Consider the following 144,179-nt stretch of genomic DNA (forward strand, 5'->3'; position numbering starts at 1 on the left):
CGCCAAATCTAATCTCTCTATGAGAATCACACCCACACCCTCCCTCAAATCCTGCGAGCTTCTCTCTATCAAATTACCGACTGCAAACTCCCAAACACTAAATATCCACCTTATCTATAGACCCCCTGGCCCCGTCAGCACCTTCACTGAAGACATCACCACTGTTATCTCTGAGAAGCTAAAAGAATCCTCCCAAACACTAGTACTAGGAGATTTCAATCTAGGGCTCAACGATATCAACGACCATCATGCTACTGCCACAGGCAATACTCTGTCAGTGCTAGGCTTCACGCAGTTCGTGAATACTTCCACACATATCAAGGGAAGAACACTAGACTGGATTGCCAGTCACAACTGCTACCCCTCTATAACAGCCATCACCCCCCAAATATGGTCTGACCATTACCTTATCTCTTTCACCCTCAACACCAAAAGACCCATAGTCTTAACACCCACGCCAGCCACACCCACCTTAACGAGAAACAAGAAAAACATTACAGCCGACAATATTCTGCCCCACATCCTACCCAAACTAAATTCCCTACCTGACCACTCTGACCCAGGCATCCTAGTGGATGCATTCAACGCAGCCATGTGCTCTGCTCTTGACAGTATTGCTCCATTTAAACTTCGGATCAGTAAACCCAAAAAGCATTTGAACTCATGGTTTACACCCCACCTAAAAAACTTAAGACTACAGAAGAGAAAATGCGAAACAGCTTGGAACCGACTTCCGACCGCTGAAAATAAAACTAACTTAATTAACATCTCCTCGCAATACAAAAGAGACATCATCCTGGCCAAACAAGAAACCTATAATAATAGGATCTCCCAATCCAACTCCAGCATGAAGGAGCTATTCTCCATCCTAAAGGAACTGGAAACTCCTATCACAGTACAGGATGACTCCATCAAAGACAAAACTTGGTGCACAGACATACAACTGGCACTAACCAACAAAGTATCCAACCTCCAAACAAAAATTGCCCTAAAGAAAGCCTCTCTGCCAACTCAACCTCTGATAGTCAAAATTCCCACATCCAACAACCCAGAATCCACCCAATTCCGTTTCTCCAAGGTCTCAGTAATTGAGGTAGAGAAGACCATCTTGACTCTCAAACCTTCTAATTGCAAAGGCGACCAATGCCCCGCACAACTGATCAAGGATGCGGCTAGGGATTTAGCCCCCTTTATCACAAAACTTATCAATGCCTCCTTTACTACGGGCACCATCCCCCGCAACCTAAAGGAATCTTGGGTACTCCCCCTCCTAAAAAAGCAAACATTGGACCCCAACATTCCTACTAACTACAGGCCCATCACCACGGTTCCCTTCCTACTAAAAATATTAGACAAGGTAGCATACACCCAAATTCAGAACTTCCTTGAGATGAACCATCTCCTCGGCACCCGCCAATCCGGTTTCCGTCCGCAACACGGCACAGAGACTGCCCTTATCGACCTAAAAGCCCAAATAGATTCACTCAGAGACGAGGGAAAACTAGCTCTCCTCCTCCTTCTAGACCTCTCAGCCGCCTTTGATCTGGTGGATCATAAAGTCCTATGTAATCACCTGGACTCGGCTGCCCACTTCTCAGAGGAGGCTATAGTCTGGATTCAATCATTTCTTAGTGACAGGACTATGAGGGTGTTCTCCCCCGCAGCGGCAGCAGACCCTATCCCAATCACCTGCGGAGTGCCCCAGGGATCCTGCGTCTCGCCGACACTCTATAACATCTTCACCAAGCCACTCTTTGACGATCTTGATAATCTGGGTATCACCTACACTAACTATGCAGATGATACTCAGATTCTCTTACCACTTACTGGGGATTACGTCGAAGATCTGGCTCTGGTGAATAGAGTCTATAGCATCGTTCAGGCATGGATGGCCAACCATGGCCTATGCTTGAACGATGACAAAACAGAGCTCATCATCCTGGGCACGGCAGCCCGTATCTCCAAACTTAACCAAAACTACTCCGCCTTCATCATCGATGGCAACACTATCAAGGTCGCCAGAGAAGTAAAAACCCTAGGTTTTTACCTTGATGCGACACTATCTTTCACCAAACAGGTGAACTCACTGTCATCATCCACTGCCTATACATGCAAGTTAATACGAGCTGGGAAACCATTCCTTTCAGAGGACAGCTGTCTTATTCTAGCTAGAGCCCTCATTTTATCGAAATTAGATTATTGCAACGCCCTCTACATAGGGACTACCAAACAAATCATCCACAGAATCCAAGTGCTCCAAAACAATGCACTTAGAGCGGCCCTAAGTATCCCCAGAAGTGCACACATTTCAGAAATAAGACGAAAACACAAATGGCTTTCCACCCAAGAAAAAATCAACCTTAAATCTGCGTCCCTTATCCACAAATGCCTAAACAACAAAGCTCCCCGATACCTCTCAGAACGCTTCAACAGGAAAAATCCAACGAGACTCACAAGGACAGCCAGCCCCAACTGCCTCCTAGTGCCCAGATTCAAACTAGCCACCATTGGAGGTTCCAGCTTCCCAGTTAAGGCAGCACAGTTATGGAACTCCCTACCCCTTGCACTCAGATCTGACCAAACCTTCAATAACTTCAGAAAGAACACCATAAAATGGCTTATTGAGAATGCGACATAGCGTATGTCACTTTATACGTAACGTCTTCTTATAATGTTTGTACTAACCTGCTTTTACTGTTTGATCGCCATAGATTTGACTGTTTAGCTACGCCTTATCTGCACTTGCACTTGCCCTACCCTGCAGATTCGAAATGTCCACTATGCCTGTAACCTGTAACGTTAACTAATCTGTAACCTGTAAACGTTAACTAAGCTGTAAACCTCCTTGTTCTCTTGCGCCCTGCTACCCTAGGGTCTGGTGCGCACAATAAATAAATAAACAAACAAACAAACAAACAAACACACTAACTATAAAGATGTATTATATTGTGCGAAAATCTCATGCACACTATACGTGTTATGAGGGCAAGATATTGGAGAAAATTGGTTTTGAACCAAATGTTTGGTCAAACATAGATATGATTAAAACATATTCCACTGCTAGCAAGATACATTAATAGTAAGGGATTTCCAATGTGGAGATAGCATTCTGGTTTGAGTCTGAACTCATAATTGGAGAGGGAGCTAGCAGGGCTTATATTAGAAGAGGAGCACTGGTTACCAGTGTGGTGAATTGGTCAGGAGAATACATAGGCTTTATGAAGCCAAAAAACGTATAGTGAGGCTATATGTTATTTAAGTTAGCTTACCAATATTATGCTGGGTCCTTCTCGTTCGGAGAGATGAGACGTCTGCCTTGCTATGCGCAACGCGGGAAGTCGTATTTATAATGCGGCTATGTTGATTGGCATACGCATGATGACGTAATGTGTTATCACTTTAATGCGTGAAGACGTCATTACGTCAGTGCCTAGGTACGAGCCACCATCTTGAAGCAGTCAAGAGTCGCTTCATCTGGATTTGCACATCAATTGCAGATAGTGAAAAACCAGGCGGCTGATTGCAGATGATGGTTAGTGAGAATGGATGTGTTCGTAAATGTGAGCGCTGAAGCAGGCGGGCTCACCATGTCTTGCCTACTGTGGAAAGCGTGTTTCATGTGGTGATGATCTGCTGACTGTGTCTTTATTAGGTTTATGGACACTAGGATGATGCCATTGGCTGTATAGAAAGAGATGGATGTTGACACAGTTATGATACGAGCTGTGTACCAAAATTAGACATGAAACCTTCAATGGACATGGACAGAAAGAGCGAATGGTATAGATTTGAGAGAGACAGTAATTAGATGCGGTAAGCGAAAAAAGAAAGAGATTTTAGAAAGTGGTGCAAGACATGAACTCAGGTGTTCAGGTAGGGTGGAGGCTGATGTGGCGATGTTACGGAATGTCTTGAGAGTAGAAAGAAAGCAAGTAGTCCAGCTAAAAAATTCAAGGGTGGCTAGTGTGCCTAAAGTACAAGGTAGTAGAAACAGATTAAAGGTGGATTCTCTTGTGTTGTTGTAATATTAAGAATGGTAACTTGGTGTTAACTGTAACTTGAACAGTATTGGTGGATGCTGCATATCATGAGGGATGTTCACAGGAAGTGGCATAAATCTTGGTCTGTGTTCAGGCCAGTATTACAAGTGTCCATCAGGCAGATCCAGCACGCTTCCTGTCGTCTCAACTGAAATTCAATGTTGCCTCCTCTTGGCAGGGGTTTGAGCTTTGAAATTCCAAAAAATGTGAGTTCATTGATCTGTGCAGGTCGGTGAGATTCCATAAAGTGATTGCAATTGGAGATCTTGTGTCTTGATTGGTAATGACTCTGATATGTTCACTGATTCTGGTTTTGAGTTTTCTGATCGTGCTTCCTATGTATAGTTTATTGCATGGACAGGTGATAGCGTATATAACAAATTTACTGTTGCACTTTATGAGTTGTTGGATGGTGTGAATGAACCCGTTTGGTTTAATGACAGTGGTTCTTGCGTTGTCTGAAAATTTGCAAACCGAACATTGCCCACATTTGTAGCTCCCTTTTAATGGTTTCTGTAACCACATGGTGTGTGTGTCAGGATTCTCTGGGATTCAATTGCTCAAGAAGTGTGAAGGGCTCAGTTCATCTTTTAAAGTTCTTGCTTTTTTAAAGGTCATGGTAGGTCGTGCTTCCAGTGTGGCAAAAAGATCTGGATCGGATCGGAGGATATTCCAATACTTGGTTAGAATTCTCCAAATGCTGTATGCCGTAATGAAGTTAGTTTTCCTTTCTTTGTCATCTATTGTTGTATTTGTTTTTGATTTGACTTGTAGTAGCGATTGTCTGGTCCTTGTGGGTGATTTGTGATAGCTTCTGTTGACAAGTGCTGTTGGGTATCCTCTTTCAATGAACGTGTGCATTGTATGTGTTGCATGTTTTGCAAAGTCGTCTTCCATGGTGCAGTTTCTTCTGACTCTCAAGATTTCTCCAAAAGGTATATTGCGGATGACGTGTTGTGGATGATTGCTAGATGCATGAAGGGTACTGTTGACAGCGGTTTGTTTGGTGTAGAGTGTGGTACAGATAGTGTTGTTGTTGATGTAGATGTTTTGGTTAAGATAGTGAAAGTAGTCCTGAAATGCTTGCATTGGTCCGTTCCATATGAGAAAAATATCATCAATATATCGGACTCTTAAGACAATATTGTTGAGATGAGTGAATGATGGATGTTGCCACGCAAATTCTAGTTCATAGTGGCCCATGTACAGATTTGCATATGAAGGGGCATATTTCGCACCCATGGCTTTGCCTTGTATTTGCCGATAGAGGGATGTGTTGAATGTGAAGATATTGTTTTGCAGTGTGAATTGTAGCGTCTCGAGAATCATATTGTTTTGATCATGGAGTGAAATGGAACTGGTTTTCAAAAATTAGTCAATGGTGGTTAGTCCTTTATCATGATGTATACTGGTGTATAGTGATGTGACGTCCATGGTTATCAGCCAGTAGTCTTTGTTCCACGGTATGTTGTCGGTTAACTGAATGATGTGGGTGGTGTCTCTGATGTATGAAGCGAGTGAGCTTGCCAATGGTTGAAGCTGTTGATCTATGTACTCTGAAATGTGTTCGGTGATTGACCCAATGACATTAATAATGGGCCTGCTGGATGGTAGATTGGTGAATTTTTGTGTATTTTCAGTATAAAATAAATGGTGGGAATGGTTGGATGAGTGATGGCCATGTATTGCTATTCCTCTTCTGTCAGAAGTGATGAGTTCCTCCAATAGCTGCTAATTGTTTTCCATTTTTCTCCTATTTTGATGAGTGGGTTTTCACTGATTTGCTCATAGCATTTCCTGTCTTTCAGATGCATAGATGCCATAAGTATGTAGTCATTTGTTTTTAGTAGCACAATGTTGCCTCCTTTGTCGGATGATTTGGTTGTGATGTCTTGATTGTTTTTGAGGTCTCTCAGTGCTAGTGTTTGAGCAGTTGTAAGATTGTGCCCGTATTTGAGCTTCTTCTGACTGGTGTTGTTGTTGATGTAGATATCTCTGAGTTCTTTTTGGACTACTTTGAAGAAGGTGTCAATTGCATTCTCATGTGGTAAAGTTGGTATGAACATAGATTTGTCTTTGAGTTTGGTATAAGTAGCTAGACCTGTTGCAATGTTTTGTTCTTCTAAAAATCTATCATGGTGAACTGTTCGTCTTCCTCTGTAATGTTGATGAGGTCTAGTGTTTTTTCAACATGTTCTACTGACAGTTTGGAGGGTATCAACATGGTGTCTGAGACTTTTTTCTTGGCTTCCATATTCGCAAAGAATTTCTTCAATTTCAATTTCCTGCAGAAAGTATATGGATCACCGATCGTCGTAAAGTAATCGTAATTTTGGTCTGGACAGAAGTTGAGTCCCTTTTTCAATGCTTGAATTAGTGGTTGTGGGAGTTCTTCTTCCGTTAGGTTTATGACTAACTTTTGAGTTGGGGTAGTGGGTTCTGTGGTCTGGTCTGTACACCTGTTTTTTCTTGATTGTTTGTGTTTCCCTCCTCTCTTGCCACGTTTTGTTCTGGTTGAGGAGTCAAAGTTGGGTTTCTGGTGTTGGGTATTCTTTGATAATTTCTCATTAATTTCTGTTGTTGAAATTCCTCTAATAAAGAGGATCCTTGTTTGGTGTGTTGTGTTTCTTTACTGGGTGAAGGGATTTCTTTGATTGGTTGACTGGGTGGTGCTGAGCTTCTGTCTTCGAGTTCACTGTCGCTCACTGTATCGGTATCAGATGATAGCGGAGTTGCTGGTAGTTTGTTAGGTGTAATAAGGTTGGATGATCTTCCTCTAGATAGGGTTGTGGCTCTCTTGTTAAATGTGTATACTCTTTTGAATTTTTAATCCAACTCGTCACGTAGGAAATGTCTTTGTTTTTTATTTTAATTTCTGCTGAGTATTTATCAATTATTTCATCCAGAATCTCAAAATATTTTTAAGTTTTTTCCGGAATATTGAGTTTTTCTATTTTATCTTTAATTTGAGTTATCTCTTGTATAAGTCATATATGTTTTACTTTTGCGCAGTTGATTAGTCTATGGATCATTTCATTGGAGGTGGTGGTTAAGAGTTGTTCCCAATCTTGTATTTCCTCAATATCGTGGTCTTCAAATGGGGGAAAGATACACACTCTAAATCCACGTGGTATGCGTCCAATTTGGAGATACCTGTCTAAAGATTTTATTTCCCACCAGCAAGCCAACTCCTGTTTCAAAGGTTTTTCTTGTGTCTGAAATAATTGGCTTAATGAAAGGTTATTATCTCCTTGAGCAGCTGTTGGGTTTTCTGATAGACCCGAAAAGATACGTTCTGCTTCTTCCTCTCTTTTTTCAAAATTTCTAAGCATATTAGCAAAGTTGACAAAGTGTTTTGTTGTATATTTTATTCAATTGGGGCCGGCCACTGTTGGTGAAACTTTTTTTGGAAAGAAAAAAATCATCAGCCTAAAAAGCAGTGTTGGGGCTCCCAGTCAGAAAGGTCTAAAGAGTTCAAATTGTCAAGAACAGAAATGCTGCAACAAAGGGATGCCGCAGAGGCTGACCTGAGCTTGAAATAGAGCTCAATGGGAATGGGGAGGGTGGTAGCACTGGTACCGTTAATAATGGTACCAGTGCTACCATCATGTTCTGCTTGTGGGTGCCGGTATGGCCACCAGGTCCGACCTGGTGGCTGCAAGGGCACCGCAAGCAGTTCTCCTAGTTTGGCGGTACAGTAGCAACGGTGCCAGTAGCGATACTGGCGCTGTTGTTGCCTTGCCGCCATACTTGTAATGAGGCCCACTATGTGTTTGTCGGTAACACCAAACACAAGTGGTACCTATTTTTACTGCCCAACTCATTATGGCATGGCAGTATTGCTGCATTCAGTACTACCTATGAATACTGCTTACAGTAAATACCACCGGATGATGAGGCATAGCACCTTGTATTCATTCCTGAAAAATGTGTGTTTTGGAGAGAAAAAAGCTGGGTCTGGTTCACGCTACAGTAAGCCTCAGAATACATGAAACATATACAGACACCCCTAGATTGGCACTGTTTTGAGGTATGAAGGTAGTTGTGTTTTGGTGACTGGGGCCTATATTGGGCCTCATTACAACCCTGGCATTAAGGGGTTAACGGCGCCGTAAAAGGCTGCAGCGCCGTTAAACCCTTAACGCCAGATTCACACTTTAATGCCTGCTTTTTGCAGGCGTTAAAGTCCAACCCGCTAAGGGACCTTGGTGCTAATTACGGCACCGTAGTTTACGGTGCCGTAATTAGCGCCTTCCCCATTCCCATTGAGCCCTATGGGCCAAAAATGGGAATGGGGAAGGGGCCATGGTGAATGGGGATTTACCGCCCCGCCCACCTTGGAATGGGGCGGTAAATCCGCCATCCACCATGGCGGAATCCGGCATGGACCATGGTGCTAATAGCACCATGGTCCAACGCCAGGGTTGTAATGAGGCCCATTGTGTCCTGGGGCAAGGGACATATGTTGTGTTGCATTTCGATCAAACACCAATGAGGCACTATATCATGTTTTGGTGACAGAGACTTGTGTTCCAATGTTAGAGACCCATATTTTGTTCTGGTGCAAGGGGCCTATGTTGTTTACAATTCGATAAATCACCAATAAGGACCTATATTGTCTTCCAGTGTTAGAGACTTATGTTCTGGTGTTAGAGACATACAGTGTTCCGGTGATAGGGCCCTCTCCTGTGTTCTGGCCATGGGGACTTCTGCTGTATTCTGGTGATAAAGACCTGTATTGTATTCTGGTGAGGGGGATCAATGCTGTGTTCTGGTGATTTATTTTCAAATTTGTTTATTGACATTTATTAACATACAACTACACATGTCAAATTGAATGTGCCTTTAGAAGCAGGATTAACAACATTACACAATAAACAGTAATGTTTTACTTATATAAAGTTAACTTATCAACATTTAACTGTCTCCTAGACTTGGTATCAGTACTCAGTCTCTTGGTGAGCAGCAGGGTGGGGTATTGGGTGGGGGGGGGGAATCCCAGGATTCCAGGGATCTGTTCAAGTCTGTGCGTGTCTCCCCCGCGGGTGTCGCGTTCAAGCAATTCAATGTGATCCAGTCTGTATTGTTCATGGGGGTTTATCATCTGAGGGGTAATGTATGCTTCTAGTTATTTCTTTTCATGCTTCTAGGGTTGCACTCGACTCATCAGTTGACCTGATAACGCTATCTTCCCATGCTCTTGTTTCTGCATTGACCCATCTTTCCAGTTCATTACGCCATGCATTGTAGTTTGGCCCTGCAGGTTTTTTCCAGGATATGGCAATGTGTCTTTTGGCCAATGTGCACGTTAGGTCCATAAATTTCACCTAATGTTTAAGTTTGGCTGGTCTGGGGTATGTTCCCAGGAGGCACTCCTCGGGGGACCACCTGTAGTTGGAGGTGCCCTCTTTTTTGTATGTCTGCTTTATTTTCATCCATAAAAATTGCACCTTGTTGTATTCCCAGAACATGTGAAGTAGGTCTGCTGTATCCGCTTTACACCATGGGCAGTGGGGTCTTGTTTGTTTGTTGATTGTCGCTAGCCTGCAGGGAGTCAGATATGTTTGGTGCAGCATGTTTAATTGTATGAACCGGAATCTATGGGTTCTGGACACAGCTTTAGGATATGTTAACGCTCTGTTCCATTCGCCTTATGACATTTCCCGTCCCATGCCTGTCTCCCATTTCTTTTTCAATGTCTCACTTTTTGGGTTGGGGTGTCGCTGAGGTGGCTATATATCTGGGAGACCGCTCTTTGTCCCTCCTCTAAGTTGTATACTAGTGTCGTGAGGGGGTCTGACTCTGGTTCTTCGTGCCATGTGTCCCATTTTTTCTTTGCTGTTTCTCATATCCTTCGATACCAGAGGAATTGACCAGCGTGTATGCCATCCTCCCTTTGCAGTGATTCAAACGCCCTGAAGGAGCCCTCGTCATATAGGTCCCCCCAAGTGTAGACACTTTTTCTTTCCCAGTCTCTGAGGTGCAGCAGGTCTGCATCTGTTTTGCACATGTCCTGGATCATAGGTATTTCCGGGGAGTGGTGTTTTGGATGGCTTATTGACTTCACCCTTTGCCATATTTGTCTTCCCAGGGTGGCTATGAAGGGTATGTCTCTGAGTAGGTGTTGTGGTGCCCAGATGAGTTCCCTTAGTTGTATTTGGACACAAAGCTAAGTTGGGCCGCTAAATAGTATTTTTCGAGATGCGGGAGTTGGATTCCGCCTTGCGCGTATGTTAATACCAGGGTGGAGTGTGCTATTTTGTGTCTGTTCTGCCCCAGAGGAATTCACGGACAATCGTCTCAAGCAAGCGGAAGAACACATTTTTAATATAGTAGTGCACATTTTGGAATTTGTACAGGAACCTAGGGAGGACAATCATTTTGACCACAGAGGCTCTGCCCATCACTGATAGGGGAAGTTTCGCCCAAAAACTCATTGATATACGTAATGCGGGTATCGCAGCTTTCATGTTGTACCCGTACATCAGTTCTGGGGTATGCATTACCTGGATTCCGAAGTAGCAGAACGCAGTAATCTGCCATTGTATTCCTAGCGTTGGACATTCCTCTGTGCTTCTGCCCTTGAGTCCTGCCAGCGGGAACAAATAGGATTTTGCCCTGCTAAATTGTATACCTGAGACCTTGGAGAAGTTGTCGAGGACCTCCAGCATGGTTGTAATATTAAGGTGCGGTTCTCTGACATATAGCAGGACGTCGTCCGCGTAGAGCGAGATGATGTGGTCTACCCCGCCTAGCCTTATCCCCGCATCAAAAAATTGTTTCCTAAAATAAATGGCAATGGGTTCTAACCCGAGGATATAAAGCATGGGAGACAGTGGGCATCCCTGCCTGGTGCCCCTACATATACCCCATATCTCTGACACATATCTCCCAGTTTTTACTCGAGCTCTTGGCCTGGTGTAGAGTATTTTAATCCACTGAACAAACCCTGGGGCAAATCCAAATTCCTTTAGGACCGCCAACAACCATTTCCAATATATAGAATGAAATGCCTTAATGGCGTCTAGCGATAACAAGGAGTAGGGTTCAGTGTTTGTGTCTGTTTGATAATGTGCTGAAGTGTGCGTAGATTCATAGTTGTATTGCGACCTGGCACAAACCCACATTGGTCTGTGTGGATAATATATCCTATAAGTCTGGACAGTCTTTTAGCTAGGATTGTGGTCAGTAATTTAACGTTGTAATTAAGCATAGCCAAGGGACGGTATGAGTTGCATTGTTCAGCCAGTTTATTTGGCTTAAGGACTGGGATCAACAGGGTTTCCCTCATGCTTTCGGGTAGAACTCCTCGCTCGTATGTTTCTTGAAAGACCTCGTGTAAGAGTGGTATCAGGGAGGGGCCATACGTTTTATAGAATTCTGGGGGGTAACCCATTGCTACCTGGGGCCTTGCACGTAGCTTGTGACTTAATTGCTTCAGCTATATCCTCTGTTGTGATGTCAGCGTCTAGGGCTTCGACCTGTGCAAGGGAGAGCCTGGGTAGTCCTAGGGTGTCTGTTATCTGGTCTGGGGGGATTCTAGCTCTGTGGGAGTACAAATGCGCATAATGGTTTTTAAAGGTGTAATTTATATTTTGTTGGGTTTGGTGTGTATTGCCCTCTTTATCCTGCAGTGTGGTAATTGTGTGTCTGGGGTGTTCCTTTCTGCAGAGCCAGGCTAACAGTCTACTAGGTCTGTCCGCCTCCATGTGCGCTCTGTTTGTTTTGGTGGCATAATAAAACTTAGCCAGTCTATCCCAGGCCTTCGTGCATTCATCTTTGAGGGTTCTAAGTTTGTCTTCCTGTTGCTGTGGGTCTATGGGGCTAGTATCAAGCCTCTCAATCTCCCGTTCCCCTGCATTAATTCTTCTTGCAACTGTTTTCTTATGCCTCCCACCTTCGCTATGACTTATGACGTATCAGTGTTTTCAGGGCATCCCATACTGTACTCACGCAGTCTACGCTTCCCTTATTTAGTTCTATGTAGTCGTCTATTGAATCTTGTAATTCATCCTTGAAAGTCTGGTCTTTCAGGGCTTCCACCGGCATTCGCCACATGGGGATAGGGGGTCTGGGGCCGGCGTGGTTCCATTCTACTACTAAAGGGGAGTGGTCTGAGACCGTTCTCCCCAGGTACCACGCTTCTTCCATTTGGGGCAGGTGCTCCCTACCTACAAAGACATAGGGCCTCATTACACGTTAGGCGGTAACCATGGCGCTATTAGCGCCATGGTTGGCGCCGGTATTTTACTGTGTCCGCCTGTGTCCGCCTTCTACTCCAAGGTGAGCGGGGGCGGTAATTCCCCATTCACCAAAGCCCTTCCCCATTTTTGCCCCCATAGGGCATAATGGGAATGGGGAAGGCGCTCAATACGGTACCGCAAATTGCGGTACCGTAATTAGCACAAAGGTCCCTTTGTAAAACCAGCCGTTAAAGTCGGGTCCCGCAAAGGGAACTCGTAGTACGGCGGTAAGGGTTAACAGTCACCGGTAGCATTACCGGTGACCGTTAACCCTTACTGCCTTCCGTGTAATGAGGCCCATAGTCTAGTCTTGTGTAGAGGCCATGGGGGGACGAGTAGTAAGAGTAGTTACGTGTCTGTGGGTGTAGTTCCCTCCACACGTCGACAAGATCTAATCTATTCGTCATGGCGTTTAGTGCAGTTGTGGCTGCCGGCGGGCCTTTTAGTAAAGGTAGGGATCTGTCATATTCTGGGTTATGCACACAATTGAAATCTCCTCCCCATATGAATAAGCCATCTCTATGTTGTGTGATTTTAGTATACATTAAGTCCAGATGGGCCGGGATGTTATTATTGGGGAGGTAGGAGGTCAGAGTTCACTATGCACAATTCTTCTTGTTCAATGTGTCCCCACAGTATCACAAATCTGCCCTCTGGGTCACTCACAGATTTGGTTAGTTGAAATGGAAGTTGGGGGTGAATCCATGTGTATACTCCTCTCGCGTACCTAGAGTAGGCAGTTCCATACCCCTGCCCGGCCCAATGTTCCCGGAGTTTGACCATAGACACTTCAGCACAATGTGTTTCCTGTAATAGCGCTATCATTACCCCTTTCCTGTGTAAGTAGGACTTGATTCTGTTTCTTCGGAGGTAAGTGCCGAGGCCCCTTACGTTCCATGTCATTATTTTTATTTTCATTGCCATGTCGCTTTATGGGGGACGTTTCAGTCTTTGTAGTTTCGCGGGTGGAGCACCCGAGATTGGGATTTTGTAATAGGGGGACTCCTTCTGTTTGCCCGGGTTCTAAGAATGTGTCCCCAGCCCCGCCCACCCCTCCTCCTGCTTCCATCATAATGCAATCCGGAGACTAACCAACTTTTTTAACTGTCATTCTAGTGAATGAATAGTCCAAACCGTTTAACTGCAAACTGCCCCAGCAGTTGCATTCAACTTGCAGCGTTCAGGGGCTCCTGAGCCTTCTGGGCCTCTCCAGACCTTCCGGTGCGGGCGGTGTGCAGGTGTTTGACCTGCACGTTTCTTGCGGGCATGGGCCATTGACGTTTTTGTTTGTGGTTTCTTGTGCTCCTGTCCGATATTGCTATCTTCGTGTTGTGGTCCCAGGTGCAGTTTAATTGTCTAACTTGTGCTTTAGTGTGGGACCTGCCGCCAGTTTTAGTAAATTTAGCTTCTTGTTCATTTTGTGTCTGCTTTTGGTGGTTCCTCACCATCGTCTGCTAGGTTGTTTTGTTCAAGCCACATGTTTGCTGAAGCCGGGGTCTCTAAAAAGATTGCCTTTCCTTTATAGAGGACTTTGAGGCGAGATGGGTAGAGCAACATGTATTTGAGATTAAGTTTTCGCAATTTCGCCTTCACTGGTATGAAGGAGTTCCTGGCGCTTTGCACCGCAGGGGTATAATCGGGATACATGACTACTGTTGAGTCTTGCCTTCTAATCTCCCCTCCTTCTCTGTAATATCGTAATATTGTTTCTCTATCGTGAAAATTTAGGATTTTGGCAATAATCAGGCACGGGTGTGAGCCTTGTGGTGGGCGTTTTTGGAGGGATCTGTGGGCACGTTCCACTGAAAACCCTTGCGAGAGCTTTCCTGCCCCTATTTCTTGTTGTAGCATTGTCTCTATGAATTCTGTTGGGTCCGGCCCTCCACGTTTTCAGGCACACCTGTGTTCTGGTGATAAGGCCCTATATTGTGTTCTGGGGGTGGGGACTTGTTCTGTGTTCTGGGGATAAGGACCTATGTAGCATTCTGGTGGTAGGGCCCTTTATTGTTGTCTTGTGATAGGGACATATGTTGTGTTCTGATGATGGAAACTTATGTTGTGTTCTGTTGATAGGGCTATATATTGTGTTCTGGGAATAGGGACTTTTGTAGCATTCTGATGATAGGGCCCTCTACTGTGTTCTGATTATAGGGACTTCTGCTGTATTCTGGTGACGAGGACCTGTGTTGTATTCTGGTGATGGGGATCAATGTTGTGTTCTGGTGATATGGCCCTATGTTGTGTTCTGGGAATGGAGACCTGTTTTGTGTTCTGGGGGTAGAGACCTATGAGGTGTTCTGGTTATAGGGCCCTATATTGTGTTCTGGGGGATAGGGACCTATGTAGCGTTCTGGTAATAGGGCCCTATAATGTGTTCTGGGGATGGGGATCTGTTTTGTCTTCTGGTGATGGGGACCTATGTAGCGTTCTGATGATAGGGCCCTATATTGTGCTCTGGTTATGGGCATCTGTGCTGTATTCTGGTCATGAGGACCTGTGCTGTATTCTGGTGATCGGGATCAATGTTGTGTTCTGGTGATAGGGCCCTATATTGTGTTCTGAGGATGGGGAACTGTTTTGTGTTCTAGGGGTAGTGACCTATGTAGTGCTCTGGTGTGGGGGCCCTATTGTTATGTTGGGCCCACAGAATACAACTTCAATAAGGAAATAACAAAAAGGCTTACCGGGATGGCAATGGTCCTGAATGGAGTTGCGATGCCCTGGTGTGAATAACGACCTTTGATGTAGTAAGACCTTCCCAATGATTGACCCCATCAGCTGAGAGGAACCTAAAGCTAGTGTGTTGAATCACTGAGAAAGGCGTGGCATTCCCGATTTCGGGAAGACCAATGTGACAGTGCTGCAGGTTGAACCGGATTGACTCTTCTCCTAAAAGATAGCACTGGAGAGCCTGTCGTTGATGAGAAAAGCCAAACTCAGTGCCCTCCAGAAATGTGACGTGAATTGCGACCCCCTATCGGTAATGAGGATGGAGGGCAGTCCAAAAAACAAAAAAACCTGCCTCATGAGCAGATCCGCAAGCACGGGAGCTGTGGGTAGTCCGGCACATGGAACAAACAAAGTCATCTTAATGACATAATCAACGATCACCCAGATGGTATCATAGCCATGATTAGTAGGCAATTCTACGACAAAATCCATAGATACCCTGTGCCATGGTTTGTGGGGCAATGGTAGCGGATGCAGAAGTCCCACAGGTTTTCCGGATGTGGCTTTGCATTGTGCACAGACAGAACAAGACGCCACATAATCCACTATGTCACAAGACATGGAAGGCAACCAATACCATCTGTGAAGCAACTCAAACTTTTTCTTCTGGCCTAGGTGTGCAGCAACCAAGGAATAATGACCCCACTTCAATGCCTGAAGACGACTTTGTTCCGTAGGCAAAACAACACGCCTTGTATGAACAGCAGACCATTGATTAAGTCCAGCTTATACTCTTGTATTTCTTTTGGACACTGAGCTACCCAGTCTTGCAGTTCTTTTTTCAAAGTGGATTTTACCGTACAGCTGCAGACGACATGATCAGACAGGATATTGATTTGACCTGGTGTATCCAAAGGAGTACCCAAGTCCAAACGTGACAGAGCATTAAGTTTGGCGACGTGACGAGCAGGCCTGTAGTTGATATGGAAGTTGATCTGCGTAAAAAACGCATGCCATTTAGCTTGGCGTGCCGTCAAACACTTCATGGTTTTGAACACCTGTAAGTTGCGATAATCCAAATATATGACCACTGGATGTTGAGCTCCCAAAAGATGATGCTGCCATTCCCTGAAAGCATCCTTCAAAGCAAGTAACTCACTCTCAGTGAGTGTATAATTCCTCTCATAGGGCTTGAGTTTCTGTGATAAATACGCCACTGGATGCACCATATTGGTGTCCGGGCATTCTTGAGACAGTATAGCACCAACTGCGATACTAGAGGCATCAGCCCCAACCAGAAATGGCAAATCAGAATTAGGATGTTGTAATATTGGTGCAGTATTGAAGGCTTTTTTTTAGAAAAGAAAAAGCCTATGGTGCAGGGTCGTTCCAACAAAAGGGTGTCAAGGCTGTGAGTGGAGCTACCACAGCCGAGAAGGAGCAGATAAAACGCCAATAAAAGTTTGCAAAGCCTAAAAATGACTGTAATGCTTTAACTGTAGTTGGCGTAGGCCATTCCAGAATAGCTTTTACTTTAGTGGTTCATTCGCACCCCATGGATTCGTGATCTCGTAGCCCAGGAATTCCACTTCTTGTGTATTGAAAACACATTTCTCTGCCTTGACAAACAGATGATGGTCCTGCAACCGCTGAAGAACCGTTGTGACATGAACAACATGTTGCTGATACAAAGGAGAATAGATCAATATATCATCCAAATGAATGATGACGTATTGGACTAAGAAGTCATTGAAGATATCGTTCATAAAGAACTGGAAAGTTGCAGGGGCATTACATAGGCCGAATGGCATCACCAGATATTCAAAAAGGCCATACTGTGTCTTAAATGCTGTTTTCCTTGACAGATCCGAACTAGATTATAGTCTCCACGAAGGTCCAACTTGGTGAACATAGCTGAAGAACCCAACTGATCCAAGAGGACGAATATTGATGGTAAAGGATATTGATTCTTCACTGTGATGGAGTTCAGAGCCCTATAATTGATACAAGGACACATGTCCCCTTCCTTCATTGAAACAAAGAACAAGGGGGAGGCTGCAGGTGACCTAGACGGACGGATGAAACCCATCTGTAATGCCTTGTCAATGTACTGTTTGAGAACCAGGTCCTCCTTTTGTGTTAATGAATATACTCGGACTGTAGGAATCTTAGCACCCGGAACCAGCTTGATAGGGCAGTCAAAGGGTCTGTGTGGAGGTAGCTGTTCAGCCATTCCCTTGTCAAATGCATCTGCAAAAGGTGCATATTCAGGAGGTACCAAGGCCTCCTTGCTTGATACTGAACCAACAACAGGAGCAAGATTTGTCAATGCTAGGCAATGCAACTTCCAGGTGACTCCTTGATCCTGAAAACAGTGATCATTGCAATATGAAGAAGGAAACTGTAAATCCCGATTCACCCAGTCAACTACAGGGTTATGTACAGTTAACCATGCTAACCCCAAGATCAGCTCATACTGCGGAGCGGCGATGATATCAAAGAACATCTCTTCTGTGTGCCATTCTTGGCTGACCATGTGTAATGGAATAGTTTCCTCCGTGAACATGCCAGAGGCTTGAGTCGTACCATCAACAGCGTTCACTGTCGCGGGACTGTCCTTAGTCTATAAAGGAATCCCCAGGGATTTGGCGTATTGTTGATCCATGTTATTCTTTGTTGCCCCTGAGTCTAAGACGGCTTTGGCCTGCTTAGTTGTGGAAGCAAAGGACAGGGTAGCCGGCACCACTATGGGTGAAAAAGAAGAGGATACAAGGTGGTCAGAACACAAACCCAGCAATGGGACTCCAACTACTGCCGGGCTCTGGCATTTCTCTGCCTCTTGGTGGGTTGTTTGGGGCAGTTAACCAGGAGGTGTTCCGCAGAACCACAATACATACAGAGATTGTTCTTCCTTCGATTCTCCCTTTCTGCCGACGACAAACGACCTCTGACTGCAACAATTTGCATGAGTGCTGGTTCAGTGATAGTGGGAACCGGAGTATCCAGCCTGAAAACTGACGCTGGTAGGGGTTTCTTTTCACCCTTCCTAGCGGACCTACGAGCGTCGATCTGTAAGACCAGATCCACTAACTCACCAAAAGCCATGGGAACCACTGGAACCGTGGTCAGCGTGTCCTTCAATTCCTCAGAAAGGCCTTTGTAAAAGACCGCAGATTTCTTACCCTCGGGCCAGTCCGTCTCAGCAGCCAATTGGTTGAACCTGGCCGAATAAGTCAAAAAGGACTGATTGAAGAGTTCCAGGTCTGTTGCCTGTGTGGCATATCGCATGTCAAAAACTCTGCTCATAGCAGTTAGAAGGGCATCATAATCATACAATAGAGGACTGTTAGTCTCTAGTAGTGGATTAAATACTAAGTCCCACCCATCTTCCTGTCTGTTGTGGATCAAAGGGTCACTTTTGTCAATGGAGCTCTCTGTGGTTCCTGATTAAAGCGGCAGGTCTCCCTTGAAGCTGCTGCTGGACAAGATTTTCTGTCTCCGTTAAATCACATACTCCTGCGGGATGACTACTGTGATCCACGCAGTCCCAGACATGACATTTCACTGTCCATTGATACTAAGGGCGAGAGATGGCTTCAGGTTGACACAGTGCATATTGATGTGGCAGGATCTTTATGCTATGCTATGCTATAGTAAACTACATTATAATCTCATTCGTTTAGGCCTCAGATGCTCCTTTTGCATTTGTCTGAGGCATCCCTCTGTCTCCCTCTGCACTCAGCCCCTCTGACATACCCAAACCCTGACTGGTGCAGATTAGACACCCCGTACCAAGGCAAAAGGATACGTGAGACCTTCTCTTTCGTTTTCTCTCTGCAAATATAGCATGAGCACCATATATGGCAGATAACAATAGTGTTTCTGCGAATTCCACTTATCCATGTTCCAACACAATGTACCCGCACGGTTTTGTCACAAGTAAGATGCTAACAGTTATTGCCAAGTGTCTGCAATGTCATGCTAAGTAACACCCCCCCCCCCATTGTGAAACTGCTATAATATATTTGTGATTGCTTATGAAATGCTATATAACATGCACTCTAAGGGAAGGCCACTCAGAGCTCTGTGTGCTGACTGCCTGTAACATGTCCTGCTGTATTTTCCTGCTTATTAGCTGTCCACTCTGTATGCGCTGTATTTGCTATCTGATACAAGAAGCTTGGTTTACCATTAGTCTTTGTCTAATCTCCTTCTTTGCTGCAAACTGAGGTTGATGCAGAGGCGGCCCTTGGGAAGGGGCACGGTCTTGGCTACCACAATATCAAAGGTTGTTGGGGGTTTCCTGTCTCCTTTGTTAACCCTGCAGCCAGGCCCCATGAGAGCCTGTTTGATTTAAACTCTGCTTAGTATGCAAAGCTGCCACCAGCAGCAGAGCTAACAGACGGACAGGGCAGATCCATGGAGCCTTTGTTAATTATGCTGGCCATGGCAGGAAGAATGTTTTGCCCTTCCCCTTCTGGGAGGATTAGGTGTAATCCTGGCTGTCATATCCCAACTAAATATGACAGGGGGTGGAGCCTGTAGGCTGTGTCCACACTGAGTCCACAGGTCTATGTGTATGTCGTGCAGTGAGCATAGAATAATGTGTGCAGATTAGCCCCACACATTTTCCAGAGGTTGATCTGCCATCATTCAATTTCTTTAAAAATTTCAAAAAACCCAGGTGGGGGCACACCCACTGCGCGGATGGTTGAATTCCTCACACTGTTCGCCATTACTGCCACTCTTCTTTGGCCCTCCAGCTTCTGCTTCTTCCACCACTCGCCGGTCTTCAGCCTTCTCAAAACACAAATTTCATGCTCCCACAATCCACAATATCTGTCTGATGTTGGATGTTTTACAGTGTCTCCCCTTCTCTCTTTGAGTATGTCTCCTAAAATCTGCAAGGAGCTTGCCAACCCTGCTGCAGTCTCTACCCCTCCTCTTGCCGGCCAGGCTCTCTGCAATGACCTTGCCTCTCACTTTATCTCAAAAACCCAGGACATCCTGTCCACCCTCTCCTTCCCTCCCCTTCCTATTCCCCCTCAGTCTGTGCTTGCTAAACCCCTTTAACCTCCTCCGTTCCCCTTTCTATTCCCCCTCAGTCTGTGCTTGCTAAACCCCCTTTAATCACCCCCTCCCTCCTTCTCTTACTTTCCTCTCTTCTCCCCTGATGAGGTCGCTAGACACGTCTGATCTATGAAAGCCTTGTCAAAACAGGTTAATCCATGTTCCTCTAAAACCATCAAGGACCACATTGACACCTTTGCTCCGGACTTTGCTGATTTCTGCAACCATTTCTTTGCCTCAGGATCCTTCCCATCCCCTCTGAAACACTCCCTTGTACATCCTCTGCTCAAGAAACCCACAGAGGATCCTTCCTGTCCTGCTAACTATCGCCCAATCTCCATTACACCCTTTCTGGGCAAACTCCTGGAAAAGCTGGCCATCTCTCAGCTTAATCTTCATTCTGATTCTGTTGGCTGTCTCCATGACCACCAGTCTGGTTTCAGAGCGGCCAGAAGCACGGAAACTGCTCTACTGAACATCTGTGAAGATCTGCTCTCCAACCTTGACTCTAAAATTCCCTCTGTTCTCATCCTACTCGATCTCTCTTCTGCCTTTGACACAGTCAACCATACCATCCTGCTCAACCGTCTACGTGAGAACCTGGGTATCACTAATCAGGCTCTGACCTGGCTGACCTCTTTCCTCTGTGATCGACCTTCCAATGTCTAACTGGGGTCCTTCCTATCATCTATCTTCCTCTCTACCTGTGGTGTTCCCCAGGGGTCTAACCTCTCGCCCTGGCTTTTAAACCAATACCTGGCAACTCTCGCCCACTGCATTGCCATTCTATGCTCAAATTTCCAGTGCTACGCTGATGACCCTCAACTCATTTTCAGGCTGCCCTCGGCCACCTCCTCTCCCTCTCTCATCTCCGATTGCCTAACTGCAATTCAAGATTGGTGAGCCCCCAATGATCTTTGCCTGAATGCCAGCAAGAATGAGATCCTCCTCATCGATACACCTTCTCCATCCTTTCCCCTCTCTCTCTGGCTGGTTTCACTTGGCCCTCCTCCCATCCCCACCTGCGAGGCTGAGAACCTCTGGGTCATCTTTGACTCCACACTTTCCTTCTCCTCCCACATCTTGGAGGTTTCTAAAAAGTCAAACTTCCTACTGCATCTCCTCAGAGGTACTGTTCCTTTCCTCTCCTTCCCCCAGAAGCTCACTGTCTCCCAAGCTCTGGTTCTCTCTAGGTTGGACTATTGTAACAGCCTCTTTCTAAATTTACCTGCCTCTACTCTTCGCCCTCTGCAACTAATCCAGAACAGGACAGCGAGACGTGTCCTTGGCCTCAAGCCCTCGGATTGTATCTCTCCAGCTCTGAAATCTCCCCATTGGCTCCCAGTGGATGCAAGGATTAAATTTAAAACCCTCTGCATTGTCCACAAGGCTTTCTGGGGCCTGGGCCCAAAATACCTTCAGCTGTCCCTCCGCAAATACCTCCCCTCTCGAGCCCTTCACTCCTCTACCTCTAACTCCCTCAGGGTCAGTCGTTTTTCAAAGAAACATGCTGGGGGGAGATCTCTGTCTTCGGCTGGGGCCTCCCTCTGGAATAGCCTCCCTGCCACTCTAAAACTTGAGGAGAACCATCTCCGGTTTCGAAAGCACCTCAAGACCTTCCTCTTTGCATCTGCCTTTGCTCCCCCTCTGCGCTGCTGATCTGCTCTCTTGGCATTGTGCACCTGGCCGCCCTCTGTCCCCCGGGCCCAGGCACCTGCTCACCCTGTCACCCTTCTGCACTGCCTCCCGGCCACCCCTCGGACTGGGGACTGTATCTGTACCCCTACAGTCCCCCATACCTCATTTTATTATTTTTATGCACTTATCAGACTTACCCAGTTCCGCTGCCTTAAACACAGCACTTGCCATTTGCTGACCGCACTACCCGTTTATTGCTTAATTATCTATTTATTTGTATTAATTATTATTTATCTGTTGTCCTCTGCTCTGCACTTTCCACTCTCCCCCTTCCTTGCACGTTTCCCCTTTCCCTTGCACTTGCACGTTCTCAATATTACAGGGCCTAGTAAGATCGTTGTTTTGTTCTCCGCTGTTCCCCTCCCTTGCCTTGTCGCGCTCTGAAACACTTGTGTACGAGCGTGATACAAATAAAACATCATATCATATCCTAGTGAGGGTTTGCAAATGTGGTAGGTAATTTGGTGAGAGATGCGATTGGCTGTTCTTTCTGTGTACACCTGTATTTGTTTTTGGTTTCGGAGGTTTGGGACAAGTGTATAATTTGCCCATCCGCCAACTTGGATTCTACTAAACTTCCTTTGCTCATGCTATGTGTTTTGGTCTAGTCCGGGGCAGACTCAGGCTCTCTTGACAGGTGGCTCAATGTCATGAGGGACACCCCACTCCACTCCTGGACTTTGCTTTTACCTTAGTTTTACTTCAGTCCATTTTGTTCAATTGAAGTGACCCAACTCTACAACTCCCAGCAGGCAATTGGAGGAGAAGTGAAAGCCCAGGTACTCCTGACTTGGAGTGATCTCACAAACTTAAGTGGGTGGCTCTGGCATCCTCCACATACCTCACCAGGGCCCGATATCTACTGGCTCAGTGTGGCCCATGGTCCCTTGAGTATCCACATTGTCGGTATGCACAACCATGTAGGGGACTTCAGCGTCTATATTGTGTTCTTGTGATAGGACCCACGCTGTATTCTGGTGTTGTGGCCTACGTTGTGTTCTGGTAATGGGGACCTCTGTTGTGGGCTGGTGATAGCTAGGCACATATATTTTGTTCTTGTGAAAGGCACCAATAATGTTTTCTGGTGAGAGGGACCTATCCTGTGTTCTGGTGACGGGCCTCTGGTTTGTTTTTTCGTGACATCGTAATGCCGCAGTTTAGCGCACCTGCCCTCATACTAAATAAAAGAAACCCGCTGCATCCCCTCGTGGTAGGTTTCATGCCAACGTTCACATCTGCTCCCACGGCGTGATCCCTCAACGTGCGCGCGGCCTGGCCTCGCGCCAGCCTGAGGCGGTAATCCTGCGCAGGATTAGGCCTCGCTCTGCTCACGGATGACAAACTGGGAGTGATCTGATTCCAGACACTGCTCGGGTGTCACATCGACATCCCCCGGCGGGGAAGCACCTGTGACAGGCACTGGGAGCCCGACGCACACAGCACCTGCGTGGGGCGAGGCGCGCGGTGCCAAAGACGTGGCTCACGGCCGGGTGCCTCGGCCCCAGCCACCTTCTCACCCTAGAGCTGCCTGACACGGAGGGGTTGGAGCTCCTTTAACCGCCAGAGTCACCGGCCGGCTTCCACCAACGCCACTTGAAAACACCAAGCATTCAGTCCAGAGCAGTGAGCAGCGACCTCAGCCATCTGGCAGCACCAAGCACAGGTCCCCAAACCAGTGAGCCCTCCTCTCTGCCCCCCTGCCTGCCACCAAATAAAAGGGCCCAGACCGGGGAACCTCCACCAGTGCCACCTACAGGCGTCAAGGGCAGGGCCCAGAGCAGGGATCCTCCACCAACGCCACCTGCCGACCATAGAGTTTCCCGACACAGTAATGCGGGAACCTTAACTACCCAGCCGCAGCCGACCAACAAACACAGGGTTCAGAGATGGCAGAATCCACGTGACTGGCACCAGACACAGATCCCAGAGCTTCCACCACAGGCAGTTGACTGGCACCAAGGACAGGTCCCAGAGCTGGGCGCCTCCCCCACAGCCACCTGCCTGGCACTAAATGCGTTGTCCAGAGCTGAGATCCCCATCACTATGACCTGCTAACCCTATGGTGCCTGACATAGAGAGGCAGGGTTCTCCCAAACACAGCCACCTGCCTTGCATCAAATGAAAGGCCCAAAGCTGGGAGCCCCCACCACCTGCCCCCAGCCAGGCAGCAAAGACAAGGGCCAGAGCTGAGAGTCTTCACCAGAGCCAACCGCTCAACTTCTGGCGGCCTGATACAAGGGAGTTGGGACCCTCCACCACATCTGAGGCCTAACCACGCTCAGACATAGGACTTGGAACTGGTCGTCTTCTCCACAGCAGGCCAGCCTGCACAGGCAGCAGTGGAAGCTAGAGGTGAGGCAGATGACACAGGAAGCACCTTCTCCACAAGGCCCTTACAGCTCCTGGGCATCTTCTGGGCGAGGTAAGTCACAGAGTGCATGGTTGTTTGAATGAGCTGGCCCTAGAGCTGCCCGGCATTCTCTGCATAGCATTTACAGCTGAAGAAGCGCCTAGGAGGGAAGGTAGTGCTCTTATTACTTATGAGATGTGCAGGTAAGTGTAATACAGTCCCTGCAACTATTATAAGGCAGGATACACAGAGAACTTAGACCATGCACTTATTACACAGCTGAAGGCACATGCTACTTTGTCCATGCACTTCTTAGAACGCAGAGGCTAATGGGGTCTGTCTCCCTGCACTTGTTAGAAAGCAGAGGGCATAGGGATCTTTTTCTCTGCATTTTTTAGAAAGCAGAGGTTACAGGATTGTTGTCTCTGCACTTGTTAGAAAGCAGAGGTGCAGGATCTTTGTCTCTGCACTTGTTAGAAAGCAGAGGGTCCAGGGATATTTTTCTCTGCACTAGTTAGAAAGCAGAGGGTACACGGATCTTTTTCCTTGCACTTGTTAGACAGCAGAGGTTACAGGGATCTTTTTCTCTGCACTTTTTCGAAAGCACAGGTTACAGGATCTTTGTCCCTGCACGTGTTAGAAAGCAGAGGTTATAGGATCTTTGTTTATTCATTTGTTAGAAAGCAGAGGTTACAGGGATCTTTTTCTCTGCACTTGTTAGACAGCAGAGGTTACAGGAATATTTGTCTTTGCATTTGTTAGAAAGCACAGGGTACATACAATGTTTTCTCTGCACTTGTTAGAAAGCAGAGGTTACAGGAATCTTTGTCTCTGCACTTGTTAGAAAGCAGACATTACAGGTATCCTTTCCTCTGCACTTGTTAGAAAGCATACGTTACAGGAATCTTTTTCTCTGCACTTGTTAGGAAGCAGAGGTTGCAGGGATCATTGTCCCTGCACTTATTATACAGCAGAAGGCAGTGGGTTTAGCCGGTGCTTTTCACATAACATGGTATAAGGGGGGCATAGTCCATGTGTTTACTACACACATCAGGAGTTACAGGCTGCTTTGACCCTGCACTCAGCTACTCATTTCACAAAGCAGAATATGCGGGAAATGCTGTCCTTGCACGTATTACACATAGGGTTCGAGAGCTTTATTCCTGTGCTCTTAACACAGCAGGGTCTGTAAGGAACCCAGATGCTGCACTTATTACACGTCTGTATAAACAGGGTGCACCGTATCTGCACTTCTTACACAAGAGGATATACCTGTAGATATACAAGGGGCCCAATGGACGTATTTGCGGCACAGCAGAATATACAGTCTGCCTAGTCTCTGCAGTTATTACACAGCAGGGCCATTCATACTAGGATTCCAGTCCATGCACTTACTGCACGGCAGGCTACACAATGGCCTAGTTATTTTGCTAAGTACAAATTATGGTGCACATAAGAGACAGTGGGTAATACCGAAAACCCACTCCTCAAACGTATTACACATCGAGCTATACATGTGCCTTGTCCGTGCACCTGTTACAAAGAAATATATACATGGTCCTTTGCCCTTAGGCTTATCTGAGTATACAGGGATTCTGCCCCTGCCGAAATTACACAGCTGGGTGTACGAGGATCCTTGTAATTATTGCACAGCCCTGGATACACAGGTATTCCAGTCATTGGGCTCAGTACACAGCTGAGAAAACAAGACAGCAAGACCCCCTGCTTATTACACAGAGTGATATACACAGAATTCTGCCCGTGCACTTATTACACACAGAAAGTTCAGTCTCCTAATTACACGAGATAGATAAACAAGGAATCTAATCGTCTCCTATACTGCACCGCTGCGTTCACAGAGAGCAGGGTATCCGCATGTACTATATAGCAGGGCTATGCATTAGCTCCGCCTGTGCCTATTACAACGCAGGATTCAGAGAGTATTATCTTTTCACCATTTAAACATAACAAAGAAGGGGAATCGTGTCGCTGTACTTATTGCATACCTGGATACACACACAACCGTACCCCCAGCGTTATTGCAAAGCAGGGTACACAGGCAGCCTTGCTCTTGTGTTCAGCACATAACCAAATATAGTTTTAATCCTGCTCTCATAACACACCTGAACATGGATAGAGCTTTGTCCCTACACGCAGTGCACCTCACGGTATATCAGGAGCCCAGTCCAAACTTAGTTCTTACACGAGTTACAAAGCGAAATACACAGCGAAGCTGCTTGTCCCTGAAGTTAGCAGCAAGCAGAATACAGCAGTGGCTACTACTTGCAGTTCAATCATGGTGGCGGGCTCATCTCCCGTCACGGCTGCGGCCATGGCGGGATAAAGACCCGCTGCAGCATGGTGGGACAGCGGGGGCCCCGGCTTGGCCCAGGCTCAGCCTCACCTTTTGGAGACTGCCAGGGCTCAACCCCGGCATGGCCCCGGCTCAGACTCATTTTTTAGAGACTGCCAGGGCTCAGCCCCGGCTGGCCCCAGCCCACTTAAAGCACAGAAACGTATAACACAGCAGCGTGCACAGGGCTTCAGTCTAGTCATTTCACACATCCCACAGCTGTCCTAGACCTGTCCCTGATCCATGCCTTTGCATATTTTGCAAAGCAGGAGATGTACAGGTAGCCATGTCCTTGTGCTTAGTGCACACCATGTTATTTAGGGAGAGTTGCCCTTGTACTGATTGTACATTAGGAGACTCTGAGCCACTGGTCCTTGCACTTATTACACAGCAGGCTATAGCGAGAGATGGGTTATTTAGCATATTACCCAGCAGTATAAGCAATGAGTCGGGCCTTTGCAGTAACTGCACAGCAGGATATACCATACAGGAAGCCTGATGTTTGCATATTAGCCAGCAATGTATAGAGGCATTCTGATCCATGCACTTACTGCACAGGCGGATATATGCCTAGTCCCTGGCCACTGCATTGATTCCCCCATGGAATAATACGGATATGCCACTGTGCTTATTGTGGGCCCACACTCACTGCATTGCTCACCAGTCCTCCCTCATACACTGCAGTAAATGATTCTGACCCTCCAGCCACTCCTGTGATCTCTATCCAACCACCACTCCTAACACAATGCAGTAGCCAGTGCTGACTCCTCACACGCTCCAGTGAGTGGTGCTCAATGCTAGGCACTAGTGCGGATCCCACACACGCCCCAGTAGGCAGTGCAGACTCCTGATGTAGCGCAGCCGCAGGTGACTGCCTCTGGCACACTCCAGTAACCATTGCTGTCTCCACCCTCGCTCACTCAATGTGCTCACCACCCACACACACACAATTCACTACTCAGTCCTATTGCACAGTCCAGTGCCCAGTTCTGGCCACTCACACACTGCAGTGACCGGTGTTCACCTCTCACACCTTCATACAATCCAGTAACCGGTTATATCCCCCCACCCCAATTAGAGTGACCAGTGTGCACTCCTGTTGGTGCCTAACACCCTATTCAAATCAATCATCCAATCTCCCCCTCATGCTATTCAGAAACAACCCATGCACGTACCCCAAGCATGCTTTGGGGAGGCCTTAACCCACACCATAGGTGCAGGTGGGCCAGCATACACTGGGGCCACCGGTAAAGACACCAGGGGTGGCCCGACTCCAGCAGGAGCAGCTGGGGATTGGTGTTCCAATCCTGCTTAATCCTGGCCAGCTGCGCTGCCAGCGCCTGTGGGATCAGCCCCGTCCTTGGCCCTTGGCTGCTGTGAACAGAGTTGCGGAAAGCCGCACTCTCCCCACCCTCCCCCCAGGCATCAATCACTGACAGAAGCCATCCTAGGGTGGGCTCAGCCACCTTATTACCTGCTTTTGGTCTGGATAAAAAGTCAAGGTGTGGTTCTTAAGATGCAAGATGCTTTGTGGTATGGAGAGTTGTGGGGGCATTGTGGAGGGTATAATATAGGATGGTGACTGGTCTCTGGAACTGGAAGGTCTTAATGCTCTTTCCTTCCTGGGGTGTAGCCTTCAAGGTGCAGGGTCTACCTGGCAATGAGAAAGGCGTGATCAGATGATACAGGATTTTGTGCGCTCTGAGCGGGGCTTCACTGATCATTCTTGGTAGGAGTGTGATTTTTGGGATGCATGAACCATTCATTAGGCTATCATCTGCACCAACCAAGAAAAACTCAAACGAAACCCATTGTTTCACTTTCCCTAGTTTGTATGCGTTCTATCCATTTCAGTCAGACTGGAGTCATCATGTCAATTTCAGGACGATTTAGTACATAGCATCTAACCTCAGACCAAATAGGCTACTAATGTCATGCTGAGGGCTAGAATATCTGGGAGACCTCTGCAAGGTCAGGGGTACTTGCAGGGTGTACGACACCTGTCGCCGAACCCCTCGTGCTACTGGCCAACTCTGCTTTTAAGATGATTGGCATATGGGTAAATAGAGTGGCATGCTCAGCATCACACAGCGTGACCGAGAATGTCTCCTTACTACCTACTCAAACTAGGCCCCGCTCAGTCTACTTCCACTCTCATGGGAAGGAAAGCCACAGGGATTTACATTTGAGTCAAACTTTGAAATGTTGCAGGAGCCCCTAGAAGGTGTGCAAGACTGAAGATCAGGTATTGAAGCTGCAGCTAGCCAGAACTAGATGCTGCGCAGTCTGAGTCAGGCCTTCAGGATGCAGGATGCAACTGCATCTGAGATAAGCCTTTATGGTAGAGGAAATAATTGCCTGATGGGGGTAGGTCTGCAGGATATGAATTCTTCCAAGTTGGGGGTGAGTCTTCAAAACACCTGAGTTATTGCTTGGACTGAATTGAATTGATAGTTTATTTCTATCGCGCTCGTACACTAGTGTTTCAGAGCGTGACAAGGCGGGGGAGGGGAACAGGGGAGAACAAAACAACGATCTTACTATGCCCAGTGACATTGAGAACGCACAAGTGCATGAGAGAGGGGGAGGGGAAAAGTGCATGGAATGGGGGAGAATGGAAAGTGGGAGCAAAGGAGAAACAGATACATACTGATAAAGGCAACGAACAGTGGCAGTTCAGCCAGCAAGTGGCAAGTGCTGGGTTTAAGGCAGCAGACAGCGTAGGTTTGATAAGTGCAGGAAGAAAAGGGGGGAGGAGGGAGGCTGTATGGGTACAGATACAGACCCCAGTGCACCGGGTGGCCCTGAAGCAGTGCGGGAGGGTGGCAGGGTGAGCAGGTACCTGGGCCCAGAGGACAGAGGATGGCCAGGTGTACAGTGCCGAGAGAGAACAGATCAGCAGGGGAGAGGGGGGGCAAAGGCAGAATCAAAGAGGAAGGTCTTGAGGTGCTTCTGGAACCGGAAATGTTTCTCCCCAAGTTTTAGAGTGGCATGGAGGCTGTTCCAGAGGAAGGCCCCAGCCTAAAACAGAGATCTACCCCCAGCTTGTTTCTTTGAAAAACGACTGACCCTGAGGGAGTTAGAGGTAGAGGAGCGAAGAGCTCGAGAGGGGAGGTATTTGCAGAGGGATAGCTGAAGGTATTTTGGACCCAGGCTCCAGAAAGCCTTGTGGACAATGCAGAGGGTTTTGAATTTAATCCTTGCATCCACTGGGAGCCAATGGAGAGATTTCAGAGCTGGAGAGATACAATCCCAGGGCTTGGGGCCAAGGACAAATCTCACCGTCCTGTTCTGGATTAGTTGCAGAGGGCGGAGAGTAGAGGCAAATAGATTTAGAAAGAGGCTGTTACAATAGTCCAACCTAGAGAGAACCAGAGCTTGGTAGACAGTGAGCTTCTGGGGGAAGGAGAGGAAGGGCAGAGTACCTCTGAGGAGGTGCAGTAGGAAGTTTGATTTTTTAGAGACATCAGAGATGTGGGCGGAAAAAGAAAGTGTGGAGTTAAAGATGACCCCAAGGTTCTTAGCTTCGCAGGTGGGGGTAGGAGGAGGGCCAAGGGAGGCCGGCCACAGTGTGAGGGGAAAGGATGGTGAAGGTGTGCCAATGAGGATTATCTCCGTCTGGCTGGCATTCAGACAAAGATCGTTGGTGGCACACCAATCTTGAATGCCAGTTAGGCAATTAGAGATGAGAGAGGGAGAGGAGGTGGCCGAGGGCAGCCTGAAAATGAGTTGAGTTTTGTCAGCGTAGCACTGGAAATTTGAGCAGAAAATGGCAATGCAGTGGGCGAGAGTTGCCAGGAATTGGATGAAAAGCCAGGGCGAGAGGTTAGACACCTGAGGAACACCACTGGTAGAGAGGAAGATAGATGATAGGAAGGACCCAATTTGGACCTGGGAGGGTCCATCAGAGAGGAAAGAGGGCAGCCAGGCCAGAGCCTGATCAGTGATACCCAGGTTATCACAGAGACGGTTGAGCAGGATGGTATGGTTGACCGTGTCAAAGGCAGAAGAGAGATCGAGTAGGATGAGGACAGAGGGAATGTTAGAGTCAAGGTTGGAGACAGCCAACAGAATCGGAATGAAGGTTAAACTGAGAGATGGCCAGCATTTCCAGGAGTTAGCCCAGAAAGGGAGTAATGGAAATTGGGCGATAGGTAGCTGGACAAGAAAGATCAGCTGTGGGTTTCTTGAGAAGAGGATGCACAAGGGAGTGCTTCAGAGGGGAGGGGAAGGACCCTGAGGCAAAGGAGGGGTTCCAAAAATCGGCAAGGGCCCAGAGCGAGGGTGTCAATGTGGTCCTTGATGGTTTTACAGCAACAGGGATGAACCTGTTTTGATGAGGCTTTCATAGATCGGACTTGTCTAGCGACCTCATCAGGGGAGAAAAGAGGAAAGGACGAGAAGGAGGGTGGGGATGGTGGCTGAAGGAGGGTCAGCAAGCACAGACGGAGAGGGGAGAGGATGGGAAGGGAGGAGAGGGTGGACAGGATGTCCTGGGTTTTTGAGATAAAGTGAGAGGCAAGGGCATTGCAAAGAGCCTGGGAGATAACAGGAGGGGTAGAGACTGTTGCAGGGTTGGCCATCTCCATGCATATTTTAAATAGTTCAGCTGAGTTGTTAGATGCCACAGACACACAGGCTTGAATGTGGACTCTCTTCTTGGTGAGGACAGAGAGTCGGTATTGCCTTTTGAGCAGGCGACAGGCCAGTTTGTCAGAGGATGAACAAGAAGCCCTCCATTTCCTCTCAGTGGCCCTACACTTACGTTTAAGTGTATCTAGGTCTGAGTCATACCAGGAATTGCACTTTGTTTTGGACTTCAAACGGATCCTCATGACAAGGGCAAGAGCATAAAGAGTATCAGAAATAGAAGAGTAGAGCAGAGACAGGGCTGAGTCAGGATGTGAGACAGCCAGAGAGAGAAGGTGGCAGCGAAAGCCTCAACTGACACAAGCTTTATGGGCCGGATGTCCGAGAGGTAGGTGGCAATGTTGGGGGGGTAGAGAGGTAGAGATGAGAGGAGAGGAGGGATTGAACGCTCCAGGAGAGAGGAGTGGTCAGAGGGATGGAGAGGGGGAGGTTAGAGAAGATCAAGACATTGAGTGTGTGCCCTGCAGAGTGAGTCAGGCCAGAGGTCACGGAAGAGTACAGAGGAGAAACAAGGAGAGTCTAAATGGATATTGAGGTCACTGAGGTGGAGTTGAGTGGTAGAGGCCAGGTGTCAGAATAATCCCTTTTCGCCACCTGCACCTCCTCACCTGAGGCTTCCTCTTGTCTCCTTTGGGTAAGTGAAGACTGTTTCCGGGGATTCTTGTGAAGATCCTTAGCGGATTTCTCTCTTGGCCTTCTGTCATGCAAATAAGGTCTGGCTCCCTCGGAGGCCACCTCGACAGGAGGTGGAACCTGTCTCGGGGGGACCCCCGAGGAGCCAAGCCCCAGTTGACAGGGAAAAAGCCGCAGACGGCATTAAACCCTGAAGTGTAGCTTCAAAGAGGTGTAGAACAAAGTTCATGGTCTCCGGAATGTGCAGGTGGATCCGGATCGAGAGCGTTGAAAGTGAGGAACCAATCCAGGTAAATAACTTCGCCTTAGTAGACCTTGAGATGAGAATAACAGCCAAAAATCTGGAATACCAGGCTAAGGTGGGCTGGACGGCTGATTTACAGGTCAGAGCCGGACGAACACAGAGGGAAAAAAATAAGAAAGAAGGAAGAAGAAAAGTAGATAAACTCAGACCCTACTACCCAAAAAGGAAGGAGGATCCACAAACAGTCCTGGGAGTAGCGCGAGGAGTCGCGAGAGAGGCGGAAGAGATTCCGCAAGTATGAGCGGCCAGGTGCCGAAAGCTTGGGAAAAAGTAGGGAAACAGAGGCGGTCGAGTACTGAGAGAAAGTTAGGTTGGAGACAGAAAAAATAAGAGAGTTGGATTCACTTGGAGAATGGGGAGCCAAGGAGGAACTGCAGGAGGCAAAGGGAAAGCTATACGGAGGTACAGCCGGAGCGCAAGTATCGGTGAAAGTAAACAGATACAATGCGCTAGGAAGTGGGCGGGGCTGGCTTAAGTAAAGGTGTCCGCCATGTTGGATAAGGGCTAGACCGCTACGTGGAGGTTCTATGTGGCATTACCTTCCAGTAATGCCAAACCTTCCAGGGACGGGTCCTGGTCCTGACAGTATAACCTCTCCCCCATTGGTATCCCCCTGTTTTTCCCGGGTATCTCAGATTAAATCTTCTCAGTAACTTAGGGGCATGAATATGATGCTTGGGTTCCCAGGTTCTTTCGTCTGTAGAGTAGCCTTTCCAATGGACTAGGTATTGAAGTCTTCCTCTGCAATAGCGTGTGTCTACCAAATATTCTACCTCATAGTCTTGAGGTTCCTTGATGGTTGGTGTCCTGGTCTTCTGAGTCTTGCGTTGAAACAGATCTTCTTTAAATTCCTTGAGTAGCAATGTATAGAAAACTAGGTGTACTCTTTGAAGGGCCTTTGGAAGGCATAGTTCATAGGCCACAGGATTGATTTGTCTCAGGATGGGATAAGGACCTAGATATCGAGGAGCGAACTTGCCGGTATGAACCCATCGGGGTAGAAACTTTGTGGATAACCAGACCTTTTGTCTGGACACCCATTCCGGATTGGTGCATCGGCCTCTATCTGCCCACCTCTTCTGTGTCTGTTGGCTGTCTCCCAGGGCTTCCTTAGCCTTCTTATGTACTCCCTTTAGTTCATAAAGTCTGTCGTCAATTGCGGGAGATCTGGTGGATTGCAGCCCAGTCCATGGTATCTGTTGTGGGTGATATCCGTATGTGCAATCGAAAGGGCTCATTCGGATGGAAGTATGATAGTGGTTGTTGTATGCAAATTCTGCTTGTGAGAGGAAATATGACCACTTCTCCTGTCGGTTACTACAAAAACATCTCAGGTATTGTTCCAGACCCACATTGAGTCTCTCAGTCTGGCCGTTGCTTTGGGGGTGGAATCCGGATGATAGTGCTCGGTGTATCTTTAATTGTTGGCACAATAGTATCCAGAATTTGGAGGTAAACTGAGTACCTCGGTCTGATATGATGGTCCGGGGTAGTCCATGGAGACGTACCACGTCTCGTAGAAAGACCGAGGCTGTCTCGGGGGCTGATGGGAGACCTTCCAACGCAGAAAAATGGGCCATCTTGCTGCCGGTGTCTACCGTTACCATAATAGCAGTCTTTCCATCTGAAACTGGCAGGTCAACGATAAAATCCATAGATATGTTCTCCCAAGGTCGGTTAGGTGAGATAGGCTGTTGTAGTTTACCCCATGGTTTGCCCGTCTGATACTTGTTTGCAGCGCAAACCGGACATGACGATACATATCTTACAACATCCTTGTGTAGTTCTTTTCTACCAGAATCTGCGACCTATGAGATCCTGGGTCTTCTTGATTCAGGGGTGTCCAGCGAGGGGGGCATCATGGCACCATGAGAGGATCTGTTCTCGCAGTTTCTTGGAAGGTAGATATAGTTTTGTACCGTGGTAGTACAGACCGTCATTGGCCTGAGTAACCAAGGTGGGTACGGCTGGTAGTAGACCATATTGAGTCACAAGTTCTTGAAGGAATGGTGTGACACTTGCCATGACCTTCAGGTTAGGAAATAGGAGATCATGCTCTAGATAGAGGTTAGCTTCCTCCCCTTGACACCTAGAGATAGCATCTGCCATTGTGTTTTCTGGCCCAGGTATATAAGAGATATTGAAATCGAACTGGGAAAAGAAGTAGGCCCATCGGGCATGTCGGGCATTGGAGCATTCAATTTGTTGTAACACTCTGAGATTGCGATGATCAGTCCGAACCAGAAATGGGTGAGCCGCTCCTTGAAGAAGGTGTCTCCACTCTTGACATGCAAACTTAATCATTAGTACTTCTCTTTCTAGAACAGAGTAGTTGCGTTCACTCTTAGTCAATGTCCTTGAGTATATGCTACTGGATGGGTTAGACCGTCTTCCGCTTCTTGCAGGAGAACTGCACCCACTGCCCCTGCTAAGGCATCTGTCTCCACAATGAAGGGCCTTGCTTGATTTGGTTGTACCAGTATGGGAGCCGAGGTGAACAACTCCTTGAGACGTAAGAAGGCTTTCCTTTGCTCTGGACCAAATAGGAACTTCACTCCTTTCTTAATTGACGATAGACATTTTCTAGACCCAAGAACGTCTGAATCTCCTTGACATTTCTCTGGTTTAACCAGAAGGTGGTTCGCTTGGAGTCGGTGTAATAGCTTCCTGACCTGTAACCGATATTCTTGGAGCTCTCGAGTGTACACGAGAATGTCATCCAGGTAAATTACCACTGACACAAATAACATGTCCGAAAAGATCTTGTCTATGAACCTTTGGAATACTGCGGGAGCATTCACTAGGCCAAAGGGCATCACCCTATATTCGTATAACCCGAATGGGGTTCGAAACGCAGTCTTCCATTCGTCTCCCTTCTTTATTCTGAGAAGATGGTATGCTCCTCTGAGGTCCAGCTTGGTGAAGTAAGTAGCCCCTCTGACCGCTTCTAGTATGTCTCTGATCAAAGGCATGGGATAGCGATCTCGAATGGTGATCCTATTCAACCCTCTGTAGTCAATACAGGGTCGTAGTTCAGTGGTGTCCTTCTTCGGTATGAAGAATAAAGAGGCTCCCCCTGACGAGCTAGATTCCTGAATGAGGCCGTTTTGCAAATTGGCATCCAAGTACTCTCTTAGGGCCTGTCTTTCAGAGAGAGACAGGGGATACATCCTGCCGAAAGGAACGACTGCCTCGGGATGGAGCTCTATAGCACAGTCTTCTGGCCGATGAGGAGGTAGGAGTCGGGGTATAGTGTCTTCAAACACTTCTGCATAATCCTGGTATTGTCGAGGTATGGACGAAATCACCTTGAGGCGAGGTGGTTCATTCACCGCAAACCTTTCCTGGTTCTGAGGAGTTGATATGCAGTTTCTTTCACAATAGGTAGAGTCGAACTTGACACAATTAGAAGACCAGTTGATCTGAGGGTTGTGTCTTCTTAGCCATGGTATCCCTATCACCAAGGGAAAATGAGCTGCTCGAATGAGGTCAAAGATCATTAGCTCATGGTGTTCCCCCAAGGCTAAGTGTAGGAGTATTGTTTCGGACTGGATGGGGCCTGAGGACAAGGGTTTACCGTCCACCCCTTCCACAGGGATGGGTCTTTCCTTCAGTCTCGTAGGAATTTGTTGTTCCTTTGCCCATTTCACATCCATAAAGTTTCCCGCTGCTCCACAATCCAGCATGGCAAATACCTCGATCTGAGTGGAACCCGTCGTCCATAATCGAACTTTAAATATCATCAGGCTGTTGTCATATCTCAATTCTGTGGGTCGGGTAAGGTAGCAAGGACTGTTTCTGTCTCCCCCGAGACCTCCCTTGCAAAGGACCGGGGGTTGTAGTTTTCCTTCCTCTGTGGAGGCACTTCGGGACAATCCCTGAGTAGATGCTTTGAAGATCCGCAATACATGCAGAGGCCAGAATCCCTCTGCCTCTTTCGTTCTGCTGGGGTGAGCGGACCTCGAGCAGCTCCTATCTGCATAGGCTCTTCCGAGGTGGCCGCTTCTTTTGTAGGATGAGGAGTTGGGTTTGGGGCTGGAAGAGATAGGCGCGGTCTTCTTCTTTCCTGGCGGCGTTCCGTCAATCGATATTCTATCTGTAGGGTGAGTGTCATGAGATCTTGAAAAGATGGGGGACGAGCTACCCTAGCCAACTCATCCTTCAATTCGTCATGGAGTCCTCTCCGGAAAATCGTTTGTTTTGCAGAATCCGGCCAGTCTGTCTTTGCAGCTAATCTTAGGAAGCGGGAAATATAAGTCTGCACGTCCATATTACCTTGTTTTACATCAAGAATCACTTCCAAAGAGGTGTAGAAGACCTCTGGTCGATCAAACCTTCCTTTGAAATGGTCGACAAACTGGTCATAATCCGTCAACATAGGATCATTTCTTGTCACTAAAGGGGTGACCCAAGCCAAAGCGTTCCCTGTTAGATTAGCAACAAGGAATCCTACCTTAGCTCGGGCTGTCTCAAAGGCATGTTGTCGAAAGGCGAAGTAAACTTGACAGGCATCCAGGAATTCCTTAAGACCCCCAGGGTTTCTGGCGTATTTTCCAAAGGATAAGGGCATCGGTGGCAAATCCCCTTGGTCGTCTCTGTGTAGGACTACTTGTTGGCGCAATGCTGCATTTTCGGTTTTGAGAGACTGTACTTCTAGGGTTAAACCTTGTAAGGCGGCTACAAGCTCCTGGTATTGTTCTATGGAAGCCATTGGTCTGTTCTGGCGTTGTATTCTGTCAGAATAATCCCTTTCCGCCCCCTGCTCCTCCTCACCTGAGGCTTCCTCTTGTCTCCTTTGGGTAAGTGAAGACTGTTTCCGGGGATTCTTGTGAAGATCCTTAGCGGATTTCTCTCTGGACCTTCTGTCATGCAAATAAGGTCTGGCTCCCTCGGAGGCCACCTCGACAGGAGGTGGAACCTGTCTCGGGGGGACCCCCGAGGAGCCAAGCCCCAGTTGACAGGGAAAAAGCCGCAGACGGCAAAAAACCCTGAAGTGTAGCTTCGAAGAGGCGTAGAACAAAGTTCCTTGTTTCCGGAATATGCAGGTGGATCCGGATCGAGAGCGTTGAAAGTGAGGAACCAATCCAGGTAAGTAACTTTGCCTTTGTAGACCTTGAGATGAGAATAACAGCCGAAAATCCGGAATACCAGGCTAAGGTGGGCTGGACGGCTGATTTACAGGTAAGAGCCAGACGAACACAGAGGGAAAAAAAATAAGAAAGAAGGAAGAGGAAAAGTAGATAAACTCAGACCCTACTACCCAAAAAGGAAGGAGGATCCACGAACAGTCCTCGGAGTAGCACGAGGAGTCGCGAGAGAGGCGGAAGATATTCCGCAAGTATGAGCGGCCAGGTGCCGAAAGCTGGAGAAAAAGTAGGGAAACAGAGGCGGTCGAGTACCGAGAGAAAGTTAGGTTAGAGACGGAAAAAATAAGAGAGGTGGATTCACTTGGAGAATGGGGAGCCAAGGAGGAACTGCAGGAGGCAAAGGGAAAGCTATACGGAGGTACAGCCGGAGCGCAAGTATCGGTGAAAGTAAACAGATACAACGCGCTAGGAAGTAGGCGGGGCTGGCTTAAGTAAAGGTGTCCGCCATGTTGCATGAGGGCTAGACCGCTACATAGAGGTTCTATGCGGCGTTACCTTCCAGTAATGCCAAACCTTCCAGGGACGGGTCCTGGTCCTGACACCAGGAGGGAGGAGGAGCGGTCTGCCCACTCAGAGAGAAATGAGGTGATTTGACCAGGAGGCCAGTACATGGTAGCCACAGTAAAAGAATGGGTAAGAGAGAGAGCCTACAGACAAGGCATTCAAAAGAGTGGTAGGTCTGAGTGGGAATGATAGAGGCAGGAATCCACTCAGGAAAGAGCAGGGCTACCCCCCGCCCCCACCGGACCAGGAGGATCTGGGTGTGGAGAGGATCTTGTAGCCATCAGGGAGCAGAGTATCAAAGCTCGTGACAGAGCTGGCCGTGAACCATGTCTCAGTACGACCAAGGACATCAAGGTCTAGTTCTTCAAGGAGGTGGCAGATGTCAGAGGAGTGTTTGACAGCAGAGTGAGAGTTGAGAGTGGCAAGATGAAGAAGGTTGGCAGCCTTAAAGACCTTCTGGGGAGGAGTAAAAATCAGAGGCACATAGGAGAAAGAGCCCTAGGAGGGGCAGAGGAGGAGGAGAGATCGGGTACAAGGTAGCCAAGGGGGGGGAGAGGAGGGGACAGCAGGAGATGAGAGGAAATTGATGAGGCGAGGGAAGCGCCTATCAAAGAGGGGGAGATTGGCCTGAGGGCCTTGGACCATGACAGTGCCATTAAGGTAGACATTAATGATGACTTTAGAGGAGTCGTAGGAGGCCATGAGAACTTCCTAGCGAGTGCCACCATTAATGGGAGAGGAGGAGATAGGAGGGGGCACAGAGATCATATGAACAGTCCATAGATCTGGCAAAGGAACGGCAAAGAGGATGTTGGTGAGGGTCTGTCTGGAGGAAGCATTGCAGTAGGTGTCGTCGATAGGAAGACAAAGGGTTAGAGGCCAAGATATCCTTTTTGAACTTCTTCCTGCAGACTTAATGAGAAGGGAAGGATAGTCAATGGGGAAGCAGTTGGAAAAGATAGAAGAAACAGAAAGCGCCATGGGGGTGGAAGTGAGGAGAGGATGCAGAAGCTGGGGGGGCTAAGGCAGGTAGGTGTGGGACAAAAGAGAGTAGTGAGGTCACTGGGCCGGCAAGTTACAGAGAAGCAACAATATACAAGAAAAGTACAGAGAATTTTGTAATGGGCAGCAAGATTTGACTTTCACGCAAAAAGCAAAAACAGCAAGATTTGACTTTCACGCAAAAAGAAAAAACAGCAAGATTTGACTGGCTGTAGCTTGGCCATCAGGATGCTGAATATTGCTGCCTGTTCTGAGAGATGCCCTCAGGTTACAGTATATTGCCTGGAGAGACAAGGGTCACCATGATTCAGCATATTGCCACTTTAGGGCTGTGTGTTGCTTTGTCTGGGAGAGGTATTGCAGGGTGTGGCAGGTGCAGGATACCGAATGGTGGATCAGAGACTTGAATATAGGTGAGAGTGTGTGGTTAGTTCGGGATCTTTATGATACAGGATATTGATATGATGATATGATATGATGTGCCATTTATAGCGTTCCTGGACATGCAGGAGCCTGGGCCCGAGTTCATTGGGTGACCAGGTGAACAGTGCGCGGAGCAGTCAGGTGCATCAGCAGGGGAGAGGAAGAGAGAAAGCAGAAGTGAAAGGGAAGTTCTTGAATTGCTTCTGGAACTAGAGGTGGTTCTACTCAAGTTTTAGAGAAGCCTCAGCCGAGTAGAAAGATCTGCCCCCAACTCTCTGCTTGGAGAAGCATCTGACCCTTAGAGAGTTGGAGGTGGTTGAGCGGAGAGCTCGATAAAGAAAATGTTTTGGAAGAGAAAGTTGGAGGTAGAGCGGTCCGAGGTCCCAGAAAGCCTTGTGAATGACGCAGACGGTCTTGAAGTTGATCCTTGCAGCCACGGGGAGCCAGTTAAGAGATTTCAGAGCTAGAGAGATAAGATCCCTGTGCTTCAGGCCAAGGACAAGTCTCGCAGTCCTGTTCTGGATAAGTTGTAAAGGTCAAAGAGTAGAGGCAGGAAGATTTAGAAAGAGGCTGTTGCAATAGTCTAGCCTAGAGAGGACCAGAGCTCTCGAGACAGTGAGCTTCCGGGGGAAAGTGAGAAAAGGAAGAATACCTCTCAGGAGGTGCAGCTGATGGTTTGACTTCTTAGAGATGTCAGAGATGTGAGGAGAGAAGGAGAGGGTGGAGTTGAAGATGATACCAAGGTTCTTAGCCTCACAGGAAGGAGCAGGAAGAGGTCCCAGAGTGGGCAGCCAGAGAGAGAGAGAGAGAGAGAGAGAGTAAAGGAGGGAGCAGGTGTCCCAATGAGGAGGATCTCATGCCCAGATTATGTCTATTGTCTTCAAGATGCAGTGTGTTGCTTTGTCTGATAGACGTACTGGTAGGTGGGAGCAAAGTGCGCAGAATGTAGGATACTGACTGGTGGATCTTGGTCTTCGGGATACGTGATATATTATCTGTTAGGAGCAAGGTTTGCAATACAGGAGTTTCCCAGCGAGGAGTGCTGTCTGAAAGGACTATTGCCTTGTGGAAGCAGGATCTGTGGGATGCAGGGTATCAATGGGAATTGCTGAGTTTTCAGGTTACAGGATATTGACGCGTTGGGTTTTCACGTTACAGAATATTCCCTTTTGAAGGATGGCCTCTTCAGGATAAGGAATATTGCCCAGTGGAAGTGGGTCTTCAGGATACAGAGGATTGCCTGTCTTGAGAGTAACCTTCAGAATGCAGGCTATTGATTGGCTGGGCTGTGATCTGGTCCTTGGGATGCAGGATATCACCTGATATTCCCTGGCAGAAGGTGGTGTGTGGGGCATATAGGATATTGCGTTGTCTGAGAGTGATATTGCCCTGTGGGAGCAGAGTCGACCAGATACAGTATATTGAGTGGCAGCAATGAATTTCAGGTTGCAGCGTAATGTCCTGCAAGGCATCTTGTGAAAGTCGGTCTTTGGGATACTTGTCTGAGAGTCACCTTCAGAATGCAGTCTATTTATTGGTCAGATTGTGATTTTCACTTTAGGTTGTCAGTCTGAGCAGTGACTTCCAGAGTGGATGTCACCTGGTGGGATGTGGTTGTACATTATATTCTCTGGCAGAAGGTGGTGCCTAGAGTATAAAGGATATTTCGTAGTCTGCCCGATACAGAATATTGTGTGGCAGCAGTGAAATTCAGCTTACAGCATATTACCATGCAAGGGATGTTTCTTTTTGGGTACATGATATAGCACTTCCCAGATTTAACAGGAGGCAACATATACCCTTGTTTTTTAACCAGAAGACTAAAACTCTTAGTACAAACAACTTAGTAAAAAATGTAACTTTTTAATTTTTTCAGCTGTTGGTTTTTTTTCCCTGATTTAATTCAATAAATTGGCCCAACTCTACAACTCTCAGCAGGCAATTGGAGGATAAGTGAAAGCCCACTACAGGTACTCCTGACTTGGAGTGATCTTGTGAATGTAAGTGGGATGACTCTGGGATCTTCTACATACCTCTCCAGGGCCTGATATCCACTGGCTCCGTGTGGCACCTGCTCCCTTGACTACCCACCTTGTCAGTATGTCAGTATGCAAAACCATTCAGGGGACTTCAGGGTCTATATTGTGTTCTTTGATACGGTCAACCATGCCATCCTGCTCAATCGTCTCTGTGATAACCTGGGCATCACCGGTCAGGCCCTGGCGTGGCTGACTTCTTTCCTCTCTGACTGACCCTCCTAGGTTCAACTTGGATCCTTCCTCTCCTCTATCTCTATCTCTACCTTTGGTGTTCCCCAGGGGTCTAACCTCTGTCCCTGGCTGTTTAACCAATATCTGGCACTTCTTGCCCACTGCATTGCTGCGCTCTGCCCCAACTTCCAGTGCTATGCGGATGACACTCAGCTCATTTTCAGGCTACCCTCAGCCACCTCTTCTCCCTCTCTCATCTCTGACTGTCTGTCCGCCATCCAGGAGTGGTGTGCCACCAATGATCTCTGCCTTAATTCCAGTAAGACTGAGATTCTCCTCATCGGCACACCCGCTCCCTCCTTTCCTGTCACTCTCTGGCTCTCTTCCTGCGCCCACCTGTGAGGCTAAAAACCTCGGGGTCATCTTCCACTCCACACTCTCCTTCTCTCCTCACATCTCTGATGTCTCGAAGAAGTGACACTACCAGCGGCACCTCCTCTCCTTCCCCCAGAAGCTCACTGTCTCCAGAGCTCTGGTTCTCTCTAGGCTGGACTACTGCAACAGCCTCTTTCTAAATCTGCCTTCCTCTACTCTCCGCCCTCTGCAACTTATTCAGAACAGGACTGCGAGACTTGTCCTTGGCCTCAAGCCCAGGGATCGTATCTCACCAGGACGGAAATCCCTGCACTGGCTCCCAGTGGCTGTGAGGATTACGTTCAAAACCCTCTGCATTGTCCACAAGGCCTTCTGGGGCCTGGAGCCTCAATACCTTCAACTCTCTCTTCCTAAATATCTTCCTTCTCGAGCTCTTCAGTCATCCGCCTCCAACTCTCTCAGGGTCAGTCGCATCTCCAAGCAACAAGTTGGTGGTAGATCTCTCTCTTCGGCTGGGGCCTCCCTCTGAAACACCCTCCCTGCCTCACTGAAACTTGAGGAGAACCATCTCTGGTTCCGGAAGCACCTCAAAACCTTTCTCTTTGCTTCTGCTTTTTCTCCTTCTCCCCCCTGCTGAACCCCTGGCTGAAACTGCACTGGTTACTTGGCCATCCTCTGATCTCGGGCCCAGATCCCCTCCACTGCCAATCGCACACCTGCACTGCCTTCCTGGCAGCCCCTGCACTTGCGACTGTCTCTGTATCCCTACAGTCCCTCTACCAGCACTTGACACCGGATGTCTGCACTTACCCGTGCACTTACCACCAGCTGGCCGTACTTACCTTTGTTATTAGTCTATTATCCCATGTGCTGCCCAAATCAGGAAACCTTTCATTTTACATATATGTATGTTTTTTCTATAAACGCACCTGTTAGCCACCTCATTTCTCTCCATCTTTTTTACTCCTTCCATACGCCTCATCTCGTGTGAATCATTCCTCTCGCGACCATTTACTCATCCTCATTTCTACTTCATACTTTCTCTCACCTCCTCATGTACCTCCAACCTCAATAGCTGCACCCTTAAATTCCTCCTTCTCTCTTCCCACAAAAAGCACTTCTTTTTATAGGTTCCACCATTTGCCATAACTGAACAACAAATATGGCACCCCCTCCCACATAGTCCCCTACAGAAATTACTGGGGGCCTAAATGGTCTCATACATGCAGAGAAAATGCAGGTCTTTTACAGGCTACGTTTCTTCAGGGAAGGGCAAGCACGCCAAGTGGCACTGCCCTAGCAGGAGATGTGCAGGTATTTACTCCCTCACAGTCTAGTTTGGAGAAGATGTTAACTTTCCTTTAGTACAAGACACATCTGTTCTCAGCTACTGACAGTGGAAGCCCAATTCAAATACTGGATGCTGTTAATGATCACAAGTGGTCTATTAACACCTGAGGTTTGGGTGCCAGCCAATCAGGATCGCAGGAACCTGAGCTTTATTTGCTGATCCGAGCCATGTTCGATCCTACTTGCTCACACCTCCTGCTCTGGGCCACCATTTGACCTGCTGGCCCTTGTTCTCACCTGATGCAATCCACCAAACCCAGGACCCTGCCTGTCCATTACCACCTACCTTCAACCTGGTCCTCTCACCACTCACCTTACGTCCTTCCCTGAAATCGCAGCCTATCTGTGATCTACTCTCCCTGCATAACTGTGCCGAACAAATGGACGAGGGAGCCCTGGCGACCATTTCCATGGCGTCCATGTCTTGAGCAGTTTTACATTTGTTTCACACACACTAACCTGGCAGTCGCACTCGCTGTGAGCCATGATTCCAATGTCCCTAAACGTCCCATAGCATCATGGTCCTATCCCCGATGTGCTGATAGCTGTTAACAACTTGTTCTTTGGGCTGTGCAATGTGCTATGCTCAGTTTTATTAGCTTCAGTGTCAGGACATTACCACAGGGTACAGCATGCAGAATGCAAAATTATAGGTTAATTAGAACATGCACTCTACTGACTGACCCATCAAAATGCTTTGCTTGAGGGCCCTAACTGGTGACAAAAGCATGTTAACAACACTAAGGGCCTCATCACAAGTTGGGCTGTATTCCTGGCTGTAATACCGCCGACTGTAATAGCCCTAGCACCGACCGGTTAGTGGTATTACCACTGGATCATGGGTTGGGCCTTAACGGTAAATCCCCATTCTTGATTGGGTCCATTGGATCCAATGGGGAATTTTCGGTGCTAATACTGCGGGCTAATACAGCCGGCTGTAATACTGCCGAAAACAGGTATTTTCACCTCCAGAAAAAATATGGAGGTAAAACAGACGATTTAGCGCCCAACTCATGATAGGGCCAGCCCTTAAATGCTGCGGTAAGACCGTTACCTCCACATTTAAGGGCTACAGCCCAACTCGTGATGAGGCCCTAAGCCTTGATGAAATTGTGTATGTGTGTTTGTATGGGATTTATAAAGCATGAACCTAGTTGGGAAGCAATGGAGCACTATACATAGGGGACGCACCCAGGTGCTCATACGTAAGGGCTCAGGGGTGGCGGGGTCAGGTACTACAGAGGAGAGAATTAGGGTTCAGTGATGCGATCATCCATTTGGCTGATGTTATTTGAAGAGTAGGGTTTTCAGGTCCTTTCTGAAGTGTAGGATGGAGGGGGTCAGTCTTATCTGCATTGGTAACATTCTCCAGAGACAGATTGTGAGGCCGGAAAAGGCTTGTTTCCTTTTTCCCTTTTGCAGTAGTTTGTTTTCAGCCTGGTGATGGCATGGCATATCATGCTGCATTGGCCTTCAGAGATGGTGAGTTTTTAGGCCAGGTTGAGTGGTGTTTTTGTTGTGACTGCTTTGTAGGAGATGCAGGCTGTCTTAACCATGATGCACGCTTCAAGGGGTACCCAGTGAAGTTCCTTGAGGAATGGGTGTGGTTTAATTATCTTGGTCTTGTGATGAGGTAATACAGCATGTGGGATTGTTTTCATAGGCATCAAGAAGGCACCTGGGACTCCAGGTGGGAGATGAGCAAGGCTTGAACAACTTCTCTGAGACTTGTGTCAGGGCTTGATATTGTGGACGTGTGCAAGCTAGCATTGTGTTCCTGGGTCTTCTTGGAAATGTGTGATTTGAGTGACAGGCCATTGTAGATTGTAAAGCTGCGATATTTTGCACTGGAGAGAGTTGTGGTGTGAACCTGTCAAGCTTCATGTCAGTCAGCCCATTCTGTACTTGGGCATGTGTGGTGGTGTTTCGAAGCAGTATGAATTGGGTCTTTTTCGAGTTTAGCTGCAAGTAGGTGCTTGACATCCAGGCTTGGATGAAGGCCAGACAGCATTTGAGTCGATGGATTATGTTGATTCAAATGATCCTTAGGTAAAGCTGCATGTCATCTGCATTTTGTTCCCTCTGAGGTTCTATGTAGAGTTTGAAGGTGGCAGGTGACCGGATGGAGCGTTGTGGAAATCTACTAGTTACTGGGTGGTACTGCCATCTGTTGGGGCTCCTCTGGACGATTTGCACTCTCTTGGAGAAGTAGGAAGTGAACCACTTCAGAACTTTTCCATCAAATCCCATGCACCTGGGGAGGATTCTAATGCTGTCAACGGTGGCAGAAAGGTTGAGTTGGATGAGTAAGCATGCATAACTTGGATTGTGACGGCCTCTGTATTTCATCATGGTGGGAAACTGGGTTGATAGTCCTGGAAGAGATTGTGCTAAATGATTCTTTGATTCAACTGGTTAGCGACAGTCTCCGCAATCACTTTGCCGAGGAAGGGAAGAGGCATGATGGCGCAATAGCTGGCCAGGTCATCCTGGACGAGTGTGGGTTTCTTCAGTCGAGGGAATGTTTGCCCCATTTTCAGTGCATCTAAGAAAGTGCCTTTTTTGATGGGTGCGTTGACATTGATAAGATGTGTGAGTCGGTCACCTGTGATGACCTTCACAACAGGGGAGGAGAGGCTGTCTGTCGTCTTTGTACATTGTCAGTTTGAGGGCTCTGAGAGTGTTATCCAGATCTTCTGTAGTAATTATGTTGAATTCTGTCCATAATACATTGTGGGCTGGTATGAAACATTCTGTAGTGGATTTGGAGCTGTTAATGTGTTGTGCGCTCTTGTCTGTCTTCTCTGTAAAGAAGTTGCTGATGGTGTTGCTTTTTCAGTGGATGGCTATATTGCTGACTCTGCATTGAGTTGCTGCAGGGCTCCATGGCTTGGAAGATTTCTCTGCTCTTGCTGGATGTGTCAAAGCAAATAAACTTCACTCTACAAATTAGATTTTTCAACAGGAAAATAGTCTGTTTACTTTCATTGCAATACAGGGAAGAATTCAACAGAGTATCACTGTCTGTTTACAATGAACAACTGAGCCAGCAAAGCAATCCCCCTTTGTACCTTTTAGTTCCTTTGAAGTAGACTAACAAACAGTTTATTACACTAGACACATTTCTGTTCTCGCAACGTTGCACATTTTTCTCTTATCTGGGGAGAGGAACCCATCCAGCTTACACATCCTTTTTTTTTTAGATCAATTTTATTGGTTTTTACAACAAACAATCAAAATTCAACAAAACCAGCAGTAGTTATCATAATACTTTAACTCTGTGGTATCTACTTTCCTTCACCACTTTACTTTCACACTCTTCAGTAATTTTCATCACTTGCTTTGTCACTTTATCTCATAGGATTAGTTCATTGCCTTTCAGTATTTATTACGTGCTTTTCACACATGCTTGCTTTCCATTAATAAGCTCCTCGAAACTTTCCTTTAGTTCGGTATTCAATAATGCTTTATTCACAAGGCTTTCTCTCATAGTTCAACTTGCTGGTATAACGCCTTACTTTGGGTTCACTTTCGCTTGCATATCGATTTTCGTTCACCTGTGTTTCACAATAGCCCCAGTAGCTCCCTGGTGCGAGTGTTCCCTTTTGGTCACTCACTGTACCCTGGCAGCTCCTCCGGGCATCTTCTTTCCTTGTTCTCTGCTCTGCTTCCATGCTGCGAGCTACGCTCACACTTTGGAAACCTCTCCATGGGCTGCCGCCAGCTCCGCTCACCACTCGTGGAAGCTGCCGGTAGCTTGCAGTACTGGGGTCTCTTCCGTGCCCCACAGCTCTGGCTGTGGGCACCCGACCAAGGAGACTTGAACAGCTGTGAACCTTCCGTGGCCCACCCAGGCCTTAGCACCTCAGTGTCTCCTGGATATTTGCTGGCAACCTGACCTCCAGGCAGGACCCTCCTCAGCAGCCTCCCTCTCGACAGGAGTTCTCTCCACGCAGGCCTGAGATGCATGGCCCAGCTTCTCTCATGCAGGTCTCCCGCTCTGATTGTCGGCTCCACCTTTTCATGCACCTGCAGCTACGTAGCAGGTTACAGGTGTGAGGCCTTAAGCCTTGCATAACCATAGTTACTCTGAACATGCCTGACCCTCATATCAGCCTTCAGGCCTCTTCCTCGTCTCAGTACCAGGTGTGGTGGAATGACATGTTAGTGTGTACTCCTCCTAGTCACCTCTTCCTTGTCCCAGTACTAAAGTGGTGTGACTGAGGGGGAATGATAGAATGGGATTGGCAACTCCCTATAAATGCAGGTGGAGGGTAAGGTTGGTTATCACAAGGAAAAGGGGATACCATGTCTCGACCTGTGGACATCCTTTCCCCATTCCCCAAGGGCCCTCCACCCAGTTGATCCTCCCTCACTCCTCCACTCCAGGGTCAGGATCCAAAAGCGATGGCCTTTCCCTGAACACCTGCGTAGAGGATCCAACGGGAATATGTGTGAGGATGCCCTCAGGTTTCTCACAGTATGTATACATATAGTGGCACTTCTGTACGCTGTTTGGGAAGCATGCTTACCTGAATTATATGTAATCCGTACCACGTGTCTATTTTTCTGGGTCTGAAATCTTTTGCTTTTTTAGTAGGAGCTCAAGAAAAATCTTTAAACTCTGGGGAACCAGGGCTATCCAATTAAATAGTCCATCATAGCGTGTACTTACTTGGCATACTTTGTCCCCTCACCAATTCACGGTGTGTTCTCTGAGTCAGGTGTTCAGTGTGAAACGAATATAATTTGTAATGCTAACATTTGTCCATTTACATTTATAATTTGTACTAAATAAACTTGTCCATCTAATGAGAAACATCTGCCTACCCCTTTACAGTATACCTTATCACCACTGATTAATGTCTGACCTGGACAAAACTTACTCATACATGGGATCTGTGAAGGATCCATTGGCCCTACCTTCCAGCAGTCCCCTACTCCTAACCAGACATTTGATGCTATGTCAGTGACCCTTATGACAAATGGGCTTGGTCCTCAAAACATATTTATTTCCCAAATGTTGGGAAGAATTACCCAATCCCAAAGGCATCCTGCCCCGGAGCCTGGTAATATCAGGCAAGTGGAGCCCACACCCACTGAACTGGCTGCTAAGCTTGCACTGAACACAGTTAACAGTTGCACTGCTATCTAGAGACCTTCCAGAGCTATCACCATGTCCACAGACCAAGAGGTATTAATTTGTGAGAGCCCTGGGCCAGGTTTGGTGTTCAATGGTATCACAGATATTTCACAGCTGGTCATTCAGAAAGTCATGTTCTTCTGAGCATACCCTGTTATATTGAATGTGTTCCCCTGCAGATTTGATATTCAGAACCAAGGTTGTTAGCAGGTCTTTAGTCTTTGGGCCTTGTCACGAGTTTGGCGGTAGCCCTTAAATGCGGCGGTAATAGTGTTACCACTGCATTTACCCCTCCGCCCAATCTGGAGTTCGGCGTGTTTACCCCCCGCTCTGAGCGGGGGGTAAACACACCGGGAAAATGCCCATTTTTGGTGCGATTACCGCCGGCGGTATTACCGTGTGGTAATTGCGCCAAATATTCCCCATGGGGAGTAACGTTTAACGCCCAACACATGATCCGACCCTAATGCCGCCGGACAGGTGGGCGCTAACTCGAATAAAGGTGGGCGGTATCCCATTTGGCTCGTGATGAGGCCCTTTGTACTTTGACCAAAGATAATGTGCAGTTTGCCGTGATCTGCTTCATAAGTATTCAGTTGTGCCCCAGCTCAGAGGCCGTTGTCTTTTCTAATTGTCCTAATTTATTATCATGTAATGGGTCTTTGCAAACATTCCACACTGCAACAACAGAGATTGCACCATTCCAGGTATGCCCTTCCAAATCTCTACTCCGGTTTTGATTAAACTGTTGTAAAGGTCAAGGTTCAACATTGCAAACGCAGCACGCGTATCATTTGCGCAAGTAAAGTGGTGACATCAAGACAAACGTGGGGAATGACATCGAGAGTGGGGGCATCATTGAATGTGGCACAGCTTGCATACATGAACACAAAAGAAGGTGCAGCATGAGAAGTCCAATGGCGGAACGTAATGAAGGGTGGGTGATTAGATGCAGTAATGGGGTAGGTTGTGCCGTTTGGGCAGAGGGTGGAGGTGCAGGATGCCTTAGGCGTTAACCTTGTGGGAGGGCTTTTGAGCAATATGTGAACAGTAGAAAAGCCATTCTCTTGTAAGCCCACATTAAGAAAGCATTTTTTGCAGACAACTCATAAGAAAAGGGCTGCAGGCTTTTGTGACAGCAGTATGTATTTCTTGAACATTCAGCAGAAACAGTGTGCAGAAATGTTGCAAGGCTGAAGTTTCCCAGGAGAACGCAGTCCCATCGAAGTCACTCTAAGAGATACTTTCGAGGCAAATGAGCTAGCCAGCTGGGTGCACGAGGAGAGTTGGCAGAGAAATAGAAATCAAATACAGTTAATTAAAATCCAGCCATGGTGTGGTACCGTTTTTTCAGACAACACTTGCCAGCAAGGTGTGAGAAGGGAGCTGGGGGGCCAGAGCATTGGGGTAGGGGTCATGGGGCATGCAACAGGGTGCCAATGAGCGGAGAGAGGTCTCTGTGTAACAGTGTCCTCGCTGATGTCTGCAGGGCACGTCATTGGTCAGACTCAGTATGAATGACTCTCCCCTTGCCATCTCAAGATGTTCAGTCTAATCAGTATGCAGCAGTTTATCCCTTTGTATATTGGGCAATGCCAACCAATGGCAAACAAGTGTTTTGAAAAGGTCAGCACCATCATGTAATTGTGGGGCTGTCTGGTATGGATTGTGACGTCATGAGGGGTTTTAATCCGATTCTGGCCAAAAAACTTTGTACCCAATCAGGGTCACTTAACATACACGTACATATAGGGGACTGACATACCTCCACCAATCAGCATCCTTTTGACCTGCCCAAAAAATGTAACTAAAATGTTGTATGATCATTTTGTACTTTGTGTATAAAATGTGCAGCCGCAGTAGGTGGTGCCGACAGCTCATTTCATTCGGTTCAGCTTCACAGGGCTCTCTGAACCGTGCTTCCCAGCTGTTTGTGTCCAATAAATTTACATTACTTCTTGCTTGGTGTACGCTCAGTTCTTTTATTACTTTTTCTTTCCTGGAACTACTTTTGGTGGAGGTCCCGGTGTACAAAACCAAAGCTCTATGTTGGGGAACACGAATAGCAACATCTTTGAACATTTGGGAAAATGAGAGGATTTCTGAATAGGAATAACTTGACCATCCCCAGGTCTGAGTCTTGCTTCTGGTTCGCCACACTCACTATATCTTCTTTGGTCAGTGTCACCTGTGTATGGGAAAAGGAATATTGGAACAGGTTACAAGTCGGATCTGAAACTGGGAGCATTTCAGTGCATGAAATTCTAAGTTTGTTGGAACATTTCTCTGCTCTTGTTCGATGTGTCATTGTGTACCAGGACTGTTATGAAAATAATAGGGCACCTTTTCATCAACACTCTCATGGAAGACGGGGGCAGCTACCATACCTACAGCTTCATTGAAGGGGGGTACGAGTCTCTTTCTACAATGTTAAATTGGCTATTATGTCATATACCTTCATGTCTACCTTATGTGTGTACCATTGAATCATCCATTGATATTTCTTTCTCTGGCCTTCAAAATATAAAATATTAGTGGAATGCAACATATGTTTATTTATTGTTATTTTTTTTTATTTTTTTGTAACATATTTTATTAACTTTTCAACACACAATACAAACCAAACAAACAGTGCGAGAAGGATCAATAATCAAATATACATTGTTGCATCCAGGTCCACTGCTCCAAAAAGCCTACCTCCTTCTTTATTACGCCTCTATTTCCTGCGTTAGGGGTTCCTCATCGTTCGTACACATTGAGTCCTGTCCACTCAACTCCTCATCCGTGGGCCCAAAAAGTTCTGTTATCAGTTGCCTCCAATTTGCCAGAGAACCCATCTCTTCCTCCTCCCCACCTCTGCCCGTCTCCTGTCACACCACCATTTCTGCCTCTGCCCATTGCTGTAGATCTTTCCACCATAGTTCGAGCAATTCTTCTTTTTGCCAAGATATACGCCAGGTCTTTCAGATTGCTCACATGCTGAAGTTTACGTGGCCTGGGGAACCCTCCTATTAGGCAAGCCCACGCCATGTCTACCCCCATTTTAATTCCTTTACCCTCCATCTTTTGTGCGCTTTCCCCCCAGAATTGCTCTATTATCGGGCACGACCAGAACATGTGCGTCATTCCGACATTTTCTTCATTGCACTTCGGGCATGCTTGGTGCCCTGCCTTCTTAAATTTGGCTATCCTCTGGGGTGTCATATACGCCCTGTGAGTTACATATAACTGTATCTGTTGTAATCTGGCGTTTCTTGACACTTCTTTTGTGGTACCCTTGAGCTCGTTCCAACATCCTGTCACTCATCTGTGTCCCCACCTCTTTCTCCCAGTCCAGTCTAAGTTGCGTCACCTCCTTCCCCACCTTAATCATTATCATCTCATATAACCTGGATGTTTCGTGCCCTCCTTCAACTATATCATATATTATATCTTTAGTGGAGCCCGCCTCCTCTGCCAGCACAATCTTTGACCAGGTCTCTCTGATACGCCGTACCATCCCATGATACGCGATGTACTGGCCCGCATGCAGCCCCATATCTTCCACCAATCCTTCAAAGTCCCGTATAGTATCCTCTTGCCATACATCCTCCATTATTGATAACCCAACCGTTTCCCAGTATCTCCTAATAGCCTGTCTCAGCTGCCTGTCTTTGCCCGTCACCACCGCCAGTGGGATCTGCGGGGAGCATGGGGCCGGGTTTCCCATTAACTGACAGGCCTTCCGACACATCTCCCACCCGAGCCTCATCATCCCCGGGCGTTTCCCCATTTCCTGGCTGGGTAACCAAATCACTTCCTTTAGGAAAAATGGGGCGCTATCCCCTCGGAACAGCTTGAGTCCGAGGTCTGCTCATCAGAGAGCCATTTAGCTACAAATTGCAGCTGGCTGGCAGTGTAGTATGCCTCAAAGTTCGGTAGTTTAATGCCCCCCTTCTCATATGGATTTTGTTACTTCCACAGGGTCACTCTGTGCCTCGTCCCGTGCCATAGGAATTCCCTGCATACACTGTCCCACTTAGCAAAAAACCCTCTAGGTATCCAGTATGGAATGTTGGCGAAGCAGTGCAGCAACCTGGGCAATACTACCATCTTAAGCATTGCCCCCCATCCCATCATTGCCAGAGGGAGCTTTACCCAAAACTTCATGCTGTTCTCTATTTTCTTAGCCACTATCTCCGTGCTATGTTGTGGAATGCAACACATGGTTACTCCTGTGAGGGTAATTTGATTTCATATGCATAAACTATTGAAATGTGAGGAGTGGTAGTGGTAGGGGCCATAGATAGGACAGATTCAGGCAGGCTATGAGTAGTGTGATGAATCGGATGGTGTCAACACTTCTTTCCCGGTGGTGACCTATCCCAATGTGGCCAGAGGACGGCAGCCGCTCACTGCTCCCGGGGACGGCTAACTGAGGGAGGATCACATGGGGCAGACAACCTCTGGGGGAATATCATGGCGCCATCATATGAGACATGGTATCGCCTTCTTCTTTTGAGGATACCCCATCCCTGCCTAATGACTTGATGGCATACTGTTACACCTCCCCTCATCCACATAGGAAGGATACTTGAAGACCTTCTAACCTAACTTAAAATTAATGAAAACACCTTCTCAGCTACAAAACATCTACAAGTCCTCTACAACTGACTTGCCTTTTAGTCAACAATCAACAATTATGCAGACTTTACCTGTAAAACATCAAGAATGGACTTCCGTTCACATAACTACCAGAAAACTGCAACGAAGAAGATGAACAGAGTATGCACATCAAGGAAGCCCAGGAACAGTCTGCACTGTTGTTACAAGCGCATACCTTTGGCCAGGAGATTTAAACAAGCGGCGCAGCTTACTTTGTGGGGTGGGGTGCTGCTGGAGTTAGAGAGCTGCTTCTCTTGGTACAAGTCAAAAGACCGTGAGGCTGGAAAGAGAATGCATTGGAACCAAAGAAAGGGAAGCTGACTACTAGAAGAAACACGCTGTGGGAACGCGAGAAGCCAACGGTGGGCTCCTTTGCGTTTGCAGGTGTCTGGAGCCAGCCTTCACCTTACCGGAGCCTGAAGACATGAAGCAGAAGAGCCAGCAGGGACCACATGATGCATAGAAGCCAAGAACCGTATGCAGCAACAGAGGAGGAAATGCAGAACGGCCGTTACCGGCCTACAGATGGAGAAGAAGAATATGCCAGCCAGAGAGTGTGAGTCCACCCGAGGAAAGTGGGGATGGTGGGGGGTATTGAATGAAAGAGTATTAATGAAGCATATGAGGGAGAAAGAGCGAGAGAGTATTTCTTTGAAAGAAAGAACGAAAGAAAAACACAAGACTTTAAAGTTTGTGAGTGTATGCAATCCACATGTAAAAGTAGTCCTGGCAGGATAATATACCAGGGAGGCTCACTATCAGAAAAAAAGAAAAAGCAAGGCACTATACATTTTGGAGGGGTGCGCTGAGATGACCTGAGAAAATCCCTGGCAATGAAGTATACCAGGCAAATTAAATGTGTAAGAAAGATACATGTATGTGAAAACCCTGGCAGGAAAGTATACCAGGCAGTTGCAAGTGTGTGTATCTGAGGAAGCTGTGGTGGGAGAGTATACCAGGCAGTTTCAAGTGTGTACATAAAAGAAAAGCCTTGCTAGGGAAGTACACCAGGCAAGGACAAGTTGAACATTGTAAGGGAAATACATGATTTAAAAGAGGTCCTGAGAAAGATATATCACGATTAGCAACAAGGCTGTGTTGATCACGAGAAGAGGAGTTAAAAACCTGGCAGGAGAGTACACAAAGGTATCCTCGTCCTGAGAAGGATATATCAAGACACAACCTCACAGCCACTCAAGCACTCCAATGCGAAAGAATGGTTTCTGCGAAGAACTGAGTACATGTTTGTCAGTAAAGCAAGTTTATTGCATGATAACGCAGGGAGAGGCTACTCAGTTCCTCTGAGCTGCAAACTAACCAGATCCTCTCCGAATAACAACAAGGTTACAGTTTATATACCCAGTTACATAATCACAAATATTTTATTACAACGTTATCCCCAAACCCTACATCCATTGGCTAACTCTAAAACAAAGTAATGTAATCCCCCTAGTTCTAAAACCCCATTGGATACATTCTCAAAGTACAAAAATACAACCCTTTTGACATATGATCTTCTTCCCTCGTCAGTCATTTATGACTAACTCAAGATATTGTTCAGACCATGTGACAGAAACCCATTTAACCCAAATGATGATTGTGCAAGGCTTTCCATGAACATTTTATGGCATGGGTAGGCAGTGAAAATAAATAAACATACATTTGAAGCAGCAGCAAAAATCCTTATCCTCCCAAAGGCTCCAGGTGTCCAATACCATTTTTCCTGCATTCTCCCAAGTAATCCTAGCTGCTACTACCATTTCAAGTCACAGCCTTTCGCATGCATTTTACTTATTTCCCTGCAAACCCATAAACTATCAGTTCTCATTTTAACCCTCCATGTAACCGGACCTTTCTGGTCATCAAAAAATACAGGCTTTGTGCTCCCAGGGAAATTACACTTTGCATCTAAGAACCCAATCCAGCCATAAAAACCTAACAAATGACTTTCCATTCAGTTCTGGCCTGCAGCCCTTTGCAATGTTATCACACCCGCCCCTATGTGGTTCACTTTCTACCCCTTTCTGTGACCTGGGTCATCCAGCTCTCCAAACCAGGCAAAGAACTGCATTTCTGACAATCCAGGAACTCTGCGGCTTATTAAAAGTCCAAATAGGTGAAACCTGCATTCTGCGATTTCTCCATGTATCCACAATAAACACCATATTTCCCAATGCCCTAAATGTGTCTGCAATTTAAACCATTGTTGAATCCTACATTAATTTCCCCTTCAATGAACTCCTCTCACATGCAAAAGGCTCTCCACTACGTACTTCTCAGTGCTACAAATTGTAAATTACACAATACATTATATCCATGCTACTGCTACTCATGCTGCTGCCTACTGTAACTCTAAAAATGTATCCAATTAACCTTCCAAGTAACACTCATTTAAATTCTTCCAACTACAGTAAACGCATAGTTAGTTGCAGCATCGCATCTAACCCAGCCACACCATGGCCTAGTACAATTTACATAGTGTAAACCTCTTTTCCATGTTGGGACCTAAAACGTCTACCCCAACAGGAAGTACACCAGTCAAGGACAGGTTGAACATTGTAAGGGAAATACATGATTTAAAAGAGGTCCTGAGAAAGATATATCACGATTAGCAACAAGGCTGTGTTGATCACGAGAAGAGGAGTTAAAAACCTGGCAAGAGAGTACACAAAGGTATCCTCGTCCTGAGAAGGATATATCAAGACACAACCTCAGAGCCAAGTTATTTTATGTATCAATTGTGTTGTGGCCCAAGTGAAGAAGAGTGAAAATCTGGCAGGAGAGTACATCAGGCACCCTGACAAGATAGAGAAAAAGAACCACGTTGTTTTGTTTACCAGTTGTGTTGCTAACCAAGGGAAGAGGAGTGAAAACCTGGTAGGAGAGAACACCAGGTATATTTACAAGACAAAGACAGAGAGCTGATTGTATTGTATACCAATTGTGTTATTAATCAAGAAAAACCCAAGGAACTTACCTTGTTGAATATGCAACCAAGGGAAAGAAATCCAGGGAAAGGGAACCACTCTCTGGAACAAGGAACTCTATCCTGTTGGAACGTTTGTGTTGGAGTTACACATTTTCCTTTTTGAACATTTATGAGTCACTCAAGGCCAAAGACATTACCCTTTCCACTTTAGAGTTTTATTTTTTTAGATTGTGAGGGGCAGAGTAGGTTTTGCTTAGGACATTATGAAGCGGGTGAACCCTTCATTTTGTTTTTAGGTAGGGAAACACATCTTAGAGTAGGGACACACAGGCATTTCCCCACCCCTTTTTCTTTGAATAAATGTTTATGGCTAAAACCATAAGTCTTTGTGTCCCTGTCTCATTCCTGGTCTCTCACAGTCGTCATCATGATGCAGCCTCACTGGTCATTTCTTTCCCGTTGGAGATGCTGCAGTCCCCTCCCAAGAGGGCGTTTTTCTGCCACCATTACGGCCACATCCAAGATGGCTCCCGCATCTCGGGAGAGACATTCTGACGTCACAAACCCAGACCTCCAGCTTCCTTTCACAGTGGGTTAAAGATGCCAGCTGAATGGTAAACCCTGCGTCACAACTGCCTTCTTCCCCATGTTGCAATGACCCTCCGCTCCCTTGTGCATGTTACTCCTTGTTCTTCTGTCTTTTTGCTTGCCTGCTGCTGCTGCCTAGCCTCCTTCCTTCTTATAACTTTCTCCCAGTCTCCTCCAGCCTCTTGATTCAGCCCTTGGAATTCGCCTTGGTTCTTGTTCCTTCTGCCTTGTGGAGTGCTGCCTGCTGCCCTGTGAAGTACAGCTTTCGTCTACCATCTTTTTACAACATTATTTTTTCCTCAATTTAGTTTTTCCCTTGCTTTGCGGGCCGCCCTTCAAAGCTGGCACCTTGCTTTTCTGTCCCTCCAGAGAGCGAGGTGACTGCCCCAAAAGGATAGACCTTATCTCTACCCTGACAGAACCACTAAGAGAGATAAGGTAAGGTGCAAAACTGAAATATCTGGCAGTTTTTTTGACGTCCAGATACTGAGGAAATGGTTCAGTTACAGGATATGATCACTGCCGTTCAAAACCTCACAACAGAGATGCAGACCTTAAAAAATGAAAATGCTATCTTCTCCAGGCGTTGCTTGCTAGAGATGCCTTACTCTTCAGGTGGGTGCCAGGTTGAGAAATTCACAGGGGACCCCAAAAAACTCAGAGTTCTTAGATGCACGTATTGTTTTTCTTTTAAGCATACATCTTTTTAAACCGACAATTCAAAGGTCGTTTTTTTATAACTAATAAGGGCGGTAGTGCCCTGGCATTGGCAACACCCTTGGTTACAGCTGATGATCCTCTTTTGAACAGCTATCCTGGTTTTCTGAATGCCCTAAAGGCATATTTTGATAGACCAGACCGGACGTATACCTCACAGGAATCCCTCTTGGATTTTCAACAAGACTCATTGGACCTCTTGACCTATATAACCCGCTTTAATACCAATGGCTTGTGAAACAGCCTGGATGGAAGAGGCCTGTTATGCTCTGTTTTGTAGGGGCTTGTTTGAAGAACAGTTCTGGTGAGAGATCCCAGACCTCCTTCTTTCAAACAATTGATTACACCGGTGTTACAAATGGATTTCCGCATACAAGAAAGAAGAACGGAAAAGAAAAGAAACAGGGCTACAGTATCTCGTCCACCTCCTGCTACCTCTACAGACACCCTTTCTACTGCCACTCCCAATCACTCAGAACCTATGTGGATCGGGACAGCACGTGGACCCCTTTCGGAAGAAGAAAGGACCTGAAGACGTACCAAAGGGTAATGTCTATATTGTGCTTCTCTGCTTCATTTATTATGGAATTGTCCATTGGCCCCCCCACGCAGACAGGGAAATGCTAGCTCCTGAACCTAGAAGGGACGATGATTCGGGAGGATACATTTATGAGTCCCACAGCTTTCAAGCCAATCCATAAGACAAACATGGAAGACAACAGACTCCTGGTTATGCAGGTCTTGCTTTGGTACAATGACTCATTTTCCTTAGAAGTGCCTGGCTTGGTGGATTCGGGCACAGCTGGGTTATTTATGGATCCCATCTGGGCCAAAGAGTTGGGCATTCCTTGTATAAAAAATATGTTGCCTTATCTGTTGAAGGAGTTTATGGAACACCATTGGATGGTGGGCAATCACACACACAAAACAGCAGATCTCAATATTCAGATTGCCCAACATCAGAAAACTTTAACATTTGATATTATAAGAGCCACCCATTTCCCTCTCATTTTGGGCATTCCTTGGTTAGCAAGACACAATCTGTATATACATTGGACGGCTCATACGCTTTTTTGGGGTTCAGAGTGTTACTGTTCCTTTTGTCAATTGTCAGCTCCTCCTCCTCCAGTTCAAAGCTTAACTCGTACACCATCAAGAACCAACGTCATTCCCTTGTTGTGTGCCATTCCATAAAAATATAGAGTTTACGAATGTTTTTTCTGGAAAGAAACAATTAAGTCCTTACCCTTGCACAGGCCTGATGACTGTTCTTTCAACCTCTTGCCTGAGACGACAGCACCCTTCAGCCGGATGTTTATTCTGTCACAATCAGAAAAGGCTATTCTTGAGGAATATCTCACAGAAAACCTGCAAAATGGCCCAATTTGTGAGTCTACATCTTCCCCATGGGCCTCCTTGTTTTTTGTGTCCAAAAAGGACACGTCCAAATTATGTTCCTGTATAGATTACAGTGGATTGAACAAAATCACACCTAAATATAAGTACCCATTACCTCTGATTGCCGACATCCTAGAAGCAGTCCAGGGTGCTAAGGTGTTTATCAAACTGGATCTCAGGGGGGCTTACCACCTAATCCGGATAAAATAAGGTGATAAATGGAAAAAAACCTTTAGAACACCTTTTGGCCATTTTGAGCACTGCGTAATACCCTTTGATCTTGCCAATGCCCCGGCAATTTTCCAAAGGTTTATTGATCATCTATTTTCTGACCTTCTCATGCACACAGTAATTGCCTATTTGGATGACATCCTATAGTGTTTTCTACTTCACCTCAAGAGCATACTTTGCATAAGTCTCACAGTGGTTACAGAAGAACCACCTAGAGCGAAACCATAGAAATGTTGTTTGACGTAAGGTTCCTTAAAATTGGATACATACTCTCCGATCAAGGTGTTGCCATAGACCCCCCAAAAGTTACAGCTGTCCTCAAATGGAGAACTCCTTCTACTATTTAAGAAGTTCAGTGATTCTTGATCTTGGTGAATTTCTATCGCAAGCTCATTTCTGGATTCTCAAAACTTGTTCTACCATTAATCAATCTATTGCAGAAAGACTAAGGGCCTCATTACACGGATGGCGGTAAGGGTTTACCGGTACCGGTATTTTACCGGTACCAGTAAATCCTTACCGCCTTACTACGAGGTCCCTTTGCGGGTTGGGGAATTTAACGCCTGCTTTTTGCAGGCGTTAAAAACCAACCCGCAAAGGGACCCAGGGAGCTAATTACAGTACCGCAATTTGCGGTACCGTAATTAGCGCCTTCCCCATTCCCATTATGCCCTATTGGGCAAAAATGGGAATGGGGAAGGGCAATGGTGGAAGGGGAAATTACCGCCCCGCCAACCTTGGAATGGGGCGGTAATTCCCCTTTCCACCAAGGCGGTGTCGGTATTTTACCGGCATGAACCATGGCGCTAATAGCACCATGGTTCTCCGCCATCCGTGTAATGAGGCCCTAAAAGTTTGAATGGACTGACAAAACAGAAAAAGCCTTTGAGTCCTTAAAAAAGGCATTTACCTCCGCTCCCATCCTGGCTCAACCTGATACCACCAAACCATTTATTCTCGAGTCTGACGCACCTGATAATGCTGTGGGAGCAGTTTAAAAAGAATGTGGGCTGATCAGGTGGAGCATCCAGTCTCGTTCTTCTCCAAAACTCTGTCGGATTCTGAAAAGAACTATACCATTTTGGAAAAAGAGCTGTTAGCCATTAAGTTGCCATGCACTGAATGGCATCAGCTATTACTAGGAGCACTTCAAGCAACAGAGATCAGAACAGATAATCATAACCTGCAAATGTTACAAACCTTTGACTGCAGAAACAGCAGACTGGCCAGGCGGGCTCATTTTATTTTGCACGACAACTTCTTTATGACGTACATTGCTGGATGAAAGAACCTACTTGCTGACATGCTATCCAGGTGGGGTATGGACGCCTTTGACAACACTAAAAACCAGGAGAATCTTTTGCCATACACATCTTTCATAATGGTCATAAATAAGTTCCTTCACAATATGAAGAATGCATTGGATAAATCACCTCTTAGTTCCACCTTTCTCAAAAACTGAAAGTTGAGTTGTCATGATGTTATGTATTTCCTTGGGAACAGGCTCTATATACCTCAAGTTACACTACAAAAAGAACTTAATCCACAATGTCATGATTCAGTGGTTGCAGGTCATCGAGGCATACGTGCCACTACAGATTTATTAAGTCGTCAGTTCTGGTGGCCTTGTCTCAAACAAGATGTTCTTGAATACGTTTCCACCTGTGATGTCTGCGCTCAGCAAAAAAAAAACTCTGGTTATCTTTTACAACTTGAGATACCACAAAGACCTTGGCAAAAGATCTCTACCAATTTTATCGTAGACTTACCAGCGTCTAACAATTGCTCTGTGATCATGCTAACCATTGATTCTTTTTCTAAGATGGCACATTTTTCTGCTCTTACAAAACTTCCCTCTGCGATTGAAATGAGCCAAATATTTCTATGCTGTGTATTTCGTTTACATGGATTACCTGATACAATCACCTCTGACACGGGTCCACAGAACATCTCTAGATTCTGGATCCAATTGTGTACCGCCCTAGGAATTCAAAAACTATTGTCCTCTGGTTACCACCCTGAAACTAATGTGCAGACTGAAAGGAAAGTATTAACCAGACGCTCGAACAATATCTAAGATGTTTTGTTTCCGCAGCTGAAGATGATTGGTCTCAAGTCCTTCCTATTGCAGAATTCTCCCATAACAACACTCTACACTCTTCCACTGGAATGACTCAGCTCTGTTGTACCTATGGACTACATCCCAAATGGTTACCTGTATCCGATTTCGCAGAAACTTATGTCCCTACACTGGATGAGTTACTGCTCAAACTTCAAGAAACACATCGACAGACGATACATAACTTTTCCGAGTCCCAGAAAGCCACCAAGAAATATGTGGACATTAAGCGTACTTCATCTCCCCTATATAATGTTGTAGACAAAGTCCGGCTTGCTACCAAGTACTTGCCAGCTCGTTTACATCCCATGAAATGTTCTCCTCGCTATTTTGGCCCGTTTCAGATTATTGGAATCATTAACTCTGTTGCCTTTCGCTTACGTCTTCCTGCTTCTTGGAGTCACATTCCTCCAGTTTTTCACTTCTCCCTTCTCAAACCATACAAACCTTCTGTCTCCTCACGGGAGTGTCATTCCCAGCCTTCTCTGGTGTTTGTTGATGATCAACTGGAGTACGAAGTTGAACAGATATGCGACTACCGCATCTATAGAAGACATCTCCGGTATCTCATGGCCTGGAAGGGATATGCTCCTTGCCATAGGACTTGGGAGGATGCTAAGGATGTTCATGCTCCGCTCTTGGTTCGCCATTTCCATTTGCGTAATCCCAGTAAACCAGGCCCCATTGGGCTTGGGAGGGGGCATGATGTCATGATGCGGCCTCACTCGTTGTTTCTTTCCCATTGGAGACGCTGCGGTCCCCTCCCAAGATGGCGTCTTTCTGCCACCGTTACGGTCACATCCAAGACGGCGCCTGCTTCTGGGGAGAGACTTTCTGACATCACAAACCCGGACCTCCAGCTTCCTTTTGCCGTGGGATAAAGATGCCTGCTGAACAGAAAGCCATGCATCGCAACTGCCTTCTTCCCCATGTTGCCACGACGCTGCGTTCCCTTGTCCCTGTTACTCCCTGTTATTCTGTCTTTTGGCTTGCCTGCTGCTGCTGCCTAGCCCCCTTCCTTCATATAACCTCCTCAAAGTCTCCTCCAGCCTCTTAACTCAGCCATTGGAATTTGCCTCTGTTCTTGTTCCTGCTGCCCTGTGTAGTACAGCTTTCATCTACCATCTTTTTTTTACAAAATTATTACATCAATGTTTTTTTCTCAATTGAGTTTTTCCCTTGCTTTGGGGGTTGCCCTTCAAGGCTGCCACCTTTAACTTTTTTGTCCACAGAGTGAGGTGGCTGCCCGAAGGGACAGACCTTATCTCTACCCTGACAGAACCACTAAAAGAGATAAGGTAAGCAGCAAAACTGAAATATCTGAAAGTAGTTACAGAAAGCATTTTTTGATAATCTTCATCAAAAACCCAGTAAGGAAGGGAATTGCATTCTGGGGCAATGTATCCCCTTGAAAACTCAGCTCCAGTAGGAATAACACAATATATATATATATATATTTTATTTATACCACACACAAGACAAAGCCCGGAGGCATGGGGGTGCCAACAATACATGAAACACACAAAAGAGAAAGTGAACAAGGAAAAGTGGAAGTCATGGAAAGCACATAATTAACAGGTTGGCATGGGTTTACTCAATTAGGTACATTTTCAGCCTGTTTTTAAAGAGCTGCAATTTAGTGCAAGATCTAACATCCGGTGGAAGGTCGTTCCATATCCGTGGGGCAGTGTGGGGAAAGGATCTGTGTTCAACATAGGAGAGATGTGCTCTTGGTGTTTCTAGCAGGCCGGTGTTGTTAGATCTCAGCACTCTGCGCACAGATAAAAGCGAGATACGGCTGTGCGTAAGCCACATCATGCAATAGATAATGCGGCTGTATATTGAGCCAATGTAAAGATCTAGGCTGATGAAAGAAAGGGCTGTAGCTGAGCTAGGTGCTTCAGATGGTAGCATGTACCAGAAACAAGACCATTCATCTGGTTTTTCATGCATAATTCTTGGTCAAGAATCACACCAAGAGTCTTAACCTTGTGCTGAGTGTCGATATTACAGTCTGCAATTATGAAGGAGAGGTACTGCTTATACAGCTGCCTTGAAGTGCCTAGGATCATGAGTTCTGTCTTAGAACTATTTAGGGACAGATTATTGACTTGCATCCAAGACTAAAAGAGTTCATAGGTGGAGTTTATCGAGGCAGAGTCAAGAGTGTAGTCCCCTGTCCGGGGCATAAGGCACTGCATATTGTCAGCATAATTAGCGTACACCACTCCAAGTTTGTCTAATTGCTCGAATAATGGGAGCATGAAGATGTTAAAAAGAGTGGGTGTGATGCGTGAACCCTCTGGCACCCCGCACATGACAGTGAACATCTTCAGCCATGACATCCTCGTAAAAAAACCCTTGCTCTACGGTCCGCCAGGAATGATTTGATCCATTCAATCGCTGGACCAGAGAAATGTGCTGATGTCCGCAACCTCGCTGCCAAAATGATGTGATCAACAAGATCGAATGTGGCAGAGAGATCAAGAAGCATACGCGTGGTGGTTTTACCCCCTGCCATGGCCTGCATTATGTTGGTCTTAAGCTCCAGAAGGGTGGATTCCGTACTATGAGCTTTTCTGAAACCTGACTGTTTAGGACCCAGGATGTTATGTGCGGCCATATAGGCTTCGATCTGCTACTTTATCTTAGATCTTCAATAGATACTTTCATTCGTAAAGGGGCGATAGTTGCCCGCAATTCCAGGGTCAAGCGAGGGCTTTTTTTTATAAGTGGGGAGATACATGCTTGTTTTATGATGCTACGGGCAGCATTTTCCCTGAAAGAAGCATTGAAAATGTTATCAAGGGCACCAAGTGTGGAGCACAGGCTTTAACTGTGATAGCCAAACAGACATCACCCTTGCGATTTGTCGGCTTAAGTTTCCCCTTGATCTCGGACAGATACTGCTCTGACATAGGCTGGAAGGCAAACTCTGGAAACGACTTGGGCGCTACCTGTTCGGCAGTGTCCTTCAGGTCCACCGGGCACTCCCTATTTTTACGGCAGATGCTTTCCTGTGTTTTTCCTAGTTTGTCCAGGCGTGCCTCCTGAATATCATTGCACCATTTGGAGTTTTTTTACCACCTGACTAGGTGGAGAACAGGGAGTCTCCAGCTCTTTGAGGATATTGAAAAGTTCCTTCAAGCTGTAAGCTGCCCCGGGGATGCGATGCTCATAGTAATTCCTTTTAGCGCTCGTAATAGATGATTTATAGGACTTAACCGCCTGCAGATAGGGGAGCTTGTCCTCATTGGACTTGTTTTTATCCCATTGTTTAAGTGCTGTGCGTACGTTGGTCCTGAGTTCCCGAATCTCTGGCGTATACCATTTTTTGTCGGGTTGCTTCTTGAATACGCGTGACTTAACTGGCGCTAAGCTTTCCACCTCATTTTCCAGTTTCTTATGAAAGATGTTAGAGAGTTCTTCGGCCGAGTTTAGATTGGACAGGTCATTTGTCATGGGCATGATGAAGGGTGCCATGGCTGCCGGGGTGAGTTTACGGGTATTTCTAAATGCAACCCTGCAACTCTCTCTAGGGATTTTCATGACCAGAGGCATAGCCATAGTCCCGTCCAGTAGATGATGATCTGACCATAAGCATTGGTTATTATGTACTTCTATGATTCAGATATGTTGTGATAGAACCCAATCTAGGTTTTTTCCACTAACACCCACAATATAATTTACTCTCCAAGACGATGTTTCAGCATACTCATAGTTTCCCCCTTGCCAGTGAACAACTATATGCTTCTTCCACCATGGGCAATTATTTATTTCTAGTGTGTGAAAAACCTGAAGGTACTCTCACAACCACTCCACCGGGATCTTCTATTCAGGTGGCCAGGGAAGAGCTGTCACTTTTGGATCCCATCCCTGGATGCGGACAAGCGAGGGAGGATCACCTGGGTGGAGGGTCCTTGGAGATTTGGGAGAGAGTGCCTGAGGGCGGGACATGGTGTCCCCCCTTTCCTAACACTGACCTACCCTACCCTCCCTCAGTCTTTATCGGTTATATACAATCCCAACCCATACTTCCACATTCACCGCTATATAATACTACGACAGAGAAGAGGGGACTACGAGTAATACACACTGCCTATGTGACCCACCACTCTAGTACTAGGATGAAGAAGAGGGGTATTCAGGTATCCACTACTGAAGGGCAGGCGTGTCCCAGTAATTGGGTTTGTTATGGTCTGGCAATACCAGCCAACAACACACACCTGAGGCCTCTTAACAAGGCTCAGTTGTATAAAAGGTGGAACCCAAATCAATGTGAGGAGGGAGAGCTGCCTTGGTGGAATGAGACCAGGAGGTCCAGAGACTGGAAATGATCCCAGAGGACCTGCAGAACCCGGAACGAGCAAGTAGCATGGTGGGTGTAGAGCTGTGAGCCTGTGAAATTGAAGGAGGACAGCTGGACCTGCCAAACAACTGAAAACAAGTGGGTGCAGAGAAATGCCCGGCAAGGAAGCGGAGTCTAGGCGGTCTGCATCCCGGCTGCTAAGAAGGTGAGCGGGAGCAGCAGGGACCGCCGCAGCAGAGCTGTGAAGAGCCGGAGAGGGTCAGAGGACGCCGATACACTGGAGCACTCCCAGGGAACTGCTGGCAAGTAGCGGTTCACAAAACTGAGTAAGTATGAGCAATATTGAATACCGAACTGAACGAAAGGTACTGCTTGAATGAAACTAAGCTATATTGAATACCAAACTGAACGAGAAGTACTGTTTGAATGAAAATACGCAATATGGAATGCCCAACGGAAGGGAAAGTACTGTGTGAGACAGGCATGGTATCAAGAGATGACACAGACAAGAAACTTAACAGTTTCAAAAACCTTTATTAAGCCAAAGGGGTTGGGCCAGTGTAGGCCTGGAGCCCCAGCCGATGTGTTTGTGTGCTTCTTCCCATGTACGGCGGATGTGGAGTGACATGCATGGAGTTTTGGCCGTTCCATCCCGGGGGGGCATACAGGACTTGGAGGGGGAAAGCGGGTGCATGGCGGACAGTTCAGTGCTGATGTGGGAGAGTGCGCTGTCGCCATGTAGCCAGTCATTTACCACCCCAGTCTGCGCAGCTAGGTAATATGTGCGGATGCATGGTAGTCCTATCCCTCACTCCCAAATGGAACATTGTAGTGTTGGGAGAGCAATTCTAGGTTGTCCCCCCCATAGGAGAGTCTGAATGTGTCTGTCTATTGATGCAAAGATTCCAGGGGGGATGGGCAGTGGGGCATTCTGTAGAACGTATAGCAGTCATGGAAGTGACATCATCTTGAATAATGCGGCCCAGTGGTAAGGATTGCCAGTGGGAAATGTCTGTGACAGGCTGGGAAACTGGGAGAGGCTTGGGATACTCACACTGGAACAAGTGATTCAAGGGGGGGGCGCATAGTTGAGTTTGACACCCTTAGGGAGCACTTTGACTTGAGACCTGGTGACCGCTTCAGATATGCAGAACTCGTCCATGCCATGAATGCACAATTCTCGGACCTGGGAGAAATCCTGCCTTGCTCCCTCCTGGAAACCAATATCCTCGTTCAACATATTCCCTCAAGGGTTACCTCCACGCTATACCAGGCCCTCAACTCCTTCAGCACCAAGGAACTCACCATACTGAAGGAGAAATTGCAAAGGTACATAGAGAAGCTGGAACAGGAGGAATGGGTGGAAGCTCTGATGTTTCCTCGTGAGATAGGCATTGATGCAAAACTACACCTGATCCAGCTCAGGATACTGCACCGATCCTATTATTCCCGCACCATGCTGGCGAGATGGAGTGGGGCGGCCGCGGAGGCCTGCCTTCGATGCAAGTCCAACAGCGGCACCTTCTTCCACACAATTTGGGATTGCTCTGCGGTACAGACATTCTGGGCGGGTGGCACGCGCACTATCTTTGCGACGGTGGGATCCCAAATACCACTGGACCCAAAGTTGCTGCTGCTTGGGATATGGGGAGAACTGGGCCTCACTAAGCATGAAAAACTGTTCATGGCCATGGCACCGGGGGCGGGTAAAAGGCTGATTGCTGCAAATTGGGGATCTGCCGCAGCACTGAGCCTAACCCGATGGTCTAATGAGGTCACCAGGTGCGCCTCTTTGGAGTGACGAATTTACATGGCAAAAGGCTGTCTACGCAAGTTTCAAAAGGTCTGGGGAAAATGGATAATCAGTGAGACACCCCCCGTTTAAATCCCCCCCTTACACACCCCCCGCTCCCGCGGCAACCCTCTGACCACACTTAATGCAGCACATGCTGCAACATGACTGTACGCACACCGAGTTAACTGCCTTCTGCTCACCTTTTACCTGTATGTTTCATGCACTTGTTAAAACCAATCAAATGTGTTGGAAAAAAAAAACTTTACTAAAATATCAGGATGGGTGTAACACCTAATTTACCCTATTACTATGGTGGGATTTGCCCTACCTAAAGAAACTAAGGAATGTCAGTGACTAAAAGTCCAAAACCAAAGGTCTGTCAGTGTCACAACCTATGCTTGCCCTCACATTCAACACCTTAATGTAATGTAGTGATATTCTAACTCAAAATAGTGTTTTAAAGTAAAAGACTGGAGCAATCTCTAGCTGCCTTTTCCACGTTCAGGATATAGTTCAAAGGGACAATGTTCTCAAGAGGCTCGGCCTCCCCTTCCCTAAGCTTCAAGTTCTGATGTACAATAAACAAAATTACAAAGGAGCTCAGGGCTCTTCCCCTAGCTTCAAATTCAGATGCACAAAGAATATAGTTCCAATAGAGCTCAGGACTCTTCCGCAAGCTGGATGCACAATGAACACAGTTCCATAGGAGCTCAGGACTCTTCCGCAAGCTGGATGCACAATGAACACAGTTCCATAGGAGCTCAGGACACTTCCCCAACCTGGATGCACAAAAAATACAGTTCCAAAGGTGCTCAGGGCTCTTCCCCAAGCTAAGCTCCAAAGGCGTTCAGGGCTCTTCCCTAAGCTTCCCACCTTGGTTCATAACACAAATGTCAAAGGGCTCAGGGGTTCCCTTCCCCAAGCGTTAGCCTCCATCTGGATGGGCTGGGACCTCCCTGATCTATGTGCAGTTTATGAGCCACGCGGCCCACCCATTACAGGCCATGCAACCAGTAGTCCTTGCCCCACTTCCTGCCACCTTGCCTATTCTTTTAAGCTCAAAAGTTCACAATAACTTGTAAGATAGACGTCTCTCTCTGTTGCTTTAATGTGGGTTTGCTGGTTTAACATAAATATGCTAATTCAGTATTTTGCTCCCACTTTGTTGGCTCCCCTCGGCGTACGTTTACACTGCCAGCATCATAATCGTTTATTTCAATTGGAGGCTTTTGAAGATGTACCGGTTGCACACGAGCACTGCTGAACTTCAACTCTTTTACTCGGTTTCAATTTGAGGCTTTCTGAGTTTGCTGGCTGCACGTGGGAACGCCTAATATATTGTAATATCTTTGCTTTACTTACGCACACCGGGTTTCAGCACAATTCTTTGAAACTCACTGGTTGCCGCGTTCTTGTTTGTAAGCTGCTTTCTGGGACTTGAGGTCAGGGTCTTATCGCCTATCCCTCATACACCGTAAAATGGACCACCCAAATTCACGGCTCCCTTCTTGCTCTTGTACTCTGGCTTCCTCAAGACAAGGCTCCCTCAACACGCATCGACCGTTCGCTACACAGGGCTTTCTTCAAGTGTCTTGGCGTCCTGTTCTGCTCCAGTTTTCCACAAGCTGTGCTGGCATTCCTGCTGCTTCTGCTGCTGCTGCTCCAACTCTCTTTTTATATACCTGTGCCTCTTCAAGTGGTTTCAGGTGTGCACAGATCTCCCTGTTTGCCTGACCACAATCAGGCCAAATATTGGACATGCCTGACCTTCAGATCTGTAACTCTCAGGCTTCCTCTTCTTCATCCCAGTACTATAATGGCACTCTTCATAGGTAACCTGCATTATTCTTGGGATGATCTTCTTCCCAGTACTTTAATGGCACTCAGCATAGGTAACCTGCATTACTCTTGGGATGATCTTCTTTTTCCCAGTACTGGCCTTCACTTTATGGGGAGAAGTAAGATAGGAACAACAATATCCTACAAAAGCTGAGGGAGGGTAAATTATGTCACTCCCAGAAAAGGGGGATACCGTGTCTCGCCCTCTGGCACTCTCTCCCCAATCCCTAAGGACCCTCCGTCCATGTAATCCTACCTCGCTAGTCCACCCCCAGGGTCGGGATCTAAGAGCGATGGCCCTTCCCGGGTCACCTGAACAGGAGATCCCTGTGGATTAGATGTGAGAGCACCTTCCCATTTCTCACAATTGTTTGAATTAAAACCAAGGCATATGAAATACTGAACGAACATTGGAAAATAAACTGACGAGCAATGTCAGACTGGGTGAAAGCAGCACCATGAATAGAACAAAAACAAATAGGTTTATAAACCAATGTGGAGAAGAATTGTAAGTTTATGGGAAAAGCAATAGACTGATTTAAAGAGTGTTGCAGCAATTAAAGAGAATATAAGTATGGAAAGCCAGAAGCCTGAAGCACAAAAGGCTGTGCTAAGGGGGAACTTATGGTTGCGCGACCTGTGATCGGTGGACTGTGTGGTCTGACTACTGCATCTAGACCTGTGAGTTCCTCACTGTGAAGTTCACAGCCATTGCAAATTGAGTCAAGGAGAAGCACAGGGCTCCTGATTGCGTGATGGGTGGACCGTGTGGTCTGACAACTGCACCTAGACCAGGGAGCTGTTGCGGTATTTTATCAGACGCCAGAGACATAGGATTACTGGGTGTTATTCTTATATTGGGATCATGAGCGGCAAGCTAAAAACCAGACCTGGTGTGCACTAGATCCCAATTTTCCTACTACTTTAGTGGCAATTCGTTGGTGGTATTTTTTTGGGTGGTATGAAACTCGGCATAGACTGACCAGGTCACCTGAAGACTGTGATATGCGGAATCAGCTCTTTATGATTTGCTCCAGTTCACAGTGTTTTGGTGAATCTTGCTTTATACCGCTGGTGGTAGTAAAATACCTCCTTAGCCTTGTGCCTGTCTGTATGCCATCACAAGTTATATGAACACTCAATAAATGGACCAAAACTGAGCATAATTCATGATGACATTATACAGAAATGAAAGCGCAGACCGCTATTTCACATTTTCTCTTTTGCAGTGATAACAGATTCTATTCTATTCTATTCTTCAGGCTAAAACATAACCACACGCACATTTCATAGTAATTCTTTCCCCACGATAAACAGCTTTTCCACAATGAGCTTCAATTACACTTTTGGTGTTGCAGTTCAAAACCTATTGCTCACTTTAGCAGAGCCTTGAGCTTTTAGTTTATAAATGTGAGTTCTGCTTCTTGGACGGAGCAGAAAACACATGAAAATAACTATCTACGTTTGCAATTGTAAAAATACACACACCTCACTTGTACTTATATGCTCACATAAAGAATGCTTGAAATATTCACAGCAATAAAGTCAGTGGAGCATCAGTTCAGTCTGCCCTTGGTCTCAGCACGGCTATCTCCCTCTCAGTGCACCCTCCTTTCTTCACTGCTTCCCTCCCTTTCAGCAGGAAACTCATCAAACAGCTATGGTCAGTCAAGACAGCACATTGCTCCAAGAGACAGCCCCCTTCTTCTCACAGCACTTCTCTTTTTAAGGCCTCTCCATGATCTGCCCATAAACTGTATGTTTGCCTACTGAAAGTGTAAGAAATGCCTGCCCCTGACTGTGATGTCACCTACCACTAAGACACCCTCTTTGAATAGTCAAACCTCCTGGAAACCTCCAGAAAACACCTATTTTGCCTGCCACAGAGATTCAGGGCAGCAAACAGAATAAAAGTTACATTTCTCTACGCGGCTTCCTGCAGCAGAACATGAACAATGGGGTTAGTTTGAGCAAGGTGACTCTACACATTCCTCAGCTCACATCTTCATGCAGAAGCAGCTTTTGTATGTTTATTTTTCCAAGCAAAATGGCAGGGCCTCTGCTTGCAAATCTCATAGAGTGAGCCAATTTTTACTCCCGATCTGCACCAATTCTTTCCACCAAAGAGCTATGGACTGAGCTATAACTATTAGCAAGGATTAGTAGGTCAGGGGTTAAGGGTTAATAATTGTTAGTCTTATGTTTCATTGCAACTTAGTCCATGCTATACCATGGTGTGGTGCACTATGCTACGGTATGGCTACCATACAAAGCTAGGTTCAAATTTGTTTTTTTGCTTTTTGTCTTATATGATGAAAGTGAGAGTACTGACTCACACCAGATTCACACCTCTTACTGTCATAGTCTGGGTTTTTGATACAACTCTGTCCTGGCTGAAATTCAAAGCCCCATGTTCCCTACATACTCCCCCCGTTTGTTTCTGTTGAGTCCTGGCCTACCTATGGGCTCCTACAGAAACACACAACTATCTCGGGCAAATATGTGATCCTGTGCATGCCATAAGAAAATAAAGAATTCTTATATTTTAATTTTAAAAAATAGCATGCAAAATTATTCACAAACCTTCATCTTATCAAAAAACCATGCAATTTGTATCCAAAATCTTCAAATAGATTTCAGTATTTTATTTTTGTTGAGATTTTGAATCTCTTTATTTTTTGAGAGATTTTTGAGATTTTTTTATGCTTTACCTTCTGCTGTTTTCTTTTGATCACCTTCTTGTTTTTTTATCAGTGATCTTCATTCTTTTTTAATCTCTTTTTTAAAATATTTTTTTACCAATAAATCAAAAACATGCTAGAAATACCGTTAGATTAAACGGTAGGAGGTAACCATGCTGCTATTAGTGGCATGGCTACGCCCTTACCGTATACCGGGTCCGGGTAGGCGGTATGGGGACTTACCGGGTCATTCCAACCCTGGAGGACCCAGTAAGTCCCCATTCCAAATACCATTCCTCATTCCCATTTGAGCCCCCATAGGGCTCAATGGGAATGAGGAAGGAGCAAATAACGGTACCACAATTTGCGGTACCGTTATTAGCTCTGAGGTCCCTCAGCGGGTCCCGTCCTTAACGCCTGGTCAGACCAGGCGTTAAGGACGGGACCCGCTGAGGGACCTCGTAGTAGGGTGCTAAGGGATTACCGGCACCAGTGACCTTACCGGTGCCGGTAATCCCTTAGCGCCTACCGTGTAATGAATGGCCCCAAGTCTTTTTCCTATAAAGAAAAGGAAAGATATTAAAAAATATTGTGATGTTGTCCATATTGTCCGTAGTACCTATTCTATGACTGGATGGCTGCCTCAGTCCATCCCTAGAAATCTATCCATTGAAATCAATGTTTCTATTGAAAATAACTCACTCACAAAATTACTGTTCAATCTTTAACTGCTTGTAAAAACTCAGGTAATTCATGCCAGGGACAAACTAGGATGCATAATATCCAATACAAATAATTGCTCCTTTAACTTGGTGATGGCTCATTAATCACCAGGTCCAATGCTGAACTTTCAATCAGGCCCCTCTTTCTTTAATGTGAAGCAAGCTCCATCCTCAACAAGTGGGGCTTCCTTCAGGTGTCTCCATCTTCTCTCCCCTTCTTTGTTCCAGGTTCTTTTTATCCATCCAGGGGACTCCCGTTCCTCCAGCGTTCTCCAAGGTCCAAGGATTTGGCGGCCAGCTCCAGAAGCGCTTTAGGGCCAATAAGTTAATTTCTACATCAAAAGAGAAAAAGACACATTAAGAACCAAGTACACCAAACTCATTCTTTTTCTCTTTTCCTTTGTGGTTTACCTGATATAAAACTGCAGACTAAGCAAAATAAAATATACAGTTCTGAACCTTTTATAACAACCTGGAAATAAACATGTGCGTTAAACATAGAATGACATAGCAGTGAAAATGGGTTAAACATAACCACATGGCATTTTTAATCAAGCAACAATGGAATCCAGTTAATCATCATAAAGATTTAACATTCATTCAAAACACCTATTCTCATCATCCATCATCCTGTGATACTTACCAAACTAAAAAAAGGCAATCTGGAACTTTTGACTGCCTTCTATTTTTTTATTAATTTTAAAAATATATATATATAATATATATATATATTTCTTTTTACACACCTTATGCTTCTGGTGAAATGGTTTGATTTGGTTAACATGAACAAATTGTTCCACAGTCACCTTTCCTTCCTTTATAGCTATTCGGTTAACCACAGGTGAAACCTTATCCACATGTTAAAATGGCTCGCACCAGGATGTGAGGAATTTGGCATTTCTATGTTTATCTTTCCCAAAATCAAACTTATATTGCCTCATTACAAGCATGGCAGTCCGGGAACTATGGTACCGGTAAGCATGCCGGTATCATAGTTCCCGGGCCGCCATACTACGTGCTCTGCTTGTGGGTGCCAATTCACCCACCAGGTTTTTCCTGGTGGGTGTAACGGCACCTGTGAGCAGAGCACGTCGGATGCACCGGCACAACTCTATATGTGGCGATGCATCCGACCTCCCCATCCCCATTCAGCCCTATGGGGCAGAATGGGGATCGGGAGGCCCTTGATTCCGGCACCCGCAAATGTGCAATTACTGGGTCCGCCAAGCACGGCATGATCCAGTTCTTGCCCATTCGCGGGTGCCAGAAAAAATGAAACTCTGGCGGCAGCCGTGCCCTTAATAAGGGCACGGCTACCGCCAGAGTTGTAATGAGGCCCATAGACTTGGTTGCCTATCTCATATTCCCTCACAGATGTCTTTCTCTCATAGTATGACTTTGCACTGCCAGCGGCTCATGTTGCAAGTGCTTTTTCAGCTCATCCACATATTTGTGAATTGTTGCTGCGTTTACCAGAACCTGCTCATTGTTATTATAAGTGATACTTCCTCTCAATTTCCACCCAGGTAAATATTTCATAAAACTATTTCGGGTATAATCAGAAACAATGACTAAAACTATTTCTTCTAATTTATTTTCTACCGCTGTGGCTATTGCCTAATAAACGGCAGCCAATTCTGCAACTTGACTGCTTTTGGGGTCCAATCTCATGCTTCCCTTTGGAATGCCATTACACTTGACCCACACATTTCCTATTCCTGCCACTAATTACTTTTCAGCATCATCTTCCACGCGGTATGCACATCCATCTACATACACAGTTGGGAGATCCTTGCATGTTTCTTCATTGAATGCCTTGTGTGGGTATTGTTCAAATTCAGTTAAATTTGTTTCCAGCTCTATGTTTTCAGGTGCACAGACAGCTGCACAATCATGTAAGTCTGCCAGTCCCTGGGAAATTGGGCTCTTTTTCATCTGTCCATACCTTCCACTGGGAGTCCCTGCAACGCCAATGTCCATGATGTGGTTCTTGACAGGGCCAAATTCCCTGACCTGGCTTTTTTGCTGTGTAAAAAGTTTAAAGGCTGATGGCTTGTTTCAACAATCACCCATTCCCCTTAAATAATGGGACGGAAATGTTGTAATGCCCAGACAGTGGTCAAACGTGCTTTTTCACATTAGTTGAATTTAGTTTCGACCTGTGAAAATGCCTTACTGGCATAAGCAATGGTTTTGTTATTTATATCGTATTTTTGGTACAGGACCGCTGACATACATTGATCTGAAACCCTGGTTGTTTATTGGATAAGCCAAACATGGGGATTTCGACAAACAGCCCTTTAATTTGGCCATTGCCTCACTTTGTACCTTTTCCTATTTCCAGGGTACTCTCTGCTTCAGTAATTTAGTCAAAGGTTGTGTGATTTCTGCATAATCTTCAATTAATTTTCTGTTGTAACCTGTCATCCCTAACATGCTTTTTAGGCCTTTCAAATGGCTGGGATCTTTTAGTTTCTAAATCGCATCCACCTTTTTTCTTTTGTGGATTTAACCCATGCTCTGTTACTTCATGCCCTAGTAAGTTCACCCTCTTTCTGCACCACTGCGGTTTCTGTAAAGATGCGTTTGCTCCAGCCTTTTGCAACTGACTGAGCACATGTCTAATTTCATTGAAGCGACTTTTTAAGTCTTCAATTTTGATTAGCACATCATCCACATAAATCACAGTTCTTCTCTCCGCTGTGTCTGGGAGTGCTTTACTTAGGAATATCCCAAACTCACTTCCACTATTAATATATCCAAAGGGGGCCCGGGACCATGCATATTGTAATCAGTTAAAGGAGAAGGCAAATACATTGTGTATATCTTTAGCTAGTGGCACACACCAGTACCCAGCTGTAAGATCCAAAGTGGTAAATATCTTGGACCCCTGAACTTGTGCAATGCCCTGATCAATAAATGGGAGAGGCCACCTTGAAATAGGTACCCTCTTATTTAGTTCTCTGAAGTCAGCACAGAAGCGCCATTGGGCTTTAGCAAACCTAATATGAAAGTATTTGAAGTACTGTGAATAGGCCTAATGATGCCTCTAGATTCCAGATTTTTTATTATTTCTGCCAGTAACTCCAGGCAGGCCAGGGGTAACCTATATTGTCACACAAATACTGGCTCCCTAACATACCCTTCAGGTAGTGTAGCAACATGTAACTCGGTCAGCCCACAGTCACAGGCATCTTTGGCAAAAACCTCTTTGAACTCCATAAATGTTTTCCTTAATTTGTCTTTCTCTTCTTCATTTGTGCAAGCATCTGTTGCTTGGATTTGTTCCTCTACCATTTTAGAAAATTCTGGGAAATCCTCTAAAAGAGGAACCTCAATTACCCTGATAACAGCATATCTCTTCTTTTGGTTCGTAAGGGTAAAGCGACTGGATCCTAACAACCCCCTTTTGTTTAGAATCCAATGACTCAGGCAATTGACCCTGTGAAGTTACAGAGCTGTTTTTTTGCCTTTCTGGATCAACTGTGCACTGAGATTGTTACATTTGGCCTGAAGCTGCGCGTCCAACTCTCCATGTTCTTCCATCCGTAGTAACCGTTTATGTTCTCCATCTAAACTACACTGTAACTCAGCAATGACATTAAAATCCTTTCCCGATAGCTTCATAAACTTATGTAACGAAAACCACAAACTGGCAAATGACCGAATAATACAGTCAATCTCTTGTTTGCATTCTTTTGCTTGAAATAGTCAAAGGAGACACGTTTGTAAAATGCTTCCTTCATCAAAAATCTCTTTCGGGGTCTCTTTTTCCACTTCAGTGCCAATCATGTCTCGCCAAGTTAACAGATTCTCAGATGAATATGTAGCAAAAGCAAAAGGTTTTGTCTCTAAGTAACTAGGTAAATCAGAAAACCCAGCTTCTATTTCTGAAATCTCAGAACCCAATGCCAATAACACAATAAAAAGAAACTTGGCGGGCACACTGCACAATCACTGCCACTTCCCTTGCAATGCACTTCAGCGTAGCGAAAGAGCACACAATATGACTATGTAAAGCCACGCCCAGTAATTGCTTTAGCGCTTCCCCCCCAACGCACCATAAATATGTTGGGGTATTTTATTAGACCCCATAGACACAGGACTACCTGATGTTATTCTTATATTGTGATCATGAGTGGCAAGCTAAGAAACAGACCTGCTGTGCACTAGGAACCAATTTTCCTACTTTATTGGCACTTCGTTGGTAGTATTTATTTCAGTGGTATGAAACTCAGCATAGATTTACCAGGTCACCTGAAGATAGTAATATGGGGAATCAGCTCTTTATGATTTGCCCCAGTTCACAGTGTTTTGGTGTGATCTTGATTTATACCACTGATTGTAGTAAAATACCTCCTTAGCTTTGTGCCTGTCTATATGCCATCACAAGTAATAAGAACACACAATGAATAGACCAAAACGGATCTAATTGTTTTCAGTCACTGTATAAGCAATAGTTCATTATGATATAATACAGAAATTAAATCGCACATTGCTATTTAATATTTTCTCTTCTTTTGCAGTGATAACAGATTCTATTCTTCTGGCTAAAACATAGCCACAAGCACATTTCATAGTAATTCTTTCCCTACGATAAAGGCTTTTCCACAGTCAATGAGCTTTCATTACACTTTTAGTGTTGCAGTTAAAAACTTGGTATTTAATGACCTTGAAACATATTGCTCACTTTAGCAGAGCCTTGAGCTTTCAGTTTATATACGTGAGGTCTGTTTCTTGGACGGAGCAGAAAACACCTGAAAATAACTATCTACGCTTGTAATTGTAAAACTACACACATCTCATTTGTACTTTTATGCTCACCTAAAGAAGGCTTAACATATTCACAGCAGCAAAGTCAGTAGAGCATCGGTTCAGTCTGCCCTTGGTCTCAGCACGGCTTTCTCCCCCTCACTGCACCTTCCTTTCTCCACTGCTTCTCTCACTTTTGGAAGGAATCTCAGCAAACAGCTACGGTCAGCCAAGACAGCTCAATACTCCAAGAGACAGCCCCTTCTTCTCACTGCACCTCCCCTTTTCAGGCCTCTCCATGATGTGCCCATAAAATGTATGTTTGCTTACAGAAAGTGTATGAAATGCCTGCCCCTGACTGTGATGTCACCTGCAACTAATACACCCCCTCTGAATAGTTTAACCTCCTGGAAAGTTCCATAAAACACGTGTTCTGCCCATCACATAGATTCAGAGCAGAAAATGGAATAAAAGTTACATTTCTCTATGCTGGCTTCCCGCAGCAGAACATGAACAATAGGGCTATGTTAAGCAACATGGCTCTTCACATTCCTCAGCTCACATCTTCATGCAGAAGCAGCTTTTATGCATTTATTTTTCCAAGCAACATCACAGGGCCTGTGCTTGCAAATCTCATAAAGTGAGCCAATGTGTACTCCTGATCTGCACCAATGTTTTGCACAAAGAGCTATGGACTGAGCTGTAAATATTAGCAAGGAATTAGAGATTAGTAGTGAGGGGTTAAGGGTTAATAATTGTTAGTCTTATGCTTCATTGCAACTTAGTCCATGCTATACCATGGTGCAGTGCACTATGCTACGGTATTGCTACCATGCAAAGCGAGGTTCACATTTGTCTTTTTGCTTATTGTCTTCGGAGTACTGACTCACACCAGATTCACATCACTTTATGTCAGAGTCTGGGTTTATGATAAAACTCTGTCTTGGCTGAAATGCAGGGCCCCATTTTCCCTACAGAGCCCTAAATGGTGAAAAGCAAGAGACTTTGTGAAGGCACCACAGAGAAGTGGGCATTGAATGTTAAAGCAAGCTAGAAGGCAGGTCAAGTGGACCTATTATTTTCTTACAAGGAACATTAAGCAAATGCAAGTTATATGTGTACTACAGTGCAATCTTGGGGAAGGGAATCCTGAGAACTTAAAGAACTGAGAAACGCTGTCTTGGGGAAGGGAACCTCAAGACAAGGCCCCTTTTGTGTGAACTGTGCTAGACTGAACTTGGGCAAATAAACCTCAAGACCTGGCAGAACATTGGTAAGACAAGCAGCTTTCGGAACTGTATTGAACTTGTAAATAACTTACGCTGAAATCAGCTGAGATTTTACTTTTGAACACTATTCTTTTGGCTAAGAAGAACACCAGACCATGTTTAGTTTTAGATGTGAGGGCAAGCATAGGTTTTGACACAGACAGACCTTTGATTTGGTCTTGCAGACATAGACGTCCATTAGTTTTATTTAGGAATGAATATTCCCACCACATTTATAGAGCAAGTTAGGTGTTACACCATTCTGATCCTTAATAAAGTTTTTATATTGAATTGTACAACTGTTGTCTGTGTCTTCTCTTGATACTATGACTGTCTCACAAGTGGCACTACTATCTCCATTGTGTAGACATCTCATTGATTTACTATGATTTAAAAAAAAAATGCAGCTGCATTGTAACCATTAGACACTCTGCATGGTTCAATAATAAACAATAGTATTGCAAGCAAAGCACTTGTGATCAGTAATAGACAAAACATCCATAGGGGCCTCTGTCCTCTTACAATGCATGTATACAGGTTGGAAGTCCTTGGCAGTTAGCAGCAGTGTTCATGGTCAACAGTGTTTTGTTAGGGCTGTCTTTCACTGATGTACACACATGCCCTGTCCAGGTTCCAGAGAGTGGCATGCTTGTTATGGGTACTATGGTATTGTTTCCTTTGCTTCTGAATGAATAGATCTGACACATTTCATTAGTGCCTGAAACAGCTCAGCATTATTTCATTAGTTAGGTGACCATTCATTTGTTTTAAAGCTAGCAGTGGTGTTGAAAGAAAGTGCATTGGACGACCAGTGAGCATTTCATGTGGGCTAATGCCTGTTTCTCGGTTACACTTGCTTGGAATGCTCATGAGTGCTGCTTGTAGTGCATCTGGCCATTTTAAATTTGTTTCAGTATCTATTTTATCCAGTTTATTTTTTAGGTCCCCATTTTGTCATTGTGTTGTTCCTGCTGATTGTGGATGATGTGGGCAGTGGAGCCTTTGCCTAATCTACAAAGCTGTGCAAAGCTCATTGATAGTTTGTCCTGTAGAGTGTGTAGTCCTATTGCTGTTTACACTCACTAGCAATCCAAATCTTGGAACAAAGCCTTCGATAAGTGTTTTCACCACAGACTTTGTATCTGCTTTTCAAGAGGGTTGCGCTTCTACTCATCCTGAAAAATTGTCTACAAGATCTAGTAAATACCCAAGTCAACAAAGTGTTGGCATTTGGATGAAATTGATCAGAATATTTACAAATGATACCCACAGAAGGGGCAAGTGCTGCAGTGTCTATTTTTACTGCTTTCCCAACATTGTGTTGCTGACAAATAACAAATTGTTTGCAATACTATTGAGCTTCAAAAGAAAGGCCTGGTTCATACCAATTTTGTTTAACAGCAGTGACCATTCCTCCTTTGTCCATGTGCACCACCTCATAGTCAGGATTTAAAAGGCCACCTGGAACATTCTATGATCACTCTCTTTTGTCAGCCCCGAAATTCCTGGCTGACAAAATCTGCTTACACCAACCCACACGCACCACCAGATCATCGCATTCACACAATTTAGTGGTCCCAAAATACAATCTTAAAACAGCAGGAGGGGCCAGCTCGCCAGTCCAAGCTGCCAAGCGATGGAACGCTATCCCCATCCACCTTAGACAGGAACCCTCCTTTCTCACCTTTAAAGCCGGCATAAAGAACTGGTTGAGTAAGCAACCTCACCAGTAAGAAGTATTCACTAGGCCTGCCATACACTGTCTACACTCTGGTCAATCGATGCTAGCCTACTATTGTAATTCCTTGCCTGCTTCCCAGACTTTGACCCATATGTAACCAGGGGCCTTTCTGGTCTATTTATGCATGTTGTTTCTAATCTGTATGCCCATCCATGTCTGTAACCTAAGTTTTCAAGCGCCCAGTTACCTCAGGGTTAGACGCGCGATACAAATAATAAACAAATACAAATACTCTTTTATTTCTGGTACAGTGGGCCTCATTACGAGTTTGGCAGTGCAGGAAAAAGTGGAGGTTATTCCGTTGTGGTAATACTGCCGATTTATTTAGGTAAAGTGGAGAATCTATCTCCAGCTTGAAGCACGCATCAGTAGAAATGGACACTGGAGCACATCCCCATGTGCGGGGATCATTTGTAAATATTTGGATCAATTTAATCCAAATGCCAACATTTCGTGGGTGGTAATACCGCCAAAAATCTCCTATGGACTCGATAAAATGGGAACTAACACCGCCAAACCGCCACTTGTAATCCGGCGGTATTATCGCCAGTGTTAATACTGCAGGACTAAGTGGTGGTAATGGCAATACCGTTTGGTGGTATCTTAGTGGTATTACCACCAAGATACAACCAAACTTGTAATGAGACCCACGTCTTGTATTTTGATAAGGCAGTGCAGATAAGCTAAGGGAAGCTGCTGCATTTGGTCAGTTTGGAGAAACACATGGAAAGGGCAGCCTTTGCATCACCTAAATTGGCCCATTTAAAATTCACGTGGCTAAGCTACGCAGATGATTTCCTGATGTTTGACTCTACGGAGCGAGGTGTGCAGTACCTATGAATTCCTTCGATAGATATGCCGGTGAGAATGGTTTGGAAATCAATTCTCAGAAATCAAAAGTTATGCAGTGTAGATCACTAAAAAGGGAATCTGTGTATACTTGGCGAACTGGAGTGGATGTTTTAGAAAAGGTAGATCATTTTATTTACTTGGGATTTCCGGTTTTAAGTAACAAAATGGTATGTATCGACTCGCGATTTGGAAAGTTCTCCATAAAACTGCTCATAAACCTTTATGAGGAAAAACGTATCCCAAGGGATTTATATGGTATAGAGACTTTTGTTTGTGAGTTTTAAAATGTTTAAAACAACTTAAGGTTTTATCTGGAGGAAAGTTTTAAACTTTCAAAAATCCACTCCAATATCCGCAATTCAATATGAAGTGGGTCTATGCTCGTTGGAAAGTAGAGCTTTGTGGAGGCTCCTTTCGTACTATTGTAAAATATTGGACCCTCCGAGATACTTCCTTTTTTGCGATCTCTATCAGATCAAAAATGAATATAAGAACTGCCATGTATGTGACCTAGTGGTTGTGTGCACGAAGGTTTTTAAGAGAATTGGTCTTTGTGAACAACATCTCTTTGAAAATCCGGCGAATGTTAACAAGGTACTATATAGAGACGATTGGTTGAACACAATGGAAGAACTTCAATCATACAAGTCTCTTTTTCACTTGAAGTATGACTACAACAACATTGGGGACTGTGGCTCCATATTTAAATGGGTATCCTAATAGGTACATACAAAGAGAATTCTTTCAAGTTAAATTGAATCTCCATTTAACAAAGAAGTTATGTTTAAGATATGGAATTCTGATGGGCGTTGACGAGTCTTGTCGCTTTTGTGATAGTAAAGGTGTTAAGGAAACTCTTTGGCACCTGGTGACACAATGTCCTGTGTTAATAGGGAAGCCGGATATCTATTTTTTTTCATACTGAAGCTGGAGATATTTTAAGGGTATTGATGAGGAAGATGTGTAGATAGAATGTCTATCGGGTTGATCGCCCTCACTTGTTATAGCCATAGTTGGTTTCTTAGACTCTTTGCACCTTAGAAACATTTGTCTGGGTTGTAAATTACTAAAGAATGAGGAAGGAAAGTATATGCAATTTATTGAATATTCTGAGAAGAATGTGATTACGTTTTTAAAAAAAATCTTTTTTTTGCAATTTAGTTTATTAAAACACCATTTAGCAACAATACGTCAATAAAATCATCCATTCCATAATCAGTCCATACAAAAGGCAAACAAATACATTTCAGTTAATTTCAATTAAACTGTCCCTACACTTCCATAAATCATCTATAAAAATACACCAGCATCTAAAATTCATCTCCAAAGACTGCCTTGATAATTTTACAGTAGCTAAAACCAATGAAACCCTTTCACCACTTAATAAAACCACCCACCATTCATCTGGTGATACAGTACTTAAATGATCTAAAAAGATTTTAAAATGCTTTGTTCTCTTGTCAATCAACCCCATGCAGAATAGCAGTATGTGGTGTAGAGATTCTACAGCCTCGTCTGTCTTACAAAAAATAACAGCATCACAAATCTCTCATTCTACCTTGATTTCTTACAGCCATTGTCTCCTTCGTTGGTAACAAGATTAGACAGATTGTCATAAACAGCCCTCTATAATAGCTATTCGGAAAATTAGACAAATACTTATTATTATTATTAATAATAATTTAGCATTTATATAGCACTACGAACCCTCGGGTATCTGAGCGCTGCTTATTATCACCCACGGTGTGCGGTGCTCATTTATCGACCTCGAAGGATGAAAGGCTGAGTTTGGCCCTGCCGGGATTCGAACTTGCGTGGCAGGCTCTGCACGGACGTCAAAGCGTGCGTTCTATTCGCTGTGCTATCGGACCAGCTTAATTACTTGAACAAATCCCACCGCCCTCGCCTCATGGCAGAGGTGGTAGAACAACTTGTATTTGTGAGTATCCTCCAAAATGTTTATCCAGTCCAGTTCCCATAATAGTTTTTTTAACTGCAGTTGCGTTACCTTTCAAATCCACATCCGAAACACTCAGATTTTCAAGCACCTCTCTACATGAAGAAACCCAGTCCTTCAAGGTCTTACAACTCTATTTACCCATCTCAATTTTCAGAATAACAAAAATCGCCACTGAGTCTTCTGAGGTGCATTTCATATAGAGTGCAAACTTTTTTTCCATTGCACTCGTCCTGTATTGGGGTAGAACGCCGGACCTTCAGCACCTTTTTCCAAAATAATCCCTCTAGGGCTGACCATAAGTGATCTGCGGTAAACAACATGGATTCAGCCACATATGTCAGGGTCGCCACCACCATCAGCTTATAAAACTCCAAGACTGTTAGTAGTGAGAATCGCCCACATTTTGTGTCTATGATCATTGCCAGATTGGTGAGCATTTGAGCTCTACTAACTAAGAGATTCCGCTGTCAGCGTTTCTATTCTGCTCCGATTCACCAAAACTCCCAGGGATTTATAGGATTTTACTTCTTCGACTTGTGCAGTCCCAAGTCTCCAAGTGAAGCCCGCTGCTTGCCTACTCTTAGCAATATTTAAGAGTAATAGATTTGCTTTTATCATGTTTATTAGAAGTTCATTGGCCCTGGCATTCGCCTCCAGTTTACCCAATGATTGCTGCAACCAAAACACAGTTTGATCAACATTATATCATCCGCGTACAGGAGCCAATTAACCGGCCTATCTCCAAGTATAGGTGGAAATGTTCTCGCTTGTCCTATAGTGTTGCCCAGGTCCGACAAAAATAGATTGAAGAGGGCAGGGGCCAACAGACATTCCTGTTTTAAGCCCTGTGCAGTATGTATTTCTTTTAACAAGGGGCCCTCCCTATTCAGTCTAACTCTAGGACTTGTACCTGTGTGGAGGGCTTTCAGTGGGCCAATAGAGATTCTGGGCAATTCCACAGGGACAACTTCCTCCACAACCTATACCTATACACCCAATCAAATGCCTGGACTAAGTCCACAAAGGCCAAATAGATTTTTCCTTTACCCTCCAGCGCCCTGCTCTTAAGTATATTTAAGAGCATGATGTTAACACCCATGCCCGCACCCATACAAAACCAGCTTGGAAGACATTGGTATGATGTTCTTTTGCTGACCATTCATTTAATCTAGATAAATAAGGGAACCAAAGATCGTGTTGATTGCATCCAAGAGTCAATTGAACGATAATCTTTTGGATCATCTCTATTGCCCTTCTTGAATATTGTTATTATTGTTGATCTCTTCCATGAGTCTGGCAGGTTTCTCGTTTCAACTATCTTCTCAAACAAAGCATTCAAGAATTTTGCCCACAATTCTGGCTCTTGCTTCAGCATCACATCTGTGATACCTTCTGGACCCGGGGCACAAGAGCTACTGCTTGTGGCTATTTTTGACCTGATATCTTCCAAACTGCGAGGTACCAGCCACTCCATCGGTAACTCCTTTGCCTTAATACAGTCCCTCTCACTCTCCCCTGAGTAGAGATTTGTGAAATAAGCCACCCACAAACTCTCGGGCACACTATTTATCTGTGTCACAGACTGGGGTGTTTCACTGCTCTTCAGCAGCCCCCATATCTCATTTGATTTTTTCTTGCAGATTGCCTTCAGCATGTTTTCCACCTTTTGTTGGAGTCTCTTTCCCCTATGCCATCGTAACCATGCTTTATAATTATTTTGAGTCTTCTTTGTCACGACTAATAGATCTGCTGTGCCCGGCAATTTTGCCCTCCTCAACTTTTTCCTCATTTCCTTTCTTTTCTCCACAATCAGCCAATCGAGCCTATGCCGCTGGTTGTTCAAAGCCCAAGCTATACTGTGTTTCTCAACCATAAAACAGCAGAGTAAAGGGGCATATTCAACCATGTTTCCATTTCTTCTTCCACAGTCTGGCTAACTTGCTCCTGATACCTGGATGTTAGTAATTCCATGTTTTCTTTAGACATTTTTAGGCGGTTACCACCACGACTTGTCTCCACACACACGCTCACTACCACATCCTTCCTCCTCATCTCCTAAAAAGCTCATGAACACTAATTGCAGTGCACACCACTCTAAAGTCATGCTCCAAGTACAGCATGGGCATAGATACGAAGACATAATCTATGATGGTGATTGGTCACCTCGTGACCATGCTGCTCGTCCCAGTATATCATCGTTGACTTGGCCCTTCAAGATGTGTAAGTCCCCTGATTTCATTAAGTCCAGCCGTAATAGTCTTCTTCTTTCTGATGTAGTTAAGCCATAGATATCCTCACAGATTAAGTTCCCATCTTTCTTCAGGCATGTACTATTTAGATCCCCACATAGGATGATGAAGCCTAATCCATCTTCACTATATGCCTTGTCAATGTGATCCGCAACTCTTGCCATGAAGTCATCTGCTTGGATCGCAGCTGGGTTCCAATAGACATTGATAATAGTTAGTTGAGGCCTACAATCGCTATTGTTGAACTGTACAGCGTATTCCACCCCACAAACACTTGTTGGGTATATAGGTCAGAGGTGTCTGCTTTGATTATATCCAAGCCAATCACATTCTTGACGGCTGTTAGTACGCCAGAAACCGCCCTCGCCACTAACCCTTTTTTTGCCTGATTTAGTAGCATTGTATAGCTGTCAAGGCTTGGTTTCTTATTTAGCCGTGTCTCTTGAAGGCATCGTAAATCAAAGTCCCCCAACCTCACATCACTTTTGGCAGTTAGGTGTTTGTAACACCTAGAATTCCATGATGCCATCAGTGTGCAACCCATTCTATTCTCCACCATCTACTGCTGCTTCGGGCTTCCTAGGGCCCTCAGTAACCAGTCCCAAAGATTGCTCTCCAAGGTATTCATTGGCTTAACTTCTGGGCAGGGAAACCTTTCTTTCTATGACAATGTCTCCTTGACAAGAAACCGTCATGAATAGATTCGCCTTCAAAAGATTAAACTAGCCTGGGTCACTTAGAACTGTTTTTGTTGGTAACCTAGTAGAGTGCCCTGAAGTAATTGAAACCATTTGTGGGGTCAATTTAGCAAAAATGACCTTGGATCCGTGCACACTTTTGAGCATACAACTATGCAAAAATAAATATTCTATTTGCTTGCAGTTTTTCACCTTTTTTAATTATTTAAACAAAGTATGTTCGGTGATGACTAATGTAACCAATTAGTTTTCAAATTTCTTCAATATTCAAAACATTGATCATTATAACATTTAGGCATTACCTCATGCTTAACAGTGTATTGAAACAAACGATACTCGAGATATGTTTGCATATGAATCACAATTTATATGAAAAAATATAACACTTTCTTCATCTGCGAGTACATTTCCTGTCACTTCAAAGAAACATTAGTCCATGTGTCAAACTTGTATTTGGCTTCAGGCCAATAGTCCTTTGTTTGAGGGTTTCTTTAATGCACAACGCGTTTCAGGCTCTGAACGCCCTTCATCAGGTGCGGATAAATGTCTTATTTCAATGATTTTTAGGTTCTGAAAATTAAAATAACATGTATTTCTGATCAGTTCCTTAATCCTTGTTTTCTCAAATAATATAATTTTTACTGTTTTTGTTATTTTTATCAGTGTTAATTTGGAACTCCTGTACCTGTAACTTTGAAGATTTTTTCTTCTTAAAAACATCTCAAACGTGTCAGCGCTGCTTGTGCAGTTGGGTCTGGTTCTACGCCTGCTCTTTCCTTCAAGCGCCATTGGCAGTTTTTAGTCTGTAGAGAAAACGAAAAACGTTTGCTTCGGAAACTGACTATAGTTCTTATGTGGGTGGGTTTTGTGCTGGGAACAGTCGCTAGAACATAGCGCTGTGTCCCAGTCACAAAACCCTGGTTAACTGATTCTGGAACAACTTGCATTTTTCTGTGCCCGTCTCATTTATTCTGCTCACCTCAGTGTGGCAGTCTCCCCGGGTGGCCTGGTTTCTTTTCTCCAATCTGTCTTGCGTCCTTGACTCCGGTCTGCTTGTCCTTGTTCACTTCTTATTCCGTTGGTCTTCTCGTAACATCTCCAGGTAACGGAGAATGAAGTGCTCGTGTCACCTAGTTCTGCTTTCGCGTTCACGTAATTTTGTTGGTTACGATGGTAACCGTGTTGTAATCGGTCCTTTCTCTCTTTCCATGTAGACAAAGATGTTTATTCCTGTGGGTTTCGCCGAGCGCCATCTTGTAATATCTTGGGGTGGTGGAATCATTGTGTTGAGTAACAATAGTACTTTCTCCCAATCCGTATCTGCAACAACTTCACTGATGTGTTCCCAGGGCTCTGGCTTGTGGTATGCACCATATAATTTGTAGGAATATCCACTTCAACACTCATTTGACTGTGTTTGCTCAGTTTTCTAATCCTGAGAACTGTCTATTTCCAGTGGGGATCACTATGTTTAATTAACTTGTGCTTTCTCGTGATCTGTGTTGGCTATACTTGCCCTAGTGTGTATAATGGGCTCTATCCTTGAGCAATCATAGTACGGTTGATAGAATGTACATTTTAACAGTCATAAGCCGTGTTGCAGCGATTTTTGTAAAAACTTTTTTGCACGTTATAGGAAACAATTTAGGTCCCAATCAGAGTTTATCCCATTCGGCTGCATAGAATTCTATTTTTCAATCCAATATGTTTCTTTCTGTAACAGCATTTTATTGAGGTTTCCCCCTCTCCTCAGTGCTTTTATCTGTTCAAGAATAATGAACCTTATTTGGGAAATATTGTGTCTCTCTTTATTGAAATGTTGCGTTACTGGAGATTTGATGGAACCTGTCCTTATATTTGACTTGTGTTCTGACCATCTTGTTTTCACTTTCCTTGTTGTCATTGCCACGTAATATATACTGCAGGGGCATCTTATGCCATATATTACATTCTTAGAGTCACATGTAGAAGAGTGATGGAGATGTATCTCATACCCTTTATGGGGATGGGTAATGGTGTTACCTTTGATTAGGTTATTGCAGTTGTTGCAGTTATGGCACAGTGTTGTTCCTTTGAAGTTTTCCTGAGTTTATGTCTGAATTATACTATTGAAGGAAGGTACGCATTTCCACGTTATGATATGATAGTCTATTTATATAGCGCCTATGCACAATGTGTTTCAAAGCGTTTCAAGGCAAGGGAAGGAACAAGGGAAAATACAATGACATTCTTACAGGCCATGAACAGTAAGGATGTGAAATTAACTATCATACTCTGCCTGACGACATTTCAGATAGTGCAAGAGCTAAGAGATCGATAAGGAAGGGAGGGGGAGAGTGGGAAGGAAATGGAAACAGACAGGCGACTACCGTACTAGGCCTGATGACATTTATGGTAGAGCCGGAGGAAAACAAAAGGTAAGGGAGAGGGGTGCAGAAAGGGAGAGGAAGAACAAAACAAGTAACTATCATACTAAGCCAGATGACATTTCAGATAGCGCTGAGGGGTGTGGGGGAGGAAAAAAACAAGTAAGGGGACGGGGGAGGAGACAGACAGGTTGCTATCATAATAGGGCCTGGGACAATTCTGATATCGCGCCTTGAAGCACTTGTGTATAGGTGCGTTATAAATGCCATATCATTTCATATCATAGAGTAAGTGCATAGAAGAAGTAAGGGGAGAAGGGGAAGAGATAGGAAAAGGGAGAAAAGGATAGGAAGAGAGAACAGAGAACAGAGAGTAAGTAGTCAAAAAGAGTGGAGAAGCAAGAGGGGAGAGCGAATACAATTGCAGAAGTCAGTAGTAACACATAATGTTGCAAGCCAGGATACAAGATGAAGATGGGAACAGCATGAGTCAGGGCCACCATGAGTACAAGATGCAAGGAAGTCCAGCATAAGAGTTGAGAAAGGGTGACACACCGTAAACCAATGAAGTCCATAAACGTCAAATCCAGCATTGGCCACAAGACGGTGATGGTGAAACCAGAATGTACCAGGTCAGACTCCTGCAGAAGTAGGCTGGAGGAGGGCAAGGGGGAGCAGGGTAGAAGAATCAAGCAAAAAGGCAACACCTGTATGTGAGAAGGGAGGGGGGCACAAGGGAACATCACAGGGGGGGCAGAGAGGGCGGGGATGGCCTGTGGGGACAGAGGGAGTAAACACATGTTGGTGCATGCTTACCTGCTGTCTGAGCAGAGGGTCGGGCCCTGGGCCCTCCGGATCCAAACAGGTCCAAACAGGAATTGCCCTTTTCTACATCAGCCCTTTCAGGTCAAAACAGGAATTACCCTTTTCTTCGTCAGCCCTTTGCTTTGGATGCCCCGGCGAGAGACGCCCTTGTTCTAAGAGTTAGGAGCAGGAAGGAAGAGGCAGGGCTGAGAAGGTGGGCGGGGCTTAGTCAGGTGATCTAGATCCACTTACACCTGCTCGCCATCTGCAAAGGAAAAGCGGCTGGAGGGCTCCTTAAGTAGGGAAAAAGAGCGGCAACCAGGAAGGCACCAGGTGAGCGGGGCTTGCTAAGTAGGGAAAAAGAGCGGCAACCTGGAAGGCGCCAGGTGGGCGGGGCGGTGTCCAGTCATTTCGTCGAAAATAAAAGATCGAATGACCATTTGGTCGAATACCAATTGGTCGGAAAAAAAGGTCGATTTTTTTAATTTATTTATTTATATATTTTTTTTCGTTTCGGTTGGTAAAAAAAAATAATAAAGAAAAAAGGGGGTTGGGGCGGAAACCCCCCCATAAAAAAAAACAAAAATAAAATAAATCGACGATTTTTTCGACCATTTGGCATTCGACCAAATGGCATTCGATCATTTGGTTTTCGACCAAATGACTGGTAACCGGGCGGGGCTTAGGCCAGGTGACCTAGATCCACTTGCACCTGCTGCCCATCTGCAAAGGAAAAGAGGCTGGAGGGCTCCTTAAGCAGGGAAAAAGAGCGGCAACCACGAAGGCACCAGGTGGGCGGGGCTTGCTAAGTGGAGAAATAGAGCAGCAACCTGGAAGGTGCCAGGTGAGCGGAACTTAGGTCAGGTGACCTAGATCCACTTGCACCTGCTCCCCATCTGCAAAGGAAAAGAGGCTGGGGGGCTCCTTAAGTAGGGAAAAAGAGCGGTAACCAGGAAGTCACCAGGTGAGCGGGGCTTGCTAAGTGGGGATCAAGAGCGGCAACCTGGAAGGTGCCAGGTGGGCGGGGCTTAGGCAGGTGACCTAGATCCACTTACACCTGTTCCCCATCTGCAAAGGAAAAGAGGCTGAAGGGCTCCTTAAGTAGGGAAAAAGAGCAGCAACCAGGAAGGCACCAGGTGGGCGGGGCTTGATAAGTGGGGAAAAAGAGCGGCAACCTGGAAGGTGCCAGGTGGGTGGGGCTTAGGCAGGTGACCTAGATCCACTTGCACCTGCTCCCCATCTGCAAAGGAAAAGAGGCTGAAGGGCTCCTTAAGTAGGGAAAAGGAGCGACAACCAGGAAGGCGCCAGGTGGGTGGGGTTTGCTAAGAGTGAACGAGCATTGAGCAAACAAGCATACAGAGAAAACTCGGCCAGTGAAGAATAGCCCATACTAGGTGTTCCCTTTGTAGATTTGCATCATTAGGGAAAAGTAACCATAATAGACCTTTTATCCAAAGATATTTCAATTATTTGATTTGGTTTTTTTAACGATATAAATTATCATATGTGCAGTGCCAATTGGGCATAGCCTCTGGCCAAACAGTAGTTGAGCTGCTTTTAAGACACTCATCATCAGTCTTTCCTTCTCCCTTTACCTTAAGTTCTGTCCTTATGGAGGTAAACTAGCCACGTACAGTCTTTGGGGTTTTTAAGTCCTCCACACTTCTTTCTTGGCCTGGTGAGATGACTTTCATAACTTCTGAAAAATGTATCAGGTTAGTGCACCCCTTCTCCTTGCTGCTGCCAAAACTTGACACCCTACCCTTGCTGCCTTGGGCATCTGAATGTAGGCCGGGCATCAGGCTCTTGCAAGAGCGTTTGTCCATGGGTTTCTCAAGTTTAAGCCCTTCTGCAGGCTGTCGAGAGTTGGGTCATTCCTAGACATAAGGTCTTGGCCATTCGGCTGCTGCCACTCTTTTTGGGTACTTCCTCCTCCTTTTCACTTCCTCCCTGCCAAATGTCTGATTATTACCTCTGCTTTGTCCTCCTTATTAGCTTTCGTTCTCTCCTCATCGTCACACCCCTTCTCAGTCCTTCAATCTTTCACTTAAGTTCCGTCCTAGTGGTGGGAAAACACTCATTGCAAGTCTTTGGGTATTTTAAAAACCCAAACTTCTTTTTAGCATGGTGGGATGACTTTCTTGACTTCTTCAGAATTTGTCAGGATGTCACACTACTTCTCCTTTCTTCTTCCAAAACCTGACCACACAAGCCTCTGCTCCCTTGGGTGTTCTGAGTGTGGGTCAGATGACAGACTCTTGTGAGCATGTTGGGTCCTGGGGTTCTCAGGTTTAACATCTTCTGCAGGCTGTTTGGGGTCTTAGCCTTGCCAAGACTTAACTCTTGCATGGCCAGCCACTTCCCTTTCTGCCGCCTTTCTTGGACACCTCCTTCTCTTCATTTTTCCTTCTCCCTTCCAATTTTCTGATCCTCGCCCACTCTCGGCCCTCTTTATTCTATTCATTTCTGTCCTCCTCAACTCTCCCCATGCTCAAAGCTGCTCCTCCTCCACTCCTCCCTCTTTCTGTGTCTCTTTATCTCCCTCGCTTCTGATCTTGTCGTCAACACCATCTCTTTCTCTCCCTTAGTGTTCCTTCTCTCCATCTTCCTCTCTGTTCTTAATTATTGCCCACCTTATCCGTAATGATTCTCTTCTCCTCCTTTACTGATCACTATTGCCTCCTTCTCTTCAAAGCTCATCTTTCCCTCCTCCTCCGAACCCAGCTATCTCCCCCTCACCTTCTTAATGCTCATTTTCTTCTCGCGTCATTACTCCCTCCCCTGCTCTCATTTTCTTCATCCTCAGGTCCTGACTATCTCCCTCGTCTTCTCCTCTACATCTGCTCTCTCTTCTCCGCACCTATCTTCATTGCTGCACTGTCACGCACTGTCCTCAGACTTCCTCAATGCTCTGTGACTCCCCCCCCCCTTTTTATCCCTATGCAGGATGACTAGTGGAAGAAGGGGCTCAATGTTTGTGGAATGTGAGTGTGTGTGTGCTTTGAATGGTGTTTGGGACAATGAACTACCACTTTACCAGGTGAAAGCAATTTGTGGTCGGAGCATGTCACGGCTCCGCAAGCCAAAATTACGTTAGGTGCAATCGCTATCTTGAATTAAGAACACCTGGTTTCTCCTGTTTTAAAATACGTTTGAAATTTCAAAAAGCTCTACAATTCTGGTTTTGGAACACTGCTTATTAACTACTTGGCTTGCTTGTTTAAATGTTCTTGTTTTTATGGCTTAATTGTTGTATTTCTTGTTGTTTTAAATGTCTTATTCGTATATGTTTCGATTGTGCAGCGCTCTGATGCATGCATGCATGCTATGTTCTCACTATATAAGAAATGTAAATAAATAATGAATGGATAAGGCATTGGGTTCCTGTCTCACATGGTGCGCTATTGATGCTGGCTGGCAGGGGCCGCAATGAGCTATACGAGCTGTGTTTGTGGGCTTGCTTTAATCTCATGCTATAGGGTCTGCTAGGGCCTTTGTCTGATTTTCTGACGTGCTCATGGTATATTTGTTTACAGCTTTAGGCGGGGGCTGGCTACTACTAACATGGTGACTTAATTTGTTCGGGCCCTCCCTCTTCTGTAAGAGCTCCTTTCCTGACAACTACGGTTTCAGGAATGCCTGAACGAACATGTACAGGTTCCTGGGACTATCTGCAGGCAAGTCCCTGTCTCTCCATTACGCTGGCTTCTTTAGTGCATGTCGCATGAACCCGTGCCAAGGTGTTTGTCGGATTTACAGCATGTGCTTGCCACCCTCCTATTCTGGCTCAGTCTCCTCTGCCACGGGTGGCAACACACATGACTATGGTAATGGGCTGGGGAGCCTGGAAAATCCTCCAAAAACCCTCCTTGGGGCGTGCATCAAGGAGTGGTTGGCGGCTGCCGGCACCTAGGGTCACGACAGGCCCATCACCCAGCCTCCAAAATGGAACTTTGTCACATCCCTTCCAGTAGACCACAAGCAACGCTGCGGCAATGCAACCTATTCTCAACAACTCTCTCAGATATGGGATGGTTCCTTCCATTTTGCGGTGCGGTGGTGAGTGCATTGTGGACCCCATCTGGTGGGCTAAGGTCAGCAGGTGGTTTAGTCTCCCCTCATGAATTCAGGGCCTGTGCTTGGGCTTTAGTTAAATCAAGACGAACAGCCAGCTTGGGAGTTTTTTGGAGTACTGGTCCCTGATGCACCCAGTCTACCCATTCTAGTGTTGGGTTGCCACTCCTGATTGGGTGGGAGTGGCTTGTATGGTGGTTTCTGTGGCACAGAGGGGCCCATTGCTTTGCTTGTGGGTCAGTGGTGATTATACCCCCGCAAATACTATTTTGACTTCCTTTTAATATATTCCCGGCCTTACCAAAGTAGGTTGATGGTTTTCATTATTACGGGCCTCAAAGAAATACGCTGATGGTTTTTCTCGGATTCTTCATAGATTGCATTTGCACCCTCAAGATGAATGTAAAAAGGGAAGGGCTGCGAAACAAGAAGAAATCTGTTAAATATCCATCTCCTCGTGCCTATGCTTTGCGCAGCCAAGTGGGTTGCCACTGGATTACTGACAAAAGAAACCAGGCTATGCCCAAATCAGGTCCCCCACATGGAGTGATGCAACCTATCACTGATATGGTAAACATTAACAATGTTGAACAAATATTGTGTGAAGAGGGAGGGGTCAGCTCCCCTGCATTATAGACTGCGGACCCTGAACACACTAAGGCACAGGAAGGCTTGCACTGTGCTAAACTAACACGATCAGTGGATAGACTGCCACAGGAGCAAGAGAAGATAACCCATTTATCCCGCCCTCTCCACGATAGGACCTGGATGCCCTCCTGTAGTAAAGAGTTCACCTAATTCGATGTTCGACATTGATAATAATAACTCATTGTTAAATATGTGTTTGAATTTAAGACGTGCATCCTTATCAGGAAATGTTCCCAACATTGAAGTTCCTGCATCGCTTCCTCCAACTAATCTGTTAATAACACCTGATCTTGAAAAAATAGTGAATATACACATGTCTACTGTGGCAGATTCATGTCTGGATACCTCAAAAAGTACAATTCAAGATGATGTTAATTTTAATGACTCAACCTTTATGCCGAGCCTGAATACTATCGCTGTCATGATGGATACAATTTTTGGCCTATGTTCTACATTAGCCAATGAACAGAGAGCTTTAAAGAGGGTTTTTGACCAGAGTAGTGGACGTGATGTTGACGAACAGTGTAACTGAAAAAGGACAGACAGGGGAAATAGTAGAGGTGGATTCTGCATTAGATGCGGGTGAAGATTCACTTACTGAGCCAAGTATGCTAAATACCCAGCTCTCAATCTCTGATAATTCAATGTCATTTGTGGATATGAATCAAAGGAGGTTCATCCAGGAACAGCCAACTATAATACCTCCTATAGCCAGTGCCTTGTTATCTAACAGCCACTTGAGAATGACATGGAACTGTAGAAAGAGAAAAAATAATACTAATCGTCCAATCATAAAGCACCTAATAATGCATCATCATTGGCAGCTATCCCAAATGTAATTAAGAGTGTGACATTGTGCATGCCAAGAGAGTTAATTCTCGGAATATTGCTGGTGAAACCAAACAACTTAAGTGCCGCTCTTGCACGTTAGATAAATGGCTACAATTTCCTGAGGAGAGTACTGAACCTAGGCTAGCAATGAAGGGCGTATATACACCTATACAAAGAGATAAAGATCAGGTAACTAAGGTGCAACAAACAAAAGTTGATATGGGTACACAATGCAGATCGAATACGGCCTGGGAATTCTCACAAAATACAGCAGAGCCTGCAGACTTGAGGACAATGCCCAAGCCCATATCTGATAATGGGTTGGCCCACGTATCTACTTATATGCCGGTGATAGCCAAGGACCAACCCGGCCCTATACAAGCTTTGTATGAAGATAGACGTTCTGCGTGGACCTACCCTTATAACCAGCAGTACAATAAGCCATCAACAATTCCATCATACTACACACAATGCATCTGTATTGAGAAAAGCGAGCTACTAGCAATAGCCCATGTTTAAATGTTATGTTATGTTACTTTGCATTTATATAGCGCCTTATATACCATTGGTATGGTCTGAAGGCGCTGGTAGGTTGAACGCCCTTGGGAACCGAAGTTCAAGTCACTAGAGAGAGTCAAAGGTGCGTGTGAGCACCGGATATGTGTGCAGCTGGTGTGGCATTCATTTAATAGCTGCTTCTTAGCGGTAGGTGTGGTGGTTGAGAGATAAGGATATGTGTTCGTTCTGGCAGGATTTATCCAGACCGATTGTGGCTGCGTTAAGCCTGAGGAGAACGCCTGGCTGGGGGGTGTGTAACCAGCAGTGTTTAGTTAGAGTGATGGGGAGTATGAGGCAGATGTTGGTATGAGAACAGCTATACCGAATGGTGTCATAGTATCTGTGTTCTAGTTGAATGGCAGTGTAAAGAAGAGAGTAAGCGTGGTGATGTGATATGATGGGTTACATGCTCTTTCAAACGTTCCATGCACTCCAAACCATTCCATGTAAGTCACGCAATTATATGCGTTCCAGCCCGCTCCACGCACTCCAGCCCGCTCCATGCCCCCCAGCCCGCTCCATGCCCCCCAGCCCGATCCACGCCCTCCAGCCCGATCAACGCCCTCCAGCCCGATACACGCCCTCCGATCCGTTCCACGTATTCCAGTCCGTTCCATGTATTCCGATCCATTCCATGTATTCTAAGTTGTTTTATGCACTCCATCCAGTATTTCACCCGTACCATCCATATAATTCTGCGTACCTTTCACATATTACACCAGTACCTTCCACATACTTCTTCCGTTCCATCCACATACATCATCCGTTCCATCCACATACGCAACCCATTCCATCCACATACTTCATCCGTTCCGTCCGCTCTACGCACTCAATGGCTCTACGCACTCATCCGCTCTACGCGCTCATTCACTCTAGGCACTCATCCGCTCTAGGCACTCATCCGCTGTAAGCACCCGTCCGCTGTAAGCACTCGTCACTCGTCCGCTCTACAGTCACCCATTCCATCCACATACTTCACCCGTTCCGTCCTCTCTACCTACTCCTCTGCCCTGCGCACTCCTCCGCCCTGCGCACTCCTCCACCCTGCGCACTCCTCCACCCTGCGCACTCTTCCGCTCTATGCACTCTTCCGCTATATGCACTCGTTCTTTGCACGCAGCTATCTGCTATATGCATTCATTTGCTCTACAAAGACGTTCGCTCATATACACTCACCCGCACTTACACACTCTTCCGCACTTACACACTCTTCCGCACTTACATACTCCTCCACACTTACACACTCCTCCGCACTTACACACTCCTCCTCACTACACACTCCTCCGCTCGACACACTCCTCCACTCAACATATTCATCCGTTCTGTACGCGCATCCGATCTACACCAACACACTTCATTACAATTTGGAGGCAGAACCCCAGCTAGATTTGAGAGACCTGTATAGTAGGAGAGAGGCCTAACCGTGCAATTTAGACATCATACAATGAAATTTGGAGACAGAACCCCTGCTAGATTTGAGAGACCTGTATAGTGGGAGAGAGGCCTATCCGTGCAATCTAAACATCATACAATTTGGAGGCAGAACCCCAGCTAGATTTGAGAGACCTGTATAGTGGGAGAGAGGCCTAACCGTGCAATTTAGACATCATACAATGCAATTTGGAGACAGAACCACTGCTAGATTTGAGAGACCTGTATAGTGGGAGAGAGGCCTATCAGTGCAATCTAACCGTCATACAATTTGGAGGCAGAACCCCAGCTAGATTTGAGAGACCTTTATAGTAGGAGAGAGGCCTATCAATACAATCGAACAGTCATACAATTTGGAGACAGAACCCCTGCTAGACCTGAGAGACCGACATAGTGGGGGAGAGGCCTAGCCATGCAATCCAACCATCACACAATGCAATTTGGACACAGAATCCCTGCTCGATCCAAGAGACCTGTATAGTGGGAGAGAGGCCTATCAATGCCATCTAGACGTCATACAATTTGGAGACAGAACCCCTGCTAGATTTGAGAGAGCTGTATAGTGGGAGAGAGGCCTATCAATGCAATCTAAACATCATACAATGCAATTTGGAGACAGAACCCCTGCTAGATTTGACAGACCTGTATAGTGGGAGAGAGACCTATCAGCCAGCGCGATCAAAACGTCATACCATTTGGAGACAGAACCCCTGCTAGACTTGAGAGACCTGTATAGGGGGAGAGAGGCCTAACATGCAATCTAAACAATTTGGAGACAGAGCCCCTGGTGAACTGGTGATACCCGTTTAGGTCTGTACAGAGGAGAGGCGTCTGTGCCTGGCTAGATTGGTACAGTATTAAATGATGATTAAGTTTGAGGGTGAGGGAACGAGATGCAGCGGGGCTGATTACCTTCTTTACTTTGCATTTGGTAAGTGGCTCGGAATCTCGGGTAGAGTGGTTGCTCTACTCTTGACCCCGGCCACTCCTACCTTACTGGTCCTTGTAGATGATGGTTGACAGCTGGCCACTGCTCCCCCTGTTGACACTTCCTGGGGCCGCCTCTGTTGGAGCCGCCCTTGGCCTTGGGCCCTTAGCCGCAGTGATGATGATGGAGATCCACGGACCAATGGGAGCGGGACGGGAGGAGGGAGGGAAGAGAAGCAGGAAGCGGTCGCGGGCGGCCTGGAGCTGGTATGGAAAGCACCTGGGGGCCTCCAAGGAGTTTTAGGCAGATGAGGTGGTTAGGGGCGACACTCACCGTGCTCAGATGTCAGTAAGTATAGCAAGGGTGTGACACTCGCCTCAATGGGCCAGACACCAGTGGGGCGAGCGGGCCTCGCTAGGTTGTATCAGTGCGATGGAAGGACCAATCAGGGATGGTGGGCGGGTGTAGGGGAGGGAGAAGGGGAATAACATGGAAGGGCAGGGGGAGGCAAGGGGGTGCACGCGGGCCTGGGGGCCGAATCAGCAGGTGGAGCAGAGCAACATTTGGGCCTGCTAGGGTTCAACACTCACCTCAATGGGCCAGGCACCAGTGGGGGCGAGCGGGGCCTCTCTAGGTTCTATCGGTGTGATGGAAGCACCAATCAGGGACGGCGGGCGGGTGTAGGGGGAGGGAGAAGGGGAATGATAACACGGAAGGGCAGGGGAGGCAAGGGGGTGCACGTGGGCCTGAATGCAAGTTAATGCCATGTGTGAACTATTGGACGGCCCAGGACAGATGCAGAGATGTTCCTGCAGGCACGGTATGGCGATCGCCCTTGTCCGATCGGGACCTCGATGGCTCCTTATGATCACGCTGTTCTCCTGTGCCCGAAGGCGTGCGAGTGGTGGACCGAGCCTGTTCCCTGCCGGCTTCTTTCGAAGGCGCGGGCGGAACTGTGCCTTGCGACTGAAAAATCACTAACATCTGCTGGCGGAATGAATCCCATTCGGCCGGCGACGAAGACTTGGTGGGAAAAATCAACCGTCTGGCGGAGTCCTCCTGCGACGAGGACGGGGAAGGCGACCAGTGACGGCGCTTCCTAGAATGCCTCGACGAGGTAGAGGAATGGCGGGAACCACTCCTAGACCGAGCTGTGGATTTTCACTGATGCAGAGAGTCGCCCCTCGAGTCAACGGCCGAAAGACCAGCGGACTTCGAATTACAGAGCTTGGACCCCATACCTACCCTTAATTTCCCCTTATGCTCCCGCAAGGCCTTAGACGTCAGGGACCGGCAGTCCTCGCAGTCGTCGGTGGCGTGGCTTTCGCCGAGGCACCCGAGGCAGATGTTGTGCGGGTCCGTGATGGACATTTTTTTCGACCCGCAGTCCCGACACTTCGCAAGCCCAGCCTCGGGGAAGTAGAGGAAGATGAAGACATGGTTCGAAGGGAAGAATCGAGCGCGCCGAGATTCCGAAGCAAACACGTTTGCGGAAAAAACAGAACTGAGGCTACGGGCGTTGTGAGTCCTATATATAACATCCAGTGACGTCGATCCTCGACTGATGCACCGCGGGACATGAGATCGACGCAGGACGCCCTCTGCCGAAAATGTTCCAAAGCAGCAGAGCTGTGGACATTATCTGTCATAGATATGGAATACGTCGGAGGACACAATCCCCTCGAATAGTGCTTTAACAAACTCCCTGATCAATCAATGCAACCATAAGGATGATCGTGCAGGCAATCTGGTGTAGTTGGAGATAGCCGCCAGATGAACTTTGATGGAAGCATGGGCCAGTCCTGCCTTGGCCAACGACAACTACGGAAGCACCTGCGAAGCAGTGACTCGTAGAAGGTCGATCTTCTGAGTACGGCACAAAACAGCAAACCTCTTCCATTTGAGCCCATAGCATTTGAGAGTAGACAAAGCTCTGGCCTTGGTAAGCACCTCCTTACAATCCGCTTGGAGATCGTGGCCCCCAAACTCTAGTGCTGCAGTAGCCAGGCCTTCAGGTTCAGCGGTTCAGCGATCCAGAGTTGTGGTGCAGAATCGCGCCTCCTTCTCTGGCGAGAAGATCTGCGACCGCCGGGAGAATTCTCATAAATGTGCTAATTCCCTTCTCATTAGAGGAGCCCTGCAAATTTGCTGGTTTTTGAGGACTTGATTTTTTTTACCTGGAGAGAGTGTGAGCTGTTTTTCCCCCACTCATGTATTTTGGTGTGCGTTTTACTCTTGTGTTCTTGTGTACTCTTGTGTAGAAGACATTTGATGTCACTGTTTCACTGTTGAAATTGGTGGTGAGCTATTGTCAACATGGAAGTCAAAGAACCCTAAGGGAAGTATAATGATTGGTGGTGACTTTAATGTGGAGCGTATTAACTTGGTAAGTGACGACATAAGGGACGACCAATGGAGTCTGCTCTCAGAACATTCTCGAGTACTAATACTGAAGGGCGGGAAGTGGTCGGAAGTACTACTGGAATTTAATCTCGTACCCTTGTTGCCAAGCAAGAATGAAACTCTGTTGGAGGTTGTTACATGGACTAATAGGTGCAGTAGCTCATGTTTGGACAGTATATTCTTTACGGACACTCTGCACTGTAAAACATTGAAGTATGAAATTGTTTTTACTACAGTTAGTGATCACGCAATGATGAAAACTACCTTTCAAGTATATTCTCAGAAGAACAGGAAGGTAGAACTAGGCAAGGCGTCGGTTAACACCCAGGCTAATAGAATTGTGTGGTCTGAGAGGGCCAATGAGTATATAGTGTGGATAGCTTGCTATCCGGAAGAAGCACTATACCGCTGTAACAGTGATTTGGGTGAACTATGTGCACTAATTAAGCCTTGGCTTTACATGGCAGGGAAGATGACTGGACAAGTCAAGGACAATTCTAGAATCTTTGATTACAAGATCCAAATTTAAAAGTGCTTGCTATGCAAGAAAGTGGTCCAACAAGGAAAATAAGAACCTGAACTTACAAGAACAAAAAATTAAGATAGGTGTTATTTCTTCTAAATATAAAAATTGGTTACGTGCCACAAATCTAGTCTTGAATCAGCCAACTGGAAAATGGTATACGGACCGATGCCTGTACATGACTCGCAGAATTTCTGGCACTTATATCAGACTTACATTGTATTGTGAAATGCAAGCCTTCATTTGCTTACTTGGGTTGCCCAGTTCTGAATATTGAAATCAGTGACATCCTTGATATCATGGCAAAATTAAAACCATCCAGGGCCCCAGTGCCGGATGGCCTAGCCAATGTTGTCTTAAAATCTAATCCCCAATTTTGGGCCAGAGTTTTACATGAAATGTACATCAAAATATGCATACTGGGAGTGCTCCCTCTGAGTTGGCTTAATTCAGTACTGGTCCCGATATATAAACGTGGCTCCCGCATAGACCTTAAGAACTATAGACTTTTAGCCATGCTAGATAATAGCAACAAAGTTTTTGCAACAATTTTATTACAATTGTTTAACAAATGGGCTAGTGATAGCAAGTTGCTTAAATCCCACCAGCTAGAATTTAGCAAGGGCTTTTCCACTATACAGGTTATGTGGGTTTTACGCATGTTAGCTGCTGATGTGATAAGTGGGTCCGATAGTGGCCTTTTTTATGTTTTGTCGATTAAACGACAGCATTTGATTGCATCAACCACTACATCCTATGGTCTAAACTAGAAAGATGGGTTATTGATAAATATCTGCAGCGCTTTATTAAGGCCCTATACACTGACACAACTGTTACGGTGCGTCTCTCGCAGGATGGGGATATCTTCTTCCCCATGCCTACCAATAGGGGATTGAAGCAGGGGTGCATCCTTGTGCCCCTGTTATTCAACCTCTATGTGGCCGACATGGGCGAGAAATTAAGCACGGACCTTTCCGCCATGTATTGGTGGGGTAGTGCTACTGTGGAGCTTATGTGGATGGCAGCGTTTTACTTGACCGCACCCCACTTGGCCTACATAGAGCCATTGATATCCTTGTTCAGTTTGCGGATGCTAACCGCTTGAAGATCAACTATGTAAAGACCAAGGTTATGCACATTTGGAGTAAAGGTCGTCATGCTACCAGGTTTAGCTGGCATATTAATGGTGCAAAATTGGAGCAGGTTAAAACATATGTTTATCTTGGGCTACCTTTTACAGTGTTCCTACATCCTCTCAATAGTATGCCTATGTTAAAGCAAAAGTGATGCGACAATGGTTGGTATTGAGAGGATTTATTAAGAGAGTTGGTGGAGAGTCTGTAGAGGGAATACTGGAAGTGTATACCAAAGCAGGTGTACCATGTATTCTATATAGCTTAGAAACGTTTCCTGAAAAGCACGTGGGCTGGCTAGATAAATTAGAAGGAAAAATACTTAAATCACTTCTGTGCTTACCCACGACTGTTCCTGTGGCTGTCTTGAGAATGGAACTTGGCACTACCTCCTTATTCACCATTAGGAAATTAACTTGTAGTAAGCTATTCTTAAAAATAAATCAAGCTATGGCCATAATTGACACGGCTGATATACTTACTATGTCTAAAGGACATGTACACTACAGAAGGGGTAACAATGCACACCTCGGATTGGTTGATTATGTGCAAGTCCATGTGGAGAATATTGGACTGCCTCTAAAAGAAGCAACAGATCATGGTTTTTATTTACATAAACTAAACCTCAAGACACAGGAATGGGACTGAAGGAGATCTATTGGTATATTAGAGAAGAACAGCGTTATGTAGAGTATGCTAAACAAAGTGTTGAATATCATGAGCTGTGCAGCTACCTTATTATGGCATGGGTACACACATTAAGACTCTTTTTGGGCCACACCACAAGTTGGGCGGTAACCCTTAAATCCGGCGGAAACGGTATTAGCGCCGCCAATACCGCTCTGCCGGATCACAACTGTAAATCATGCCGGCGCTATTACAGCCGGCGGTAGTACAGCCGGCTGTAACAGCGCCGGCACCCAATCGCGCTATCACAGAGCCATCACAAGTCCGATGTTACCACTATTAGTGCCAGAAAACGGGTGTTAAAACCACCAAAAAAAAACCCCTAGCCAAATGCTGAAGGTAAAAGAACACAGGAGACCCAATAAGGGCCCAGCTGAAAACAAAGCACACCAGAGGCCTACAAAAGACCCACCCATGCACAACACACCCACCCAACACCATTTGTATTAGTATTTATTGTTTTATATAGCGCCTTAATCCAAGGCGCTTTACAATGAACAACAAAATATACATTAAACATGGAACAGTAGAAGCTATAACGGTAAACATGAATCAAACCAGAAAATCAGCATGTAGAACCATTTACATATGAGAAAGAAGAGGGGAGGAGGGGGGTGGAGAAAGAAGGGGGAGCGAGAGTAGTGAGTAAGGTGAATAGTAGGAAGAAGGGAGATTTAGAATAGAAGGGGAAGATAAAGAAGAACAAAGAGAAGGGTAGAAGAAAGAGGGAAAGAAGATGAAGAGGGGGAAGGGGATTATGGAGGGGAATGAAAAAGAAGAGATTTTAATGAAGAGCAGAAGGAAGAATAGGAAGGGGAGGAACGGATAGAGAAAGGTAGGGAGTTCCAGTGTAAGGGGGCCATTTCACCAGCAGTCGCAGGGAGAAGACAGTAATAAAGGCTCAGGTAAAAACAATGCATATCAGAGGCCTACAAAGGACCCACCCATGCACAAACACACCCACCCAAAACCATTTCACCAGCAGGAGCAGGGAGGAGACAGCAATAAGGGCCCAGGTGAAAACAATGCACACCAGAGGCCTACGAAAGATCCAAACATGCACAACACACCCTTCCCAACACCATATTGCCATTTTTAGCCGGGAGCCTTGATGATGACATCTACTTGCTGCGCCTGGAGCTACAGAGGCCTGCCAACCAGCCCAGGGTCCTAGGAGCACAGGGGGTGGTGGGGATGAGGAGAAGGAGGAGGCGACCAGCACCAGCAAGACGGCCAGCCATCCCCAGGGTCAGGCCAACACCCTGGGCCCTGACTGATGGGCAGCTGGTGACCGAGTACAGGCTGGACAGGGCAACCATCACCCAGTTGCTGGACACAATCCAGGCTGACATAGGCAGCCGTCTAGCCATCAGCACTGCTGTGCCTCCACTTATCAAACTTGTGTTGGTACTACAGTAACTCGGGACTGGCAGCTACCAACATACTGTTGCCATGATGCATGGCATGGCCCAGTCCACCTTCAGTGCCATGCTGGGACGGGTGCTGGATGCACTGCTACTCCACATTGCATTGCCAGCCACACAGGCACAGGTCAACCAGCTCAAGATCCAGTTCTATGCCATTGCCCAATTCCCGAACGTCATAGCAGCCCTGGACTGCACACATGTAGCACTAGTAGCACCCTGGCAACATGAGGCAGCCTACAGGAACCATAAGAATTTCCATTCTAGGAACGTGCAGATGACGTGTAGCCCTGACCTAACCTTCACCCACTGCTGCGCCCGCTCCCCAGGATCCACCCACGACTCCATGGTCCTGCGCAACAGTACCATGTCGGCCTACATGGAGAGGCACTGAGGCCAAAACACATGGATGTTGGGTGAGTACAAAATTAGCCTCAAATGCATGCCAAATTACATCTGTTGGGGGAGGGGGCATATACACAGGAATTCCTGCATGCCAGCATGAGACACAGGCAGCACTAGCACTGCAACATTTCCATGCATGTGCCTCGCACGTGAAACCTTGCACACGTTCAACACAGCAGAACACAGTCTGAATGGCACACACTTGTGAAAGCACAGTCACATATGGAAGCCCAACTGCCACAAAGCATCTTGTGTGTGTCGCAGTGCTGTTCCTCACCCTGACACAGAAGAGACATCCCACCCTGGCCACCAGACAGTCATGCCAATAGAGTCCTAATGTAGGCACACCCACAAAGCCACTATACACAAGTAGTCAGAGTCACGACAATGGCCATCCCTAAGATACTGACCACTGATTGGCCAATAACATGCATGGCCAAATGTACATGATTGTGCTAAGTAGCAAACCCAACACCAGCCATAGCGAATGCATTGACACATGGCTTACCAACATGTTGCATGAACATGCAGATATAAGGGTACCCTCACCCAGTAATAAGGGACAGAGTACTGTGGCATTTAGACACAGGGGTGGTTCATGCAGTAAGTAGTCCATTGATTGAATGCTGCACCTTGCACAGCACACACCAAAAGGAAAGTAACCATATTGAAAATAGCGTACGTGTGCTACATGAGAGTGACACACAAAAGCATTCACATATTAATTGATACACTGCTGCATGTAAACCTCAGGCCATGCATGTCTCAGAAGGTGAAGGATGTATACCAACATTTCACTGAGATAGCATGATCCTTCTCAACACATGCTTGATTCTGCTGCCAATGTCACAAATGACTGAGCCTTCTACACCCACTGAACCGACCTTGCCCTAATGTATGCATTCTTTCCCGTGCAGGTGATTCTGGATACCCACAGTACACATGGCTCATGACTCCTGTGCGTCATCCACACACTCCAGCTGAGCTGGCATACAACATTGCCCATGGGCATGCATGCATCTGTGTGGAAAGGGCATTTGAACTGCTGAAGGCAGGCTTCCGGTGCCTAGACCGTACAGGAGGGGCATTGATGTATGCACCAGAGAAAGTTGGCAAAATCATACTTACCTATGCTGCACAACATTTGCTGTCGCAGGCATGTGCCACTGCCCCCTGATGCTGATGGCCAGCCACCTGGGGATGGGAGTGATGATGAAAATGTGGCCGAAGCCGTGGCACATGCACATAGGGATGGGGTGAGGGAGGGAGGTTGGCCAGGCAGGCCTTGATTGACAATTATTTTTGATCCACTGGATTGATACATTTGACACATATCACTTGTAAAATACAGAGCACTTCAACTCAATCATGAATGTCCATTCTTTGTGTGCATTTTGAACAGGATTTATTTTTTATTTTTAACAAACCCCCAACCCCCCTGTGAACTCCCCATCACACAATCCCCCAACCCCCTGTACACTCCCCATCACATAGTCCCTCCACTACCCTCAGAACTCCCTGAAATAGTGCAATGTGGATCTATGATGGACGTGGGTGCTTCCCACGGCCGGGTTCCTCTGGTGAACGGCGGGGGAGATTTTGCAGGGAACGGCGCCTGGGCGAAGCCTCCAGGGATCCCTCTCTGGGTGTTGTTGAGGCAGATGGTATTGCTCCTGAGACCTGCAGCTGCTGGTGGAGCAGATTGTTTGACTCCCGCATCTGCTCAGCATGTGCGGATTGGACCTCGCACAACTCCCGTACCCTTTGACCAAAACCTGTCAGGGCCGCTATACAGCCCTCCACGACTCTACAGGTCCATGCATTGTCACATGCCATGGACTTTGCTGCATTCCGTATGGCACGGCGGATTGCCTTAATGTGGCGGGTGTGCTCTGTCGACATGGCCTCAATTCGCTGCTGTCGGGCCTCCATGACATCCAGCCGCCCCATCACTGGTGCTCCCGTGACGATGGGTCTTTCAGGTGTGCTGGGGATCGGAGTGACAGCTCTGCGTGGGGTTAGAGGGGGGCTCTAGGGGGACATGGTGCCACCTCTGATGGGGCTGCTGCGATTGGAGTGCCTATCCTCAGGGTAGCCATAAGATGGTGTGTCCACATCTGGCTCAGGTGTGCGGGCACGACGCACTTGTACACGTGGAGTGTGTGGATCCACTGGCGCCTGCTCTGGGCTTCCCTGGGGTGTGCCCATCTCCTGTGTGACACTGAGGCTGGGTGACAACAGCAGTGCAGTGTGTCGTGCTGATGTGTGTGTGTTGGCCTCATCAGAGTCAGTCCCACTGGTGGCTCCCTCCACATCCTGAGGGCCCGTGGTGGCTTCCGGTGTTTGAGGTGCTGTCGCCCTGCTGCCATATGGATGCTGCACCTGTCTGGTTGGGCTACGGTGGGGTGAACTTGGATGTGACATGTGTCTTTTTTTTTCTTTTTCTTGCTGGTCCCTTTGCTGGGTGGTGGTGCTGGTAGAAGCACGGCGGGACCTTTGGCTGGATGTTGTTGCTTCATCCCCATCATCATCGGCCTGTGATGAGCGCTGTGTGCCTGTGGGGTACATAGGGTGTTGTATGAGTTGAGGGCAGCTTAGATTTGTGTCATGCATATCATGCCTTACAGTGGGTTTGGACACAGTTTCGATCATGCTTGGCCATTGCATTTTAGTGAGTCACCATGTTGTGATTGGTGTAACGTGGTACAGGGGAGGGACACTGCTTGGACATGTTGATGCGACTTCTTCAGTTGTCTGGTGGGACGCACACCTCCCATATTGCTGTGCGGGGGGGGGCTTTCATGCACACACACACATCACGTTGCTGTGCCATGGATGTCTTTCCCCTGGCCTTTAGGTTGATACATTGTACATACTTATAGTACAAGGGGGCACTAGGGTACAGTGGTACGAGGGGCCAGTAATGAGTGGTTGCGGTGCCACACACACATTGCATGCACATACATTCACTCGGGGTCTGAAGGCATGGCCCTTACAGATTCATGCATTCTCAGGGGGGGGGTTTCTCACCTGCAGCCTCCTGGGTACCGGTGCCAGCCTCCGCTCCTCCAACTCCCTCAATGGTGCCCATGTCGGTCAGTGTCATCATCTGCTCCTCCCAGGGGGTGAGCTCCGGTGGTGGTGGTGCTGGCCCTGCTCCAGACGCCATTTTCTCACTCCTGTGCTGGGCGAGTAGACCACAGACACGGACTGCAAGTCATTCACGCGCTTGCGGCAGTCCTCCCCATGGCACACGGCCCACCGCAGACACCTTCTGGCTGACTTGCCTCCAGATCTGTGCTCGCCGCTGAGCACTTGTCTTGCACTGCTGTGGGCCATGCAGCTCTTCCCGAAGTCCATGTACCTCCTCTACCGGTATGGCAAGCCCCTGGTCTGTAACCTTCGGTTTTCTCACTCGATTTAGGGCTGACTTGCCCCTGGTGCGTTCCTGAAACATTTTCCTAGATTAACAGGGGTGGATGGCTTGCAGGGGCTGAGATTTTCGGCAGATTGTGATTTCCAAAATGGCTGCCGCTTTATTCCCGTTCCGACGGTGACGCGTTTCGCATGCACTAATAGCACACGCTAATAGCACTGCGGCTCTGCAGTAGCACAATGCGTGCTGGATTTACGGGTTCCTGGCCACTTTTTCCATCAAGCGGTATTTGCGTTAACACCATGTCCCTGTGCGCGTGGACGCGGACTCATGATCTGGCGTACTTTCAGCCAAGCATTGCGGCGTTAGCGCAAATGGCGCTCGATGAAAAATGCACCGGAATACCGCCCAACTCGTGATGAGGCTGATGTATCTGCATCTAAATATCTTGCTGGTTATGGAACATATTGGTGCGTGGCAGAGTACTTGACGTGAAAAAGATTATGTTTGTGTGCTAATCCTATTGAAAACTTGCAGGCACATTCTGACGGTATGTAAGAAGGCAACTCACCTTTATCTCAAGGGCTATGAGCGTTTCTGCACAATGTCAGGCAGCATTGTAACAGACCAGTTTTGGTCTAGGATTGTGGCGGCAGAGTCCCTTGTGAATACTGCAGCCTTAATGCATGACTGGGAGAGCATACACGGTATGTGATTTTTACGAAAACACCTAAAAGGCAAACAAGTGTCAGGGTTAATTGTATAGAATAGATACAGAGGTAGATTCCAGTCATTGATGTGTCTAATGACATTTATTTGAAGGGTAGTTTTTAACTATTTTAATAATGCAATTTGTATAGGCATCTATTAATGAATAGTATAATATGAATTAGTAGTAGATGAATTGTTGGATTATTTTTAATGTTTTTGATTTTATATATAATTGATCATTGGTTGTTTTATCTTTTTAACTTTTGGTATTTAGTGTGATATGTATGCAAAAGGCTTCATTGTATTAGCCATACACATTAATACATTTTTTATTTAAAGGTGTTCTGTAGGTCTCTTCTCGCAGCCCTTGTCTGTTTAGCCTTTATGTCCTTGGTCTGGCCACATGAGGTGCCTCTTGTGGATTCTCTTTCTACACTTATGCCATGATACCCCACTCCTCATCCAAATGGATGGACAGCTGGGTACTATGGCCCTAAACTTCCAGCTCTGTTGTCTACCATCTCTGACTGCATGTCTTGGAACTTCCTCAGACTCACCTCCTGTAAATTAGAAATTGTAGTCTGTAGGGCCCCCCCGTCTTTCCGGGACCCAACCTTCTGGGTTTCTTCTTTAAGATCTTGTCGGGTACATGTCTGGCCCATTAAAATTCTGTGGGTTTAGGTTTGATTCTGTTCTTACATTAACTCTTCGATCAGCCAGGTTTTTTCCTTTTACCATTTCTGTCTTTGCTTCATCAAATGTTCCTGTTTCTCCCTTTCCCTAATCTTTCGGCCTGTATTTCTGCTGCTATGTCCCTGTTTCATTCCCATTGTCACTGTGCTAATTCAATATAACTTGCCTTTTCAATTGGCATCATCCACCTCACAATAATTTTCATTTTATGATTTGTTTTCCATTTCACTTTGTCCTTCTACCTGCACTGGCCATATAGCGTGTTGGGTGCAGCAGATAATTTTGTGGGTTTTGCAGAATATGTTTCATTGCGGGGTATTTGTGTTTGTGTGTGTGTGTGTGTGTTGGGTCTGTACATGTTTTGTGTGCTTTGTGGTGTATATGGCTCATTCTGTTTTGGCTTCAGCACATATACAGGAAAATCAATCATTTTTGTTTACTTACAAAGTGAATATCTTGAGTTGGCTGATCTGCTTCTCTGAATTATTTAGGTTTCTTCGGGATAAGGGCGATATCTGTGGCAATAATCTCGAAAGTTGTCATGGACTGTAATTATTTAGCCTCTATGGAAATTTCAATGCAAATTTTTTTTTTCATTAATCATTTGTGCATACGCATATTAATAGAACTTTCGAAAATTGGCGTGAGTGTTTGTATTTACCCAGAACGTTCATGAATGAGAACAAAAGGGGGGTGGGGGGGAGAGAGAGATAAGGAAAGAAAGTGGCAACTGTCTGCAGATGCCAGTGGAAGACAGCATGTGTGTAGGGGCAGTGAGGGGCAGCTCTTTGGATAGCAAATTAGCACAGAAGAGCAAGGTAACTCAGCCCCCTGCTACTCTCCCCACAGCTCTGAGGTGATTGTTGGCTAAACACCAACAACTAAATCGCAGCCTCCTAACTCACAACCGTGTAGCTCTAAACCACCACCCTGGAGCACACTATGCTGCTCTTGAAGTATAGCTAGTACCCATTCACACTGAGCATTCTCTTCTGACCTTCTCACTACACACTGCCTGCACATGATCTCCACCCATCGATTAGGTTAACACAAGCAGGAAACGTGCCACTGCACACCATGTGGCATGAAGCAACTCAACCACACTGCAGTGCAATACATACATCACCACACGTTTCATAATACATAGATGCATACCTGCGCCAGGGCGTGGTTTCTCTTATCTGACTCACACAACCTGTTTTTAGCAACTGCAACCTTGCTCTCCACCCTCTACTACCAACCACCTCCCACTCTCTTGCAGGACTCAAAGCGCTAATACAAAAGAGGCCATGCAAATGGCAGAGACTGTGCTACATAGGACCCAATAACTTACATAACATAATTCCTTGTATAATATTCATTCATGTTGTATTAGACAGGCATGTCATCTAAAGGGCTGATGGATTTCTCTCCTTTCTTTTTTCAGATGTCCTAGTGAGACGAACGATTGAGCAAAGCGCTTTAAGAAATATGCAGGTGAGAATCAGCTACTGAGCAAGATACTCAAGGAGAAGCATAGAAAGGCCCACGTGCTCTGAATGAGAACCTTCTGCCAGAGATACTCACATGATCATTATTCTCTTGAGGTCACAGCCACCAAATTTCTTTTTTTTAGCACAGCACCTTAGCTGCCCTGCAAACCATAGGACCAAAAGTAAGGAAACACTTTCTTTAATAGGTTGCAGGAGAGCTCATGTTACTGTACTTTCCACAGAAAGACAATCCCCTCTGCGGCTCAGAGCTATTTCTCGATTTCCATCTTGGTGACAGTCTGAACTCCTAATGACACAACACCAGTACGTCCCAGGCTCAGCATGTTTCTCTTAGTTATGGCTGTTCTTCTGCAGTGGCTCGTGACCTCTGAATCCTCCAAGTCCTGCCCACACACATGCCACTGCTATGTGGCATCTAATTTTGTAGACTGCCGGGGCCACAAGCTTGCCCATGTGCCACAGAATATCCCGCACAGTACGTGGATGCTGGATTTGAGACGCAACAACCTGACGGAGCTGGGACCAGGTTTGTTCAATGCTCTGTGGTCCATGAAGATCCTACTCCTTTCCAGCAACTACATCCGAAGCATTCATCTCAATGCCTTTGAGTCCCTGGGCTTCCTGGAGAAGCTAGACATCAGCCGAAACCTCATCGACGAGCTGTCCCATGACTTCTCTAATGATCTAGTGTCACTCAAGGAACTGCGGGTGGCCTTCAATGAGTTGGAGCACCTGAGCTTCAAGAGCTTGCAGCACATGGAGAGCTTAGAGAAGCTGGACCTGAGCCACAACCAGGTGACCTTTATTGAGAGGGGGGCATTCAGGGGTCTATCCAAGCTTCGCCACCTCTACCTGCAGGCCAACAGACTAGAAGTAATTCATGATGGCTTCTTTTTCATGCTGCAGAACTTGGAAGTTCTTAACCTGGCAAGGAACAATCTGAGTGTCATTGAGGTGGATTCCTTTGCCTCTCTACACTCCGTAACCCTGCTGGTTCTGTCAGGAAACCAACTGAACCATCTCAAGTTCAAGACATTCCTGAACATTCACACACTGAGCACTCACCTGCAGGTGTCCCGGAACCCCTGGATCTGTGACTGTGAACTCCAGAGAGTTTTCGGTAAGATCATGAGTGTGCGGCACTTGCATGTGGATGACTATGAGAACCTCACCTGCTCAAGTCCTCTGCAACTGGCCGGCGCCTTGCTCATCTCTGTGGACACACAACTCTGTGTGGCTGAAACTGCCACAGTCCTGGTCATCACCATCACTGTCCTGGTAACTGTCATTGCAGCTATTGTGATGGCAGAAAGGAACAGGAAAAAGAACCAGGAAAAGAATTGGAATGAGTCGGATGGGCCCTTTGACTCACAGGAGAAGTAAGGAAGCGCTCTGGAGTAGGCACGTGTGGGAAGTCAGTGGTGCTTTCTCATGGAAGCTTGCAGACCGATAGGAACTCTGGCACCATGGTGTATGCTGACGCAGCCTTGTTTGTTCTATTTCACTCCACTGGATCCCAGTCTGAAAATTATAAACTTGGGTGGCACTTATGTCAAATGGTTGAAAAGCACTGATCTTTCAAGCTCACGCCCTTATAATCATTCATTGATAATGATGTTACTACAGTGACTTTCCCCAGGACTCCCCCTGTTGCCTCTTTGATTCAGCACCTTTGCATTGGCTTGTGCTGCTATTTTGGAACTGCATGTCGTATCTCACTTGATTGGTAGTTTGTACTTGAAGTTGGTTCAGGCCAAGCATCTCCCTCACTGTGTGGCTACCTATCTCCTGTGCCTTATGGCACAGTCCGATCCAGAATAGAGGTTCACAAGGAACCGCCACAGCCAACTTAACACCAGTCTGCAACCTGTAGCATTACTGCGCCGGCAGACGCCGGTAGACCCTGGCAAACCCCTGCTAGGGTTTAGACCTCTATTCTGCCACTTTATTTTGCAATTAATCATGCATTATCTTGTTGATGACTGTGTAACTATTTGCAATGTATTCATTCATTTTGTCATTTGTTATAGCGCCATTCACCATAATTATGGTGCCAATGCGCTTTTGATTGAACACCCTTGTATGTTCTGGAAGACAAAACATTTGGAAGAATTTGGGATGTGCTGTTATGCGTGTGTGCATTTCAGCCATTAAAGTTATCCGAGGGTGGCCAAGACCATGGTAGTTACCCATGTCTAAATGCTGTGTGTTTGGGCGCAGGAGAGGCATACTTTGGACAAAAGGAGGGGATTGTGTTTAAGGAGATAGAGAGTTATGTGAAGTTACAGTTCAAATTTCTGTCGTTAAAAGTAGCTTCATATGGCAGAGGTGATATACAATAGTCTTTTTGTTATATGCGACTGCATGGTGTGTGGAGTGAGACTGTGCCTTCCGCTAAATTGTGAAGGTGTGGTGTGCAAGAGGAGAAATGGGTTAGCTGTACAAACAACGTCTATTTCCTGGGTTTCATCTATGTACAAGAAGCAGTGCTATATTTCATAAGCGATCTTAGTGCTCGATGAATACATAATACTCACTCTCCGAGAGGTTCTTAGAGTAGGAGATTGCCATCCCTAGTTCCTTCTAGTGTGAAACCATGGCCTCCATTTCATGATTACATGCGTCTGCCTAGCCCACCCTCCTGTGCTTTAGGGTTCCATGCAGTGCCAACCATGAGTGAGGGGTCTGAGGTGCCCGATTGTCCTCCTACAAGATGATCAGCGTGATTTTCGCACGTTGCATTTTAAGTGCAATACATTGCCCACCCTCCCAGCCCATATAAGTGCAATACCTGGCCCACTGTTAGGATTCATTCTAGGTGCGAGTTGCTGGAGTGACTACCTGAGTCCTCCAGGTATGTCTGGCATCCCACAAGGAAGATAATATGGCAGAGCAAAGCAGTTGAAAGGAAAGGAGAGGCTAGTAGTGGACAGAAGGGCAGGTGGGGTAAGTTACAGGGGTTGAGGGGGTCTGCAGGATGTGTGTGTGCGAGGCGGGGAGTGGGCACAGGGAGGCAGGGGATCAGGAAGTCAGGGGGAACAGCCTTGTTTTGAGGGTTTTCCTGAAGGCCAGGTGATCTTCTATGAGGTAGAGGGGGAGGGAGTTCCAGAAAGTGGGTGCGAGGACAGAGAAACAGGCACCTCTTAATCTGAAGAACTTGAAAGGAAGGACTACCAGGAGGTGTCCGGAACCTGATCAGAGGATTCTGTTGGGGTGGTAGCGAGTGAGCTTGTTTTGGAGGAATTCCGTTTTTTTCTTGTGGAATGCGCGGTGGGTAATGTACATGGCTTTGAAGGAGGCCGTCGGCTGATGGGCAGCCAGTGGAGTGTCCTGAGTGTGGGGAGATGTGTTTTCTGGGGGAGAGTCCAAGGAGGAGTTTGTAGATGCACCTAGTTAGAGGGAGTTAGAGTAGTGTAGGCGCGAGAGAATGATAGCCATGATTGCAGGAACTCTATGGGGGTAGGAGAGATAAGGAAAGATCTGCTTGATGATGCAGAGGTGTAAGGTGCAAGGTGTAAGGTGCACGATCTGGAGACTGCATTGATGTGACGGGGAGGGTCAGGTCTGAGCGAAAAGTGCATCCTAGGTTTTGACTGAGGGGGATGCTGTGGGCGCAGGTCCTAATGAATGCGGCCATGGGATAGGCTGGGGAAGGAGAGCTGTTTTGCCGCAGATCAGGGTTTTGGTTTTTCTGGGGTTAAGGAGCAGGTGATTTTTCGTCATCCAGAGGTCAATGTCTGAGAGGCAGGATGTGAGATCTGGGTGGGGTGAGGATGGAGAGTTCGGAATCTTGAGGATGATCTGCGTGTTGTCAGCATAGTTGTAACAGGTGAGATTGTGGGAACGGATGAGCTTGGGGAGGGCGAAAGGTAGAGGTTGAAGAGGAGGGGGAGAGGGAGGCTCCCGGGCAGAGGAGAAAGGATGGAGAGAGATGATTTGGGAGCGGTCGGAGAAGAAAGAGGACATCCATCTGAGTGCAGAGTCCCTTATGCCTAGGTCAAAGGGTCTGTTCGTGAAGATGGAATGGTTAATTGCGTCAAAGGCTGCTGAGAGGTCAAGGAGGATGAGAGCAGCGCAGCCCTCAGAGTCTGCTGTTCTTTTCAGGTCAGGACGGGTCTGAAGCCAGACTGGCCAGGGTCAAGAAGAAAAAAAAAGAAAAGAAAAAAAAGAGAAAAACCCAGACTGACTACCCCTCTCTCTTTGGTCTGTCAAAGAACACAGGGGAGGGATGCACTAAACCTGCTTAATAATAGAGCAGAAAAATACACCTGTTGGGCGATACATTATTGAAGACTGGATTCGTTTTTACAAAAAATAGAAAAATCTTTTTAATATTTTCATTGTTTAAAAATTATTAAAAAACAAACAATTACAAATTACTACATGCATTCATAAACAGTTGCATATCAATCATTAGATTTGTGAGAGTCCGGGGTGCTACAATTAACATGTATTAGAAGCATAATTGTCAATTTCACTATGCAAGACACCAGAAAAAACACAATTAAGTTTTCCTATAGTCGACATATGTTTCGGCCTCTATGTAGTACCAACGTGGTGAAAGCTGGTCAATCAAATAGTTATACGGCCATCTTCAGGACGGTCTTGCTTACTGAGAAACTTTGTTTCTTGCCCCTTGAGCATGTGGAATATCACGTCTAAAAACACAAATATACAAAACATAAATATACAGTTAGAGCCAGTCTACCTCAACCAGATTAATCACAGGGTGATTGCCAGCTATACTAATATACTGCGCCTAAAGTAGTGCACCCACCTGTGGTCGACAATGATGATTGAAGACCATGGAGTAGGGGCTTCTGGAACAATTGTTTAGATACCAGGAGCCGGAACCCTATTTACAGGGAACACAGGAGAGATACTAAGTCATCTGAAACACCATTTAGATGACCTCTTACGTCCTTTCTCCAATAGAGACGAGTGTTTTGTCCAAAGGGTTATCCTTCGTTCCTACAATGAAAGCCAGAGCTTTTGAGACCGAAGTAGAACTTCAAAAGTTCTATAGGTTAATACGCCTCAAATATTTTTTTAGAAATCCATCTACTGCTAGGAAAGAAACTACGACCACGGGTTTAAAAACCCCCTCGAAATTCACACCTACAAACGCCATGGTGAGTCCAGCGATAGTAGCGTTTGAACAGAGAATTTCCCGTGAAATTCAAGAGGTGATAAAAAACAAAAACACCTCGACCAATAATGTGACAAAAGCAGAAAGGGCAGCTTTGAATACATTAAAAGCGAATGATGATTTCGTAATCAAACCAGCGGACAAGGGGGGTGGGATCGTTCTGTGGGAGAAATCCGCATACGACACTGAGGTCATGAAACATCTCAACGATACATCCTCCTACAGGGAACTCCCAGTTGACCCTACCTTACGCCTACAAGATGAAATATTGAGTCTTATGAATTACGCAGTAGAAGAAGGGTGGATAGACTTAGAAGAGAAAGAGTTTATGAATGCATGTAGTAATTTGTAATTGTTTGTTTTTTAATAATTTTTAAACAATGAAAATATTAAAAAGATTTTTCTATTTTTTGTAAAAACGAATCCAGTCTTCAATAATGTATCGCCCAACAGGTGTATTTTTCTGCTCTATTATTAAGCAGGTTTAGTGCATCCCTCCCCTGTGTTCTTTGACAGACCAAAGAGAGAGGGGTAGTCAGTCTGGGTTTTTCTCTTTTTTTTCTTCTTAGAATCTCCCTTCCTCCAGCCCTGACCCCCCGATAACAAAAAACTTTGGGAGTACCCACTTTCATAATTATTCCAGGGTCAAGAAGACCATGGGCGTTGGTGAAGAGGCTGAGCTGTGAGTATGCCATGTGATCTAGAAATTTGGCTATGAAGCGGTTGTTGGAGATGGGGTGGTAATTGGAGGGGATTAGGGGGTCAAAAGAGGGCGTTTTTAGTAGTGGTTTGATGTCAGAGGTTTTGTATTCAGGTGGGAAGATACTTGTTGTTAGTGAGTGGTTGATTATAGATCTGGCGACAGAGCCTGCACAGGTGGAGGAGAGGATGTTTTTGAGGGCCCGGCATGGTTCTCCCGGGGAACATGAGGGGCGGCTATTGGAAAGAAGCTTTGAGAACTCAGAATTGGAGATTGCAGAGGAGGAGTTGAAGAGGGTGCGAGATGGGGGAAGCGGAAGGGGGGCTGTCGGTATAGGGGCGGACAGAGTTGGTAGTTTACTGTGGATGGTGAGGTTCCTTTCAATGGCTATATTCAAGTAATGGTCGGAAAGGGTCTCACAGAGTGCCTGGGAGACAGGGGCGTAGAGGATGAGAAGAGTGGGGTCTTGAACTCAGAGTTTATCTTGTGGAGTTATTTTCATGGGTTGTATGCATTGGTGATGTGGGTGGTGTAGAAGGCATGTTTGGCTTTCCTAATTTCGAATCAGTAGGCTCTCATCTGTCTAGCCAGACAGATTTTGTTTTGGGCGAAGGGTTGGTCTGCCAGTGTTGTTCCAGGCGATGGTTGAGAGTTTTGAGGAATTTGAGGCGAGGGTTGAACCACCTGGCGGAAGGACCTGAGTGGTGGGATGGAGGTTTTGTGGGAGTTAAGGGCGACAGAGCATGTGAGAGCCATTGGTCGAAAAGGTCTGGGGAGGGGGTTCCTCCCTGGAGGGGGAGATTGGGAAGGGAGCAAAGAAGGGAAGAGGAAAGATCACGGCAGTTATTTATATTGCTCCATAGTGGGATCCAGGGGGTGGCGGCGGGGAGCTAAAGGGGGCGTGGGACTAGAGGATAGGAGAGTGATCAGTCCAGATGAGGGGACGGGTGAGGGAGGGAGATCAGGTTGGACAAGCTGAACACTACATCTAAGGTGTGACCTGAAATGTGGGTGGGCCTGATATGAGTTGGGTCAGATTGAGGGCTTCCAGGTTGTCAATGATATGATGGGTCATGGGGCTGGGGGGTGTGGAACCAGATGTTTACATCACCAAGAACAGTGAGAGTCGGGTTAAAGAGCAGTATGGCCAATACAGAGTCATTCAGCGGGTCTGAAGGTTCTGTTATAGCCCGGGATCTGTAAAGGTGGAGGTAGCTGAGGGAGAAAGGAGAGGATTATAATTTAACTAGCAGGGATTCGCAGTCATCATTGCAGGGTTGTTTCGCGACCTGTAAGGGTGCAAGGTGGGGTTTGTGGAGGATGGCAATACCGGCTGCTCTGCTGGCTCTGTTGTGGGTGATCAGGGAGTAGCTTGGGGAAGGCCTTGTGTGCAGAGGGGAGGCAGTCATCAGAGAACCATGTTTCAGTGATGAAAAGGATGTCAGAGTTTTCGTCAGAGAGAAGGTCAAAAACCATGTGTTTGTGTCTGGCGATTGATCTGGTGTTGATGAGGATGCAAGAGAGAGGGTCAGGAGGGCAATGCCCTGAACAGGGGGGTGGGGGGGTTAAGGAGAGAGATGCTGTGGGTGGGGCTGGGGGGCATGTGTGGGGGATGAAGACAGGGGTGGAGAAAGAGGGGAGAGGATGAGAGAATGGACAAGGTTGGGCTTGGGGGAGGGGGTCAGTGTGAAGCAGAGTGGGGAGGAAAATGGTTGCAGGGTTAGAGGGAGGAGTGGGGCTGGTGGCGGCTGTGAGTAGAAAGCCTTCTGCACCTGAGCCGATTGGGGCTGACAAAGGTGTATGGGTGGTCTGCAGAGTCTGGAGTTTAGCCAAGGCTGTGCAGGATGTGATTAATGAAGCAACTGTTGAGTGCCAAGGTCGAAGCGATTGGGCTGGAGGAGGGGGGGTATGGGAAGAAAGTGGAGAATGAAACTGAGGCAGGGGGGTTGTCAGGGGTGAGGGAGAGTATGGATATGGTGGGTAGTTGGGGAGGGGGTAGGGGTGCAGGAGAGAGGGACAAGGTGGAGTGAAGGGGGTAGGGTGGGCGAAGATTGCGGAAGAATATGGGAGCATCTGCAGAAGGTGGGCCTTGTGGTCCTGGGCCGGTGGGCTGGTGCCAGGGGTGTGGGGGTGAGGGTTGGGGGGATCACTGATGGAGAACCTTTGGCCAAGAATGTGCAGACTGTGCTGAGAGAAGGGAAATTAGAGTATAGGACAGGAAGGTTTTGGGATGGGGGCAAGCAAGGAGGGAAGGGAGCGTGTAGACATAAGGGGGTGAGGGGTTGGCAGAGGAGTTACCAGGGGACAGGGGGAGGGGTTGGGCAGAGTTGGGATGGTGCTGAGAAAAGGGGAGTGGGAAGGAGGTCTTACAGTGGGGAAAAGGAGTGGACAATCTGAGGTGTGAAGGTGGTGGGCACACTGGTAGGGGAAGAGGAGGATGGGGTGGAGGGTGGCTTTGGGTTCCTGATGCGCCAGAGAGCTCCTCTGGTCTTGGAATTATTTGGAATGGTGGAGGACTTTGTCAGGAGTGGGAGAAGTGACTCAGTTCAGACTCAATTGGGCTGCATGCAAAATATGGCTACCTTGCAGAATTAGGCTTAATGCAGAATATGGCTACTTTATACATCTGGTCTAAATGTAAGATATGTCTGACTTTATTGAATTTATTGAATTGTTTTTTATAATGTGCCTAATACCGTACCTGAGTTCAATTTCTAAGAGCAGATCTGGGATTCAAACCTCTTGCTCTGCGTGGTCTTGCTCCAAGACCAGCGCGTTGCCCCTGTGCTATACTCCGTTCACTGACTGACACAAGAGGGCTAAAGGCAAGGTAAGGCTACCTTACACATTTAGGCTAAATGCAGAATATGGTGACATTACAAAAATGGGCTAAATGCAAGCTATGTTTGGCTAACACAGATGGTCTAAAAGCAAAGAAAGGCTGCATTACACAAATAGGATAAATGCAAAAAATTGTCCACCTTAAACAAATAGGCTAAATGCAAGATAAGGCCATCTTACACAAATAGGCAAAATGCTACGTTGCAGAATTAGGCTTAATGCAGAATATGGCTACTTTGCACAACTGGGCTAAATGTAAGATATGGCTGACTAACACAGATGGGCTAAAGCAAGGTTAGGCTACCTTACACAAATAGGCTAAATGCAAGATATAACACAGTGGTCTAGAAGCAAGGTAAAGCTACCTTACACAAATAGGCAAAATGCAAAATGTGCTTTCCTTAAACAAATATGCTAAACGGGTGATAAGGTTACCTTAAACAAATAGGCTAAAACGTGATATGGCTACCTTTCACAAATAGGATAAATGGAAGATATGGCTGAATGAATGCAGTTGGTTTTGCAATGTTGGACTACTATCTTCCAGAAACCCATATAAGTGCAAGTCTGCTCTCTGAATTAGCTCATGCCAATGGCAGATGAACTCATTAGAAGTGACTTGCAACAATAACCGCAAAACCAACAAACATGTCACAGCTGAAAATTTGTCAAGAATAGAGAGCAGGAGTTGTAGGTGTGGTGGATTGCTATGGAGAAGATAAGAGTAAAAGGTGGAGCGCGTCAAGTAGAAAAGATGTCTGAGTCTGAAAGAGTCAAATATGAACAGGAATCTTACTGAACATGTGAGCAATAAACTGGGTATACCCAAAAATGTGTGTGGCGTTGCAAAGTATGGCAGCCCATTGAGTTGGCACTTCTACTTGTGAGTTATTAAGCCTTGGTTCGATATTTCAGGTTAGTTACTTTGCGCACAGGACATCTCACACGCCTTACAACCATCCAAACCTTGTCTCAGGGCCTCATTACACGGATGGCGGTAAGGATTTACCGGTACCGGTAAAATACTGGTACCGGTAAATCCTTACCGCCTTACTACGAGGTCCCTTTGCGGGTTGGGGGATTTAACGCCTGCTTTTTGCAGGCGTTAAAAACCAACCCGTAAAGGGCCCCAGGGAGCTAATTACGGTACCGCAATTTGCGGTACCGTAATTAGCGCCTTCCCCATTCCCATTGAGCCCTATGGGGCAAAAATGGGAATGGGGAAGGGCAATGGTGGAAGGGGTAATTACCGCCCCACCAACCTTGGAATGGGGCGGTAATTCCCCTTTTCGCCAAGGCGTTGCCGCTAATAGCGCCATGGTTCTCCGCCATCCGTGTAATGAGGCCCTCAGTCTCTTATGCCATTTTCAGGGGTCACCTAAAGGTCCCCCTTGATTTTCATACGAGTGCATGCTGGTCTGTGGTCTCCTTTTTATGCACCCTAATGCTGAGGGAGAGTTTAGCAGTGACTACAAAAGCCCACTTATCCTCCCAGATCCAAAAGTTGACGCAGCTTTAATTAACCCTTCAATGCTTGGGGCATTGTTGCACGTCTGGGATAATAGGCACAGCCTGAGAGAGCTCCGACACACGCTGAATTAATCCCGAGTGATATCCTGCTTTGCGACTAAACTGCCAAATATAACAAAGAGGGTTGGACACCGGAGGACACTGTGCCCCGGTGGTGAGTTTCCCTGCCTGCTATGACCCTGCTGTTCCATGTGTGGGCCTTGTCCCTACTTGGAGCGCGGTTGCTACGCTCACCAGATTGGAGGCAGGAGCTTGTCACCTCCGAGCGGCTCTGGCATGTCAACCCTCGCCCGGCCGCCCTCACACAGAGACTGTGCCTCTGGGCAAATCACACCACCCAACAGCCCTGGATGGGAGAAGGAGCCTGCAGAGCAGGCCCGCCCCCGATTCTTTGAAGCCCCGATCTGCCCCATTGACCTAAAGGTCCATGCACTCTGAAACAGCTTTGGCAGCCGCCTGTGTGAACAGCAATCCTGACAGCAACAAGCGGGAATTCATCCCCTGCTGAGCTGCTCGGCTCTGAGCCCCTTCGAGCCTCGGCAGCTCAGACATCCCAACGACCATGGCGCCAGACAAGATTAATCCCTCCAGCCTCAATTGGAGGATTCCGGGCATGGGACGACACCCTTCACCACGGCCCTGTCCCCTGAGCAGGAGTGATCCCCCATCTGGGTGATCCTGGGATGAGAGGGGCATATTAAATTCACCTAACAACCGCCAACACTCCACAACCTCCAATGCTCCATAAAACCTCACCAGCCCACTCGCCTTTTGCGACCAACAATGCCAGGTGGCAGGGAAGGCCTGCTTCTATGCACAGCACAGAGCTCCTCTCTGCCCCAACCACGAGGCCTGCAACATCCTCACCTACCCTTGGCACCAACTGTACGCTCCGCTCCAGTTTTCAAAAACCCAGCGGTACTCCATGCCATAACCTGCACTAATTGGACACAAGGCATCCTCCAATTGCGGCCCTTGCCGGAGCGAGGAGAGTTAGAAGCCACCCCGCCTCATCAAACAGAACGCAGGGGGTTAGCCCCATAACTGTGGGCACCCATAGTGTGCATGCCCCCTACTCCCCACTCTCAGTACATTAACCCGTGGTGACAAGAACACTCAAGCTTCCTTACCTCTTGTGACCAATAACGCCAGGCCGGTGGGAAGACTTGCTTCCAAGTTCACCAGGCCTGCATAACCTTCACCTACCCTTGGCACCTACTGTGTCTTCCACTTCCACTTACAAAAACATAGCAGAATCCCAGGCCATTACCTGCACCATTTGGACACAAGTCATCCTCCAACCAAGTTCTTTACCTGAGCAGGGAGAGTGGGAAGCCTCCTCACCTCACCAAACAGAATGCTAGAGATTAGTCCCATAGCTGTGCAGGTCCCCTATTCCTTACTCGCAATACATTTTCTTGTGGTGGCAGAACACTCAAGCCCCTGAGGACAGCATGAGTTAAATGTACCTCAAGGTCTCCCAATGGTCCCACTGAAAGAACAATGCATACCAACACTGTATCCTATTGGGAGCTTCACAAGTAGATGTACAACCTGATGCCCTGCTATGGGCAACCCTAAGAGGCAAGCCAAAATTGACCAATTCGTCAGATTGGATCAGATGCCTCTGCAGGCCGCTGAGATGCCGGCACCATCCCAAATGGACGTCTTTGTACTAAATCAAAAACTACAAGCCCTGATGAACAATACTGACAATCTAGGGGCAAAAACAGACGCACTGACCTGCAAGGTAGATATCTCCGCAGTCCAGATTGACAAACTATGCAGCCAAATGTCAGCAGCGGAGCAGAGAATTGTCGATGGGGAGGATAAAGTGGGTCGATGGGGAGGATAAAGTGGAGTCCCTTCAACGAGAGATGTCAACTCTCCAACAAGCTATCACGAAAGTGGTAGCCAAGAATGAAGACCTCGAAGGGAGATCCAGGTGGAACACTAATCGAATAACAGAAGTACCCAAATCTACCCCCATAGACATTCACATAGAAACTACTTATGGAGGTCTTGGATAACCCACCAGCCACAAACATGTTTATTTGTGGACCGTGCTCGCAGATCTCTGGCGGCTAAACCCCCCCCAGGGGCACCGCAAAGAGCAATCATAGCTAGAATTTTCAGCTACCGGGACAGAGATATCCTACTTCGGGCCGCCAGAGAAAAGAAGGAGTACGTTGGGGCTCGTCCACCATTCGTCTCTTCCCCGACTTTAGCCCTTAAGTACAGGACCTAAGGAAAACATTCCCAGCAGTAAAAAATATCCTAAGAAAAAAGGAGTATGCTACTCTATGCTGTTCCCGGCCACTCTCAGGGTGGTCCATAACGGCAGAGTGACCTTTTCATCCCGGAGGCTGCAGAATGCTTTGCAAGGGAATAAATCTGCGAATGCACTTTTCTCACGGCACCCAATCCAAAGGTGTAAACACAATCTTAAATACCGGAAGTAAGGCACACGGAACCCTGTATTGGGTTTTAACAAAGCAACAAATGCAGTACTCGGCCTGTGTCACATGGAGCGATCCTGGCTGCCGCTAGCTCCCTGTGCCTGATGGCAAATGTTTTCACAGTTTTCTTTTAGTGCTTTTTAGGGTATGTATGGGGTGGGGGTGGAGACTATGGGGCTGGTAAGCTGCTGTTTCTGGCGTGGGAGGGGGGAGGTATGGAACCAAGGTTTTGTTTGCAAGTTGAACATGTTCTTTGTTCAGGTTGGGGGGGATACATTGTGCCGACCTACGGAGCATGCGATTATAGTTAGCACTTTGATGGAGCAGACGTTCACACCCTGTTTAAATACATCCCTGTGTGGTTCAGGGACATTGCACAATCACTTAGATGAGTATTTGATTAACTCACACCATGGGAACCCCTGATGCAACTCGAGGACACAACATGAATTTGACATTGTTATCCTGGGATATACAGGGCTTTACTAGTGGGATGAACGTATGGCTGATCTCAAACTATGCAAAAAACCCAAGGGCAAACATCCTATGCCTACAGGAGACTCACCTAGCACGGGATAATAAACTTCTCAACCCAGCGGGATGGGGTGTCCATAAATATGGCTCATCCTATTCACTTACATTCATCATTGACAATCCAGAATTTAGTTCAGCACTGTGCTGCCCATCTACATCCATTCCCAAGCTACGAGGTTGTGTGGGTGGGATACTTCAATATAGTCATTTCCCTGGATTTAGATAGATCCTGCTCGGCCCAACTCTCCCTCCTGAAAGCAGCTCAGAAATGGGCAGCCATAGCCGAATATCATGACCTCCACGACTCCTGGCGACTACTATACCCCACAGCCAGCGAATACTCATAATACTCAGGGGTCCACGGCAGCTCCTCGAGGATTGATTATGTTATGGTGACATCTGACTTGGCTCGTGATATCATGAGTGCCCAGATATTCCTGTGAAACCTATCCGACCACTCCCCTGTGCTGGTAGGATTTCTGAGTCCGACTCTGCCCCCTAAATACATGTGATGGCCTTTCAGGGCTTGCGCTCTGGAAGACGCAGTATTTCGAGATGAAATTGGGCAGGATATTCAAACATTTATTGAAGTAAATGTGGGCTCAGTATCAGACCCTAAGGTTGTATGGGAAGCCTTTTAAGTATTTATTAGAGGATGCTGCCTGGCAAAGGAAGGCAGTGAAATCCATACGAAACTCAATATGCTCTCTCGAACAGGAGATAAAAAACCTAGAGGTACGACAAGGTCTTAATGACTCCCAGGAAGTGTAGTCCTTACTCCAAACAGCCAGAGAAGAAATGTCCCATCTGACAGCCAGAGAGGAGCGGTACCTAGGCGACCCCATCGCGCTGCTTCATATGCCGAGGGAGACCGCCCAAGCCTGACTCTGGCCTAGGCGATCAAACATGAGCGTCACTTTGAACCTATAATGAAAATTGAAGACTCAGAGGGAAACTCAACTAAAGACTGCATGGGAATCAATAACGTGTTCCATGATTACTATGAGAGACTATATACCTCTCAGACACAGTCTGGACACGATTCAATTTTGCAATACCTGGACATGATAGCTTTGGGCTGGCTAGATCCCGCCCTAGGGATGGCCCTAAACGGCCCCCTCAGGGACGAAGAGTTCCATAAAGTGATTATCTCACTTCCTTACGGGAAAACACCAGGTTTCAATGGGATTACAGCTGAATTATACAAAGCATATGCCAATCTTTTGATTTCCCATCTACGCAATATATATGAAGCTGCCAGATCACTGGGTGTACTTCCTGAATCCACAAGGACTGCCCTCGTCACTCTATTGCTGAAACCCTCCAAGGATCCCTGTAAATGTGCCTCATATAGGCCACTATCCCTAGTCTACACCGACAATAAGATCCTAGTGAAGATCCTAGCCGACAGGCTCCTACCTCATATGGCGGCACTGGTCCTCCCCGACCAAGCTGGCTTCATCCTAGGCCGCTCCACCGAGAATAACTTGTGACATTTATTTTCCCTCATGCATAATGTGAGCCCAGAGATCCCAATTTTTGTAGCGGCATTAGACGCAGAGAAAGCCTTTGATTCGGTAGAATTGCCATTTCTTTTTGAAGTTCTTCGGCGTCTGGGTATTGGAACATCCTTTCTCCAATGGGCTGAAGGCAAAAAATATACACTAACCTCATGGTATCCGATTATATCCTCCCAACTCGGGGCACTCACCAGGGCTGCCCAGTGTACCCCATTCTGTTTGCGTTGGCGATTGAACCCCTGGCCTGCGCCATACAGGAATACAACGCTCATAAAGGGATCCAAATGTATTCCCATCTCTCTATAATCTCCCTCTATGCAGATGATATGATGCTGTACATGAAACATCCCAAACATAATCTACCACCTTTAGTGGAGGAAATAGCCCGGTTTGGAGACCTTTCAGGTCTGAAGATGAACTGGTCCAAATCGGAGGTACTGCCCCTGACGCTGGGCGTATTTCACTCCGATATTGGTGAAGCCTTTCGCTGGTGCCCCATTGGCATCCGATATTTGGGTATACTAGTGACACCTTCTCTAATGGAACTGTATAAAGTCAATTACATGGAAACCGTAGAAAAACTAGAACAAAGAGTGGACAAGTGGATTCTCATGCCCATTTCCCAAGCGCCCGAATGTCACTGGCAAAGATGGTAATTCTTCCAAAACCGCTCTACATTTTTAATAACGTCCCTGTTGGGCCCCCAAACGGATTTTGGTCCCACCTCAGGAGTTTTATGATTCGCCTGGTTTGGGCAGGAGGACAGGCTAGGGTCTCCTACGACACCCTGACCTTGCCATATGAACAGTTTGGCCTGGACTATCCTGACCTGTGGTCCTACTTCCTGCCGGCCCAGATTCAGTATTTGATATGGTGGTGGTCCCCAACGTCCGAACTCCTGCATATCCTACTTGAAAAGGTAACCACTCAACCAAATAACATGAAAGGCCTACTCTGGGGCTCCAAAATTAGGGAGGATAAGTCTGAGGTACATCCTGTAGCTATCACCCGCAAAGCGGGGGACAAGCTACGGCACAAAATTGGACAAGAGGCTTGGTTCTCCCCCCGAGTTAGCCTTATACCGCATAAGTGTCGTGCATCTAACACATGAGAGATTTTTTCGACAACACTTTGAGAAACTAGGGATTCACACATTATGCGACCTTCTTCAGGAAGGTAACTTTATCACATGGGAAGTCAAGAAGGGTAGAGGGGAATGTACGGCAGATACTAGGCTGTTATAGTTCCGACTATGTGAAGTACTCAGGACAAAATGGCCACATTTTCCAGCTCCCCGACCCCCTCACCAATACTTCAATATATTATATCCCCCACTACTACAAAGGAACTTGTTTCATCCAAATGTATCAGATCCTGGAAAGTAACTCATATATATACCTTTACGGTTAAATGGGAAACCGCAGTGGGGAAATAACTAAGACAAATACAATGGAGGAAGATCAGCATTCAGACACGCAAAATATCCATCAAGAACCGCTTTCATTTGATACATTTTAAATTCATTCACCAGATGTACTACTCCCCAGCTCGCCTACATAATTTCTATCCAGATAGATCCCCCCAATGTGTTAGATGCAGGTACGACCCTGCCGATTTCTTTCATGTCCCTTGGAGCTGTCCACTGATACGCCCTTTTTGGAATAATATCCCTTTTTGGAATAATATAGAGAATACTATGTCCCAGATACTGGAAACTCAAACGCAATACACCCCAGAACTTTGGCTACTAGCCCTAAGAGAGCAGGAATCAAGGGTTGAAATGAAATTAACGGTGGTAGCCAAATCTATAATAGCCACGTCATGGGGGAAACGCAAAGCTCCATGTTTGCAGGAATGGATAAACAACATGAGCATGTGTGAAAAGAGGGAAGCTCAATACACTAAGACACTCCTCGAGGGGGACAGACCTCTAGACTACTGGACAACATTCAGGGGATATATGAACCAAGACTGCGTAAATATGCCACAAATGTCCCCCAATTGATCATGTTGTACTATGAATAACCCAATCAATACCTAATCATCTGCAAGGTACTCCCTACAGTATAAAGAAGTGGCACTGTATGATACATAACCACCGTATATGTATAACTTGTTCTTTGGATTTGTAGTGTTCTGGCACGTTTGTTGAGCGGGAGGGGAGAGCGGGGTGGTATTGTGCAAACTGTATGTATTTTTTCTACATTACCAGTTGTAAATAAAATTGAATAAAGGAAAGTTCTTTTTTTTAAAACCTTCACTTAAGTTCTGTTTTGGAACTACCTTTTCAATGCTAAAGACATGATATAAAGTCCTCCTTACATTTAATGCTAAATATGGTTAGCACTGCGACAGAATTCCTACCACAGTGAAAAGGTTAAGGAAAAATGAGTGAGTCAGAGGTTTTATTACACATTTTCACTAATCACTTCCCGGTGAAAGGCTTGACTTCCTGAGCAAAGCTTTCTTGAGCTGAGTCCTTTTCCAGAGATATCTAGGTCAGTGCTCACGTATATGACAAGTTCCAGAGTGTCCTTTAACAGAGCCTATAAGGTTGTAGTGCCTTTGCTATATTCCTGTTGTTCCCATTTTGTTTTTGTGGTAGCTGCTGCTTATTGTCTAAAGATTGCCCTGTTACCATCGCCCTCTGCAACAGTAACACAATCAAAACAAGCTAGTGCTGAATACATTTGCATAGTTCATGCTATTGAGCATTAAGCATGTTGTCTGAGATGAAATCAAGGCCAAAAGAAATAGATCCACTTCACTTTGTGTTTTAAAATTGGAGAATTGCCCCACCCACTCTCAAAGGTCATAGGATTTCTGGTTTCAGGAGGAAACAGACTCCCGCCTCTCATTCCTTTACTAGAAATTGAGAAAGGACCATCATCTGAGGGCAAGCACTGACCTGGCAGGAACTGGCTGGAACCCGTACAAAAGCGGTGCATCTACATTTCTGTTTGTTTCTCGGATTAAAAATACATTTTGATACACGTATAGCTCACCTGACATATGTTTCATTTAGTGCTGTGACAGAAAAGGAGACATTATATTCTGCAGTTTTGTGTATGAGAAAGTAATAACGATTTAACATGATAGCTCAATAAATTGTGGCCATGCAAAATTGTTAACTTTTCATTTTCTTTGTCACTCTGCCCTTTAAGATGGACCCACAGTATAAGACGGTTTTTCTTTTCCACCTCTTTCGTGAAAATATATGTTTACATCGATACTTCTAGTAGTGGAAATGTAAAAATGTATAAACTTATTCTAAAACCATATGTTGATCCAGAATGAAGCACCAGATATTTTCTCTATTTTTGCAATTACAATAAGTGCTCATTAACAACCGTATCCTCAAAATGGAGGAAAATATGACATGACAATGTCAATTTTTTTTAACTTTTATGATTACAAATGTTAAAATCGTAGTATGTGCAGGAACATTTTTAAACTCATCTGAGTCGTGCTCTTGCCATCCACCGGCATGCCTCCCTAAATCAGCTACAGAAAAAGGACAGATGCTCATGCTTTCACAGCTTGTTTTGTACTCAAGAGACTATGAAGACAGCAGGAAAGACCTTCTACCAAATAGATCTCCCCCACCTGCGAATCCAAAGGCTTATGATGTTTCGTCATTGCCCTGATCACGTGAGTCTAAGTTAACAAAGAAGAACATTCTTCATGAAATGTGTTTAAATCGCTAGACTTTGAGAGGGAACACCAACTCTCATGAAGTATTGGAGCATGCATAGCTCTCAACTCACATGCTTTTGGCGGGTGTCACCCGCCTTGTAAAGAGCTGACTCACCCACCAAGCCTCCTGCACGCCCATTCATTTCAATGGGCTCTCACCCGCCAAAAACAAAATCGGGTGTTTTCACCCGCATTTCAAACACAAATGGTTGAGAGCTATGAGTATACAACTGGCAGCAAGCCCCGATAACAGACTGTGGCTTGACATGGCAATTGTCCCCTGCTACAAGAAGAGACTCAAACTTGAATCTCAGCACTGCCTCCAGTTTGGTAAGCTTTTGTGTTTGCATTGGCTCAAGCAGGGAAACCAGACAAACCTAGATGCCCTGAATTGGCAAGCTTAATCCTCTGAGGTTATTCATAAAGTGGCACTCCGGATTTTTGGACTTGCCATAATCAGTGGTGAAGGATCATGGGAGTTGTGGTCCAAAACATCTGGAGGGCCACATAATAGGTGAGGCATACACTTTGCTAGATATTTCAACATTTTTGCCATTTTGTAATCTTGTCAAGTAGGCCAATGATCATGCTTGGTTCTGAACACAAGGGACGGTAAACCCCATTACTCACTGACACCTGGGGAACTCAACATAGACAATGTACAACGGATTAGTGTTACTTGAGGACTTATGAGCTCACCCCAAAGTCCAAAAATGACAATGGGTAAACCACCAATTAGATTCCTAACCCACTAATGTACCAGCACAAAGATCATGGAGTCTAAAAAAACATCCCACCAATTAATTCATTAGATATTTTTTTATGTATTGTCTGTTTTCACAACTCAATTTATGAATGCAAAGTGCATATGTGCTGATAACATCACATTTTCATTCATACTCTCATGTTCACATATAACACCTAGAAATTCAATCTTACTATTCATCACTTCTAAGAAAGTGCTAGTGCTATGCAGAATATTGAGAAATATAAAGTGCAAAAATAACATTGATTAAGACAGTATATGGATTGCTAATTTCATCCACATACATTGATCAAAACATGTGTTCAGTAACTTGCTCCTCGTGTGTTGAATTTTCAAAACACAATAGTCTGCATACACCTTGCCATGCTAGTTTCAACTTTATCAATAAGCAAATGATATTAAACAGTCTTCTTCAGAACCCAACCTACGATGATTCAAACTTACATGACCAACAAAAAAAAAAACAAGAAACATGCAACAGATTGACAATTGTGTAGCTTTCTTTCACATATTATAGCAAAAGCATACATTTTGGACAGACGTTTTGGATATTTTTTTTAAACAATATCGCATCAACCAACCACATCAAAGGCAGAAGACTTTGAAGGGGCCCAGAGCCTGGCAGAAACCAGAAAACCAGCAGAGAAGAAGCCACACCAGATCTTGTAGTGGGCTCAAGCCTAAGGGTAGACCTTGCTTGGTGGGTTATGTAAGGAACTCATGGTGGCAACAGTAAAGAAAGAAACAAATGATCACAGTTCAAGGGTGTTTATTAAACTTTATGAATGGGTGAGAAAAACCTAAATCCAAGATGGGAGCATCAAATATTAATAATTAGTCCTAGGGCGTCTTGTCAAATAAAAAGGGCCTATACTAAAAAAACTATTGCCAATCCTTACAGCTAAATTATAAAAATAGTGTGGGATAATGTTCAACAGAAAAGAAAGAAGTGTTCAAAAAATGATAAGTCAGGACGGTATAGCTGGGTTCTCCCTTCCCCACGTTTTTAGTACAGTACAAGGCAGGACTTCTGAGCACAATACACATCAGGGCTTCTCCAGCACAAGGTTACAGTTCTTTTCAGCAATATCAGGTCTTCGGTGGCCAAGTCTCTTTCATACAAAGTCTCTTGCCTCTGAGGGTCTGATGTGTCAAAATAACAAAACACAAGTTCCTTTCCGTAATCTTTTACGTTGGGTGATGACTCTTCACCCCTGGATTCCCCTCAACCGGGCTCCGATCCTTCTTGAATGTTAGCTTCCCTCCGTCAGGTTCACTGCAGCCTTTTACTCAAAATATTTCTGTACTTTTGATGAGTCTCAATGTCTTTTTAAACAACCTTTCACTGTGGACATCCCTCAGCCGGGTTCACTCTTGTTAACACAATGCTGACGGGGTTATTATGCTTCACCCCAACTTGCAGGCATCCCTCAGCCGGGTACACATTTGCCAGATACACAGTTCACTTTGCTTTAACACAAATGCAGGATTCACTTCCCTTAGCTTTCCTCTTGGCTATGGGTCAAATACTTTTGACTGTACAAGGGCTTTTCACTCGACCCTTGTATGACCACTTTGACCTCTTACGTCGGGCTCTCCTAGGCCTTCTGGTATCGGTAGTTTCAACAAAAAGAAAGGGGGACCAGCCAGAGTCTTTTCAATGAGCGTTCACGTGGCGCATGACCACTCTGAAGCTGGTCTTTCCCTGTGCTTGAAAAGTTCAGTAACACACAAGTTCTTTGTTCATAGGTTCTTTCATATCATGTTGCCGTTTGCAACCTTCACTCAACACCATTCGGTTTACTATCTGTTCTCCCTCCAACTCACCGGCTGTGATGAACTGTTTGGCGTTTCTTGTCTCTGGAGTCAAGGACAGTAGCACGGTCGCAGGCGCCTCTCCCTGTCTTGGTTATCAGCGTGGGAGGGTCCTGTGCACCGTTGACATCTGTTACAGCATAGGCTAGCTGTAGTTCCCGGTCTAATGATTCCTTGTACGGAGGATTTGCGGGTCTGGGTCGAAAAGGGCAAGGGCACTTCCCTTCTTGTCGTCCTTTCAGTTCTAGCCACCTTTCTCCTTCTTTTGAACTGTCATCCTGGAATAGCTATTCCTCATGCGTTATGCCTTGCTCAATGTGTGCTCTTGTGCTCTGCCTTTTATCCCTCTGGGGAAGGGAGAGGGCCGTCAGGTGTGCGTAGTTATTGTCAATTGCCAGACTCTGCCTGACCCTTGTGTTGGGACATGTCAGGTAAACGGCTCTGGTGTTAGTCTGTTGTCTTTCACGGTGTAAGAAAGTGTTTGTGTCAGAAAAAGGGCAGAGGGGTTAGAGTTTCTAAATATCCTACGGGGTAGGATGGGGAAAATGTGTTATAAGGAAGGGGTACCGCGTCTCACCCGTCAAAGTCCCACCTCCACTCCCAAAGACACCCATCCAGGTGATCCTCCCCCTCTGGTCCACACCCAGGAACTGCATCCAATAGCGATGGGCGTGTCCTGGCCACCTGGATGACAGATCTCGTGGGAATAGCAGCTGAGACACCTTCAGGTTTCTCACAGTTATGACAACTTCAACCTGAAAAGGACACTAGTCGCGTTTGAGGAGAGATAACAACTGGCTGTTGTATTGGGTAACCCCTAAGGTAAGGGGCGAGTCACGAGGTATTGCCCTGGTAGGTGTTGTATTGTGTCTACACTTGTGATCTTCAGATAGAGGGTTAAAATATCCAAGAACAGCGCCAACCAAGGATCAACCCAGAGTCCGCGAGCAACCCAATGACAATCCGACACAGAATTCAGGGGTGTTGTAAGAAGCCTGTGATTGCAAGTGATGTGGGTACTATCCCAAAGAGTCTGTATGCCTCAAATTGTGCTTTCTTCGTAGAGAGGGACATGGACTAGGACACTTGGTCCTCTGTGATCAGAGCATGCAGAGGTGTCTCTTTCCCTGCCACCCGTACACCTTTTAACTTAAGAAACATCCCTTTTTCTGTTCTAGTTGAAGCCCTCAGGACCAGTGGAGGTGTACCCAATACATACCCGTGTTCACAAGCCAAAGGGGGCAGAGTAACTTGGATGAAGAACCCTTGAACCGTAGATAAGACAGATACATTTGATCTTAGTTTACCACCTCCATGTTGTGTTCCTTCCCTACCTAGTACCATGTGGGCTGTTTTGTTTTACTCCCCGTCTGGTTGGCCTTCCTCCACACCAATCATGGTGAAAGAATTAAAACCCTTTGAACCTTTTCTTGGTGTATGGAGATTTCCATTCTTCACCCATCGTGACAGTGGCATTTGACCGCCAACATTACCACCGAGAACAGAAAAATGCTGGAGAGAGGCCACGCTTTTAGACTCAACCACTATTGTTTGACCAGGTTTGAGCAAGTGGCAATGAGGCTGCCTTGTCGAACAAATGCAACACAAAGCATGCATGCCGGCTTGCGTTTCCTTGTAGGATGCAATTTAGCAGATTGTCATTACTAGCAGCCCTGCTGCATTTCAGTTTCACGATTATGTTGTGTCGCCAAGGGGCAGCTTGGATTCAATGCTGCTGTTCATTTTTTGGATCCATGCCAGGCTCTTCACCCAGCCATCTTCTTGCTCACTGTGAATTAAAGCATTGAACTGTGGAGATGGAACCGTGCAGGATTAATAAGGGGTACATTGAGGGGTACATCAAGCCCACTCCCCTACTCGACAACCCTCTTGTGTTTTAGCATATTACATTTGTTTTAATTGAGGTAGAGTTAAAAACATTGAAAAATAATGTTATCTGATTTAAAGTGAGGTGAAAAAAGAAAGTGAAAGTTTTTGGAACAAATTGTCGGTGAGTGTGATTGGTGAAGTAAATACTGTAACCTAGCTGTACTTGGCATATCACACATGATCTAGCACTCTCTGTGTGCGCTAGGTCGGTTCAGTCTGCTCTCTCTCAGTGCGCTTTATGTGCTCTGTCTCAGTCTTATGAGCTAGGTATTTTTGTCTCACTCTGGATCTGTGTCCTTGTGTACTCTCTCTCTGAGCTCTGTCACTGTATGCTCTGTCTATGCGTATGATCTGTCTGCTCTCTCTGTCTTTCTCACTCTCATTCTTTGTTCTGTTTCTCTGAACTCTTGTTCTCTAAGTTTGCGCTATCTGCTCTGTCTCTCTGTGCACACTGTGGGCATGGTATCACAAGCAGAGACGGACACAATGGGTACGATATGTAAAACCTTTATTTAAATGGTTGAGTTTGGAAAAACTCCTATTCTGCCCTATAACTAAGATGGGAGTAGTCTTGACCATCAGATAATAAATAACGCAGTCCTAGTGGAGTCTGTCAAATCAAAATGGCCTATGATAAAAAACCTAATGCCTGCCCTATCTCTTGTACAAAAACCATGACAAGGAAACATGTCTACAAAAGGAAAAGTCAGTGTTCAAATGATAATGTGGTTGAACCAGCTCTCCTCCCCATGTTAGGCCTCACAGAGTAAGGCAATCCTTGTAGGCAGGATGACATACTCTGGCTCAGCTTTCCATACAATATGGAGAGTTCAAAAAGCCAGGGATTGAGGTCCGCCTGGCCTTCCATGCTCCAGACTCGTTCTCTTTCTTCCAAAATAATGTCTTATCCAAAACGTTCCCAAATGATCCCCCTCTGCCGAGCTCAGACCTTTCTCCACACAGTTCTTTTAGATCTCCCTCTGTCAGGCTCAGATCTCCTATGAAAAAATTCAACACAAGTTTCAATGGGGGGGAATCCCTTCCCCAAGCTTATTTCACTTCGGGTCTCCCTCTGTTGGGCTGAAACCATCCAAAATAACTTTCAACACAAACTTCGGGTCTCCCTCTGCCGGGCTCGGACCCCTTTTGGGTGTCGAAGACTTTTGAATGTGCATGGCTTATTTGTCAGACCACTGCAGGACCACTTCGATTCAAAGTTCACTGTGTTACTTTCACTCTTCCCTTCTCTTGGAATGAATCGTCTTCCTTTTACTTTCACTGACCATTCGCTTTCATGCTTGAAAAAAAGTACCTTTCACAGGGACTTTCGAGTGGGTTACTTCCTTTCACCGGACCACTTATCCTCAAGGCCCTGATCCCCCCACATCTTATCATCCTAGCTGATCCTGCTTTTCGTTTTTTGGTTTAAATAGCCTCCAAAGTAGTCCCAGGTAAGTATTCCTCCCCAGCCCCACCCGAGTAAAAAATAGTCCCTAAGTAAAGTAGTCCCTTCCAAACCTCTTTTGGCTTGGAGCTCTTGCAGCATGCTCTGCATCAGGTAGGTTTGCAGCATGGTCTGCATCAGGTGAGTTTTAATCTATGAACCTGGCGCCATCTCCATAGGTGCCAGGACTGGACCCAAATAGCCCCTAGCAGGGGTTGTTGGGCTTGCTTAGGATAACTTGATGCCTGCTTCCGGGGTTGCTGGATGTGGTCTGAGTCCCCGGGGGTAGGCATCATGACAGTCGCTGCCTGTCGGAGGCAACAACCTCCAATAGGGAGGCCTTGGGGTTCTCAACCCACTGCTCTCGTCCCTTGGTCTGCTGCTCCGCTCCAGTAGGTGTGCCTTTATCCCAAAGTTCTGCTCGCTCTTGTGTTCCACCTTGCTCAGAGTGTGTCTTTGGTTTCTGCTTTTTATTCATGTGAGGAGAGCTAATTGGTATCAGGCATATGTACTTAGGATTAAGTGCCTGACTTTGCCTGACACGATTAGCGGTAAATCGCCAGCACGATGTATGGAAGTCAGTGTTATTATTCTCAGTGTAAAAAAGGGGGAGGAGGTGAGTTGGGACCTCGTAGCATCCTAAAACATAGGATAGGTTTGATAAACAAAAATAAGGGTGAATACCGTGTCTCGCCATTGGCTATCTCACCCCCACTCCCTGAAGATCCCTCATCCAGGCGATCCTCCCGTACTGGTCCACCCCCAGGAACTGGATCCAAAAGCGATGGCTGTGTCCTGGTGACCTGGATGACAAGTCCCCAAGGACTAGCGGGTGAGATACCCTTTGGTTTCTCACATAGCCTTCCCATATGCAAAGTGGATAGGTTTGTTCTTCTCCAAAGTCTTCTAGTCTGAGGGTTCGGGGAAGGACAAGTGGAGATTCTATCCAGGGACTCTCATATATCTATGGGGGTTTCTTTTCGGCTGTGTTGGTAGGGGCTAAAAGTTAACCTTAGTGCCTTTTGATTAGCCTATGAACTGGGATCGAGGGGTATTGATACCTACAATGTCTCTATGAGGCTCCGTTTCTGTCTATTCCCATACCGGGGAGTTCTGGGAATAGGAATCAGATTGCCATCGATTTTGTGGTGTAAAATCTCTGGGTGAAAAAGGAGGTTCTTGAAGAAGGGTGGAGAAATCTGGGAAGTCTCTCCTTATAATAACTTCTTCTGGAGGTCCAGGGATAATGGCCGGTGATACTAACCGGGTTTCTCCTCTAATATTAATGTGCACTGGTACGCAGGGTTAGATCTCGTTATCTCCGTGTACACAGGTGACTCTAACCATGGTGGCATGTTCTAGATCCATCGAGGTGACTAAATCGCCTTTTATGGCTGTTTGTTTACTTCCAGAATCAAATAATGCATTCACTATTTTGCCATTTACCAGACCTCTCTAATATGTAAACTCAACTGAGGATTGGCATAAGCATATGCTGAAGTTTTCTAGATCTTCTTCTTGTTCTTCCCATTCCTCTCCTCTTAGGCAGCCTATCCCCATAGACTCCTCCTTTTGGTTTTTGGCACAATGCCGGGCCAGATGGCCTTTTCCCTACAAGAAAAGGAGATTGGTTGGTCAGTCTCAACAGCCAGGCTAAGGGTGGGCCGATTTAGTTTCAATACAGCTTTCTGTAGAAAAGGTGGTAACAAGTTGGTAAATTGTTCTAAGGTAATAATTTATATTAACTTCTCTAGGGTTTTATTGCCAACCCACAGGGAAACAGTGGTTTTAATTTGTTCCCCTACTTCCGGGGGGGGGGGGGGGCGGGGGTCTCGCCATGGTTTAATCTGATGGACCTTAGTTTTTGTCAATAAAAACTATTGGTTTGGCCTACACTTTTAAGGAGTCCTTCCTTGATGGATATGAAGGTAGCTCCCAGGTCTAGATTAAGTAACTGGTAAGAGGTCTGTAGCTCACCTTTTAATAGAGGTCCTAAGTAGCATTTCTTTAAGTTATCTCCCCATCCCAGTTGTTCAGATAATTGCTCAAAATTCAGAAAAATATACCCTCCTTCCTGATAGGGTTGTAATATCCCTTGAGTTAATAGGGATCTCGCTTGTAATTCGACCAACTTCGTTAGATTTTCTTGAAGTCAGGCTTTGGCCTGCATCTGATGAGCGACCAGTTGAGCCATGGCTGTTTCAATATTGCCCATATTTTCAGGAGGGATGAGGGTTCCTTCTGGTGTGGTCTCAAATTCAGAGAAGAAAATAGTTTCAACTTCTTCAGATAGGGTTTTGAAGCCGTCTGACCCTTCCGAGCTTGTTTCTGATGGGGAAGGTTTGGTCCTGAAAAAAAGGTTCTGGAAAGGATGTGTTTAAGGCACTAGGTCTAATGAATATATGGGAGGGTCTAATTTTTAAGACTATTTGGTCCCACTGTTGTATTTGATAATGGGGTGTCTAATAGCACCTGGGTTTTGAAAAACAAATCCTGTTGGCTAACTGGGATTTGAGGTTGGATGGTGAATATTCGATCAGAGTCAAGAACTTCAATAATCCTACTCTCCCCTTCCAGCGGGATGACAATTACTAGCATAGGTTCTCAACTTTTATCAATTGAGTCACATCCCAATTCTAACACCATATGTAGGGGAGGCACGGTATCACAAGCAGAGACTGACACAATGGGTACAATTTGTAAAACCTTTATTTGAATGGTTGGGATTGGAAACATTCCTATTCTGCCCCATAACTAAGTTGGGAGAAGTCTCGAAAAAAACAGATAATAAATAACGGATCTATGTGATCACTGAGACCAAACATAATTTCGACGGCTGAAAATGGTGACTTTTTTTTTTTATGAAACCCTCTTTGCAGCACATAGATATGCAGGGGGAGACCCCACGCACCCCGCCATACTACTATAATATCCCATACCCTCCCCACATATATATGTGGTGTAAGGGGGTTTAAAAAAAAAAGAAATCGGCATTCACAGCTGTCGCAATTCTCAGGTCCACATTTTTGTACAATTCCATAAATAATGCAGTATTAGTGGAGTCTGTTGGCCTATACTAAAACACCTAATGCCTGCCCTGAAAAGTGTGACAAGGAAAAATGTCTACAAAAAAAAAAAGTCCGTGTTCAAACGATAATGTGGATGAACTCTCCTCTCTTCAGCTCTCCTCCCCACATTAGGCCTCACAAAGTAAGGTGATCCTTGTAGGCAGGATGACACACTCTGGCACGGCTTTCCATACAATATACAAATTTAAAAAAGCTGTGGATTGAGGCCCACCTGGCTTTCCACGCTCAAGACTCTTTCTCTTTCTTCCAAAATAATGTCTTATCCAAAACGTTCCCAAAAGATCCCCCTCTCCCAGGCTCCGACCCTCACCACAAAGTTCTTTTAGATCTCCCTCTATCGGGCTCAGATCTCCTACAATAAAGTTCAACACAAGTTGCAAGAGGGGACTCCTTTCGCCAAGCGTATTTCACTTTGGGTCTCCCTCTGTCGGGCTCGGACCATTCACAATAACTTTCAACACAAACTTTGGGTCTCCCTCTGCTGCGCTCAGACCCCTTTCGGATGTCGAAGAACTTTGAATGTGCGTGGTGAATTTTTCAGACCACCGCAGGACCACTTCGATTCAAAGTTCACTGTGTTACTTTCACTCTTCCCTTCTATAGTAATTAATATTCTTCCTTTTACTTTAACTGTCCATTTGCTTTCTCGCTTTAAACAAAGTACCTTTCACAGAGACTTTCGAGTGGGTTACTTCCTTTCACCGGACTATTGCGTTACTTAGTATCGCTGATTTTCCAGCTGTTCTTTGCATCAAAGTTCATTCACAGGTCTGTCTTTCTTTGCGTCTCATCCACACATGTACAGCCTTCACTTGTGATATGATGTTGCTACTTCATTCACTTTAACACACACCAGTCTCTCAGGTCACTTGCCAACTCACCGGCTGTTTGCGCCTCTTTCTTGTTTGGTTTTCGAGTCAAGGTTAGTACCACAAGTTTGACCTCACCGCCCCAACTCTGCCGTTCACCTGTGAGGGTCACTGGCGTCCTTGGAACACAATGCAATCTTCACTTGTGGTATTAGGCCTTTTCCACGCATCCGTCGCGCCCATTCGGAGGCAACGACCTCCAATAGGAAAGCTTTGGGGTTCTCAGCCCGCTGTTCTCGTCCCTTGGTCTGCTGCTCTGCTCCAGTAGGTGTGCCTTCATCCCAGAAGTCCTGCTCATTCTTGTGTTCCGTCTTGCTCAGAGGATGCCTTTGGTTTCTGCCTTTTATTTGTGTGAGTAGAGCTAATTGGTATCAGGTGTATGCACTTACGATAGGATTAAGTGCCTGACTTTGCCTGACCCGATTAGCGGGACATGGCCAGTACGATTTATGTAAGTCAGTGTTATTATTCTCAATCCTCCTCTTCCTCGACCCATTGTCTGTATAAAAAGGGGGATGTGGGAGTTGCGACCTCGGAGCATCCTAAAACATAGCGTGGGTTCGATAAACAAAATAAGGGTGAATACTGCATCTCACCATCGTCTATCTGAACCCCACCCCCCCAAAGACCCCTCACCCAGGTAGGTGATCCTCCGGCACTGGTCCACCCCCACTAACTGGATCCAAAAGTGATGGCTGAGTCCTAGCCACCTGTATGACAAGTCCCGTGGTCTAGTGGGTGAGATACCCTTTGGTTTCTCACAACACCCTGACTCTGTATGCACTCTGTCTCTCTGTGCTATCTTGCTCTGTGATCTCTGTGCGCTCTCTATCGATCACTCTGTCTTGCTCTGTCTCAATCCGGATCTGTTACTCCCTGAGCTCTGTCTCTGTGCTCTGTATCTCACTCACTGTCTCCTCAGTATTCTCTGTGTGAAGTGAAATTTTCGTTTGAGTTTAAATGAAAGAAAAAAATTGGATTTAGAAAGACTTCTCAGAGACTGGTCCGAATGGTCTTTCTAAATCAAACGCTGGACACATACGATTTGCACAGAGGGGCTGGCAGGCGTGGGAAAGCCAGAAGAGGGACATTGTGAGTGGGTCAGGTAAGTGTGGGTTTGTGTCTGTGCATGTCTGTTTCTGATTCTGTGTCTGTATGTGTTGGAGGAGGGGCAATGTTTGTGGTGAAGGGAGTTGGTAGGGAATGGGTAAATGTGAGTGCGTATGTGGTGAGAGGGTTGATGGGGAATGCTTTGGGTAGGGAAGGGAGGTGTCGGGGAAGAAAGAGGTGCTCAGGGTGAAACCCCCAAATTCTATGAAATCCTGACAGTGCAGTATGGGCTGGGGGTGGGATCGCTTTTTCAGATGTTGGGTTGATGGGGTGACCCTCCCCACCCCTAGAATGTGACAATTCGGCATTTTGAAGGCCACACAAAATCGCCCGCAATAAATTGCTCTTTTTTGTGTGCGGTCTTCAAAATACGGTATGATCACATAGAGCCATACTCTCAGTATCCTCTATTTTCTGTGTCTATGTTTGCTCTGTGCGCGCTGTATGCTCTCTGTGCGCGCTCTGTCTCTCTGTTCTGACAGCTCTGTCTCCCTGTCCGGTCTGCCTCAGTGTGTGCTCTGACTCTCTGTGGTCTTGCTCTTCCTCTTCACCCAAGGGATTTTATCCGGTTTCCCAAAGTCAAGGACTTGGGAGAGTGCACCCTGCACCAACATCCTTAGCGTTTAATATATATTGGAAATACGGAACTAGAATTTGTGAATGTTGGCTGAGGGCAAACCTTTAAAAAAATTGCATTCCTGGTAAATTTGCTGTTGCCGTGGGAGGCTCGTGACCACTGAAGCAAGTGAGAAACGGCCTGGGGGCAGGGGATGCAAAGGTTGTATAGAGAGGAGGAGTGCATAAAATCGAGACGCAGAGTAAAGCGAGATGCATTCAGCAAGGTAATATTGGGTGAGACCATTGATCAAAGAAGTAGGTATTAAAGGAGACAGCGATTTTACATGAATGGCCATCCAGCATGGTGTTGTAAGTGACAGTAGGGGGAGGATCCGGAAAGGCTGTAAAGGGTGTAAGTATCAAAGTTGAGATAACAACTGCAAGATCCTTAATGATTTGTAGGCGAATGGGTCAATGGGAGCACATGATGGAATGGATGAGTGGAGAATGGGGAAGTGTTCAGTCGAGCAGGTGCAAAAGTAATGGGATAGAGTGGAGATTGTTTGGGTGATGGGGATAGGAGTATGAGAGAAGGATGGGGGAGGTAAAATAGTGCACAGGATGTCACATATTTCAGTGATCTTCAGAGGGGAAGTAAGATGCAAAGTCATCAGAGAGAGAGGAGGATAGACAACATTGTTTGGGGGTCCATGGATAGGTTTTTGGTGTGTAATTGGAGAGAAGATACAAGGTCAGTCTACAAAGTAGATTTAGCAGAGTCAAGAGCAGTAGTAAGCGCAGGGCAAGAATATTTGAAGGCAGAAAGAAGAATTGGGGGGTGGCGATATTTGTGCCCACAGCATAGGTTGAGGTACATGGTTGCCCTCACCTGTTGGGTGGCTTTGGAGGCCCATATTGGGGATGGGGAATTAGAGGTTGATGGAGTGAGCAGGATAGTGATAGTCAAAGGAGGTAGCCAGTGCACTGTTGAATTAATAAAAGGTGAGATGTAAGGCGGAAGGGCATATTGGGGAGACTTGACATGATCTGGAAAGGTGGTCATAGAGTCAGGTTGAAATTATTTTGGAAATTGAAGAAGTGTGTCGCAGACAGGTGACTGGGGAATTGAGATTGTGAAGTGCATAAGTGAGTGGTCAGAGGGAGAGGGGTTGACAGAAAGAGCAGAGGTGGGATGAGAGGTGGATAGGAAGATGAAATTAAGGAATGTCCCTTGAGTGTGAGTAGGAAGGGTAAGTAGATTGAGGAGGGAATGATCAGAGAGAGTGGAGTCCAGCTGTACTTGGTGTGTCTTTGTCATGGTGGACAGGTTGAGGTTGCCCATTAGGATGGTAGGGATATTAGCCAGATGAGTTTCAAGTATTGGCTTCAGATCAGAGAAGAAGATATGAGGAGTGTTGGGGCATGGTAGATACAGAGGATGATAAGAGGGGTGGGAGCAAGAATCTAATTATAAATGTATTCATAATAGGAGGGAGTACAGTCATAGCGGAGAGAGGGTTGTATGGGGAGTCCTTGCTAATCATTCAGCAAACTGCTGGCTTTTTTACTGTGTTGAAGGCAGTGAGTGAAGATTGTAAAATCAGTGGATAGGAAATGCAAGAGCGGCAGGGTCTTGTGAGGTTATCCACTTGGTGTGATGTGGTGATGGGAGTTTAAGTGGCCAGTGAAGAAAGATGTTTTGTTGCATAAGGATTAGGTGCTGCCACGGCCTAGAGGGAGGTATGTAGAGGTGTATGTAGACGGAGGAGTACCATGAGGAAGATGGACAGGGTAGATGAGGTTAGAGTGGGTAGTGTATGAGGGAAGAGGAGAGGCTAGTGTGCCACTTAGAAGGTGAATGGAGGATGGGGATAAGGAGGGAGAGTGCCTGCGAAAGGGGGAGTGCAGGGACAGAGCATGGGGGTATGTGGAGGCTGCATGAGAGAGGGAGAGAGAGAGACCAGTGGGTAGGATGAGTAGGATAGGCAGGAGCATGCTGAACAGAGTGAGAATTTGATAGCGACGGTGGGAACGAAACATAAGGTAGGCCAGTTGAAGCACAGTGTGGGGGTGATAATCTTCCTTTCCACCCAATTAGGCTGTCGAGGACCTGTCCAAAGAAATTGGGCATCTATAGGCCAGTAGTGAACAAAAAGTGGAATTAATGCGCTGGTAGCAACCTTGAAGCACAATTACTAGGCTGACAGTGATGAACAGGCAGAATTCATAGGCTGGTAGCGACCGACAAGCAGATTAGCCTTGTAGTGACCAAAGAGACAGAATTAATATGCCGACAGCGATCAACAAGCAGAATTAATAAGCTGATAGTGACCAACAGACAGAATTAATATGCCTGTAAGCAACCAACAGCATTAATAGGTTGGTAGCTACCAACACACAGAATGAATAGGCCAGTAGAAACCGACAGACAGAATTTATTGGCTGGTAGCAACCAAAAATAGGCAGATAGTAAGCATAACATAACATGTATTGTTGCACTAGGGACAATTGGCTTTCTTTAGTTATTTCCCAAGGTGAAAGGCACAAGTATTATCCCATGATCATGACCTCCACTTTGGTCTGTAATGCTTCATTAAGCTATACAGTTACTATTTTATGGTGAAAAGAAGATGTGTTTGCACAAGCACAATCAACCCTATTTTTCTTTATTGCATTCAGCCGTAATTCGACTTTTTACAAATGATTCAGGGAAAGAAAAAAAGAAAAAATCACAAATATACTGATACATAAACTACAACCATAAAATGTCGCATATACATCTTTTCTCATCACATTCAAGTAATTAATAATTTAATAAAATCCAATTCATTTAGTACCCTTAGTATTTCCAGGGTAAAAAATGTTTTGTGTCTTGCAGACAATCTCCACCAAAAGTGCTTTGTTTCCAACCAGTCAATATTACTTACAAACCATTATTCTCAAGGACTCTGTTGCCCGACAAACTGTCAATAGATGTCTCATATCTTGAAATTCCCCGCAGAGATTGCAGTTCCCCTGCGAGAGGTGCTCTTTGTCACTAATTCTCTGGATTTCTTTTGTTTGTATTAATTTAAGACGAAATCTCAAGAATTCAGATCTCCATCGAGGATTAGGGAATCAATGTAAGTATGGCAATACAAAACCCTTCGGCTTGCCTGTAATAGGAAATGACTTAAAGATTACAAAATCGCTGATTTTTTCTTTGGTCATAATCCAATCCGTTGTTATTATGGCTTTTTTTTACTTTGATGGGATTTTGAAATAAGTCAGTCTCTGATTGCTCGCAGGTAACTAAGAGCCTTGTTCTTCAGAGTGGAAAGAGTGTCACTATTCCCCTGGTCCAGGTGAACTCCTATATGCATATATAGTGAATTCCTCCTAGGCACCAGAATTAGTCTATAAAGTGACACTACTTTCCAGTCCAAATATGTTCTTAGTGATTGCAGACCTAATCCATATCTCAGGCGTGCAATTGGAAGGGACATCAGGAGATTTAACACCTTTTTCCATATCCGACCTTCAATTTGTGTCCAGTTGATTTTACGGGCGAAGGGCACAATATCCATAACGTACAGAATGGTAGGGATAACCTTACCCTTATAGAATTTTATTAATGGAAGCATGGAGTCTGCAAATTGAGTAGGAGATCTTTTTCATCTGGCACGAAAGTTTTAGTACTTTCTCCTCTATGGCAGCCTCCAACATTCTTAATGATGGACTGGCCCTTAACCGGAAGACCAAATATAGGACTTCTTTTGTAACAGGTAGTAATTTAGCACTTAGCGTCCACCTAAATTTTGGAACCCTTTTTAGGAGATTACAGAAGGCTAAGATATGTGACTCCGCTGGACTGATTTCTAGGTCATTTAAGGCTGCATAGTTATTAAAAGCATCCAGTGGGCATTGGCGGCCTATGGGCGTATAGTCCAAAAGGACTATCGTCCGCATAGGCCATCCAATTGATCGAACAAGTGGCAATTATTTTGACTGGCTAATGCCTGTGTTGTTAGTGCCCCAGCTAGATCTGCCAAAAAGAGATTAAAGAGGCAGGGAGCCAAAATGCA

The 144,179-nt window shown here is 46.0% G+C and overlaps 1 protein-coding gene across 1 annotated transcript; it reads left to right on the top strand.

Moving 5' to 3' along the window:
• Positions 1–23,088: 23,088 nt before the first annotated feature.
• LOC138521466 (reticulon-4 receptor-like 2) lies at positions 23,089–113,997 on the top strand. Its single transcript, XM_069634338.1, has 2 exons — positions 23,089–24,143; positions 110,079–113,997. Exon 2 carries the CDS (start codon positions 110,467–110,469, stop codon positions 111,526–111,528), a length of 1,062 nt encoding a protein of 353 aa, XP_069490439.1. The 5' UTR covers positions 23,089–24,143; positions 110,079–110,466; the 3' UTR covers positions 111,529–113,997.
• Positions 113,998–144,179: the final 30,182 nt, after the last annotated feature.

The sequence above is a fragment of the Ambystoma mexicanum genome, chromosome 13 (genome assembly GCF_040938575.1).
Source record: "Ambystoma mexicanum isolate Mex_15411 chromosome 13, UKY_AmexF1_1, whole genome shotgun sequence".
Lineage (NCBI taxonomy): Eukaryota > Metazoa > Chordata > Amphibia > Caudata > Ambystomatidae > Ambystoma > Ambystoma mexicanum.

Bases quoted from the DNA above. Each gene is read 5' to 3' on its own strand.
- LOC138521466 (XM_069634338.1), top strand. From the start codon at position 110,467: ATGTTTCTCTTAGTTATGGCTGTTCTTCTGCAGTGGCTCGTGACCTCT.